Source organism: Magnolia sinica, chromosome 11, assembly GCF_029962835.1.
Source record: "Magnolia sinica isolate HGM2019 chromosome 11, MsV1, whole genome shotgun sequence".
Taxonomy (NCBI): Eukaryota; Viridiplantae; Streptophyta; class Magnoliopsida; order Magnoliales; family Magnoliaceae; genus Magnolia; species Magnolia sinica.
The window spans coordinates 6,538,010-6,670,432 of record NC_080583.1 but is presented as its reverse complement, the minus strand read 5'-3'; the positions used below and the strand labels follow the sequence as shown (position 1 = coordinate 6,670,432).

The window sequence follows — 132,423 nt, the reverse complement described above, 5'->3', positions numbered from 1 at the left end:
TGGGTGAGCCTGACAGACCTAAAGTCTACATCATTTGTTAGGTGGGGTGAGAGATTTCACATTGCTGTAGTAAATAAGTCCCATGTGACACTTACAAAGTAGCCAACTAACATGAACCCAATCAAAGGTGATGGGAGTCGAAGATATAGATGGATCTTGATGGCTTCATGCTAGCTAGCCATCAAAATTCCTAGCCTGCCCTCAGTCTCAAATTGGCCATGTGGGCCCAGGTCAAAATATTCAATTTGATCCTCTATGGTCAAAATATAGTTTTGGGATTAACCTGATATGCTAATATAGAAATTGTTAATATAGAAATTGTTTAATCAATGGTGAACATCTTACTCCCAATTATTTACTTTAGTGTGGCCCACCTGAATTACAAGTCATCATTTTGTTTTTTTGTTTGTTTCTAAGCCTATCGTAGGTCTTCAATTAATATCATGGTGGGCCTATCAAAGTCAAAGTGGCTTTTGTTTATAAAGATCTTTAAATGTGATCCACTTAATAAGTGGATAGGGCTGAGTTTTTCACAAAGTGTTTCCCATCATGGGTTATTAAACTAATTATGTATTAAATATTCATATCTCTAATGCGTGATTACTATTAAATAAAATGAGATGGATTCATTTTTAGCCATCTATTAAGCCGGGTCTTAGGTTTTTTAAAGAATAAGAGGACAATTACTATTTGTGTTTTCCTTTGATACCGTGGCCTAAAATAGTTATGTTTTTCATGTTTCTTAATTTACTTTATAAATGACAGTTTACTTGTTACTTTGTTAGTGTTGAATGCTAACACTTTAAGATGCCTTTGGTTTTTCATTGATATTTTGTTATTAGTTAGCTAGATGGTAAATGTTAATTTCAGCATGTTCCTTTGTTTGCATAGATATGAATTATTTGTATTGTTCTAATTGTAGACTTATAGTATAAGATAATCAGTTACCCATTTGAGGATTTCTATGTTGCCAGACATAGATTCAGTATGTTCTTGGATGTAACACCCTGAAAATTGGGGGTCGTGCATACGCTCGACTCCCGAGTTCCTGGGGTCACTTATAACCGATTTTCATTAATATGCAATTAATCCAGTCTAAATGCGCATTCTGAAATTTCCTGGAACATGAAGCACAACCACACAAGTCTACTGAAATGGAAGAAAAACAACTGTACTTATATATACATGTCCAAAAGAATATAAACGGGCGTACAAGGTGATGCCCAACAAAATCACAAAAAGAAAGGTATGTCCAAAAGAATAAAGCTGAGCCGTTGCTCGACGATCCAACGACCCATCCACTGATTCGATGAGGTCCCGCTCATCAACTGGAAGTAAGGGAACTCGTCATCCTCCTCGAGACTCGCATCACCAGGCTCCACGTAATCTGTATCTCCTGCATCTACGAGCGGGTCTGGTTGGTGTTTTAAAACACCGTCCCAGAGTGGGAGTGAGTGATCAACTCAGTGGGTGCTATTAATCTCAAGTTATCACAGGCATCAATTATAATAAGAATTTAATGAAAAGCAATCAATCATAAACATCTATCTAGTCCTGTTAATGCGCATGAATGCAGGATGATATGATGTATGCCCTCGCCACAACACTCCCTCGAGCGATTCCATCTAACGATCGCGTATGACAACACTCCCTCAGTGCGACCTCGACTGCCGAGTCGCCAACCTACCTAATGTCATGCAATGATGATGTTAACCGGGTTCTTAATTAAGTCCATTCATCCAGCAGATTTGAAAATCTGATACACCCCACGTATCAAATGCCCTGAACTAGTTGCGAGGCCAAGACCCCCCAATGTGTGAGGCCGAGACCCCGCGATCCTTGACCCCGTCGGGTTTCCCCCATCCCCGACTTCAAGCACATGGGGGTGCTGAATGTGGGGTCGCTCGCGGTCACTACAGGGAGGCGCGTCACCCCAGCGTAGGCCGACAGCTCGGACATAGTGTCCCATTCCACCATGCCTGGTTCACGAGACTGTGGATCAATATTTCATCCGGTATCGATGGGCTACAACGGTGGTGGGCTGTTCCAGTTTTCATATATATGTGAGCACACGAGGTTAACAAACTAGGTGGGTCAGCCAGTGGACTAAACCGCACGAGCCCAGGCAAGTATGTGGCGGAACGACATCGGGTACAAGCGACCCATGTAGCCTAACTACTGCCGCCCACACGTACTCGTCCAAACCCATGGGTTTAGCCTCAAGGTGGTCCTACCAACGGAACCACCTTCGCTCTCTTCATGTTCCTGACCAACCCAAGGGTAGGAATAGTGACTCATAACATGTCAACTACCAATGTAACATCAAGTATAATCATCACCATGTTCTCATGTTGCTCAACATACAATTCAAATTTCTCTAGCAAGCAAACTATTAATATCATGAATAAGGTGTATGTGTGTGGTGTGGGTTGGTGAGGAAGTTAAGTACTTCCTACACCTCAAGGGATCAATTACACAAGAACAATGAATCAACACGCTAAGAAGCAACACATATGAGAGAAAAGAAAATAAAACAAACATGAGCATGTAATCATCCATACACTAGATCATGAGAGAGGCAAGATTAACATCAAGGAGAACTAGACATGTCATTCCATACAATCCAATAATATACCATTCCTAGGTTCCTCTAGATTCTTCCATACAACATACCAAGCAAACAAAATCATTAAACTCTAACTATAATTGGTGTTAGGCCACCTAAGGATAATAGTCCGCACCTATGGATCGTTGAGATCTTAAAAAACGACCTAGAAATGCCAAACTCGATGTTGGTCGCCCAGAATCCTAAGACAATACACTTGCATGTTAGGATTTCATACAAATCCTATCTCAACACAAAAGATTACAAAAAGGATGGGAGCTTACCTCCCCAATCGGATGAAAATCACTTGTATTTGTGGATGTGGGATTTCTTGAGTAAAGGGAAGAGGGGTTTCTAGATCTCACCTCCCTTGGGCCCACCTTTCTCTCTCTTCTTCCTTCTCTCCTTCTCTCTTTCTCCTCTTTCTCCTTTTTCTCCTTTCTCTCTTTCTTTTCTCTAGGATAAATTCGTATGGGGAGAGGGGTGCCCCAAATGAGGCCCTTTTATAATGCCAGATTTGGTGCAAATGGCCCCAAGTGCTAGGTTTTTACTATACTAGACCTATGAGACCGAGCACAGATGATTGGGCCAAAGCACAACAAGTTCACACATTTCTCAAAGTTTTTTACAATTGCACAAAGATTTTTTCTGGGAATCAGTATCCAACCGCGAATCTGTTTCTTCCGTCTCTTTAAAAGATTAAGGATACTCTACAGAAAAATGCAAGTGCGGGTGTCACGCCCCAAACTCGGAAACCGGGCTCACAAAATTTCCGATCGCCGAATCCGGCGCTGACAGCCTCCGTAGAACCCCATTCTCGACTCCCAGCGCCCATTCGCCAGGTTCCTGGGATGCTTCAAGGAGGATTTTGTACATCGGTTTGATTCGTAATAAGCATAAAAACCCCACAAACAACAACAAAAACTCCATCACATTTCCACTATAATCAAAAACTTTACAAGTACAATGAGGATAAGGGAAATACAATGATGATGAAAAAAAAGAGCTCCAAAAGGTCCCATGCGCAAGCCCCTACGCTGATCCAACGTCACCCCCGGCGTGCTAAGCTTTAAAGTTGGGGTGGGGTGTATGCTCGGTGATAATGTAGTTATGCGAAAGGGTAATGCGAAACCCGATGAATTAAGAATCCCATTAGCGTTTCAAGGCCATGCGGTGCAAAGAATGATGTCTCCAAGGCCATGCAATGCGAAATGCAAGTCAAGCATACAAATCCTCATCTAAGTCCACATGTCAATACTCTCAAATAATAAGGGGTCAGACACTCCGGGTTGCCGCCCATCGCGAAAGGTGAGTGGAAAAGACCTCACTATCCACCCCAATATCGGGCTCGGCTGTCAAAACCCATTCCCCGGTCGACTCACAGCATTGTCCCCTACTCTGGGGGTAAGGCCGCACCCGTTTCCAGGGCGAACCAAACCAGACAACAGCCGAGAGATGGCACTCTAAGGTAGAGAAGATTTTTGATATGATGGCATGTACGACCCAGCAGCGAGTCTGGTTAATCGTATTTCTTCTCCATGGTGAGGCTGAGCACTAGTGGACCTCCATTACTTGTGTTGCAAGGCCTAATTTCGTCTGGACTTGAAAGGCGTATAGTAACCATATCACATAATGCGAATGCATGAATCACACTATCCAGTCATACAACAATCCTGCGCGTATCATGCGCTCATGTAGGGCAACACCTCTTGTACGGGAGTCCCTAAACAATCTGCCCAAAGACATATGCTATGATCAGTCATTTCTCATATCAAGCATACATATGATGCATATGATCATGAATCATGGAATTAAACATGCTATAAAGGATGGATGACGTGCATAACGAAGGTGGGCCTAGGCGGCCTACACATAACACGCACGAGCCTAACAATGGGCCCAGGGAAAGTCATAATGCGGACATTTAACCACACTATACTGGCAGACGCCAAACCACCATTGCTCCCAAGGCATACCACGTAAACATCATTACATAAATCATGTGATCGTCATTGCAATGGACCTTAACCGCCCCATCGGGCCTTAAATCGCCAAATGGGCCTTGTATTCATGGGGCCACATCATGGGGCCGCTTGCCTTATGTGCATTGCAAATTATAAACCGTGGGCTTTAGAACGTATCAAATGGGCCTAATCTTATGGGCCTTCCATGTGTCAAATGGGCCTCGACAGTTGGGTCCCATATATGCATCAAATGGGCCTACTCACATGGGCCTTATATATATCAAATGGGCCTCATACATGTATCAAATGGGCCTCAACCCATTAGACACATTACATCTTAATGGGCCTCGACCCATGGGCCCCTAATACATTAAATGGGCCTCGACCCATGGGCTCTATATATACATCAAAGTGGGCCTCAACCATGGGCCACAAGTACTGAGGTGGGCCTCCCACCATCAATAAATTATATATAATATAATATATATATATACATATATATATTTATATATGTAACATATAATATTATATATAATATAATATTATATATATACATATAACATATAATATTATATATAATATAATATTATATATAAATATATATACACACACCAAACACTCATATCCACACACACACCCACCCACACACGCACGCACACTCACCACAGTGGGCTCCACCTGGACGGTGGGGAGAAAACACTTACATCACATGGGCTTCATGTGGGGCCCACCATATTGTTTCTATGCCATCCAACCCGATGATAAGTCATGGGCCTAGATGAAGGGTGAAAACAAATTTCACCCCGATCCAAAACTTCGTGGACCCCAAAAAGATTTCAAAGGTAGAGGTCTAATCCCACTGTTTCATGTGGGCCACCCGAGTCTTGGATCCGCGATTTTTGGGGTGGGCCCACTTCAGGGGGTGGCCTCTGAACGGTTTAGATGGTGTACAAACATCAAGGTGGGGCCCACAACCCCGGTGGGTGGTGGTAATACGTCCGTCCGCCCGGCATCGGTAAATTGCCGTCGACCAAGGGTGCCGCGTTTAATATATATATTTTTTGATTTTTGTGTTATTCCATGGTTTTCGTAAGTGGGGTCCATATCCAGTAATCCACTCCGCCCAATGGCCCTCCATGGCTCAAACAAAACAAGCCCAATATTGTGTCGGTGGATGAAAATAATATGGGACATTTCAATGGTAAACTCATTGTTTGCCATGTTGACAATCTGATCGGTCCCATCTTTAGGCTCAACGCCTAAAATGGTTCCTACAGAATGGATGGTGTGGATTTAATACATACATCAAGGTGGGGCCTACACAAGTGGACCACCCCAAAAGCTTTGGAAAAAAGCTAACGTCCAGCGTCCCTGGACGCTGGACTCTGCAAATACACTAGAGGTGGGCCTTGCTTATGTGGGCCACCTCATGGAGGATGGTGTGTATACTACACACAAAGTGGGCCCCACTCGTAGGTGAGTTGGATGGAATACATACCCTATGGTGGGGTCCATTCAAGTGGGCCACACAACCTCTTCATCATACAACAAAATAAAATAAAATAAAATAAAATAAAAATAAAATAAAAAGGGAGAGAGATAGAGAGTGAAACCGCGTGATGGAGGGACCCCCGGCACTATGGGCCCTCCCTTGCACTAAATCATACATCAAGTGGGTCCCATTACATGTGGGGTCCATGGAATTGAAATCCAACGGTGGAAATCCTTTCTCCACTAAAATGGATGGTCTAGATGACCCTAAGCATACAAAGAAATAAACATCATGATGGGGTCCATGGAGAATGGCCCCATCATGGAATGATCATGATGATCCAAATGGGCCATCGGCCACATCTTAGGGTCTAAAGTGAGATCCAACCATTGATCGGTTGGTCTCACTTGGCCCATCTTAAGAATGTGAAAATCTACCCTATCAAGGCACCCACCACTTGATCTTCTTGCTCCCTTGGCTTCCTTAGCTCCTTGTGCTTCTCTTTGATGGAGGAAGATGGGAAATGGATAGTTGAGATGAGAGATGAAGGGGTGGGAAAGGGGGCCTCACAAATGCCATTTTCTCACCATGGGGGACTCATACGTATGGGACTTGCTATGGGAGAGTTTGAAATGAGAGAGAGACTTGTAAGGGAGAGAGAGAGAGAGAGAGAGAGAGAGAGAGAGAGAGAGAGAGAGAAAGAGATGGGTGATGGAGTGATGGGGGATGGTTTGGGTTGAAAAAATTATAAAAGGGGGTATGGTTGATGTTGAAAATGGGAAAAAGAGGAGTGGTGAGGTGGAAAGAGGGTAGACTTTTGAAAAAGGTGGAAATGAGTTGTTGTACTTAAGGTATGAGATGCTTTAATGGTTGATTGATGGGACTAATTGTAGAGATTCCCTCAAAATCAGCAACGCGCGGTGTTTCTTCGGAATAAACGCTGATCGGCATCTTCTTGCCTGGGTATCGGTTCGGTGCGCAAGTCACGGCGTTGGAACCGCGGCTACGACGCGGTCGCTATGATATAACTTTCGGACCAAGCCGACGTCGGTGCGCTGAACTTGGCTTAGGATCGTGCGCAAACACCGAATACGGTGCGAAGGTTGCCAGAATTTGACCGGAAGGACCGCGGAAGCTAACGGAACAGTACGGATTAGGACACGGGTCTTACAGCGGGTCCAGATTTCATACGCTAGATGACAGTTGGTATGAAGACGAAGTTCGATAAATACTAGGACGAATGTCATCTGTTGATGTCCTTGGCAGTTGTTCTTGATCCTCGTTGTAATATGGGGTTGGTTAGCTTTATTTTCATGAAGCTTTATCATATTAAAAGAGTGGCAGCAGAGACGTCTAAGGTTTGTCAAGCCCTTAAAGATTTGTACAAATCGTATGTTAATACTTTACCTGCAGCGGGTGTTCAAGAAAGTAGAGATGCAGATATTTCTGTACCTGGTAATCCGAATGTGCTAAATGAATACATATCATACTTGGCACAAGCATGAATGAGAGTTGATACAAAAGAATAAGAATTAGAAATGTACCTCAAGGAGCCAATCGTAGTGCGATCCGAATTTGATGTGTTGGAATGGTGGAAGATAAGGGTTAGTGAATCAAAATACCCTACATTATCTGTGATGACACGAGACATATTATCAATACCAATTTCAACAGTGGCATTAGAATTCGCATTCAGCACAGGGAGTGGAGTTGTGAGCAAGTATCGAAGCTCACTTTCGCCAAAAACAGTTGAAGCGTTGATTTGTACGCAAGATTGGTTGCGCCCAATATAGGGAGGAGATATGAATGATGATGATGATGAAGAAGAGGAGATTGAAATTCGTGACGAGTCTCTACCTATAGATCAGTTATTATTTTCAATTTTTTAATTTTTTTTGTTGAATGTTGAATGATCTGTAATATTATTTCACTGCAACTGCAAACACGAAAGTGTTGGTCCTTTTGGAATGTGGTTTGGAAAACTTTTAATCTTTAATATTTATTTACATATGCCTGTTCATTTGCTTTTATTTTTGACTTTTGATACATTTATATTGCTTTCTTTTGTTCTTATATCAAGTTCAATTTATTTATCAATATTCTGATTTTTTTTATTAAAAATTGAATGCAGATATGTCGTCATCTGAGCCATCGACAAACATTTGGGATATGCTTCTCTAGTTGAATCACCACCAAGGTCTGGAAAAATAAAGATTAAGTATGGTTTGTGTGGCGTAAAGTTTGTAAACAAGACTAATCGCTTTCGCTTACACTTGTCATGTCGAGGTGGTGATGCAAAACTATGCCCCAATGCCCCTAAGAATGTCCAAATTCTTTTTCAAGCTCTGTTAGATTCGAATAGAAAACCTTCTACTCTATACAAACCTTCTGCTTCTGGATCTAGTACATGAATGACATATATAGAAGATGCAGAGGAGGAAGCCAGATTAAAAGCTTTGGAGGAAGAACAATTCCAACTCGCCTTAAAACGCAGTATGGAATATGTTTCTAGACTTCAGCGATATTCGAGTCAAAGACAACACGATGTTGAAGCAGGGTCGAGTTACTCAAGTACGACAAACAAGAAGAAGAAAAAGGAGTAACAAATTCAAATTTCTGACTCGTCTCGGTGAATTTTATAGGGCATTGAGTACTACATACAATTCTTCACATAAAACAAGTTTGAAAATTTTAGTTCAAAGCGTAGAAGAGCACGAAGGAAAAATCTCTTCGCCTTCTGACTCAGAGGAAGTGAACCAATTTGTATATGAAAAAATACATAGCAGTTCCGATGGATCAGATGACAATACAAGAAGACACTTCTCTTCTGAAGGTTATTAGTTATAAATTGTCATTTTGAAGTGAACAATGTAATGTAAATATGCTAATATAATTATCAAAGTTTTTTAATTAAAAATTATGTGCATTTTATATATTTTATTATTTAGTTTAACTTCGAATTCCAATTGACTCGAACTCGCCTCGAAAACTTGCACTCTACTCGACTCGATTTCTGCTCGTACTCGAACTCACTTCAAAAACTCGGACTCGACTCGACTCGTTTACTACTCGCACTCGGTTCGTACTCGGGCGAGTAGAGTACGAGCAGGGAGTCCATGCTCGTTGGCCGAGTAGAGCCGAGTACGAGCAGCACTCGGGCGTTAAGAGCCGAGTACGAGTAGAGGGATACTTGACTCAACTCGACTCGTGCACAGCTCTAACCGCGGCTATACGGATATGAGTAGGGAAATATCCTTACTCTACGTGTGAAGCTTGGTCATAAACCAACGGCCCGAAATTCTCAACTTTGCATAAGAGTGGATAACCCAATTCATTTAAGTTTCAGCTTATTCCTTTAGGATATTTGTACTTCTCATGCACTCGTCCTTTGGCTCAAGTTGAGCGGTTCTGGACCGTTCCCAGGTCTGATTCTCGCGATGGACGTCGAGCCCAGTAAGACAAATATTTCTCTATAGTTTTGAAACCAGTGACTCGCCAACGAGTGGTCTAGATCTTATTCGAAAAATCGGAATATTTTTGGTATGAATTTGGTAGTGAGATTTCTCGTGAGCAATGATTAAGTTTTGGATTAACTATGTTCATAATGTGACCTATTTATAACTAGTAAAAGTGGAGATTTGGTTAGGATTACTCCAAACCGTCGGTTTTAGGCTAAAAGAATAATGAGGTTAATTTGGTCTATTAGTTAAGATCCGGGCCTTATCTGACTCGGCTTCGGTTAAATTTTCAATTTAGTTATACTTGTCTTGATTAGTTAGTGATGAGTCGGTTAGATTTGAATCATATGTGAGTAAATCATGGAGCTATACCTGATGTTCAAGTGATCGGGCAGATTTGTTGGCTTCCTACGGCTGATTAATTAGACTTGTGCGGTTCTTTACTGGTACCACCCCTGTATAAACTAACATTGAGTGTTAATGGTCATTAAGTGATATTATAAGTTAATTAATAAAAAAATTTAAGGATTTTTTGGAAATCCAAAACAGTGAAAATCAAGGATGTTATTGGGACAAAAGCACACACCACACTTTTTTATTTTAAATTTTCAAAAATTATTTTGCAGTGAAACAAAAATCTAAAAAATTTTGAATTTGATTTTTCAAAAAACAAACCACAAATTTTAAAGAACCATACATGTTAGACTAATTACAGGCTATTTGTTAACATAAATGTTCCATGGTAGCCCCATTAAGTGAGTCTTAACTTAATGTACGGTTCAGATAAACCGATTGAACTTTCCAAATGACCCAATACAACAAGGAGCACTATAACTTATGCCTCTACGAAAACACGTTAGAAGTCGTAATACTCCTTACCTATGTTAGCAAACTTAACTGTCCAATCGATTAATCGAGGACTGTCCCTTAGGTCCCGTACACATTTCGTGTGCTACGCAATACTCATAGCTGCATTAGGGAATTTGAACGGTCCAATCCATCAATCGGGACAGTCCATCAGGTCCAGCACACATTTCCTGTGCTAACATGCAGAAATCATACGCCTCAGATGATCCCACACGTCCATAATCTGGCCTTCTCTTTTATATCCATTCATTTTCCAAGGCACGGATGGGATGCTCTTTAGGAACATAATCGATCCCATGATGGCCTAGGATCAAAATGTTAATCGGACCATTTTCATATAAGCAATCTGGACCGTCCATTTTATTTTCTATTGATCGGATCGTTGAAGTTATCAGATCGGTTCTTCTTTTTTCACGATGGCCTGTGAAATGAGCGGTGGAGATCATGGACAGTCCAGACTGATCATTCGGACCGTCCAAGATGCACACGTGAAAATAATTTGAAGTGATGCCAGAGCATTGGATCATTTTTGAATAAATCTTCTGGAAGGTTTGGTAGACTAAAATTTCTGGGTATTACAGCTCATACAAGACACGTGACACGTGTAAAAATCCAAGCTGTTCATCATGTGGATCCCACTGGCCAGGTGTCATCTATAAAGACTCTTTCTGATCTAACCATCAGAAGGGCCACATGTATACCTAAAGTCTCCCATAATTTTCACACGTGTCCCATTGACAGATGGACCTGGATTTTGAGATGAGGAATCTAGAGACTGTGCCTGCCTGATGAGCGGCTTGGATCACGTGTGCGACGCTGCCACAGCGACTGCGAGTGGCAAGTCCCAAAAGAACGTACTCGCTTGAGTTTAGTAAGTGGAATGATGACGTGGCAGATGATGTGCCAATCGGGTCCGTCCATGTGCTGGCCCTACCTTGGATGTTTCATGTTTCAAAAGTCATTCCTATTAGTCAATCCCATCCATCTAATCTGTCGCTACTAAAGCGACGGTGGAAATAAAAAAACATTGAACGGTCAAATATCCAATGAGATAAACTGGAAAAAAGTAACGGATGAGATTTTCAAATGGGTTTTATTTTAAAAACTCAACCTATCCATCCCTGTGCCGGTACATGGGTGGACCCGATTTGACACATCACCTTGCCACGTGTCCTGTGGAGAGATGGCTGTACGGTGTTCCGGTTCTTCGGGCTCTACCGTATCATCTCATCACTTAGAATTCCACCATGCATGGGGCCCACTTTCGGTGATTGTATGGTTTTCAGGTGGGCCCATCATGGAACGCCCACGGTGAAAAAATCACCAATCGGATGATGGTATCAGTACATTTACCGGTACCGAAATCCTCAACAAAACCTGTTTCGCCTATCTCCGTGGGGCCCACCATGTTTTATAAGTAGAATCCACTCCGTCCATCAGGTTTTATCCACGCTTCTGTATCCTAGATGTAAAGAACAGTTAGATCTATAAGTTAAGTGGGCCACACCACAGGGAACAATGGGATGGGATGCCAACCATAGGTTTATGTGTCGGCCATCATGGTGTATATCTTTCATCGAACCCGTTAATCAGATGTGGCTCATCGGGATGAAGTATAGAAACAAAAATCAGAATTATACATAACTCAGGTGGTCCACGCCTTGTGAAATTATTTCCATTGGTGTAGCCTATGCGATTTTTAAATCGGGCTGATATTTTTTTTTTACCAACGGTTAAAATAAGTTTTCCCACCTGATGGACGGAGAGGATTTACCTATACATCATGGTGGATCCCACAGAGAACGCGTATTTTACGTTATAAACTTCGTAAAGCATGTGTTGCAAAGGGACGCGGTTTGGCTGATGACGCTGCCAGCGGCCAGGTGGCTACTGGTCAGTGCTCTCTGTAGGCCCCACCATGATGTATGAGTCTTATCTACGCCGTCCATACATTTTTCCAGATCATTTTAAGCTTTAATGCAAAAAACGATGCAGATCTAATTCTCATCTGGACCACACCATTGGAAAACAGTAGTGACTGAATATCCACCATTAAAAACCTCCTAAGGTCCAATGTAATGTTTATTTGACATCTAACCCGTTAATTAGGTCATACAGACCTGAATGAACTGAAAAAACAAACATCATCTTGATCCAAAACTTCTGCAACCCCCGAGAAGTTTTTAACGGTGGACATTCAATCAACACTGTTTCTGTAATGTTATCCACTTGAGATTTATATCCACCTCATTTTTATCTCAAACCATAAAATAATATAGAAAAAACGGATGGACGGCGTAGATGAAATGCATACATCATGGTGGGTCCCACATAGCACCGACCATTAGCCAATGGCTAATCGGCGTCCGTTCTAGACGAGTCCAATCGCATTTACTGGGGGCTCGACAGAAAAACGGTTGTGATTGGGCCCCACGTGGTTAGACGAACGAGGATCTTCGGTATGGGAGTATACACCTGCGAATTGCCTGCCCCTTCTCTAATAATTCGAATTTGGTATTAGGTGGGGAACAGCCTCTGATGATGACGTAAGAGAGAAGGTCCCATGTGGTGGGGCCAGATTGGCCGTCCGATCTCTAAGCTGTGGGCCCATGTGAAGAGAGAAACGAGGCTGTCTGCCACGTGGGCAGCAAGGGCCCTGCATTGTCGCCCCGAGCAGCTACCCTCAATAAAAGCTATTTTAAAATAAAAATAAATAAATAATGTTTTTCATATATAAATAAATTTCTAATTGCAGCAATTATACCTGCTCCTCTCTCTAGCGCGGAATACGCTGTTGGGATAACGACCAAGACCAAAACGGCATATCATATGCCCATCGTTCTCTACTAAAATACTAAAATGCCATATTTTTTTTAGGGTTAGGGCTGGGGTTGGCGATGGACCCGACTGACCACGTTCAAATGGCTTGACCCACTTTGACTTGACTTGAGCTGGCATATGTGGCCCAATTGCTAGACCTTCATATAAAAATAAGGTCCATTTATTAATTGAATTGAGTATAGGTAGTACATTGGCTCAAGCTTTTATTATTCGGATCATTGAATTAGTTGGAATAAGGTGGTATGGAATATATATTATTCAGTTTCAATGGTATTAAAATGTGAGTTCTGGTGAATTTTGAAATCGACTATATTAATGTGCCATACGTTAGTGCACATGTATTTTCTTTGCCGAATTGCATATGTATTTAGGTGATTGGCATCGGTTGTTAAAACCTTATTCATTGTTTATAATTCTATGGTCCACTAAACAAAAGTTTTACTCAATATAGTGGAAAAGTTCTATTTTTTATTTATTTTTAAAGGTATGTTTAAAAGTTTTATTTTTAAATATATTTTAAAAAATATATATACTTATTAATTTAAATTTCATCACTTATTATTAACAATTTCTATGCTGGCTTGAACTTAGATTGAGCTTGAATTGAGTCGAGGTGAGACAATCTATTTTGGGTGTTCACCGCTAGAGTTGTATACGAGTCAACTAAGCCAGTAGCTGACCCCAGCTCGAACTCAGCTCGGCTCAGTCCTCGAGCTTGACTGGCCAACTCGACTCCGTTTGGTCGGGCTAATTCGAGTCGAGTTCAAGCCTGTGGGACATTTCCTCAGACATGTGGAGTGTACCTTTAATTTCTCACAGTATGCAAAATAACAGCAATAGTTTATAGGTATTTCATATAAAACTTTATAGGCAATATCAAAATCAAGATATGAAGATAGTTTTATCATGTAAATTTATTTTGGTAGTGATTTGTTTCATATCCATACTTTCCTCACCACTAATTGATCCCGTGGAGAATGTATGCACCCGAAGCAGTTATTTCATCAAACATTTGTGAGCAATGTCAATATCAAAATAACCGAGTCATTGAACTGATTCGATTCGAGTTGAGGTTCGATCCGACTCGATTTGAGCTCAGACAAGCTCGAACCTTTTTCAAGCTCCAACAATTAGCTCGAATCGGCTCGAACTCAATTTCAAACCGAGTCTAATTGAACTTTTTTTAGTCGAGTCAAGTCCAACGAGTTAACCAAGTTAACTCAGTTCATGGACAACTCTAGTCATAGCCCTTGTAGGCCGAGCTTGGACTGACCTTGGTCTGGTCCAAACTTTCCTGATTAAGACTCTTTTCTTTCTAACACTCTCCCACCTATCCACACCACATGAGCACTCGATGCTGATCTCAGTGTTGGAAAAGGAGTCCCGTGCCTCTCATCTACCACTAAGACATGGAGTCGGACCAAGACCTGAGTAGGGATCAGGTGATGGTTTTTACCATCATCTTCAGCTAGGGTGAGAGGGTCAACCCAATAGTGTCGGGCCTACAGTGATGTGTGTTGGACATGCACCCTATCCATCAGATGCTCCCTCTAATGGTGGGCCATGATCTGAAAAATGAGCCCAGTCCATTACTTAGGTGGTCCACACAACAGGAATAGTGAGAATGGACAACCACCTTCTATTTATTATGGGGCCTACCATGATGTAGTTCAAACATCCAACCCGTTATATGTGTGAATCCCACCATAATGAGGGGTTCCACCAAATTTCAGGCCATTAAAAAACTTAGATGAGTGACACCACGCGATTCTAGATGTTTTAGTCAAGATTTCCAACTGTTTCAGATGGTGTGGCCCACCTGAGTTCCACATGCGGCTGATGTCACGCCCCAAAATTCGGGTACCCGAATAGGGTGTCCAAGACCCGAATTCCAAACCTGTGACCTATATAAAAATAAATAAAAATAAAAAGATAAAGTATGACAATTTCACATGCATGTCATTTTCTTCCACCATAGCCCAAAACTTTAAAATCCAAACACATACTAAGATAACTAATTACATAATCTGTTATTACATCGATGCATGATTATTTAGCTTTACTTGAAATAAGAAAATCAAGTCAAACATTTCTACATTCAGAGTTCTAAAATAAAATAAAATTTATCCTATGTAGAATGACATACCACGTGCATCCAACTACATTCCATGCTCCACTACTAATAGTAGTACCCTGCATCTTCAAAGTATTTATAACCTAAAACGATTAAAACATAATGAGTTGACAACTCAATAAGTCACATCAATCTCGAGTTGAAAGTCTCACAAATATTACCAAATTTAACCTCTACATATTAATCAAAATAAGGCGAACATTGGATGTAAAATCATAGTTAATAATTTGACATTCATGAATATGAAATGAATAACTTGTTTAACATAACTTTTCTAAAAATATTAAGATTTAGAGTGGGCAAAACACTTATGTGTGCTGAACCTTTTAGGGGATGACCCACGGTAGAGCACCGGTGTTGATCCTTTTAGGGTATGACCCTAGGCAGAGCACCAGTGTAACCTTTTAAGGACAAAAGCCCAGGGCAGTGCACCCGTGTGTACTGATCCTTTTTGAGAATTACCCAGGGCAGAACACCTGTGCCGATCCTTTTGGGAATGACCCTAGGCAGAGCACCCGTGTCGTGCTGATCATTTCGGGAATGACCCTGGGCAGAGCACCCGTAAAAATCATTGCATAAAAAAATAATTGTTCACATAAGATACATCTATCTTACAAGGAAACATGACAGATATGGTGTTTATGTTCACATAATAAATATTCAACATCACCATTAGATAATATTAAATTAAAAAATAATAATAATATTTGCATTGGTTCAGTTAAATAAAGAATATCCTTCAATAGGGAATTACTTATGAATTTTTCAATGTTTAAATTATATAAGACAATTACTTATGAATTTTTCAATAGAGAATGATCACCTACCTACTATGGAAAAAATAGTGTGATAGGAGGAAAATAATCTGAAGCGATGCCGATTTCTAAATGTACTAACTTGGATTGATCAACTCTGAACTCAATGTTGAACCATCACGGATACTCTCCCTTCTCCTGATCTCTCTTTTCTTCTCACAATCTTTCTTTTGTGATTTTTTTTATCGTTTTTCTCTAGGTAGCATGAGAAATGGGGTATAAAAATAATGCCATGTGAGTTAGTAGGTTGGGAGTTCATTGGACGGTTTAGATTGGATTAGTGGGTCTCACTATGATGATATCATGCATGGTGGATGGGTTCACATCCACAACCATACTGCAGAAAAGTGGGAAAGAGAGAGAGTCGTGGAGGAGATGCATGGTCATGGCTGACGCACGTTCACTCTGTTTTGGTTTTTCTTTTTGAGAATGGGCCCCACAGGAATCACATGATAAATCCACACCGTTCATCAGTTTTTCCCATCAAAGTTAAGGCATGTGCCCAAAAATAAGGGCCATCCACAATTCAGGTGGGCCACTCCAACGGCAACAGTGGAACCCACCGTTAAAAGCAACAGAGTATTACAGCTGATTTTCGAGGATTTTTTTGGGCATCGCGAGATGCACGTTCAAGATGCCACACAAACATCACATGCACCACTTTGCTCCACCCTATAGGAACATTTCCCTCGCAACTTAACCTATGGTAATTCTCAACCGTACACATGGCATAGATGTACATTAATCCAAACCGTCCCAATTGTGGGGCCCGTTGTTGATGGGATACAGGTCAAAAATCACAGTGAATGAATATTCCTACCTATAAAGTGGTTGGTGGTTTCAATTCATCTTACAAAATGAGATGGCTATGGCCATTAAATGAGTGGATTTACGAGCTATGCTCCATCCACAATGGGGTCCACAAATTCAACGGTTCAGATTGTTGCACATATATGGTACATGTACGGTGTATGTGAAACAACAACTTGGAATTAGATTTATTTTAAAAAAATTATTATACCATGGCAGCTTCCAAACTGAGAAATGCTCCCATCCAACTGGTTGTATTGCACGATAAGTTACCAACTTCCAACCTATCGTGTGTATGTGACATCTACACCGTCCATAGGTTGGCCCCACCATAAGAATCATCTTGTGATTTTTACACAAGGTGATCCTCATGGTAGGTCTAACTTATTGTACGGTGCGGATTTCACACACACATGATAGGTTGGAACTTACCTTCTGGCAGGACACAGCTTAACCGTCCAACCAATTGCATGTGAACGTTTGGCCCTTTTTTTTCACTATTTAGTCCTGATAACTTATCACGTGCACTGCACACGCCCTTTACTCAGATTTGTTGATGAGAATGTCTTGCAAGCAACCAGGTGTAGGTAAGGAAATTGTGCAGCTATTTTGTTGTGGGGCCCACTGTGGGATCTGTGTGTGGTATCCGTACCATTCAGCCAGGTCATCCGATTATGAAAATGGTATGCACCAAAATTCAGCCCAATCCAACCGTCAAGTCAAGTGGTCCCCACATGAATTTGAAGGTTTTTGGGTGATTTCATGTTATTTTCTATGGTGCAGCTCACCTAATGATTCTATCGGCTTGAAACATGTGGCTAAAATCAGGCGATTGAATCACCAACATGGTTTTCCCAACACATGCCAAAAATCAGGCCGATTGAATCATTAGGTGAGCCACACCATAGATGTTAAATAGAGTTGTGGGCCCTATAACCCAACATGTTGCATGTTTTTCTCATCCACAGCTAATTGCATTTGAGATACTCTTTGTTAATTTGCAATAGTTTAAGTGTTTAGACATGAAGAATCTAAAAGAGGTGGACTAGACTAACTTATATTAATAAAATAAATAAATAAATAAATAAGAAGGAAAATTGTGGAATCCCATAATAATTCCATTGTTTGGGATGGACTAATGTTTTTCATGAAAGTATTAAAAGGTCAATAGCTAAATATTAAAATTTATTTCTAATAACTAATAAAATTGACATTTAATATATTTTAAAAATAAATTAGTATAAAAATTTTGCTGCAAAATTTCTCTAGAATTAACATTTTACCTAATAATGCCTCCGTAATTAAAAATTACTTTTCGAGAGAGTTACAAAAATGCCCTCATCTAATTTTTTATTTAACAATTATGAAAGTTGAGGCTTGTGGGCCATGTGGTATGTGTGAGACATCCAAAATATCCAACATATCCACCCCACCATGGTGATAGCGGGAACAAAATAAAAGGCCGATTAAATTATCAGGTGGGCTATACTTGAATTTAGATGTTTTGGGTGGTGTATATTATCTTTTATGGATTGACCCATCTTGTGATTGTTCCCTAATATTTTTGGTTCATCTATTAATAATGTAAGTAGGCATCCTTTGGATACACTAAATGTGAGACATACCATGTACACCCAACAATTTTGAATTCTCCCCTCCATAAAAAAAAAAAATAATAATAAATAAATAAAATCAAGGGTAATAATATAATTTCTCCTTTGAAAAAGATCAAGAGGCAATACAAGTTTGTGAGGCACTATTTGGTATAAACCCTAATCACATAAGCATTTTGTAGTAAAAATATCTAAAAATGAAAAGATCATCTTTGAATGGCACCTAAACAAGCCCATATATTTAATTCAATAGTTTATGTGGTTTGAAATTTAAATAACAATTAAATCTAATGCGCCATCATTTTTTTATGCACTATAGTTGAGAAACGAATTAGCGGACACATTAACGTGCTTGAGGTTTCCTAGAAAACATGCTGGCATATTGCAATATGATGCATTGGAACTTTAGCATATGGATCCAGGCTCACTTCCAATGATCTTAAACCGTTTAAATGATGATTCTTGGTGTTTAAGGTGGATATGGATCAAATAAAAGCTATTAAATTATATTTTTTAAACCCTTGATAATTTAGCTCTTTCACATCAATATCAACGGCTGTGATGACCTTTATATAATGAAAGGGTTGCAATGAATGATTTAAGTCACATCGTATTTATGTCTGTATGTATTCTAGAGAGCGTCTATCATCAAAATTATTTTAATAAGGGTTCATTAAATCTAAATTAAACAGTGGATGGGCAACCATGTTGTATGATCCAAGCTTGTAATGTGCAGAGAAAAACCTTTCTACTCTGGTAAAGTATGGTAGTTCATGCACATGAACTTAAAAATTTTTACATGTGTCATACATGTAAATCAAATTGAAGTATCCAAATCCAAACATTTATCCACTGAACTCATATCTCATAAGGCAAATAGGTGGACGTTTAAATTGAAAAATAACCTTCCCTAAATTCAACTAAAAAATATCCATTAATCAAGCTCTAATAATTTCATCAATCTGATTCCGAGATGATAAGTGGGCCCCAAAATTAAGATGGTTTAATTCAATCCACACATAGGATGAGGATTAGCAGAAGGCTGCCATGCTCTCCCAACCTATCACATAACTCCCATCAACTTGCATCACATGCTCAAAATTTAAATTGCTAAGGGCCATCAATCACTCTCCTCAACCTGTTTGAGGTTGAGATTTGTGGGCCCCACTATGATATGTGTCAGACATCTACTGATTGATACACTTAGATTAGAGGTCACACCAAGTTTCAGCCAGATCAGGTGGGACCCTCCAAGTGATTTTAGATAATTTAGCATGTTTTCGTATAGTTTTAGATGGTGTGACCCACCTGCATTCCATCTAAGACTGATTTTTGGGGTATCCCATAACCTGGAGGGCACAGTTTGGGTGTGGATCATTGGATCCATTGAGGTTAGTGAATCCCTAATTATGGGGCCCACTGTGATATATATGCCTTACATTCACACCATCCATCCATTTAGACAACTCATTTTAAGGCATGATCCAAAAAATGAAGTCAATTCAAATCTTAGATTGGACCATAGCTCAGGAAATAATAATTATTAAATCCTCACCATTAAAAGCTTCATGGGCCACCAGGATGTTTATTTGCCATCCAACTTGTTGATAAGGTCACAAATGCCTGGATGAAGAGACAACACAAATATCAGCTTGATCCAAAACTTTTGTGGCCCATAAAAAGTTTTTAATAATTGATTACCATTGTTTCCTATATTATAGTCTACCTTAAATTTAGATACGCTTCATTTTTGGAATCATGACCTACCATGACTTTTCAAAACTGATGGATGACATGGATGTGAGACATACATCATGGTGGCCCCCATGGTTGGAGATCCCACCCACCTCGCCTGTTTAGTACATGGGCATAGATGGGATTAGGTGGGATGGAATTGCATTTTCATCCCACGTGGGATTTCCAATGGATTTTAAAAAACTACTACACATGTGAGCCGCACATCAATTCATATGTTTTATCCATGTTGTTCATCAGCATATGCTCTTTACAGGCGACATTCTAGTTTTATATATATATATATATATATATATATATATATATATATATATATATATATATATGTGGGAAAAGGTACTATGCGCTCGAGCTCACGATAAACTCCCCTGAGGTCGAGCTGTGTGGGCCCCACTATGATGCGTGTCGACCATCAACACCGTGCATTTGATGGGTCCCCTTTAAATTATGGGATATCCAAAAAATCAGCCATATACGGAACTCAAGTGGGTCATACCATCTAAAATCATGTGAAGACATGCCAAGAACATATAAAAGCACTTGGCGGGGCCCACCTGAGTTTTGAATGCTGCTGAAACTTGGTTTGAACCCTCATCCAAGTGGGACACACATAATGGATGGGCTGGGTTTGCAAACCACATCTCGGTGGGCCCAAAAAATGATTATGAATGTTTTAATGGTGCACGGCCCCTCTCAACTTTTGTATGTGGTGTGGCCCACAAAAGTCACGGATTGACTTGATTTTTGAGACCTAGGCCCACGATGAAATGGTGCATCTGACTGATGGGATAGATTTTCGACACGCATCACGGTGGGGCCCACACAGCTCGACCTCATGGGTTCCCATCAGCTCGAGCGCATAGTACCTTTTCCTCTTATTTATATATATATATATATATATATATATATATATATATATATATATATATATATATATAAGTTACTGACATCCATTGTGAATTTGATTTATTGATTACAATTGCATAGTCTACCAAACTGGATTTTTAAATCCGGTCTTTTTCCATAGCAAGAATTTTATCCCAAACATGGGAATTGGATGGGTAAAATAAATTGATATCTCAGTACATAATTATTGTGCAATAATGGTATTAATCTCATTTAATACAATTCCATACTGTTAGATCATTTAATCCAACGGACCAAAAAGGCCCTCAGCGGATCCGTGGATCCATTGAAGCCGCACCCTAACCTGGAGGAGATCTACCAAAAACTGAGTGTTGATGTCCAACACACATCACAGTGAAGCCCACATTGGTTATCCTCGTAGTACCATTTCCCTACATAAACTCATTTAATTGACAAATAATGGAAAATTAAATTGGGACCCTAATGGCAATCAGTAATTGTGCAAAAATGGAGGGGCATTTTGGTCCATAAAGGGTACAAAAACAGGTAGGATGACATGGAGTATGGGAGTTAGAATATAATAAGATCACCAAACAGATACATGAATGAAGAAAAGGAATAGAGGTTTCAAATCACTGAACAAGTTCAATGCATTCATCACCTAATTCTACTTTAATTAGGACACAAAAGCGCATTTATATCAGTTTATCATACTCTCTCTCTCTCTCTCTCTCTCTCTCTCTCTCGGGTCTTTTCATGCAACCAACGGTTCTTGATTCTCTCTCCCTATCATATGATCACATGCACATACATACACACCCATCACCATCCATTTTATTATATTAATCTAACACAACTTCTCATCATGAGCTTCTCAATCATGTCTAACATATACCCTCATGGAGAGAGAGAGAAGGTGGCCCACTGGGATTTTTCTTTAGGAAATGTGACGGCTACTCGCCACGTCCGAATCCTACTCTCCACATGCATGTGCAAGATCCAGGCCGTTCATCTTGTGGGACCCAACACATGAAAATCGAGCAGGTGTACTTTTTGGTTGGGTCACGTGTGTATGAAAAATGGATAGCAATTAATTGATCTGTGGTAGACATTCTAGGCATGCATGTGGCCCACTTTATGATCTAACCAGCCTGAATTTTGGACCATTGGATAAGAAAATAAGGACCCACATGATAAACGGATTAGATCTCCAGAAAGCATGCAAAATTTTCACATGTAGGTAGGTAGCAGCAATTAGTAGATATGTGGTTAACATTCTAGGCATGCAAGTGGCCCACCTTATGACCTAAACAGCATGAATTTTGGATCATTGGAGATTAAAACAAGGACCCACATTAAAACAGTACCACACACACACACACACACACACACACACATATATATATAATGCAAGCAGACGTACCATTCCATTACCAGAGAGATGCCCTTCTAATACATAAAAAAATGAAGGAAAAATAAAAAATAAAAATTCATGTGTTTTGCTGATGTAGCTGGCTGGTTTATGTTGTCTGGTGGCCCACCAGGCCACCACAAGGAGTCTGCATCCGTCGAACCGAGCATAGATCGGTAGGCCAAGATGCCACAACGTGTCGTCAAACCCGAGGAATTAGGAATAAATCCAAGAATTTCATAGAGAGAAAAACTTTGATACTCTGGCAGAGTGTGATAGATGATAGACGGCCACTTAGAAACTACCAACGTGGCATACATGTGAATCCAAAATAAGGGTCCCTCTTTTATGAATCATGAACCAAAAAAACTATTATTTGATCATCTGACTATCAGATTTTGGACATTTATTGGACAGTTAAGATGAAAAAATCCAATGGTCCTGTTTCAACGAACAAATGTCCACGTATCAAAGGTTAGGATCACTCAAACAATCTGATTGCCGTCATGTAACTTAGATACAGTTGGTTCCACAATTTAGCCAGTTTAATTTGAGTTAATGTGTGCCACGTATACAATTTCTGAGTGCATGCGTATCAAGGGACATACGCTACCGGAGTATCGCATATAACTACTCTTTGTTAGAACCTGATTCCCCCACTTGATTACATATACATGTGTAAACCCACATGCGTACATCGCAGCTGATGTACACGCCACCGCCTATGCCAGCGTGGCAGACATGTGAAATATCCAAGCCATCCATCAGGTGGAACTCACCTTTTATATATTACTACTGAAAGATCAAGATGGTCCATTCAGTAGGTAAGCCATGATTTTAGGATTAAGTTGACAGGTTGTAAAACGTCAGCTGATTTGTTCATAACCGTACATTTTTTCAGCTAGTTGTGCCCCACCTGACTAGTGGAGAAAACTGATTCTTGGAATAAGGAATCTTCATAGTGATATCCTTCTGATGGATGGCTAGGATTTGTACCTGTCTACCACGCTGGCATTTGTGGTGGCGTGTGCATTAGCTGAGTTGTACATTCGTGTGGGAGTAGTAAAGCTCAAAGTGCATAAGTCAGTGCCATTTTCGATAATTGGGTGCATGGCACGTGCAATGCACGTGGAGAGAGTAAGGAAGAGAGGAAAACACCTTGCATGTGTACCTACAGGATTACTCTCATTAACGTGGAGAAAAGGCTTAACTTTCATAAGATCCACACCGTCCATCAGCTAAAAGACATATCTATTGGTCTTTATTTAAAAAATAAGGATGATTTAACCATCAGTTGGACCACACCATAAAATTATATCCAAAACCGCTAAACTTACATGATATGGCCCACCTAAGTATTGAAATACTGTGATTTTGTGATAATTATTTCATTCATCATGAAGAGGGACATCAGATGAATGGATTGGATGGCATATAAACAGAAAAGTAGGCCCTACATTAATTGATAGGCATTCCATGTCATCTGTTTCCTATAGTGCGGCTTACTTTAGTTTTAGATGATCATGATTTTAGAGTTCAATGGTCAAAATTAGGCAACCTACCTGATGGACGGGGTGGATCTCATGAAATTTCTACCAATGTGGAGAGAGGAAGTATAGACACAATGAGGGATTTTTTTTTCGGGGTAAAATATAAATCATTGAGTAGAATCGGTGGGTGAAATCTTAACCGTCCATTTTTTAAAGAAATATAGAAGATATGATAAGAAATGAATTGGTGGGCTAACGTGTGTGGAAACCTTCACATGCACATAGTTGCATTTGTACATGTAGACAATCCACACCATCAATCTGGACGGTGGCCCAACCCTCTCTTTAAATGTGGGTGTCTTAAAAAAATCTCCCTGATCAGATGATCTGAACCATTCTATCATTGGCATGCAAAAAAATGGACGGAGGAGATCGTTCATGGAAGATGAGCACATGCCCATTTATGCCACGCTGGCAAACGTGCTTGCAAGTGGCCCTCACATTTCTCCCACCAGATGCAACAACTCCCATCCCCAGAATAACAATTATTTAATTGGGCTACTCAGATTCTCTCAAAGCAGGAAGATTTCTCATCATTCATCATGGCCCACCTCCACCTTGTTCTTTTGTGATAGACAGTACCAATAGCCAAAATGAGGCAGATTCCTTCTACAAGTCTACCTGCTTATTCACCTGCTTATGCACTATTGCCTGTGGGGCCCACCTTGTGTCTGTGCCATCCAACCCTCCATCAAGTGAGCCCCACCATGATTATGGGATGTCCCTAAAATCAGGCTTCTCCAATCATTGTGTGGGCCACACCATGGACAACCACACAATCCTCCAAATTCACATGGTGGCCCACATGGTATTGAATCAGCTTGGTCTTTTGAGGGTGTCCAACTTTCATGGTGGGACTCCTGATGGACGAGTTGGATGTTATATACACACACCATGGTGGGCCCACATGGAACCTTTGCTTACGCTGCAAGGACTTGTAGACCACGGTGATACCAGTAGTACTCACTAAAGGTTTGCTACCACGTGTAGCATTCTAAAAATAGAGCTGGGCGTCGAGTCGAGTCAGACTGAGTTAGGGCTGACCCGGCTCGATCCAATTTTGAAATAGGCTTGACCTGAACTCGTCCCAACTCAGTACCAAGTCGAGCATGCCTGACCCGATCCGAGTCCGGGTCTAGCCCGGACTAATTTGGACTGAGTCCGACCTGGTCAAAAGTATCGACTCGGCTCGAGTTGGCACCGAATTGGATCGAGAGATGAGGGAGGGATTGGAGAGGAGGGAGAGGAGACAGGAGGGCGGTAATGGTGGTGGGTGGCTGCCGGGCTTGAAAGATGAGGGAGAGAGGGATTGGAGGAGAGAAAAAGAGGGTGGTGGTGATGGGTGGCTGCAGGACATGGAAGAGGAGGATGAGGGAGGGAGAGACGATTTAGGATCGAGTTGGATTCAAGTGCGGCGTGCGGCAGGGTGGGTAGAGTTAGGGTTAGAGATACATAAAAATTAGGATTTTTTATTATATATATACTCAAATCCGAGTCAAGTCGGGTTTTGGATTGAGTTTCGGGTCGAGTTATTAGGTAACTTGGGCTCGACTTGGTTTGAGTTCGGATTGGGCGAAGCCTACTCGGTTTGGACCAACTCATCCATTCGGTTTGGATTGAGTCAGGTCTGAACGACTCAGACAAGTTGAGTCGTCCCGTGCCCAACTCTAATTGTTATAGGACATTTCAGCACTATAGCTGTTGGATCTACAGAAACCTTCCATCCAGACCATTGATCTGACAAGAAACACAGCTGATGTGGCTGCCTCAATAAGCTTCAAGACTAGAAGATCCTACACCTTTCAATAAATGGCCCACAAAACAATGGCTAAGGAGAATCCATATTCAAAGGAAAATAAATTAAATCATCAAAGGTATGAAATACACTAATCTGAGTGTTCTTTTTTTCCTTTTCCCTTCTTTTCTGGTATCGCCATCCACGGTGCGGTCCATCATGTAAATGGTTCTGATCATCAAAACAAATACCAGCTATAATTCCCGTGCATCGGGACGGATTGTTGCAAAGCTCCTCAGTACTTAAATAAAAACATCAATAACCCAAATTAATTTCAAAAGACAGCAGTTGTGGATCTATAATCAAACTAATTATCGACTATCGATCATTAATTCTTCTAAACCCAAACACAACCAATAGTCTTGCATTGTCTAACCAATAAAAACCATCACTATCATGATCATCATCTATAACTTAAAACAGTTCTCATCAACTTTAACTGAATACACCCTTGTGGGGCCCACTGTTCTAGCTCCAGCCGCACTCAAAACCGTTGATCAATGTAAGGACAATACGAGAATGGTATAGATGTATTAATCTTACTGTGTAAATGATGCTGACCCATTTAAGCCGAATCGGCATCGCCCATCAAAGCGACCGATATCTACACTGCAACAACGAGAATTTCACTTTCGACGGTTAGCGGGTGTCACCATTCATTGTTGTTGACGGCCGTCGAAATCCCATTCCCATCTTCCCGTGTGAGAGTGACACTCGTTGCATCCACATACTCTTCTGAGGCTGGTTGGGACACGTCGAACTCCATCCATGGGTGCTCATCTTGAGAGATCTGGGCCCTCAATTGCCCTTCTTGTTTGATGTGCCAAGATGCCACTGGGTCGTACCCATCATGTGAGATCTGAGCCACACCTCCCTCTTGTTCTGCTCGTCCTACTTCCAACGGTTTATACCCATCTTGCGAAACCTTGTTTGTCACCATCCCCAAGACCGAGACAGCCAAATCCGGGATTTGGGTCCCACCAATATCTCCCCCATTACCCATTCCTGGTCCATTTTGGCCAAATTTAGCAGTTTCGATCATCCCATTTTCGGTATACTTACTTTTCTCCACTGAAGAAATTTCCAAATCCTTCATTTGGACATCAGATGCACCTTCCCCATTCCAGATTCCTTGTCCATTTTGGTTGAAATCTAACACCTGAGTTTCTGCATTATGAGAATCCTCGTTTGCCACAGACATTAATGAATCGGGGGCCCCGGATCCGTTTTCCTTGTCGACATTTCCTTGCTCATTCTGGTTCATCTTCGACCGCTCACCCCGGTTTCTATGGAATCTCCTCTTCCATCTCTTCTTGAATTCGCCCTTCTTTGGTTTGAGAGGTTTCGTGGCTTCGCTGCGTGTATCCGACTCCCTCCCTTTCTTCTTGCATGGGACCACAGTGTAAGGGGGCCGACCATCTGGATTCACTACAGGTGCGCCTGTCAAAAGAAATTGTAATGCATTGGGAATGGATTGTCACAAATGAGAAAATAATGATAAACATGGAGAGGATTGAGGGTTTTCTTCTCAGCAACATATGCGTATAATCCAGGCCATTCGTTGCATGGGGCACAGAACAAGCCCAAACAGGTACAATCATCAGCTGGGCGCACTAACAGTGAAGTGTGAACTGACAGTGGGGTGTACTAACAAGCTAACAAAAAAAAAAAAAATCAGCTGGGCACACCCATATGAGAAAAATCAATGATTAAAAGAAATCACCAACTGTTCATATTCAATGTACACATGGGCCAGTCAATGAGTGGAGCGGGCTGATTTTTGTGCCCGGGGAGTGTTTGCAGAAGGCCCCGCCTAATGAATATTCCAGATCATGCACACATGTGCAGTGTTGGTCAAAGGAAATCCTGAAATCCTTTTTCGCTTAATCTCCTTAGCATTTCTCATCAAATGGAAATAGCCAAAGGTGCATTCAATACATACATGCATTCGACTGGATTGCTAAGAGAGCTGTCCGTGCCGCTTTGATTTCTGCTTCTTTTTTGGTCTTCGCAGCAGCTCCAATGTACTGAATTCCCCCAATCTCAACAGTGCATGAGTACGGTTGCTTGCCTGGCACGGCCTGCTTGTTGCATATATAAGAAGGAATTGCATAATTCATCTTCTGTGCATACTCCTGGAGTAGGTTTTTGCACAACCCCGTCTCGTGCTGTAAGATAACACTGTCGACTGTAAGCAATAAACAAAAGTGTTTTTTTTTTTTTTTTTGGTTGTTAACAATGCCAAAAAACTACAAGATTGCGGCATTTTGTCTCTTCCATTACTAAAACGAGAAACCCATAAGAACTTCCTAAATGAAGTTGGAATGCAAGGGCAGCCAGTTTGGATATTTACTGAAAAAAGCCATCATGTGTCCGCCACTCAGAATGAGAATGCAACGGTAATGGGTTTGACCTGTTGGAGTTGCATTCAACTTCCTAAATAGCCATCGATGTTTTGTCAGACATGGAAACGGCTTCCTTCTGGTGGATGTGCGTGGGCTACGCCACATATCATTCCATTCTCATGTGCATGCAATCTGACCAGGTCCTATAAGAAGTCCTCGACTTGTAAGTGATGTGACCGAGTTTGCAAGGCAGTGTAACATTTTGCTATTCCATCGGCATTGAACTCAACAAGCCAGTACTAAGATGGAACAAATGCAAACGGCGGAAGGCATTGGAACACTTGGTCATCATGATAATAAGCATTCCCAATTGGAGGGAAGGCGGTTTGGTGGTTGGTCTTGATGGCAGTTCTATGGACCATTTGGGGGGAACGGAATAGCCGGTGCATCGAAAATAGATGTGGCTCCGTGGAAACGGTGGTAAGAAAGGCTACGATTTTTGTAGCCGACTGGGCTTCTGGCCTAAAAGAAGCAGATGCTTGTAATGTTCTACCCATGTTAGGGCTATAATTTTTCCGTCTTAGTCGTGCTAAGTCAAGCTTTCTCAACAGAAGTTGCCAATTGTCCCCAAAAAAAGAAAAAGAAAAAAGGAGGGAAATCTCGTGCTTCTAGGATGGTTTGGGTCGAATTCCATTAGGAACATATGGTTCACATGCATCTAAATTCATAAGCCACTCAAGAACTTCAGACCACTGGGGCATTTGTGCATAATAGCACACCATAATGCAACTAGGGCTGTTAACAGGCTGGGTTCAGATCAGGTCCTAGAGTTCCCGGACTTGGGTTGATCAGATTTAGGTCTTGCCAGGTCCATGTCCTTTCGGATTTAGGTCTAGTTTTTTAGGACCTCGACCTAGATTTGATCGAGTTCAGGTACCCATTAGGTCTTTGGACCTTTTTTTTCAACTCAGGTTCAGTTCAGGTGGGGTATTTATGTGGTTGGGCCCACCTGAGTGGATGGATTAGATAGCATATACTAGACACTTTTTCTTTTTTTTTTTTCTTTCTATCAATGATAATTTTCCCTGAAGATTATGCTGAAAACTTGCCGGACCTTTTGGTCTAACAATCACATCGAATCCTTTTCTGAAGCCACCAGACATTGCACAACATATCTAACAATTTCGCAACTCCTCTAGCTCTTCATCATCATCCAAATTCCTCCTAAGAGGAGCCCAAACAACTTCCTCTCCCTACATAGAGAAACAACTCGCCACCATCACATTCTCCTCTAACACAATCCCTGCTAACCAAGGGAACACCTGACCAAACTTCTGCTCCCCTAGCCATACATCCTCCCAAAACCTAACCTCCTTTCCATTTCCCAAAGAAAAACCCACCCCTTCCCAAACCCAATTTTTCAACAAGGCCACTGATTTCCAAAGAAATGATGCCCTACACATTGATAAGGGTCTAATCCATCTATTTCCTACTTCTAAGCTACTTTGACACAAGTGCGGTGTAAACAGACTCTCTTTCATGCGTGTGGCTTATGAAACATCATCACGTTGTTAGAATTTTATATAGAATCATGTCATGAAGGGATTCAACTCGTACCGTCAACCCAAATTCGCATAGAAAAAGAATCTGTTCAATTACTTGTCGATCCCTTCCCAGATTTACAAGTTCTACCATATTTTTCAAAAAAAAAAAAAACTGCTAATACTATGAACATAGTATGATGGCGCTCAGGCAGGTATGCCCCTATCGTCTAGTGGTTCAGGACATCTCTCTTTAGACGGAGGCAGCGGGGGCTTCCCCTGGGGATAGGGTACTATGAAAGGAAGTTGATCATGGATTCTCAATAAGCCTACATTTGATTCTTCCTGGGTTGATGCCCAGGCAGTTAATGGCGACGGACTGTAAATTGGCAATATGTCTATGCTGGTGCAAATCCAGCTCAACCCAAGAATTCACCGATCCATGAGGATAATATAACCAATCCGTCCTAAATAAAAATGCATGATATGGAGGAATAAATAATCCATATTTTCTGATATATATATATATATATATATATATATATATAAACGGACAATGTATACATACATCCATACATATATAATATGTATAATATAACATTACTATTAAAACTGGACCCCTACCCAACCTGATTTCTAAATGAATCCAAGAAATTGGAACCAGACCCATTAAAATCATGTTGGGTCCATCAGGGTACCTGTCGACGGCCATAAACATAACCTGCAAGAAGATGCCTATGTCAAAAACATTGATATGATCAGTTTAATAAAATCTCATTGGTTCTACTTCAAAGTTAAAGAGATTTTAAAAAAATGACAAAGCGCAATATCTTCATTATTTGCCAGGTAATAAAAGGTGAAAAGAACGTACAACTGGATGAGGTATGCACTCTGTCATGTTGCCTGATTTAAGTAATTCCACAAGAGCGATTTCAGCTGCTGACTGCTCCGCCGCTTTACGATTGAAAAACCCAGGTAGAGAATCATATCTCACATTATTTACAGTCACCGTGGACCTGAAATTAGGTTCGTGGGAAGGGCCCTCCTTCACCGTTTCATAAACGGGAGTAGCAATTCCTGCTTTCTGCGCATATTCTTGTAATCGACTTTTGAATACATAACAATTTGAAACCCCTGAAATTTAAGGTTGAACGTGTCAATGTATACTCAAAAAGGGATTCCTACTTTGTATAGAAAAAAGGGACAAAGGTAGAAAATGCAAAAGAAATGAAGGGCTAGACTCCAATGTTAGTTTTGCACCATTAAAAAAAAATAAAAATGGCGGTGACTCTTCAACCATACAACTGGCACAGTTATACAGCAATCAGACAGACCAAATCACTCACCCAACCATGGATAAAGCATAACCAAAAAAAAAAATCACTGTGATTTTTCCCTTAGAATTTGCACCACTTACTATTTTACTTTTAACCATCCATTTGATAACCATTAGTTAGATGGTTAGGATTGTTTGATCAGTGTGATTTTAGAGATGTATTCCATCATCCACAACGGGATACACAATTTGGATAGTCTGGATAAGCTATAAATCAGGGACAGCTGTGAGGAGGATGAGACTCCACCACCTTTTAAATGGTTCGGAGCTAACATAGGAGTCTAGTCTAGGCCAGGGATCAATCATCCTGCAACCTCTAACCTGCCCTTTTTATGGATAACCAAAGAATTTATTAAAGAACAGATTTACAGATAAAGGAGCAAATCCAAAAAATAAGGAAAAGACCTTTAAGCTATAGGGAGTGGGTATTTTGTGTGTTTTTTGGGTGTGTGCATGTACATAATGTTATCTTGCCCTGAGGAGCATGTATTTTTGTGCTATAACATTATAATAAAAGAGTGTGTAAGGGCTTTTTGGCCCTAACACACAAAATCACTTTTTTCTTCAAAACCCTCCTCCTCTCCCCCTCTCTTCTCATCTCCTCCTCTCCTTTCTTATTCACTCCTAAGATCATCCAAACTCAATTTAAGCAATATGCTTGACCATGAGATGTCGATAATATTAGGGTCCGTTTGGGCATGGGATCCTGCATAATCAGAATTGAACTTTATCCTGATTAGTACGGGCCCCATGCTGTCCACATTGGATTCGCCGCATTAAAACCCTGCTTTCTTCCACATAAGTGCAATTAGAAAAGTTTTGGAACATAAAAAAACCTGAAACACTGTAATTGCAACTATGTGGAGGAAAGCGCCACTTCATGACAGGAAATCTGGGGTGGAGGGAGTGGGGCCTACCAAAATCAGGACCAGGCTTAATCCTGATTTTGTAGGATCCCCCACAGAAGTGGGCTGTCAGCTTCAGCATAGAAACAAATTAAAAAAGGTGCTTTCTTGAAGCTAAGACTCTGATCCCATCGAAGCTACGACCACATCTCATTGCACAGAAAAGCAAGAAGCCATAATGCCTTCATCTTGTTTCTCATCCAAGAAGAGGCCCCTTTTTTTTTCCGGAAAAGAGTCCATTCAACAATGATAAACAAGCTCAATAACTTGGAACCCTGTTTGGTAGATGCCTAGCAATGAGTCGATCTCATTTTCATTAACAGTAATTATGTATTAGAAATCTTGATGTCTAATACAATGAGTCATGCTAACAGTGATTATGTATTGGAGATCAAAATCTCTAATACATAATTACTGTTAACTAAAACGAGATGAACTCATTTTTAGAGTCTACCGAAAAGGGCCTTAGGATTGCAACAACATTCCATATATGTTCCCATCACTCAATATTTGAAAGTTACAACTGACTTTGACCTCATGCAGTTAAAGAGTAAACTGACTTCGAAGATAGAAATTCTAAAGTTGGCGTAGAAGGGCCTTGCTGTGTGTTAGTGTGGCAAGCACCCAATTTGCAAATTTGAAGAACCATATTTTACAAAATAGTACCTCAAGTGTTAGCTTTCACATCACAATATTTCCTTCAAATTCATAGAATACATTCATGGAAATCCAAGATATAATCCAAAATCACAAAAGATATTGCCGTGGTATGCCATGTAAACAAGTCATGCATGAAGAATGTGTTGATCTTTAACCAAGATTCTGGTCTTTCATGCATTGACATGTTGAAAAGATTCTTTATTTGAAATAGTAGGCAACACGTGAAAAGGAATGAATCATGGGAACAAGAGGTGCACTGGATTGTCATAAGCCTCACAATGAAGTGGAGAATGGAGTGGTGTTTTCAGTATTGGTATTGATGCATGTATCGCGGGATACGGAAACATATCGGGTATCGCTTGGGAAATATCGCATGTATCGCATAACATATCGTTGTTTTTGGGAAACATTGGGAAATTGGTCTTATGTTTTAATGAAACATCAGGGGTGTTAAAAAAGGCATTAATACACACTTAGAACTCAAAACATCACAAAAAACAAGTAAACATGATTAGTTTCCTTTGTATAGGGTATGCACTGTCCAGCAAAAGTCATGCAACTAATTCAAAATCATTTCATATAATGTAAATCATAGAAGAAATGTATGAAAACACAACCAATACATTCAAAAGCCAAATATATCCTACAATGTATAATGCATTTACTTAAAAAAATTTGAATTACTTTTTATACTTAAAAAATTGAAATTTGCTTTTGAAAAGAAATGAGTGTGGTTGATGTCAAGATTAGCATACACTCATACATACATAAATATAAGGCACATATAACATCTGGTTAATGCAATTTTTTCAAATGTTATTTTATTTATTTATAGATATTTTTAATTAATTGTTTTTCGAAAATTTCAAAAAGTTCAGTCAATTTGTAGATCAGCCTCCGAGCACTCTCACATGATTTTTCCACACTCAAATAGAAAGATAAATGGGTGAAATAATAAAAAAATTCAATTTTCAACAAATTCTGCCATTTTCTTTACACTTGAAAATTTGAGGTCAAAATCCATAATTAAGCATGCAAAACATGCAAAATCTATAAATTCGAAGCAATTTAAACAAGAGAACAATTTAAATTAGCAAAAACCCACTAGTTGGGTCTATGATACCACATGCTCTTCAATCTCAATTTCCGCAACCAAATCCCAAGAATCAATTTTTTTGGTGAATATCCCAATTTTTTTGGAAGGAGACCAACACAAGTGCGATATCATCGATACGTATCAACGATATCGGGGAGGCTATAATAACAATATTTTCAAAATATCACAATGTATCTATATATCATCGATGCGTAGCAATATATTGTGATATATTGACCAATAAGAAGTTTACAAATTACAACCCAGTTTTGTATCAACACTGTGTGATATCAATAGTATTGGCTATTGATACTACGATCACTAGATTGGAGTAAAAAGGGAAAAGTGGGAGTATACAGAACATATAGAGAATGCTAGTGTATAGTGTAGTGGCTCTTTTTGGTGTAAGTGCATTTGCACACTTTCCTCTTCTCTTGCGGTGTACTATATGCTCTCTTTTATAATAAAATATTATGTGTTAGGGCAAGATAGCCTAACACAACATCTTTCCCAAACTCTCCTCCTCTCTTAATTTCTCCTCTTTTCTTCACATTATAATCATCAAATCATTCTCTACTTAGTATCAGAGCTTAGATCCAGGCATTCCACATCCAACAAATTGAGAGGCGACACGTCACCCTGCCGACGTCAGCGTTGTACGGATGCATGAACTCTATTTGAGCTAAAAGTTTAGGGGTTTGATAGATCTTTGATTTTAGAAGATTTATCATGATTTTTTCAAAATTTTTTCGACCTTCTTTCATGGTATTTTGGGCGAAATACAGAATTCGAAAATCAGGCCCTTTTTCTGTTTTTCTTCGATCTACCTCAAATTGGTAAGCTTTTCTTTGGTTTCTTTGCTCAAGATGGACCGAAATCTTCCTCCCAAGCTATCTATAGAGGAGTTTTTACCTAAGATCCATGTTTGAAAGGGTTTTAACCTCAAATGGACGTGCGGCTGGGCTGTTTTTCACTCGGTTGGGCCGTTTTTTACCGTATTCTGGATGATTGCTACTTGTTGGAGGTTTATATCTTATTATCTTGAAAGATTGAGTGAGATAGAGTTGTTTGAATCAATTCTTCTTGGCATAGGCTTATCTCTCTTGGACTCTCCTATGGCTGACAAAGGGCCCTCATCTCTTGGCATAGGGTCTCTTGAATCCAACCCTTTGCAGATTACCTCCACTAAGTTGAATGGTGACAACTATCTTCAATGGGCACAATCTGTAAAGGTGTTCTTAGGAGCCCGTGAGAAGTTGTCATATATTTTGGATGATCCCCCAAGCTCTACATATGTTACCTACAAGTCTTGGACAAAGGAGAATTATCAAGTTATTGCATGGTTATTAAATAGTATGGACTCCTCGATTAGCTACTCAACGATGTTTTTATCCTCGGCTAAAGGCATTTGGGATACGCTTCATGATATGTTCTCGGAATCTCAAAAATTTTCACGTGTATTCCAGCTTATTCAAGAAATTGGTCGGTTCCAGTAAAATTCAAGATCATTAAAAGATTACTATTCGACGCTTCGGGGTATGTGGGATGAGCTAGATATGTATCAGCCTCTTCCTTCCAAATGTAAAGAGGATCATGAACATGCTCATAAGTAGAGGGATCCTCTTCCCCCATTGATTCCTAGCTAGGTTGAATTCCGATTATCTTCATATTCGAGATCAGGCTGTTATGCAGAATCCTCTTACCTCATTAACAATAGTCTATGCCATGTGTCAGCGTGCTACTGTTTCTACTCTTACTTCTCATTCATTTGTGCTACCAGAGCGTTCGGCACATCTTGCTAGCGATCGGTCCTCTCTTGGCCTTCGGGTACCATCCTTGAGTTCAGGGAGCATCTCTAGTTTTGGTGGTCGTGGTAGAAGCTGCAAGGGAGATCGCAGTCATGGCGGTCGTAGTCTTTGTGGTAGTGGTGGACATGGACAAGGACATGATGGTTCCTGCATTTGTTCACATTGTGGTGAAACTAATCATACTGCTGATTATTGTTGGCAGATACATGGTTGTCTTACGTATGTCGCTGCTTCTGTTGCATCCACAATTGCTCCTGAGATAGTCTTCTACCCCGATAACTGAGCAGTCTACTTTAGAGGAGTCTCTTATCATTTCTTGGGCTGCATATGATGCCCTTATGCGGCTTCACATTCGTGATATTCCTGAGCCATCTCACGCAGCTTCGGCCCAATCAGGTACTACTCTTCTTGCGTCATCATCTCCTACCTCCTGGGTTATAAACTCTGGAGCTTTCTCCCATATGACTGGTTAGTCTCAATTATTTTCCTCTTATTCTCCTTCTCCCCACACTCAGTATGTTACAGTCGCAGATGGAACCCAAACTCCCATCTCTGGGATTGGTTTCATCCCTCTTTCTTCTTCCCTGTCTCTGTCCTCAGTCTTACATGTACCTCATTTTCCATTAAACTTATTGTCTGTTAGCTCTCTTACTAAATCATTAAATTGTTCCATTACCTTCTTCCCTTCTTATTGTTTGTTTCAAAACCTACAGACGAAGAAAGTGATTGGTGGGGGGCATGAGCGAGGAAGCGTTTATCTTCTCGATGATACACCCGTTGCCGCTTCTAGTACCCTTTCTCTAGATCGAGAGCTCATGACTCGGTGGCACTGCCGCTTAGGCCACCCATCAATAGCTAGATTGCGAATTTTGTTTCCCTCCTTATCTGTCACTAAACCGTTATGCTGTGATATTTGTGAATTGTCTAAACATCATCATGCTATGTTTCCTCCTAATTCTTCTGGGAGGAAATCTCAACCTTTTGTTTTAGTTCACTCGGATGTCTGGGGACCAGCTCCAGTTACCTCCACTTTTGGATTTAGATATTTTGTTACCTTTATTGATGATTATTCACGCATAATTTATTTTTTGAAATCTAAAAGTGAAGTGTTTGATGCGTTTAAAGTGTTTTATCATGAAGTTTGCACTCAATTTCAATGTTCCATCAAAACCCGTCATTTTGATAATTGGGGGGGGGGGGAGGGGGGAATACACTTTCTGTTCTTCTTGCACAAACATTGTATTTTGTCTAGGACGTCGTGTGCTCGCACACCTCAACAAAATGGCATTGCAAAACGAAAGAATCATCATCTTCTTGAAGCTGCTCGCACCCTTCTGCTTGGTATGCACCTCCTTAAACATTTTTGGGGCGATGCTCTTCTAACTGTTACTTTTCTTATTAATCGTATACCCTCACGTATCCTGTCTTACAAATCTTCATTTACTATATTGTATCCTCATGATAATCCATTTCCTTTACCACCTAAAGTTTTTAGTTGCACATGCTTTGTTCAAATTTTGGATGGAAGTAATGATAAACTTAGCCCCAGGGCAATTAAATGTGTCTTTCTAGGGTATACTTGAAGTCAGAAAGGGTATAAATGCTTTGACCCATTGATTCGCAAGAAATGTCTCTGCCGATGTAACCTTCTTTAAAGATATTTCTATTTTCTCAACTCCAGGCTGATCTCTCCGTGATCCTCTTGCGAGTCAAGGGGAGTATGACTCTTATCCTCTTCCTCTTTCCACTAGTGATCATGGGGAAACTCCTCTCCCCTTCGCTTAGCATCTTGTTGGTGATTTGGGTGAGCCTAAGCCTCTGCGAGTGTATCATCGTCGAGATAAATCTTTACGCGCTCAGCCATCCACTCTTTCGCTCACTTTGGATGTTGGCTCAGGTGATTCTTCTACCTCGAGTTTGGATCTCCCTACTGCCTTAAGCAAAGGGTCACGATCTTATACTCAACACCCCATTAGTAATTTCGTTTCATATGATCATCTTCCACCGTCTTTTCAGTCATTTGCAGCTTCCCTTTCATCACAGACTATTCCTCGGTCTCTCTCACATACTCTTCAAAGTCTTGATTGGACGAAGGCGATGATAGAAGAAATGTTTGCTCTTAAGAAGAATCATACTTGGGACCTTGTGTCACTTCCTTTACGGCATAAACCTGTTGGATGTAGATGGGTTTATACAATCAAGTTTCTTCTAAATGGCTCCATTGATCGCTATAAAACCCGTCTTGTTGCTAAGGGTTACACACAGACTCATGGTGTGGATTACTTCGAGACATTCTCTCCGATGGCTAAACTTAATTCGATTCACATTGTGATCTCTTTGGTCGTTAATTTATCATGGACCTTGTTTCAACTTGATGTTAAGAATGCATTTCTCTATGGGGACCTTGCAGAGAAAGTTTACATGCATCAACCTCTTGGCTTTGTTGCTTCTCACAACCCTGCGCTTGTATGTCAGTTAAAGAAGGCTCTTTATGGACTCAAACAATCCCCACGTGCATGGTTCGAAAAATTCCATCAGGCTCTCTTGGAGTTCGACTTTGTTCGTAGTCATGCCGATCATTCTCTCTTTATATGTCGTCGATCAACGGGCATCACGGTTCTCATTGTCTGTGTGGATGATATTGTTCTGTCCGGTAGTGATTCGGTTAAAATGAGGGAGGTCAAAGAATTTTTGAAGACAAAGTTTGAGATCAAGGACCTTGGTCCTCTTCACTACTTCCTCGGAATTAAAGTTGGCCACTCATCATCCAGATTGGTCTTATCACATCGAAAATATGCGCTTGATCTTCTCATGGAGACCGGCATGTTAGGGTGCAAGCTTGCTACCACTCCCATGGATACTTCGCAGAAGCTTCGACCAGATGATGGTGCTCTCCTTACTGATCCCGGGATGTATCGACGACTTGTAGGCCAACTTATTTACTTGACTATTACTTGCCCAGATCTTTCATTTATGGTGGGCATTGTTAGCCAATTCATGCAAGCTCCCCGTACTTCTCATCTCACAACTATCTACCGCATACTTCGGTATCTATAATCAGCCCCGGGTCTGGCCTCTGCTTTCAGTTGCATGGTCATCTTCATTTTTCTGGCTATTCCAATACTGATTGTGCAAGTAGTACTTATGATCGTCGCTCTACATCTGGCTTCTGTACCTTCCTAGGTAGCAATCTTATAACATGGAAGAGCAAAAAGAAACCAGTTGTTGCTCGGTCCTCGGCTGAAGCAGAATATCATGCTATGGCTCATGCAACATGTGAGCTCGTGTGGCTTCGCAACCTTCTTGAAGAACTTGGCTTTCCTCATTCGAATCATGTTCCTCTTCATTGTGACAATTAAGCGGCTGTCCATATTGCTCGTAACCCAGTTTTTCACGAGCGAACCAAGCATATTAAGGTCCGCTATCACTTCATTCGGGAAAAAGTAGCTTCTAAGGAAATCATCACTCCTTTTGTTCGATCTGGGGATCAACTTGCTGATGTTCTTACAAAGTCCTTGAGCCGAGATGCTCTTCATCATATTCGTGACAAGTTGGGCATGATCAACATCTATGCTCCAACTTGAGGGGGAGTATAGAGAATGCTAGTGTATAGTGTAGCGGCCAATGTATAGTGTAGTAGCCCTTTTTGGTGTAAGTGCATTTGCATACTTTCCTCTTCTCCTGCGGTGTACTATATGCTCGCTTTTATAATAAAATATTGTGTGTTAGGGCAAGATAGCCTAACACAACATCTTTCCCAAACTCTCCTCCTCCTTCTCTCTCAATTTCTCCTCTTTTCTTCACATTATAATCATCAAATCATTCTCTCCTGAACATGCATAATTCGTAAGTTCGAACTTCAAATTAGAAACAAAATTATAGTGTTGCATCATTTGCTTATTCAACATGCAAACAAATGAAATAGTCCCAAGCATAGTGACAAATCTCATTCTCCACAATTTCTTGGCCCGAAAATTGCTCGGGAGATTTTTTTTAACTTAGAGGTTTTCTTGGGATATTATCGAAAAATCTCACTAAAAATGATAACACGTATTGTAAATTATTTCATAAAATTAAAATTTAAATAAATAGATATAACAAATCCTTTAAGGTATTTACTATTTTTGGAGCCAATATAGTGAGAAAATCTACTGATATTTTGAAAAAAATAATCTTGCAATAATGCCATTTGATGTATTTCTCGTGATATTTTCAAGATCTTGACGATATTTGTCACACTGGTCCTAAGTCACTATCTTAATCATATAGTAATTTCTGCAAAAAAGGATGATTTTTCTAGTGTAGAATACCCACACCAACCAATCTTTTTTCATTTAATATGAATTCTCTCTCTCTCTCTCTCTCTCTCTCTCTCTCTGTGTGTGTGTGTGTGTGTGTGTGTGTGTGATGCATCACAATATATTATTCAAAAAGAAAAACCAAGAGCAAGATAAAAAAGAGAAGAGTCATCGATACAAAGATCCAATTTAGAGATCCCCTTCGTAGCCAAAAGAATAACAAATCACAATGGCATTCACTCCTTTATCCATGTGATTAAATAGAATATTTCTTTAATCCCCAAAGTAGATCATGAACGTTATTAAATACAGGCCAATTTCCATAGACATTCAAATTGTTAGAAGCCCATCCAAATACGAGTTTGGAACCACCTTCAATGACAATGCTAACGGAAAAGGAGGCAAAAGTCCAAAGGCATTCTCGACGATCCAAGCGTCTGCTATTTTGGAGACCCAATCAGATTGGCCTAAGAGAATCTTTGTCGTCTTTAATTACACCTCTAATGTCAGATTGAATTGGATTCCCAATAGACGAATCACTAAGAAATTTAGTTTCTCACCCCTGGTAGAACACCACCCTCTTAAAAAACCACTCATCCCACCATTCACTGCATTTTGGATCCCCGAGTATGTATTGAGAAGACATTAGGGTGAACCACCTTCCCTCCCGTTTTCCATATTTGCATATGAAATGTTTGCATAAGATCTCACGCTAATTAAACCTCCAAATGCACTTGCCAAGCGGAGTGCAATTTGCAATTTTTGCTCCTCCTCCATACCCTTCTAAATAAAGTCTAGTTGGAGTCTTTCAAGACGATGGATGATGCTTATCTAGGATTGAAAGAGGGGCACAAAATAGATCACACGTCAGATAAGGCCCATTTAATTAATGTAAGAAGTCTGCCCAAAGACGGATATCCACTTATCCATGTTGATAGTTATCTTTCCAATCTCCACTACAACATCCCACAAGCGCTTAGCCAGTTTTCCCACACACAATGATAACCAATTAATGAAGAAGGGTAGGGACCAAGCTTGCAATCAAACACCTTGGAGAAGTCCTAAATCCATTCCTCTCACAGTTGGACAGCCAATGTCTCACTTTTTTATATGATGATTTTATGACCAAATACAACTTTAAAGCACCCCAACACCCTTCTCAAATTAGCTGCTTGATCTCTTTTCTCATTGCAGGAAAGAAGAAAATCACCGGCAAATTGAAGATGGGCCACTTGAAAGAGCCATTCTCAATTTAAGGCTAATCAACAAACCTTCCTCAAAAACCTTTTCAATCATCCTACTAAGAGCTTCAACGACCACCACAAAGAAAAATCATGGAGAGTGGGCCACCTTGACAAATGCCCCTTCACCCCACCAAGAAAAGAAGAAAATCCTTTAGTGCCCTATTAATTGGGATTGAATAGTGAGCTGAGGGAACAGATTTTGGCATCCACTTCAACACCTTTTGTAAAAAGAAACCCACTTGATAGAGAATTTCATTCTGCCAATAGGGATAGCCTTATCATTGAAGATTCTTTCGTTTCTTCCATTCTAAATGCCCCAACTACCATGAATGGTGTGAGATGCCAAAGGACCCTCCTCAACCTTGAAAGAGCACAATAATATCCTTGGGGAGCACTCGACAAACACCAAACAAGCAGAGAAAGGAACCTCAAATAGTTCTCACAACAGAATGAATAAAGAGATGAGCTCATGTTTCAACCTTCATACACATTAAACAGATATTAGCATGCGATGTTTTTGTTTCTTCAAATTAATTACCATCAGTACCTTGTTGGCTGCCTTCATCCAACATATACCTCCACTTGGAGGTGCAAATAACTATAGCGGATGCATCAATATCAAAGTCAATAAGCACATCAAAAAATGATTTGGGGGAGAAGGAACCACTAGAATTCAAACTCCAAATTATTTCTTGAAGGACTAAAGCAAATCAGTGAAGGCTTCAACACTTCTTTCATATTCCATAAAACTAAATATCTCTACTGGATGTCCACCCATAAACTTGAAGCACTTTTCTACCAACACATTTTTCAGGCCACCCAATACATAGGGACTTCTAAGCTGAGGACATGTTTGGATATTACCAATTCATTGGAAATCAATGGAAATGAAGAAGGTTTTCCATTGAAGTGACAGTTGGAGATGCTTGGATAGCAAAGAAAAGGGAGGATTCCACAAAGCAACCATTGTACTTTTCCATAGTTTGAATTCTTTGGCATAAGAAACTGGTGGCCTGTCTCACAAAAATGGGATTTCCACTAGCTATCAAAACAAGACACCTAAAAATGGAAACCATGTTCAGTTAGCTCTCATGGAAATAATCATTACCTTTTTTTCCTTGGAATACATATATATCCAAACATGGCCTAAAGGATTCAAGGCCCATCCAAACACCTCAAAATAAAAATTTATCTCCAAAAGAGTAAACCAAATCCTTGTTTGAATTGTTTTCTAACCCATTTGGATTTATCGTCCACCAGGGCCACCACACAAGTAGCCCTCCACATCCCAGACCACTTGACCTTGGAAGCTCTAGTGGGTTTCCTACCACCACATGCCTTTTCTATCACCCTTTATCCACAGGGCATCAGGTTCCTCCCCAAACACCCACCAACACTTGCTTTAGAGAGCCTAATTCATAGCCTCAAGATTTTTGATACCATCACAGTGATTTTGATAATAATGAGAAAGGATGGTGTTGCCGTCGACGATGCGGCTGCTGCTGCTGATGATGATGATTATGACGATGACACGATGATGATTGAATGCAAGTGATCTGTTGGCTATGGCCGTACGGGTACTATTCATTAATCCATAGTTAAAAAACGATACCCCAAAGATTCTTTAAAGCAATTTGTTGTAACCTTAGCTCTATTGTTCAACCAAATAGAGAAACCAGTGAGGATGTTACCTGTATAACTAGCAGCAGAGATGTGCCTTTAGAGTGGTGTGATGGTCAGATGCCTATGAAACTTGTAAGGTTAAGTTTGGGGTTGTTAGCTTAGTTGCAGGATCCTTCTAACTAGGTACCGCTCCCACTTTGAATCCCTGCTTCGGACTCTTGCTTTCACTCCCACTTCCTACCTATTTATACTTGTTCACATTTTGAAAGAGACGCTTCCCTACTCCCACACCTGAATTTGTTGCAACTTGCTTCACGCTTCGTGCAACTGTAGTTGTTAGAAGGCAACATGAGTAGAGGCTGAGTGGTGCAAAGATGAGGATGTGGACATCAATGTCTGGGAAGACTAAGGATATAATTACAAAGAAGGGACATAATGGTTATTCACTTACCAGGGATAGAGCCTTGAGAGAATGATTGGTGAAATAGGATTCACAAAGCTGACCCCTAATAGCCAGAACAAGACTTTGCTGTTGATGATAATAAAGATTGAGTGCCATATACCGTCAAAGAGTACGATTGATAGAAATTCCATTTGGACTACAAAATCAATTTTTTCAGTGTAAAGGATGAACACCTAACCTAAATATTATATATTTGAACCCATCAGCACTAGAAAAATAAAATAAAATTAAATGACCTATGGACTGAAGAAATCTACAAGTACAGGGAATTGACTCTAAGGCTTCATAACATGTTCCTTGGACAGACTAAAAGTGGACAGAAATGAAATGACAATTTGCAATAAAAGATGTATGCAAACCAAGAAGTATAATAGCTTCTACTAATCAAATTACAGCAACCATATGGGAGAAATGGAAATACCAGATGAGCTGTTAGGGGCTTAGGACCCACCACCTCTACCCCACAGAGAAACTGGTAGAAAGACCTAAGGGCCCGTTTGGTTTTCTGGCTCAAGTGTAATTGCCTTGTAAATGAGTAATCATTATTTACCATTGGTAAATACCTGCATCTTTCCCAATGCTGACTTGACCAGTTACTTTTTAAGCACTTAAATCGAGGAATTTGTAAAATAAATATGGAGCCCACCATAATGTGTGTGGCTTATCCACACCGCCCATTCATTATGCCAAATGAATTTAAGGAATGAGCCCAAAAATTAGGCAAATCCAAAGGTCAAATGGACCACACCACACGAAATTATGAGAATTGAATGCCTACCATTAGAAACTTGTTGAGGCCCTTAGAAATTTTAGATCAGGCTTATATTTATATTTTTCACTTATCCATGTCCATGTGACCCTATGAACGGGTTAAATGGTGAATAAAGCTCAATATGGGCCCAGTAAAAGAATCAACTTTCAACGGTGGACAAATTAAGTCCATTGTTTCCTTTCATGTGGGCCAATTGAACATTAGATCTTCCTAATTTTTTCGGATCAAGCCTCAAAATATTCTAATAAAACATATGGACGACACGGATATATTATATACATTATGGTGGGGCCCACAGATTTAAGTCAACATTTTTGGACCGGTTTTCTAGGTGAAATTACTCACTCATTTCCAAGCAAGTGAAAAAATGTAATAATTACTTCTTTACAGCGATTTACCTGGATTATGGAAAACCAAACAGGCCCTAAAGGCCTTTTTATTCATTGAAGAAACATCGTTTCCATGAAAATGGCATTTCTGTGGTTTGTTTTGTAAATTTCTTCAAAATGTTGTTTCCATTTCCCCCTCAATTCTTGAAAATTGCTCCTATTTTGTTTCCTTGCCCGGACTTAAGAAACGTCAATTCAAGAAATTGAGGGACATGAGAGGAAAAATGACACCTCTTTTTATTAAGTGCCACACATGGTAGTCACATGTGATACCCCATCTTCTAAGTGCTCCACATGTGCCAACGTACAAAATGTGCAGCAAGTGCCACCATCCATCTTAAAGCGCCACACATTTGCACTGTGTCACATGTGTCATCGCCCATCTATTAGCAGCCCACGTTTCAATATGCCACTCACCCCAATGTGCCATGTGCAACATGTGCCGCCCTCATCCTCAAATGCCCTATAGCTACATTGCTACATGTGCTATTAAGCCACATGTGCTACATAGTTGTCGTCCATCTTTAAGTGCTTCACATGTGTGGCATCTTCCAATGTGTGAGGTATGCAACATGTGTCACTGACCACCTTCAAATGCCCCACGTGTGCAAACATCCATTCAAATGATCCACATGTGCCACAATCCATCTTAAAGAACCATATGCATGCCAATTTGCCACTTGCGGCATGTACAACCACCCATCTTCAAGTCTGTCAACACTCAACATGCCACATGCCCCAATGTGCCACATGTGCAACATGTGCCACCCTTATCTTTAAGCACTCCACTTATGTTATTGTGCCACATGTGCCACCATCCATCTTTAAGCGCTCCACATGTGCCACATGTGCTACCATCCATCTTCAAGCCTCCTACACGGGCCAATGTGTCACGTGTGACAATTTGACATGTTGAGATATAAGATTGTAAGTGCGTCTTTGTAATAAGAGGTATTTGAGAAGCTTATATGTAATTTCATTATAAGTTTTTTTATAGAAGTATGAGAAGAGGGCTGCCAGACCTAACTCTTCTTTCTCTTTTACGTTCTTCTTCTCTCTTCTCTTCCTCTCTCTTCTTCCTTTTCCATTTCCAATCTTCTAGTCCTAGCGCCTACCTACATATCGACTCCAAATGAAAATAGGCCAGAGCTTAAAGGTGACAAAAAAAATCACATAGAAACATTTTTTTTTTTTCAAATGGTAGCATGGATTGCAATGGAAATCCATGTCTATGCATGATTCTCATGCATTGAGATGGATTCGTAGCGAAAAAATTAACATTTAAGTGAAAACTTAGTAAAATCTTAAATTTTCCATTTTTATATTGAAAAATGTGTTTCCATTGTTAATTAGTGTGGAAGTTTTATATATCAATGAGTGTTGGCTGATCTATTGATTGGCTACAAATTTTATATATTTATTTATACTAATTTTTTCAACAACACATAGTTAGGCCCCTATAAAATAGAAACTTATTGTGTATAATTTGTTTTTTGTATTATTTTGATTCCTACATATGTAAACGTGTCTTTTAACATCTTTTGAAGTTTCACTGAAAATTTCTACCTTTTTCCCTTATGTTTCCCCAATGTTTCCCTCAGACAAAGATATTTTTCCAAGTATCGATAATACTATCAGCGATACTGGTACATGTTTTCGTATCCCTAGTCATCGATACATCATACATGTAATGATACTGATAGTTTGAACACTAGAGGTGTTTAGGTTCCTTGGTGGAGAAAAGTATGGCAAGAGAATGTTTTTAGAAGATTTTTTGTTATTTTTCAGCATTTATTAATGGGTTTTTTCTTCAAAATGGATAATGCCCAAAACCGTGGGCCGTTTCTAATCTCTGGCCCGTGCATTTTTGTGAGAGTTTTTTTAAAGGATTACTTCCACATGGGTTTGGTGCATTTGACTATTTGCTACCTCTAGAAACAAGAAAGTTTCTCTTCGATCAGATTTGAAAGAATTATGATGATATGAATGAGAATAGGGTGTTGTACAACCCTATTTTGATCAGATTCGGTGTTTTTTTTTAAAGTTAAAGTCTCTTGATTGTTTGGTGAACATTTTTTTGTACTAATCGTGAATATGTAAGGATTATTTTGTGGGAGGATGTCGACTTCCAGGCTCCAGCTTTGGCACCATAAGTCCATCTGTTTCTGGGCACTCATGTTCTATTCCTACAATAACTATCTATGAAGACAACCCTAGTAGGCCAATCACAACTGTGAAATTGGATGGCACAAATTTCCTTGAATATCTCAATCCTTAAAGATGTATATTAGCGATAGAAACTAGAGTATGTGAAAGGTCAAGTTAGAGAACCAGTTATAGACAATTCCTTGTACGGTAAGTAAGAACAAGAAAATTTGATGGTGATGTCTTGGCTTTCTTAATTCTATGCAACCTCAGATTAATAGAGGTTTCTTTCCTTGCATACGGCCAAAGAAATCTGGAATAGAGTTAACAAAAATTACACCCAAGTCCCAACAACAAAATATTGATCGTGTCTATCAGTTATGTCATGAGATTACTAGTATCCGTCAAAGGGAGAAAAGTTTGACGACATATTGCTCCACTCTATAGGGCCTGTGAGAAGAGTTAGATCACCATCGGTTATTACAATGGGATATTGATGCTAATAGGGAGAGATCAAAAACAGGTCGAACAAAACCAAATATTTGATTTATTTCTTTTTCACTAAATTGAGTTCTGAATATAAGTTGACATGTGCAGATTTTGGGGAGAGAAAAACTTCCATCACTGAACCAAGTTTATTCTTTAGTACAGAGTGAGGAAAACAGGAAGAAAGTCATGCAACCAATTCCTTCTAACAATGACCACTCAACTCTTGCAATCTCTTCTAGTCCCCCTGGGGGGGTGGAAAAGGACCCAATTGGAAGAATAGAACGCCTGATGATAAGGACCAGTTGAAATGTGACTATTGTGAAAAAACCGGTATACGTGGGAGACTTGTTGGGATCTCCATGGTTGACTAACAAAGTTCAACTGCACAGTCGCCTTCATCCAGTGGTCTTGTAGTTAGCTCTGCTTCTCATTTCTCAGGCACTACTTCCTTTACCATATCTGCACCTCCCTTTAGACAATCTTCATCAACTTTAGACAGCTTACCTTTTGTGGACTTGGAATGACTCCACAATCTTCTTTCAAAGTGGGAAGGTCCGTATACTTCTACTTCATTTACACAATCAAGTATACATGTGTCTACTGACCTTGTCGGTCATCCTTCATCCAATCCATCCTGGATCACTAGTTCAGGTGCATTTGATCACTTGACAGGTCCGTCATCCATTTTTTCTTCATATAATCTATCATCTAGAAGGAATAAAGTGAGAGTTGCTAATGGATCTCTATCTCCCATCTCAGTAAAGGGTGATATCAATCTCAATGATTGCTTATCTCTGTCCTCTATGCTTCATGTTCCAAATTTATCCACAATTTTATTGTCTGTTGGTAGTTTTACCAAAAGTTTGAATTGTTGTATAGCTTTCTTTTCCCCTCGCCGTATCTTCCAGGACTTGGTGATAAGGAAAATGATTGGGAGTGATCATAAAGCAGATGGTCTCTACCTTCTGGATGTCTTTGGTTCTCATTCAACATTTCACTTAAATAGTAGTCTTAGTAAAGATAATAATATTGCCCTGATTGAATTGTGCACAGTCATTTAGGATATGTCTTTTCGATCATTGAAGTTGTTATTTTCAAACTTATTAAGTTGGTTGCGAGTCACAATCTACAATGTGAAGTTTGTGAATCGTCTAAACATTGTAGATCAACCTTTCCAAGTTTAAATAGAAGTCTATTTCCATTTCATATTGTTCACTCAGATGTGCAGGGACCAGCTCCTGTTGTATCTATAGATGGCTATTGATATTTTATTTCTTTTCTGGATGACTTCTCTTGTTGTACTTTGTTATTTCTCATGAAGACTCGTGAAGAAGTACCACGTAATATTTATAAAAAAATAAAAAATCCATAAGATGATACTCACACAGTTTGAAAAGAATATCAAAACATGCCAGTCAGACAATGCATGCAAATACTTTGAAGGCATATTACGGGAGTACTTGGAAGAGGATGGGATGATACATTAAAGCTCTTGTTCGTACACCCTTAACAGAATAGTGTGCCCGAATGGAAAAATTGCCATCTTCTTGAAGTTGTCCAGAGTCTCTTGGCAGGAATGCACGTTCTAAAGCGTTTTTGGGGCAGATGCAGTCCTTACAACTGCCTATCTTATTAATCATATGCCATCTAGGGATCGAAGTTACAATCCCCATATCAGGTCCTCTGTCATGATCAGTTGACTTGATATTGTTCTACCTCATGTTTTTGGATGTGTCTGTTTCATTCATGTCTTGGGTCCAAACTAGACCAAATTACATCTAAAATCCATTTGAGGAGTATTTCTAGGTTATCCCACTACATAGAAGGGATAAAGTGTTTTGATCTTGTGTTTAGGAAACAGTTTGTCACAATGGATGTCACCTTTTTTTAATTAGTGCATTTCTTTACTCGTAATCCTGCCTCTCTTCAAGGAAGGCTTGGTGAGAGGGAAGAGAGGCATCTTCCTATAGTTTGTCCCCTTCCTTTCCCTATTCCTTGCAGTCAATTGACGGATGTCCTAGTTAATCTAGGACATCCTACTAATACTGATACTAATACAGTGAAGGAAGTGAGAGTATATTCAAGACCCCAGAAAAGGGTGACCACTAAGACACGTCCACTAATTCTGATTCCTTGGAACCAAGTTCTGTTTCTCCTTTGTCTATTCCTATTACTTCTGAGGATAGTCCTCCCATTGCTTTACGAAAAGGGAAGCACTGATGTACTCTATAATTTGTATTTAAGTTTGTCTCATATGCGGTCTTGTGCCCTTTCTATTATTCTTTTTTGCCTTTGGTTTCTTCAATGTCTTTGCCTTCCAGATTCCAAGAGGCGATTTCCAATCCAAAGTGGCTTGAGGCTATGATGGATGACATGAGGGCATTAACGAAAATTGGCACTTAGGAACTACTATACTTACCTGGAGGAAAGGAGCAAGTAGGTTGCAAATGGGTATTCACAGTGAAACACAAGGCAGATGGGTCTATTGAAAGGTATAAAGCTATACTTGTTGCTAAAGGGTACACTAAGACATATGGAATTGACTACAAGAAACATTTGCGCCTATAGCCAAGATGAATTCCATGATGGTCTTGTTGTCCCTTGCAAGGCCGTTATATCAGCTAGATGTGAAGAATGCGTTTCTCCATGGAGACTTGAAGGAGGAAGTGTATATGGCTCCTCCACCTAGTTTCAAGTTCCCCAACAGTGAAGAAAAGGTTTTCGATTAAAGAAGTCTATTTATAGACTCAAACAACCTCCCCAGGGTTGGTTCGAGAGGTTCAATCAGCTAGTTAAGAGGATTGGTTATTCTTAAAGTCATGCCAATCATACTCTCTTTGTAAAGTGACGAGGACAATTGACGATGACTTTAATTCTTTACATGGATGATGTTGTGGTGACAGGAAATGATTCCCGGAAGATTAAAGGCTTGAAGGATTTTTTTACAAAAAAAAAAATAATAAATTGAGATAAGGATCTAGAAAATTTGAAGTATTTTTTAGGTATAAAGGTGGCTCAATCAAACAAGGGTATATTTATCTTAGAGAGAAAGTACACCTTAGACTTATTAAAGGACACAAGCAAGCTAGGTTCTCGACCTACAGACTCTCCTATTGATCCTAATCATAAGCAAAGCCGAAGTGATGGGGAGTTGTTACCTAATAAAGAGATGTATAAGAAATTGATTGACTGATTACTATATCTATTTCTCACACGTCCTGATATATCATGCAATAAGTATGTGAGTCGGTTTATGCAGGCACCACAAGTTCCTCACTTGGAGGTTGTTGAAAGAACCTCAAGGAATTTGAAGACGTTCTCCTATTTGCAAATCATGGTCATCTCCACATAAAACCCTATACAAATGTAGATTGGATCGGTGATGTAGTTAGTTGAAGGTTGATTATTGGATATTGTACTCTTGTGGGAGGAAACTTGGTTACGTGGTGGTTACGTGGAGAAGCAAGAAACAAATTGTAGTGGCTAAGTCTAGCATAAAAGTGAAGTATAGGTTATGGCTCATGGTGTAGCAAAGTTAGCATGGGTGAAAATTTTGTTACGTGAATTGTGAATCATGGCAAATTCTCCTATGAAGTTGTCTTAAGATAATAAGACAACCATCAACATTGCATAAAATCTAGTTCAACATGACCATAACAAGCACATTAAAGTTGAATGAACCCTACAAAGCATGCAGAGTTGAAGAAGCAGGTAGATGGGCTCCTTAGGAAGCGTTTCATTCAAGAGAGTTTAAGTCCATGTGTCGTGACAGCGCTTCTTACGCCTAAGAAAGACGGCACGCAGCGCATGTGTGTGGACAATAGAGTCATCCATAAAATCACGGTCAAGTACCGGTTTCCCATACCGCGTCTTGATGATATGGTAGACATGATGGCGGTGTCACCATCAAATCCATGCCCTACCCATTGGCCTAGCACAAAAAAGATTAAATCCTTGTTCCCATAGTGGATGTTCCCTACTTCATCCTTTCAAGGACAACGTCCCACAATCTCTTCGCAAGCTTACACACACATAGAAGGGAGAGATAACCTTCTTTACAACAAAAACTGTATCCATGTTGATGAGGACATAACATCACATACACCTTTGCGTACGTATCAGAGGAGGAGGCGGGCAGCAGCGATTTCTCTGTGGCTAGGCAAGTACCCATCTTCATGTTGAAGACCCCATGTGCATGTGTGAGCATCTGAAAGACCCCACACTGGGAATATGCACATTGGTTGCTTTAGGGAGTGATTTGGACCGTTGGATTTGAGGGACGTGATGATCGGGCCATTGGATCGCATGGATTACATGATCGGGCCGTTGATCGTGAACCATTCTCGTCATCATAGGACATAATTATGTTTTAGGATTTAGTTTATGATTGATTTAGAGTTATTTTGGTCAAAAGTCATTAAACAGGGCTTAATTCATAATTTTAGAAAAGTCTTGAGGCTATATAAATAGGAGGGGCGTGTGACCTCCTCACTGCTTGCTTTTGTAATTTTTTTAAAAAAAATTATAAAAATAAATAAATAAATAAACAAGAAAAAGAGCTCTCTTGTTTTCTCCTTGATCTCCATGTGATGTGAGGATGTCTTCCATGTGACTTAGAAGGTCTTCATCAACGGAAGTGCAAGGCTTCCTTCTATCCCCGCATTCACATCTCTTCATCAACGATCGAGGTATTTCTTCAATTTTCTTCTTTTCTTCTTCCCCTTTTATCCAAATCCATCGACAACCTTCCGATTCACATCCTTTATACATTTCTCGACAAATAGAACTATAAAAATCCAAAACCCAACCCTACCTAGCCCACACGTGTGAACCCATAGGGCTGGCCGTATGGTTCCACCCTTGACCCTTTGACCTTCCATTACACATACAATAAAACCCTATCTTCTCGTGTCCAAATCCTAAACATAAAAATCCAAAATCTTCCAATTTTCCCAAATTACCAAACCCTAGATCTTCAAAACCTTCAATTAAACCTAAATCCCTACATTCCCTACATCCAAAACCCTAATTCACTTATCCTAATACCTCAACCCTTTAACCCATTTACCCAATTTACCCCATTAACCATAATTTCAAGTTTTCCCCAAATTTCCTAAACCCTAATCTCACCCTAGGTAGTATTAAACCTTCCTCTTTAAAATAGGCTTAACCCTATGCTATTTGGATGTTTCTACATCCATTAGATCCTAGTTTCCCATATTTAATGGTCTTGCAGGATAATGTTAGGCAACCTAGTCTTAAACTACACATGATCTCCTTTTAGAATTATGGTATTTGTGATGATGGTAACAAGCTTTGTGAATTTTCATTAATTAATTTGATTTTGCTGATTGATCTCTTACATTATTTGAATTCATGTAGTGGTCCTACATCACATCTCCTTCACCCCTTCCGCACTCATACAAATCCTCAAAACATTCTTTTCTGGATAATGTATTTATGCTCCAAACCAGCCTCAAAGCATCTAATTATCTTCCTCAAATTAGACACCAATAAGGTAGGGAATCAGGCAATGGGTCAGGCATCCCGACAAGCCTAACCCTACTTTGGTCCAAGTTTGGGCCTCACATGCATGGCCTAATCAGTTTTTGGGCCGAGCTTGGGCTCTAGCCATTTTACCCTAACTAAGCTCGGCCCAACCTGCCTTCATATGTACATATGTTATATCCTACAAATATGCCATTCCTGTCCTCGGTTAGGCACATGCATCTTGAATAGAGACTGTTGGTTTCATTCCTCTAAAATGTCTTTCTTCATGCATGCGTGGCCCATTTGATCAATGAACAGATTAGGAAAAAATCAAGTGGGAAATAGAGATTTTATCAATTTTCAGGCTGAGCCCAGTCCCAACAATTTTTTTTTCTGGGGCTCAGGGTTGGGCCTGCTGTGCTAGGCCCATGCCAGCTCATGCCTTCAGTCTTTAAATGTCAAACCAGCCTCAATTGCCTCATCTATCATCCAGTTGAATGCTTCAGCAACTACAATGAACAAGAATGGAGAGAGTAGATCCCCTTAATGAAAACCTTTTGAGCCCTAGAAAGAACCTATAGGAGTCCCATTTAATAAATTGAGTAACAAACAGAAAATACACATTCTTCCATCCATTTTCTCCATCTAACCCCAAACCCCATACACAAAACTAATAGAAAACCCAACTCATGATTAAATGCTTTCTCCATATCTAATTTATAAATTAGACCTAGTTTCCCTTCCCTATGATTGGATTACGACACTCGTGAGATACCAAAGCTCCACCCATGATCTACCTAACCAAAAGAAAAGCCCCTGAGAACAGGAAATAATCCCACCACAGACCTCCCCATCTATGTCTTCCTGCTAATATCTTTGCCAATATTTTATATGGGCTCCCGATTAGGCTGACAGCTCTCAACTCCTATCAAATTTTCATATATCTTTCTACAATATGAGGGTGATTAAAGAGGCTCCGAAATCCTTTTATTGAATTAGAAACAAAATCTGTCACATCCTTCTTAACAACCTCCCAAAAAACATGAACACACAAAAAAAAGGCTCATGCAAAACTGTCCGGACTATCAGATCTCTCTCCAAGCTCGTTCCTCTTCTTCAAGGGGTCTTTTCACCAACTTCCTTCTTCCTCTAATATGTGATCAAATTGCATATTATCAAGCCTTGGCATTACCCACCCATCATCATATGCAAGATTAGAGTCATAATCAAGCATTGCCTCACCAATACTTAAGTTTCTCCTCCACCCTTCTCCCATCAACCACAAGGTTGTGGGTTATGTTCTCCCTCCTCAAATTGGATGCATTGTGAAATTATCCCCTTCCTTAAACCATAGTTCCCTTGATCTCTGTCTCCACATAATCTCCTTCTATTTAACTTTCCTTACATACTCCACCTTAAGAGTAACCCGTTTTCTCCTCTTCCAATAGCAAGACAAACTATTCTATAGAATCAAGCATTTGAATTTCCTAAAGGATAGCCGCCTTAGCATTTCCTGCTGCATTAAAGTGCTCCTTCTACTCCTTAATGAACCCTTTTTAACCTTCTCAATTTCATTTCCAACTTGAAGCAAGCCCAACCTTTAGGATTAATAAAATCCCACCATTCTTTCACTTTGTCGGTGAGCGGGAGCCTCTCTTCTAACAACATTAGCTCAAATTGGGAGGGCGTTGGCTCCACATCACTCCTCCTTAGTGCCCAACACGACCGAGCAATGATCCAAGACTAGGCCTCGCAACAAGCATGGGGTTGTTGAAGCCCGATTTTGAACTTTTCAGGCTAAGAATATTCAAAATATTGATTTTGCCTGGTCTAGGCATAGCCTATTACCGGCCCTATCCAAGACAATCTAAGGGATCCTGATGCAAGACAACTAGCCACTTGCTCTCAAAGCTCAAACTGATAGAGCATGGCGAATCAATCCATTTATCTCATAGCCCAAGCCCCACATCCCATGGGTTAGGACCTCGGCCGAACCCCCCTCATGAGCCCCACTTCACATGGGTTCTGCTTCACACAAGTCACCCACCTCACATGGACCGCCCACCCCGAGTGTGCCCCTGCATCCCACAGGCCACCCCACTTGAGCCCGGTGTGAAAATGCCCCTGCATTAAAACCATACATGAATATTTTGAAATGCAAAATCGGCTGGAGGTTATGTTCTTGTCAGAGCCACAACTTTGAGACTTGAGTATGTTCTCGTCCGATAGAGAATGGTGAATCAATCACTTTATCTCCTAGCCCAGGCCCTACATCCCATTGGTTAGGACCTCGGTCGAACCCCCATTGTGTGCCTCACTTCATATGGGTTCTGCTTCACACGAGCCACCCGCTTCTCACGGGTGGGGCCCGCCCCACACGAGCTGCCCACCCCAAGTACCCCTACATCCCATAGGCCACCCCACTCAAGCCCGATGTGAAAATGCCCCTGCATTAGATCCCATACTAGTTAATGCAAAAAAAAAAGAGTGTTTCCTAGTAAACTGGTACTAGGAATCTATTCAAACGTCAATGGATCTTCTTGACTTTTTGTTTAGGTGACAACTTCCCATCAAAAGATCGATCATCTAAAGAGTTAACCCAATATGAGAAAGCAACCATGATAACCCTCCCCCCACTTCTTCTTTCATGAGTGAAGCCAATGACATTAAAGTCCCCCCATATGAACCAAGGCAAATTCTATTTAACTCTGACTTTATTTAATTCTTCCTAAAAGTATGCATGAATATTCTGATTGCAAGGGCCATAGACCGCACCCAAAAGAAGTTTTCCCCTTTATAAGTGAAGGGAACGACATTGAAGTCCCCACTTATGAACCAATGCAAATTCCATTTAGCTCTGAATTTATTTAATTCTTCCTAGAAGTATGAATAAATATTTTGACCCTAAGGGCCATAGACCACCCAAAAGAAGCTTCCCACAATTTCCTAGAATAAAATCAAAACAGAAAATTTCCCAATCTCATTATCCACTTTCTAAATAATGTTTGACTTCCATCCCAAACCCTTTGAAGAGCCAATTGAGTCCAAAGCAATACAACTTGTATTCTCATTACCCTAAATTGATTGCAAAAGATATCTATTATTTGATGGCGATTTAGTCTTCTGAAATGCTACCACTTGAGCGCCTTTACTCAACACTCTTCTTTGGTGACCACAGGCTTGTCCAAACAACCTAGACCTAACACATTCCACAAGAGGATCTTCATCACTTACTTCTTTTGATCCCCCTATCGCCCATATCCTCTCCCAAACTCTTTGAGCCTTCTATTGTATATTTTCAAACCAGACAAGGGAGGAGTTGCTTGTCTCTTTCTTCCTCATGTCTAAACAGAGGACAAATTGCCTACACCATCATCGAACGAAATGCAAATCTCGTTGCCGACCAGGACCCTAGAATCAAGCATTTGCGTCTCATTGTCGCTCATCCCCACCAATTACTTCATTGCACATTCGAATCAAGATGAAAGCACTTCCTCTTCCGTTGTATCAGCCCACGTCAAAGTAGAAGGTCTAGCAGCATTCCTCCCCAACACACTATCCATACCAACAAGGCTATTTGAGGGCCCGGAATACTGGAAATCATGAGACATTGCTTCTTGGATTACACTTAAATTGATCGCCCACCCTACTTGCTTCAGCCTCCATGTCAGATGTCAAGCCAACCAATCGAGACAACATATTTCAACAGTTCACGCTCCCTAGAACATGGGATCAAAAGAGCCTCCAACCAAAGACTTGCTGACAAGAAGCTGAAGGGTGACTGGCCTAACTTCGATTCTTAGACTTAATCACACACATGTTTACCATCACTTCCAAAACTGGAAATAAGGAACCAACAAAAAGTAAGATATTGTCATTATTTTTCTCATAACAATTCTCAACTCTAGCTAAACCTTGATAGTAGGGACAAGGGAATGATGATCACAATGGTTATGATGATAATTACTTGAATTACTAATCTGTGCATTCGATAAGCTTAAGCAAAAACTGAGACATTTTGGGTTTTGCATAGACTATGACCTTTTTCATAAGAATGGCTTACAAAAGAAGGGGAACAAAGATACACAATAAATAAATAAAGAAAACCAAGAAAGCAGACCGGCATTTCCAATCGAATGCCATACTGCAAATTTTGGTCACCACTAGCCAATTACAGGGTCACCACTTCCAAAAGAAGATGACTCTAATGATGACCTCGAATTAGAGATTCTTGGGAAGGATAGTGGTTGTGGGAAAGGAAGATGTTAGGCACCCTTCCTAGAATGGAATTTTTTGTAAGGTGCAATTTTGATTTGCTCAAAAACAAAAAATAAAAAAGGACGATCTGGAGGTTTAGATATGGAATTGGGGGGGGGGGGGGGGGGGAGAGAGAGAGAGAGAGAGAGAGAGGAGTAATATGTAATGAGTTTGGCTATCGGAATCTCATCGTCATACATGAATTAGGTTGTCGGAACCTTCGCATCTTAAATTTGATTAACAAGGGCCTCACAAAACAAGAGAATTCCAATCCCTTAACACATTAAGACCAGAAACCCCTTAAAATCACCCCACCCAAGAGAGTCTAACCTTGCTTGATAGATCTTCATGAATTAGGTTAGGATTGGACAAAGCAAGAGATCCAGGAAACCCCTTCCTTCCCGAAGTTCACTAAAGCCAATTTATGCAACCAAAGACCGCCAAGCAACAGTCGGACAAGTAGGTAATGTTGGGGTGAACCCAAAAAGTTGGTTAGAACCAAATCTAAGTGTTGGCTAGGTAAGCATCCTGTAGTAAGAGGAGTAGTTATGAAGCCCGTAGACCATCCCCATGAGGATGGTGAAGGGAGAGCACAGATTGGTGGGAAGGAAAAAAAAAAAACACACACAACCCCTTGGGGTTATCCTATGCTTGGAAGTAGGAAAATGAATAAATGTAGTAATAGTTTGATTCTTTGTCGTCGTAAATAGGAATATTGAAAATCCAATAGGTTTCTTTGTTTGTACAAAGAAGAGAGAGAGAGAGAGAGAGAGAGAGAGAGAGAGAGAGTAATCGGTTATGATGCGTTCACCAAATTAAAAAAAAAAAAAAAAATTTGTAGCTAATCATTTATTGGGAAATTTTGGGGTCGAGTGCTACTACATAACTTTTTAGTAGGGAGAAAGTCACAAGTTCTCAAACCTTAGGGCCATTCCTATGTAGTTCCCTCCTCACAGTACACATGGCAAACATCTCCAGCATTCATGAGTGTTATTCTAGTGGGCCATCATATGCATAAGACATAAGCCATCTGATCAGCGGCCTGCAAAAGTAACAACGAGAGCAGTAGTCCACATTCAATAGCAAAACTAACAAAATCTAGAAAGTTTAGAGTTGCCTCTTTTTGACATTTTCGGCCTATAGCCCATCCACAAGTTGGCTCGCCTGATCAGCAGCCATGTTTGCCAAATGTGCTGTGAGGAGGGAACTGCACAAAACTTTTATGCAACTACCTGCATATTAGCATTCCTCTTTATAACTTTATCCAACATAATTATCAAAAGAAACACTCTATTAAGGGTAGAATTTTCTAAACACCTGTAGAAAATGCCAAACTGCCATCTCCTTCCACCAAAGCTTGACTGAATAATTAACAAAATTTCCCCACCTCCATGCCATCCTATCTACACGAGGATAGCTGACAACAAGCAACTCTCTCATCCACATGCACATTTTTCCCAATGAGGGGCCTCATCCAATCTCTGCCAACCCTCCCTCTCAAAAAAATCTCTCAAGACAAACCCATCATATCCCTACCTTACCATTTAATCCCTTCACTAAATATTTAGGGCCCATTTGGTAGATGCCTGAAAATGAGTTCATTGCTTTTTAGTTTATCATAATTATGTATCAGAGACCATGATCTCTAATACATAAAGAGTTCATGTTAGCACTAATTATGTATTAGAGATAAAGATCTCTAATACATAATTATTGTTAACCAAAATGAGATCAACTCATTTTTAGGTGTCTACCAAAAAGGGCCATAACTTTTTATATCAAATTCTTCAAGTATTCAATTACAGACAGCAGAATTCCTCTATGCCTAGCAACACTCCAATCTCTCATCCTGTTCCCAAAGCTACTATACTTAGCTTTTGCACTCTCCTCAAATGCCCCTTCCCAATCGCTCAGCCCCATTTCTATAACCACTTACCAAAGGGTGTATCAAGGAAAACTAAAGGAATGCAGCATTTTCTTGTTCATGGTTTCTAAAAAAATCAGTAGCTCCAACAATGCAATCTAATCTGCCCTCCCACTGGCTTTCCAATAAAGGATTCTTCATTGAAGAAATTTGATATGACAACCATCTTTCTCATAATGTATCGTGGACAAGGTGGAAATTGGAATCATTTGCCCCACCCCCTTTCTCCTTCCTTTGCAACATTCCTTCACATGCTTCTTGCCTTCTCCCTTCTCCCCAATCTCCTCAACAGCTCTCTAATTTAATCGGGCATGATTGCCCAACAACTTGTGCGTTCCTTCCACTTTTTTTTTTAATGCGTTCCTTCCACTTGGAATCCAGCCAAATCTTCTGTTTGAAACCCTTCACATTCACCCCAACAGAAAAATGGGGACATTTTAATGCACCCTTATCCTTGCATACCACATAAGCTCCAAAGACACCCATCACAATTCACAAGGAGCCATGGGTCTCATAAACTTCCCTTGAACAAACATTTTGGATTAGAATCCCAACACCATAATGACTTATGAGAAATAGTGAAATCCCAATAGCAAAAAAGACGTTATGAATCAAAGTGTTATATACTTTGGATGGCAGCTTCCTTGATATCTTAAAAAAATAAAAAAATAAAAAATCCATATTGACCAACAAACCCATTATCCCGAGAGAGCACCAACCCAGTCGAGCCATTCCCTTGAACAAGAAATCAAAGCCTTCCCTTTAACATAAGCTACCGTGACAAAGATCCACCAAATGGAATTTTGCCTTCTTCACCACCATGGCCCTGCACAAAGGAAAGAAAGACATCCTATTATCCCAAGAGGTTGCCCTCCTAAACTTCTTCTCAGAAACCATATTCACTTAGGACAACCACATCAAACACCAAAGGCTTGATGATCTTCCTTTAACGACTACTTATTAATAATGGAATTGGGATGGGGAAATAGGCACCTGACATATGCTAACACTTTCCATAAACCACCTTCCAAAAAACAAAAACTCTGCAGCCAGACTGATACCACATGCAAAAAATGTCCTTGACCAAAGAATCATTCTTTTTCCATCCTCTTCAATTAAATCGCCCAACCAGAACCACCCCCAAACACCCCACCTGCCACTCACTACCACCCCCATGGACAACATGTCCTCATGGAATTTAACCCACACTTTGCTGTCCACACAGGTTTTCAAACTTAGACAAGACTCACTTCACATCGTTTGATCTCGTCAGTTGTTCCATGACATACGAAAACCTTGCATATAATGTCATGACAGAGCAGTTATCATTTTTGTAACTTGTATATGATTTTGCTAACACTATCATGACTGCAAAAAAATAAAGCTAAGCAATAAGGCTGTGTATACATCTTGAAAGTTAGCATGGATGGCACACATATGTGGGTAACCTTCATTTCCCAGGAAGCTAAATGGAAGGGATAATTTTCCCTTGGAAAATTAAAATGCAGAAGGAACATGAAGTTTGACAATTTTCTTACGATAGAGGAAAGTTGGGTAAATGATAACGAGAGAAGAATAATTGTCTGTGTGTGTGTGTGTGAGAGAGAGAGAGAGAGAAAGAAATAGAGAGAGAGAGAGAGAGAGCAATTGCATAAACAAAACAAAGTGCAAAAAGATGTGAACACCATGAAACAACCATGAAACAAAATTCCAAAGACTGATTTAGACAACCCAAACCACATTGTTTTTTGTAAAGATTTGCTTAAGTCATTTCTTTCATGTATTAAGCTTCCTTGTCTCTTCCAACCAACAATAGGAGGATAGATGAAACTAAGGGTGTTAAGGGGTTGAGCCAACCTATCAGGCCTTTGGGCACAGGCAGGGTTCATATCTAAACTCCTAGGCCTGTTGGGTTGGATCTAAACATTCAAGCCAGATTACTAATCAGACCAGGCTCAAGGTTATGCTTGTTGGTATGTCAAATCAGATCAACCTAAGATGGACCAAGTCACCATAATAATAATGCATATCAGCTGTCCGTGTGTGTGTGCGTGTGTGCACATAAATGTACGTGTACAAATGCTTAATGGGCTGGGCTCGGGCTTGAAAAAAATTAACATGTCAGGCTCACATTTTAGATTCAGGTCAGGCTTGGGCTTCCTTGATCCAGCCCAAGCCCGACCTGTTTGCATCCTTCAGATGAAATGGGAAGCATGGGAAAGTTTTCCAACCCTCCTATCATTTGGCCAAGAAGATGGAGGAAGGGCCCTAGGATGCTACATGGAAACTTGATCAAAATAGATGTAGTATTGGAGTGTCTTGGAGAAGAAGTTAACTTGTGATCCAACCCTCCGTAAGATAAATCCAAAAAACAAAGCTGTCGAAATGGTGGAATCCCTCAGGTTACATGGTGTTTTTTAATTGAAGTGAGGAGAAGAAGACATCCTAAAAGCATGAGCCTCAAGAGTATGTGGCTCTGACCAAATAAGATGGAAACTAAAGGAAGTAATCTGAGTGTGCTGCTAGAGTCATAGATAACATGTGCCCCGAAACAATCCATCGGTGTTGAGTATAGTTGCAGGAAGCACTGAAGCGCCGTCTTCGTCATCTAAGCCTTATCCCAATTAATTGGGGTCCGCTACATGAATCCTGTTATCGGAGTAAGAGAGTAGAAAACTCCTAGAGGTGCAATGTACTAGACTATTACATAGGTTGATTACAATCAAGCGCTATCTAATAGTGTTGATTACAGTCAACAAGTTGATTATACTCAACGAGTTGGAAGCATCTATTTCAAAAAGTAAATTAGTATGAATAGCTTGGAAGCAGAAGTGGGAGCGAGAGTCCGAAGCACAATTCAAAGTGGGAGTGGCACCTACTTGGAAGGATCCTGCAACTAAGAATTGTTGAAAAGAAATGAAAATGAAAATAATATTTGCATGTCTATATGTCAATTGTGCAAGAACTACAAGATCTCAATGCGACAAGCACGAGTGAGCCAACGCACTGAATTACAGGTAACTCTAGAAAGAGTAACTACTAAGTAGTAAAATACTCTGGAAGTAAAACTTACCTCTAGTATCCCTTTGAGTTTGCTTAGTGCCTAATGCATTCTTATGCAATCCAATGCCAATGTTTATCCCCTACTTCCAGGAAATAACAAGGACTGAAAGGAACAAAGAAGGAAGAAAACCAAATCTGAATTTGAAGGTATCATGAGGAAGAATATGATGGGAGCTTTGCTAATAGAGATGCAAAATTCAATAATGACTGAACTTTTTTCTTTCAAGTATCATGATTCTTGCATATGAATTGCCGGTAAATTGTAATATCCCAAGGATCTATGTATTCACAGTTCAAATGATAAGACATCATCTATCACAATACGAGGACTACCCCATCCTCCAAATCTCTTTGACTTGCGCTCTAGTACCCCCGGAAAATAACCCATGGCCAAGTTGACTACTCTATCCATGGCCCTTTGGAAAGTAAGCATCCTATCCTTTCTAAAATATCACAAAATGTCCTGTTGTTGTGTTCTTACATATCAACCACAATACACCATGCATGACAAGACACCACAAGGTATTTCTCCATTTCCACATACACATTCCATACCGCACCTGGAACAAGGCTCCAATCGCCTTTGGCATCACCCATACAATCCCAAACAAATCAAAAAACCTCCATTAAATAGCCTCTTGATAAGTCATTGTGCACGAATAAATGTTCAACCGACTCCTCATTCCAAAAGCATTGAATGCAGACATTAGTACTAATGACGATCCTTTTGCTTCTCTAAGATTTTTATCTACATTACAAAAATAAGTAAGTAAAAGCACAGACTTTTTTATTCTTAATTTTGAACGGGACCATTGAAGATCAACAAAAGCTAACATATTTCATAAGGAAATAGATAGAAGTAGTATAAATCAAACAGGTATTTAACAATATCGGATGTCTTCATTAAATAAATAAATAATAATAATAAATAAATAAATAAATCAGCATGAAACAATGTAAACCAAAAGGAAATGAACATTAGTGGGAAATCAAAGAAACCCAAGTCCTAAAATTAAAAATAAAAAGAACAACAAATAAAAATATAAGGAAAACCCATTTTCCAGCTTTCTGCTAAAATAACCAAACAAAAGGCGCATTGGGCATCCAAAGAAATGATTTTTTTTTTGACAAAAAAGAAATAGAAAAAAAAAACAAAAAAAAGCCAATACCATCATAGATAAACAGAATTAAACACATAAAAACTGAAAGACTGACAGTATACTCCAGCAAGAGAGTGAGAGAATGAGAGAGAGAGCAAAATCAACTAGCTCACAAAATAAAAACCAATATTTCTTGATAAAACAATATCGAAACGAGAACGCGGGGAATCCGAAGATGAACAAAGAAATTGAGAAGTGAAAAAATAATAATAATAATAAGAACCCAAATAGAAAATCCAACAAAACAAAAAGAAAAAAAAAAACATTTCTACAGTACAGGAACGGCTAAAAATACATAAATAAAATAAAATATTGTGCCCAAAAAATCCAGAGAAAAAAAAAAAAAAAAAAACCAACTTCATAAAATTCCATTTTTTCAAATCAAAGATAAAAAACTTAAAAAAAAAAAAGATATAACATGATTTATTAATGAAAGATAAAAGCAATAAAATAAACAAATAAAGGAGATTAGATAAAGCTCATACCAGAAAAGCCATTGCCATTCGACATTATATTGATAAATAACAAGAGAAAATCCAAGATGGTCTTTTCGTAATTTAGAATAAAACTAAGCCCAATTACTCTTTTTATCTTCCGGAGATGAAATTCGGAGTTTCGGGACTTAGAAATTTCAGGCGGTTTTTTTCTTCTGATATAATAACTGAAGAGAAAACTAGCTACAGAGAGAATCGTATTTTCTCTCAGGAAAGTTTGCTAATATGCGCCTCAGAGTGCAGAGCGCACTACCAAAATGATAGTTTCCGCTTCTACCCTTTGGATGATTTGACGATGCTGTGCTTGATAATTTTCAGTATAGACGCGTGTGGCTGGGACGTGGATTACAAACTGACACTGTGATCTTTGGGGCCAACATGATTTATTTGTTTTATCCACTCCGTTCATCCATTTTGGATTATTATTTCATGTTATTTTAAAAATATATAGATATGTTAAAATCTCAGGTGGACCACACCATAGAAAAATGTTGGTGATTGAACGTCCATCGTTAAAAAATTCCTAGGGCCCACTGTAATATTTATTTTACATCCAACCTTTTTATTAGGTCATAATGACCTGGATGGAGGGAAAACACAAATACCAGCTTGATCCAAAACTCTTGTTGTCCCCGGTAAGTTTTTAACGGTGGATGTTCAATCACCACTGTTTCTATTGTGTGGTTCAAGTGAGATTTTGATCTGCCTTTTTTTTTGGGATAATACAATGAAATGATCTTTAAAAGTATATTAACGGAGTGGATATAACAAATACATTGTAGTGGGACCCACATAACACCTTCCAGTGGCAAATTGCTACTGTCGGTATGCAATACGCGTCCGGTGGACTGGCGGTTGGAGTTATGGAATTTGGATATCATACACTGGCTTAGCATGGTGCATGATACTCCTGCATTAAACTCACATGTATTACTGTAGTCCAAACCATCGAGATTGTGGGTCCTGTTGTTGATGGGGCATACATTTATCGGATGATCCAGGCCTTTAGATCAGTAGCCATCCAATGGAAGACTTAAGGAGGACATGTTAGGGTTTCACTTATAATGAGTTTCCGTGTGTTGAAAGCATATTAAGGTCGGAATCTGATCTTAAAATGTGGTCCAATCATTCAAATGATGGGTCCGACTCTAAATAAGCATGATTTTTTTATAAGAATTCTGAATTTATATGTATTACGGGTCGTTTGGATACAAGGCAATTTTATTGTGGACAGGTAACAAGTGAGCGTATGGATTATACATTACTTGAGATAAGTTACTTAAGCTTCAAATAACTCATCATAGTTTCTACCAGAGCTGGGCACGGGATGACTCGACTCAGCAAATGGCTCGTTTAGACCTGACTCGACCCAAACCGAGTGGGTGAGTCGATCTGAATCGAGTAGACTTTGTCCAATCCGAACTCAGACCAATTCGAGTTCGGGTCATCTAATAACTTGACTTGACTCAAAATCTGACTTGGTATTGGCTCAACTCGATCGAAAACTGATTCGTATATACAATAAAAACAAAAAAAAAAGAAAAAGATTTGATGTTTCAAATCTAAGATGTCATGTTATAGCTGATGGAGAGGTTGCAATTTCAATAATTGCAACTAACTTTGGAACTGTGATTTAAACCTGCGGATACCCATTGCACCCAACTTGATTCGGTACCTATGACCAGGTCGGACTCAGTCCGAGTTAGTCTAGGCCGAACCTTGACTCAGTATCGAGTCGAGTCAAGTCCAAGTCAGGTTTATTTCATAATTAGGTCAAGTCAGATAAGCCCTAACTCAGTCCGACTCAACTCGATGCCCAATTATAGTTTTTACTTATTAAGGCAAGTGATTAAGTAATTTTAAAGTAAAATAAGTTACTTATAAATGATCTTAAACCAAACTTATTTATCTCAAATAAGTTAATATTTACTACTGTAAGTAGAAAAAGCAACTTATTAGTGGTATTTAAATGAGCTTATGGTGAGTGAGAAGGTTTTTTAGTGCTTACCATATTGAGCAAAGAGTCAAATGATAATTTTGTGAAAGTACATTCAAATGTATATACAAAATTGACAATTAGTTTGAAATAGTGTTTTGAGGTCAAATACCACTAAATTTAGCGGAGTACTTGATGCACCACATGCATATGTAAGGTGTTAGACATATAGTAAAAGGAATAAAATCATTATCTAATATAAAAGCTATTACTTTTTGTTTTTTTAATAGTGGCCTACTTAATGAGGTGATCAGCTTGATTTTTAGATAATGGCAATCACCATGGAAAGAGTCATTGTCTGCATTGCTCAGGTATCCTACACAAGTGATACCTAAAAAGCATTAGGTATCACTTGTGTAGGACACCTACCTGATACATGTGAGCATCGGCCAGCTTAGGGCCGTCCACTTGTCTGGTAAGGCCCACCCATGCCTGATTGTAGCACTTAACTGGCCAGCCTCGTGGGTTATAGGAGTTAGGTTCATGCGTGTGTATGGCCCACCATACTCCAGACTAGCACAGCATGATCACGAAAAGGGCACGGGACCCTCTGCCTCGTCACGTGATGGTACGAACTGTTCCGTCTGATTGGAGACGGACCGGAACCCTACATCACATCTGTTTCACACGGCGCTCAAAACATCCATGCTGTTTGGGCCCATCAGGCTGTCTACGTGAAATCCAACCCGTCCATCAGGTGAAATTCTAGATTATGGCCACTGGGGAGAAAAACCAGCAAGATATACGACACGTGGGGCACACCATAGGGAATGGCAGGGATGGGATGCCAACCGTAGGTTTGCCTGTGGAGGCACCATATAGCGTGTATCTCCAATCACATATCTCGCCACCTGATCGAAAACTCAGGTGGGCCACCAAGAGTGAATTTAGAGGTTTTAGGTGCAATTTGATATTGTTTCCATTTTTTGGACCAATGTAAGATTTTTTATGGGCTGATCTTTTGTACGTACGGTGGATTCGATGGCCATCACCTGATGGACGGAGTGGATTTCACACACACATCATGTTTGGCCCAGAGAGCTGTGCTGTAGGCTATTCATAAACTTTGCTGGCTGCAGTATAGAGATTAACCAACGGACGCAAAGTACCAGTATCCATCCGTTTTGGAAGCTACGCGGGGCCCACAGTGATGGTTGTGAACCCGTCCATCAGTTTATCAAGCTCAACAATTAGATAGGAATCGAAAAATCAGGCAATTCCAAGCCACACAAAACCGAGTGAAATGGACGATTGCCCTTCAAACCTTTATGGAGTTACCATGATATTTATATGCCATCCAGACCGTTCGCAAGGTTAAATATCGTCCCTTTTCAAGACTTTTGTTGCCCCTGAACAGTTTCCAACGGTTGGGATTAATGCCCGGTGTTTGGTGTGGCGTGGTCCACTTGAGTGTCGGATCTGCCTTGATTTTTGTACTCATGTTGTGTTGGATCTTTCTTGATTTATGCACTCCTGTTTTTTCCAAACTCCGGAAACCGTGGGTTTCAGAATGAAATACCATGGGCCTAAAAAATAGATAGATACAAGCCTCATGTGTACTACCAAACATATTAGTTTTGGATAAGCTGATATTCACGTCTTTGTTTCGACCAAGTCTATATACATGTGTGTGTGAGAATAACTTTGTGAAGATGTTGGACGGTGTGGTTCACATGAGTCTTGGATTTGCCTCATATTTTGGATAATATCCTACAATGATATGGAAAAATGGATGAACAGTGTGGATAAAACACATACATTTAGGTGGGCCATGAAGCCCCTCCTTATTCCTATTTTTGGTTGCAATTATTTTTACTTACAAGGTGCATTAATTGGGGAGATAAAAGTAATTATATTAAAGTAAGCCTTTCACATAAAGTTCATGGTTGGTAGGGTTGTACATGAGCAGAGCTAGCTCGATAGCTTGTTTGACTCGACTTGAAAAAGCTCGACTGGATTCAGATCGAAGCTGAGTTCGAACCGAGTCAAGTTGATTTTTGGAGCTCGAAACGAGTTTGATCTTACCCTAGCTTGACTCAACTCGACTCGAACATTGCTCAAACTCGACTTAATTCAGTTAAACTCGACTCGACTCAGTATAGATACCCTTAAAAAAAAAAAAAAAAAAAAAAAACCCCAAAGTCTCTCCCTCCTTACAAAGCTTTTGAATTTAGGACAATCAAGTGGCAACGTATTTATGGAGCATGTGCCCATGCATGCTCTGGCAAATGACATCGAGCTGGGGTGGAGGGTGATCAGCCAACACAGGAAGAGGCGGCTCTGCAAGGCTCTTGGACAACGGATTTCACTCCACTTAAAAGGTTTCTTCAGCATCAAGCTCCCTCCATCTCTTGTCGATGGAGTCCATGATGGAATCGAGATGGAGGCGGAGCTCATCGAATCGGAGGGTGAAGGTGAAGAGAGCGGAAGAGAGGCCGCAGAGATTGTTGACGGATTTGAGGCCGTCGTTGCAGGGCTCGCTTCTATCGCAAGGATGATGGCAGAAGAAGCTTGAATTGTAGGAGCAACGAAGGTAGCAAAAGAAGAGGCGTATAATGTAGGAAGGGCACCAGCAGAAGGAGAAGAACTCGGCTCGAACTCTTTTCGAACTCGGCCGAGCTGATCACAAGCTGTCATTCCGAGCTCGAAGGCCGAGCCAAGCTGAGCATGAGCTGAGACTCGAGCATTTCGAGTCAAGCACGAGCTAGGCAAAGCTCGGCTCAGCTCGTGTACACCTCTATTGGTTAGGAATGCAGTGGAGCAAATCATAATTTTTGTGAGAAATCCACTTATATATCTGTTTTGTAAGATTATTTTAGGACGTGACACTAAAAGAAGTATACTGTTGAAACTTCCTTTGGCCAACATTAATGTTTACATGCTATTCAAAACTTTGATGGCCCAGAGAATATTTCAACCGTGGACATTTAATTCTCGTGTTTTCAGCTTATTTGAGTATTATATTCAGCTCATATCTAGACACATATCCTAAAATGACCTTACGAAACGAATGAATATAAAAGATTTCTCACAAAAATACATTCGTGGATTCCACCTAAGTTCCTCTTACAGGAAATTGGCGCCCATCTTGTGTGGCTAGGAATGCAATGTACCACAGATATTGGTTCAGACGCACTAGCTAAAAGGCCTGTCCAGAATTCAACACCTTTCTTGTGGACGCGGTTTGCCAGCGACGCTGCCATTAGTCAGGTGGTCAGTGGCTGGTGCTATGTAAGGTCCACCATAATCTATTTTTTATCTACACTACTCATCCAATTTTATATGTTATTTTAATCATTTATATCATAAATGAGGCAGATGAAAATCTCAGGTGGACCACACCACGGGAAAACAATATTGATTGAACGTCTACTATTAAAAACCTCCTGGGCCCACTGTAATGTTTATCTGACCTGTAGATTAGGTCATACAAACCCGACGAAGGTAAAAAAACAAATATCAGCTTGATCCAAAACTTTTGTAGCCCCGAGAAGTTTTTAATGGTGAGAGTTCAATCAACAATGTGTGGCTCATTTGAGATTTTAAAATACCTCATTTTTAGGTTCATAACATAAAATTATATGAAAAAATGGATGGATGGCATGGATGAGACACACACATCATGTTGGGGTCCACAGAGCACCTACAACTAGCCATTTGCTAATGGCAGGGGAGTAGCCAATCCGTTTCCCTTTCTTGTGAGGACTATTGCATTATAGCCCATCTACACGGTGATTTCCTAGATGAACGGCCTGGATGATCACCCGGTGGCAGAGAATGGGCGGTCAGCACATATGGGGCCACATAAGTTGGAGGGACAAAACTGACCGTTCGTTGGGTGTGTTCGAAAATCGCTGGAGTCCTTTGGAAAAAAACTTTGATACTCTGGCAGAGTGGCATTGATGATACGCAGGACTTGGAAACTGCTGCTTAGGAATTCAAGTAAGTCAGATTGAACCGTCCAAACTATGTGTCTCACTTCAGATATACCGTGATCAAAAGATCATGCTTATTTGAATCTGTGACCGTTTGATTGGTGGTCATTTATTGGACGGTTAAAATGGAAAAGTATCCAATGATCCGATATCAATGTCCATAAATTAGAGGGGAGGATTGTTCAAGTAATCTGATCCCTTTTTGTACTGTGACTTTCAGTGACTAACTCGAGTTAATGAGTGCCACGTGTACACTTCTCAGTGCCTGCGCGTCGTACGATGCCAGCGTATTAAATAACTTACCTCTCTCCAGACGGACGGGAATCGTCCAACGCAGCCCTTAAAACACCCAAGCTCATATTTCTTAAATACAATCAACACCGTCCATCAAGTGATGAACTTTAGTTTTACTATTTATGTTAAATATAAGAATATAGACAGCTCTTTTGGGCCACACAAGTGGAAAAATATAAATTTTCTACTAAAACTTCTAATTTCATAATGTGTGGGCCTTATGAGTTCTTTTACGGTATGATTTTTGAATCTTAAATTACCCTGGATATTTTACACCTGATTAACGGGTTAGATGAAAGATCATAACCATGTTGGCCCCTGACACAAGCCTTTGGTTAGCGTCCCTTCCCCATTTTAATATATGGTTTGGCCCACGTGAGTTATGAATCTAGCTGATACTTTTCCAAATGTTTTAAAACAGAGGATGTAACCTGATGGACGGAGTGGATTTTACAAATACAACACGTTGAGCCCCACATAGCTTGGGTGTTGGACGCGTTGCGTAAAACAGGCTCCGGTGTAGCAGAGGACTCGGACACGGATTGCCGATTGCCTGGGACAGTCTTTCGCATGAACTTCCAGCTACCGGAAGTAGGTGGGGCCCACCGTGATGTTGGTGAGAAATCCACCGTGTCCATCTGTTTTACCATATCATATCAGGGATGGGCTAAAAAATCAGGTAGATCTAAGACTTAAGTGGGCCGCATGACAAGAAACAGTGAGTATTAAACGTCCACCGTCGAAACATCGTGGGCCCACAAAAGTTTCAGATCAGGCTACTATTTTTGTTTTTTCAGTTCATTCGAGTAAGACTGACCTTATAAACGGTATGGATGACATAACAGCTGACTCTATGGAAATTTCAATGGTCGGTATTTCCCACTACTTTTTCCGGTCCTGCGGCCCACTTTGAGTTTTCAATCTAACTCATTTTTAATAACATGTGGTCGCCCCACCCGGAAGTTCCTGCTTTGCAATCCGACTCGGTCATTCACTTTGTGAGCTTGTTTCAGGACATTATACAAAAAATGAGGTAGATCCAAAACTCAAGTAGGCCACACCTGAGGAAACAGTATAAATTCAATTACTACCGTTGAAATATTCATATGGTTCCAAAAGTTTTATGTGTGGCTCATTTATTTTTTGTGTTTTCACCTCATCTCGGTAGGAATGACCTTATAAACGGTTTAGATGGCTCTTTTTTTTTTTTTTTTAAAAGGTGTTTTCACTTCATTATGATGGAAATGGCCTTATAAATGGTTTCGATGGCATATAAACGTCAGCTTAAAAAGGTTTCAACGGTGAGAATTTCTTTTCCCAAATTTTCCTCTCATGTGGTCTACTTAAGATTTGTATCTATCTTATTTTTTCTTGTAATACACTAAAATGAGCTTGCAAAATGGATGGACCGAGTGGATTTCTCACAAACATCAAAGTGGGCCCCCCTAGACTGCCGGAAACGGAGGCAGATTGACGATAATCCATCCGGGCAAGGCTCTTTGGGGTTCACCTTGACGTAAATGTTTTATCCACACCGTTCATCATTTTTCTAAGATCATTTTATAAGTTTGATCCTAAAGATGAGGCAGGTACAAGGCTTATGTGAACCACAAAGTGAGGATTGAACGTCCGCCGTTAAAAACTTCTTAGGAGATGGAGAAGTTCTGATCAAGCTGATATTTGTGTTTTCACTTCATGCACGTACACATGATCTTATGAATAGGTTGGATTAAGCTGATATTTGTGTTTTCACTTCAACCACGTCTAGACGACCTTATGAATGGGTTGGATGGTAAAAAGACATCACAGTGGCCCTTAGAAAGGTTTCAACGGTGGGTGTCATTATCACTGCAGCTTCATTTGGTGTGGTCCATTAGATCTGTGGACCTGCCTCATTTTTAGGATCAGATCTTAAAATGATCTTAGAAAAGCGATGAACGGCGTGGATAAAACACTTATATCATGGTGGGGCCCACAGAGCCCTGCCCGGACGGATTACCGTCCGGGCGGTGGTTGGACGCAATCTGCGGCCCCCGGGAACTTCCTGCGAAAGGATTTCAGAGGAAATCCACGTTACTCCGTTCCACTTCCTATTCAGCCCTAAAAAGCAAAATCCCCCCTTCCTCTCCCCCATCTCTTACTCTACACCATACCTACTGATCATCCATCGCTCGACTGACCGAAGAAAAGCTACATAAGAGGAAGAACAGGAACAAGAGGAAGAAGAAGAGGTATTTTATTTTTTATTTATTTTTAAATAATTACATGATTTTCCCTCCCAAACCCTCGAGTAGCATTGTTTCCGGTCTGCCCTGAGGTTTCTACGGTCACGATTCGGTAAAAAATCGCCGTTCTTCTGCACCGCGTAAACACTCCCGAGTTCGTTTCACCTCCGTCGCAACTCACAATCCAGCATCTGTCGCCGCCCACTGGGGGCCGCATGTTGAGTGTTCTGATGATCGAAGCCGTTCATGTCGTGGATCCTATAATATACGGGCCATTGTAAGGAAATTACACTGAACGGGTGATTAAAACCATCATTATCGGTAGATGAATTTAGGAAAAAAAAAACGTAAATTATCAATGGCCTTCGTTTAACCCTAAAAATCGAAGGTTAGGATTGTTGCTGAAGCTTGATTATGGGGCCATGGCAAGAATATGGATGGTTCAAATCATCTGATCATATCAGAACGTGGGCCCCAGTGGGTTACAACACGCCAGATGCCGAGTCGGAAAGTGACAAAACGAGCTCAAAAGCTCCCATTGGAATGATAGAGAAAAAGGACTTCGGTTCTCTCCGGCATGCATTGAGAAATTGCATAAGTGGCATATAAATAACTTAAAATCCAACCGTCCAAATCATGGACCCCAATTTAGATAGCTTATAAACCAAATGTTACAGTGATTTGAATTTTCTAATTGGTTGATTGGTGGGCATCTAATGGACGGCTGAACTGAAAACATTATTTAAAGGTCTGAATTCAACAAACAATTGTGCATAATTAGAGGTTAGGATCGTTTGATCGGTGTGAATTTTGGATGATGACCTATCTACAATGGGTCCCACAATGTAGGCTTATTTGTAGTTGGTGCATGCCATTTGTACAATTTATGAGCGCCCGTGCATCAACCGTCACACTCTTGCCAGAGTATTGAATAACTCACCTTTAGCTTAATGAAGTGCAATGTAGCAAGTTATATGCTTCATTTACATGCTCAAGTAAATTACTAATGGATTAGAATTGTAGTCTGCCAGTTAGGCCATTTTGATCAATTTGAGACCCACATCAGAAGGTTGGCGGCCCCACTATGTTTTGGCCTTAGACAGTCCTCAATATTACGTAAAGATGATCCTCACTAGTTGGGAATGGAGTTGAATAATGGTTTGTAAATCTTTGGCTTCTATGATGTATGATTTGAAAATGCGTAGATCAAATGGTTATTATCATTACCTTAAAAAAAAAAAATGGTTATTATCATCTGTGGTGGCTTATAGTCTGCTGATGGCCTCTTTATGATGGGACCAACCTCTTTGTAGAAAATCACGCTAGCAACGCATGGAGGAGGAGGGTATTGGCATATATATGGAGGGGAGGAAATTAACTAGAAACCAAAATATTTTCAACTACTTATATTTGATTTTCTGTGCTCTTGAATGGTTTTGATCGTCCATAAGAATGGCCCAACTAGCAGGTTACAAATTCATGTTAGTACTTAGTAGTCCATGGGCTACAAGTTGGGCCTCTTTTTCAATTTGATAAGTGGAAATGGCCAAAATTGTGTTTTTCCTATTCCGTTCAGATTTCATAATGAGCAACTTCGCCCAAATTGAAATTACCAATCGGTTCAAGTCCAGCTTGAAACACTTGGAAATTGCAACTAGAGTTTGGTTGTCCTTGTGAACTAAAATGATGCCACCCTCGATATGGTGTTATCTTCCTATATTGAACTGGATTGTTGCAATTCGTTTTAATTGAGCATCCAAACACAACAATGTATCAAGTGCATTATAACAAAAAGAAAGAGTGCAAATAGATCTAGTTTTTTTTTTTTCAAAAAAATATGCATCATGAAGCTTTTAAAGACGTTAAATTTATGACAATGATATATCTTTGATGTAGCATTATTGAAATATTTGGTATGATTTGCTTATATATATAATACATATTTTTTGAAAGTTATCTTTGGTGTGATTTATGTGTACCTTGAAGCACAGAATGGTTTGGTGCTTAGTTGCAACTTGCAGGAACCTTCCACCTGGTTGCCACTTTTGTTTTGGGTCGTGCTTTGAACTCACACTACTACTCCCTAGTTGTTTATACTTGCTTATATTAAACACACGATTCCCCACTCCCACAGCCGAATTTGTTGTTGTTTCCCTGTATGCTTTGTATGACAATAGCTGGTGCATTGATTTTCAACCCAAATCGTGAGTTAGATAGAAACTTGCCTCACACCACCAGACACGCGCGCACACACACACACACACAGTCTAAAAAAGCTTAATCTCTCTCTTCATTACACATCTAGACTAGTATTTGGTTACATTTCTAGGATTTGGGCTTCTTGTTGTGTGTGGGAAAACTGGCAAAGCGTCTATGGGAGAAGGTGGTGGAAAGATTTGAGTGGATGCTTGCTCGTTGGAAAGGTCGCTATCTATCGTTACATGGCTGTATTACTCTAATCAAAGCGGCTCTTTTAAGCCTTCTATTATACTTTATGTCTGTAATGCTTCAAAAACCGGCACCCGAGTTTTGATGACTCAAATCCCAAATTCGAGGGTCTTAGCTAAGTAATGAACGAATGCTTCTTTAAAATACATAATTTTTTTTTTCCTTTTCATTTTCAAACCATATATCGAAATGACCTGAAATTTGGAAATTAGGTCCCTGACTATCTGGTGGATCTCCAGAAAAATTTTCAGATAAAAATTCCCACATTTTCTTGGGGTTTTACCTCTGTAAAGGCGGGAAAACCCTGCTTTCTAGCAGTGGTTTTTATGGTTTCCAGTCCACTCTTAGAATTTTTAAAATTTTTCTACAACTTGGATTGCTTTGAAATCTTGTTGGGTTGTCCAGGGTCGTGTTGGTGACCCCTAGAAAAATTTCAAAATATTTTTGGACATGGATTTGGTCGGGTTTAGTTAGGAACACTAATATGGTTCGGATATTCGGTCCTACTGGTGAAAATTCCCGGAAAAATCGGAAAGTCCCAATTCCAGTCATCCCACTTGCTGGTGTTTAGGGAAAATGTCTTTCCATACCAAGGGAGGGTTCTAGAGATTTAAGTTTTTAATTTCTCTTAATTTTTATTGGGGGAAGTTCCACAGAAGTTTCGGTTTAGCATACCATTCAACATGGTGGGAAATCACTTCCCATGGTACCTTAAGTGCATGTATCTATATTCAACGGCTATCCTAGCAATTTCTTTGGGGAAGCCTAGTGGGTCCTCATGTTCATCAAACTACCCTAATTTCATAGGGAATTTACTTAGGTGACAAAATCTCTAATTGCAGGGTCCTCCTACATGAAGTCAAGTGAAGCTTATGTAATGTCCCAGCCTAAGGTCCAACTTATCTCATTCTCATGCTCTAATACCAACTTATAACGTTCTGAATGTCGTAGCCCGAGTACGATACTCGTGCCTAAAATTCTAGGTGTTATCGTAAAGTACATATATGCATACTTTCATATATACATCATTCATTCATTCACAGTCTCATGGTATCCATTCACATGGAAATAAAATAAATTAAACTTTTTGAATGGAATTCCAACTAGAGCTGGGCACGGGATGACTTGACTTGGCAAACTTGACTCTTCTGACTTGTTTAAACCCGACTCGATCCAAACCGAGTGGGTGAGTCGATCCGAACCGAGTAGACCTTTTCCAATCCGAACTCAAATCGAGTTGAGTTCGGATCACCCATTAACTCGACTCGACCTGAAATCCAACTTACTTACTCGACTCGCACACACACACACATATAACGTTTTAGATCTGAGATGCCATGTAGTTGATGGAGAGGTTGCAATTCTAGCAGGTTCATCTAGGTTTTGAGTTGTGATTTTAGCTCGTGGATCCCCGCCAATGTTGTTAAATCGCATATGTGATCGTGTGTGATTGCATATGCCTGTGCGCATATGCGATCGCACATTTTTTCTTTATATATAAAATTTTTAAAAAACTTTTAAAAAAAATCGGAAAAATAGGGATGAATTAAGAAAAAATTGAATAAATTATTATATGCCATTGGCCCTTGCAATACATTTAATTTAATTAAAATAAAACTAATTACATAATGAATTAAATATTAAGTCATCATTCATCAACAATTCTGCATTTTACAATTTAGTTAACTTAACATTTAACAAATATGAAATATCAATATTCAACATTCAACACTACGTCAATAATCAACATCAACACACTTAGTAAACAAAATGAAGAAGTTTTTTATTTATTATTCATCTAATCATATACTATATACAATAATCTATTTGCTATTGTGGTATGTCACCACCACCATCATCATTCGAGTCATCTCCTTCTTCCACGTACACTTCTTCTTCTTCCATTTCTTTATCATCTGTATGTATTAATACTTCATTAACATCCAATGGTGGATCTTCAGCTTGATCATTATTACTATCTCCTCAATCTCTTCAATGGGTTGATGGCTACTACTCGCCCCCGGCTCTCCCCATCCTTCGCGTTCGAGTGGTACCTTCACCAGGTGTTGATCCGCATGCGACATCTTTAACTTGCGCCCATGTCAGGTCCTCTCCGGCAAATATCGGGTCCTCCGTCTCTACGAGCCACTCGTTATTTGCATCTAACTCATCTAAGCAAATAGGGTCGAAGAAACCAGGCTTTTCTTTCCTAGTTTGGAATCGTTCTCGCAATTTTTTATTATATTGAACGAAAACCAAGTCGTTGAGTTTTTTTGGCTCAAGGTGATTCCTTTTATTGGTATGAATCTGTATGAAAGAAAGCGCATTTGGCATTAGCTATTTAGGTAATTAATTTAGCTTAGGCCTTACACTAAAAAATTGAAGTTTACAATAACTAAACTTACCGCTTCGAACGTGTTCCAATTGCGCTCGCAACCACTGGCAGAACACATGAGTCCAAGAATCCTCATATCTAGCTTGTTTAGAGTTGATCCTTCCGTTCTGGTCCACTTCATAGGCAACCCACCAGTCAGCGGAGAAAATTAGTTTAAGTAGATTAGAGATGCTTTGTAGAAAAACTATTTGGCAGAGACTAAGATTGACATTCATAGTAGTACTTATTGGGTAATTTCGTTGTCCGATGCCTGATTACGATATCCCTTGAGAATATCCCCTCACTCCTTATGAAGAAGTCCAACAAAGTTGAGATCTTGTCATGTTCTCCCCTATCTGGAATCATTCTTTACAAGATATCAATAAATCCAACCATATGCATAGTGCTTCTACTGGATCAGCAGAAGCGAATAAACGGGCTGGGTTAAGGATGTAAGCAACTAAATACAATGGAGATAACATTTGGTTGCCCCATCTTCTATCTATAATATCTAAAATTGGCTTGTAATCACGGTCTCTATAGTTAAAATGGTTCATGATCTTATTTTTCGCCCTCTCCATCGCATCATATATGTAGCCCATTGCAGGCTTCTCATCCCCGTCCACCAATCGCAACACAGTGACTAAGGGCTCGAATGCTTTTAGCACCTTTACCACTTGTGTCCAAAAACTTTACGAAAAGATTGTTTGTTGAATTTGTTTCTCTTCAACCTTCTTTGACTAAGGCCCACTTGTAAAATTGACCAACACTATAAAGCTTCTAAGTTTTGATTTTTTTGCATGTAATCTTTGTAGTGTTAAAAAAGTTATAGCGAAATGGGTGATTGTTGGACGTAACAAGTTACCCCCAATATGTTTTCTTATTCGACTGAGAAGAAGGGCGTGTTTGTATATAAAGACCGTGATTCTTCTATCCCTTCCAATCACACTTATAAATAACCTACGTATATCTTCTAACATAAGATCAGTACAACGGGCCGCACAAGAGGTCCAAAATAAACGACGCCTCTTCTCTATAAGAAGACGTCCGACCATTACATGCGATGCTGCGTTGTCTATAATTACTTGTATAACATATTCCTCACCTATTTCCTCAATTACATTATCTAGTAAATTAAACAAGTATTCTCTTGTGTGTGAATGACCTGATGCATCCACAAACTTCAAGAACATTGTCCCAGCTGGACAATTTACCAAAAAGTTAATGAGAGAACGATCGGATCTATTGGTCCATCCATCGCCCATTAGTGAACACTCATATGTTTTCTACGATTTCTTATATTTAGTTATGAAGGATCGTGTATATTTAACTTTAGTTTTCAGGCATGTCTTCCTCATTTTATGATATGAAGGAGGTTTAAACCCGGGTCCAAATTGACCTATAGCCTCAACCATTACTTTGATCCTTTTCGATTTAACGGCGTTGAAAACAATGCCGGTTTGATAAAACCACTTAGCAATATATTGAATAGTGGTTTTCCTATCTTTTTGTTTATACTGGTTCTCTAAAGTTGTTTGAGTCGGCCCTTTGCCTCGATCCCTTTGGTCGATCACATCCTTGGGGTATGGTCTACACCATCTATCCATGGGCCTATGCCCTCGGGCTTTTTTCGAGACCGTTGGTTGTACTTGTGGTCTAGACCGGCCTGTCGAATTAGGGGGAGTAGAACTAGTTTCATTTACATTAACTACGTGTATATCTTCATATGCATCTTGTTCTGAATATTTCTTCTGACTTAGGGCACTATCGCATCTCTTTCTTGATTGTTTTTCCATATGCTCCATGATCTCCGTTCGGATTTCTATAGTAATTTTATCGCATGCTTTTGCATTTGACCCCGGTAAATGTGCAAGGCGTTGCTTGTGCCTTGCAATGCCACCGGAACCCACATAACTCACATACTATGTGAGTCTTATTTGAAACACTATGGTAGTGCCCATACTTCCAACCCAGGTCATTCGTCTTGGGTTTCAAAGAGGAAAATTAGGAAGAAGACATTATGTTGGTGGTGTGTGTATTGATTGCTAGTAGCGTAGTACTAAAAAGTAACTAGAAAGTAAACTAAAAAGTAAAAGCTAAAGTAAAGTAAGAGACTAAGAGTAAAGAGACTAAAGAGATGAGACTTAGTAGACTAGTAGTAGAAACGAGAGAGAGAGAGAGAGAGAGAGAGAGAGAGAGAGAGAGAGAGAGAGAGTTGAGTTACACTTGTAGAAAGGGAGAAGAAGAGGGAAAAGAAAAGGAGAGAGAGAGTTGAGTGACACTTGTAGACTTGTAGTAAAAGAGAGGGGAGAGAGAGAAATTTACACACAAACAAAATTACAATTACAAATTTAAAAAGAGCTTCCAAATTCTTCAATCTTCACTTCTTGTCTAAGTCGTTTTCACTTTTGCCTTGAGTCCTTGACCCTTAAGTCTTGATATTGATTCTAGAATTATGTAGAATATAGACTTTTAAAGTTGTGTTGTTGTAAGTTGTGAGTTGTAACACTAAGTCACTAACATAACACTAACTTGTAACTTGTAACAAAGTAACAAACTAAAAAAAAAGTTAGAAGTTGTTCGAAAACTTAGATCTTGGATATATGATTATGAAACTTTAAGAGAGAATGAGATAGAGAGAGAATGGTGGGAGTGTTGTGTGAATATTTATAACTTCGAAAAATTAGAAACTAGAAAGGGAGTTCAATTCAATGGATGATGGAGAGCTTGGTTGTCTTGTAATGTCTTTTGAATCTTGTTTCTTGATTCTTGAATCCTTGCAGATGTATGTACTTGTCCCTTGATTGAAACTTCAATCATCTTGAAAGAAATATGGATGGAGGAGTGGAGTTTGGGGCTTGGAATTGTGTAAGAGAGCAAAATAGAGATAAAGAGAGAGTTTGAGCTTTGAGTGCACGTAGGAGTGCTTAAAATCCATTTTTTATAGAGAAAACACCAGCATTAAAAAATAAAATCCAACGGTCAGAAAACGGTTAGATTTTTGACCGTTGGTAACTCTGCGATCGCATATCATCGCACATTTGGCATATGCGATCGCATGTGCAGTGATCGCATATCCCACTGTCGCATACCATTGGCAACTATGCGATCGCATACATCGCATGTGCAATCGCATATCATTGCACATGTGGCATATGCGATCGCATATGTGCAGTGATCACATATGCGATCTGTGCACATGTGTGCGCATATGTGATCGCATATGCGAATGTGCGATCGCACATGACAACGTTGATCCCCGCTGCACCTGACCCGACTCAGTGCCAACTCGGTACTTGTGACCAGGTCGGACTCGGTCTGGAATAGTCCGGGCTAGACCCGGACTCGGATCAGGTCAGGCATGCTGGACTCGGTATTGAGTCGGGTCGAGTTCGGGCCAAGTCTATTTCAAAACCGGATTGAGTCAAGTCAACCCTAACTCAGTCCGAATCGACTTGATCCCAACTCTAATTCCGACCATCATGAAGGTTAACTAAATTGTCCACTCAACTAGGGACTTATTATAACAACTAGGGACTTATTATAAATCTTAATAATTTGTCCAAGTTCCAGAATTTCTTTCCCAATACCCACTAGATAAACTCTCTAGGCACCCCTATTATCTTTCTCTAAGTCAATAAAGACCATGTGGAGAACATTCCTCCTCTCCCTATATTTCTCCATGAACTATCTAAAGTAGGAAATAGCTTTGGTGGTAAACCTCCCAAGCATGAAACCAAACTAACAGTATAACTCACATATTCCAACTTTGTTTTTTTTGAGGTTTGTTGGTATAGCTCTAGGTGTCTAGCAGTCTAATTTAACTTCCTCTAGTTATTCGGACTAAGAGAAATTCTAATACCTTCAAACCTTATGGACAATAGAGGAAAGTACTGTTCTTCTTTGGATTCTTTTCATAGTAGAGGTTTAGTGCCTAATAGTTCTAGAAGAGAATTAATGACCAGAAAGATTATATCGATCTTGGAGATTCAGTGTCGGACTATATATGATCTGGAAGTGTTGGTTTCAGACTTTGAAAGCTGCACTATCAATTCCTTTCAGAGGAAGCTTGGTTTTCTAGGTGATGGACAAATTCACTTGGAGAGGGAGATAAAGATTATAGTTTTGTCAAAGTCGTTGCCCTCTAATCAGCTTGGTCGAAATCTACTGCAGTAATTTCATGGAAAAGAAAATCACATGGGAACATCTGATCTGGCGAGTGAGATAGATAGCAACACTTGCACATGGCAACCATTATCAATGGCTTCTTCACCGAGCAATGCATGAGACATGTTGCAAAGCATCTGCAATCAACCAAGCAATGGGTAGCCACCTCCTTGAGTGTTATTTTATGGGCCATTAATTGAAAGCTTAGGTCCTTTCATCTTGAAGATTTTTTTAGGCAATCATCATCAACTATATATCTCATCAGGTGGGATCATTGAATTATGATGAAAGATCCAGTGGCTTTTGTCCCCACTTACCCTACTTACCCTACAATAATGCATCTAGAGGTAGCAATGTACTGTAGCAAACCTTTTTTTGTGTGTGTGTGTGTGTGTGTGTGTGGAGGTTAATAAACCCCAATTTCCTATATGTCCCTTCTTTTGGTTTAAAACTCTTTCCATGGTCCTTTAATAAAGCATAGTTTTAGCCATTGAAAAGACTAATTGTGAATTTTTGCCCCTGTGACTTCAGTAGAGAATTGCCCATATAAATGCCATTTGAGAACTTGTAAATGAGATGGGGATGAGATTCGTTTCCCTTCTTACTATCAAAAGGTTCTTCATAGAGAACACCGTCAGAAATCAAAGTTTCTCTTTGGTCGCAGCGTTCTTGTCTTATTTTGCATCTGGAGAATGATCTAGCGTGGAACACACACAGCAATATCTCATTGTAATTGAATTTCATTTTCAGTGTGGCCTCCACTTAATCAGATCACATCTTTAAAAATAAAGGCAAGCAAGGGCCAAGTGGGGAGGTCAGCAATGTCTCTAAAGCTTTTAAATGACATATGGGACATCCATTTATCAATTTGGACCATCCATTTATTCATGCAACTGGGGCGAAGCCTTAGTGCCAAAATCATGTGAATCAAATGATTCTAAACATCCAACAATACCATAAAATATGGACGCTTAAGATCAAGCAGAGAAACAAAACAGGTCCAATCATCATCCTGAAATATCCATTTGATAGATTCCACTTTGTATTGCTTATGATTCCAAAGGAGCACTTTGATTTTATGATTCTAACCATGCGATCTAAGGCTTATAAAAAATGGACAGTTGTAACAAATGGCCACGTTCAAAGCGTTAGGATCACCCAATTGACATGATCAGTGTTGTCATGTGCGACTGCATATGCACAAATGTGATCGCATATGCGTGCACTCGTATGTAAATCACATATGTGATGGTCGCATATGCAATTGTAGGACATATGCGACGCATATGCCACATGTGCGACAATATGCGATTGCATACTGGCCATTATTATTATTATTATTTTGCAAAAAAAAAAAAACTCTTTGCCTATAAAAAGGCTTACAAAGCTCCTCCATTTGCAATATTCTCACCCCAAACTCTCTTACTCTTTTCTCTTACATTTCTTAATTCCAACTGGTCTTAATCTCTCCCTATCTTACACTTCCTACTTCTAAGTTGTCTTTAATCTCTCTCACATTCTCTCTCTCTCTCTCTCTCTCTCTCTCATTCTCTCTCTCTTGGAAGTTGGAAGATCAAGATTCAATATACTTCTTACATACATTCTTCTAATTCTAATATTTCTTTTCAAGGAAGATTCTAGTTCAAGTGTTCAACAAATACATTCAAGCACTCTCTTTCATACATAATACATTTCTATTTCATTCTCTGTCTCTCTTTCTCTCTACAATCTACATTACACATAATACGTTCTACATTTTTTTTTCCGTCTTTCTCTTACATTTTTTCCCTCTTATATTTCCATTTCCTACTATCAATAATAAATAAATAGCTTCTCAGGGAAGCTCCCCCTAATTTCTTATATATATATATATATATAAAACATTTTTTTTCTTATTCTCACCCCCCACCCCCCCCTTTTTTTCAAATTGTTTCAAGAAAAAAAAAAAAAAACAAATATGCGGTTGCATATGCGATTGTGCGATCGCTTATGCGCACATGATCGCATATGCAATTTGACAACATTGGACATGATTGTTGCAAAATCTCTTGCTCTCAGTGGTACCACTGAATGAACTGCTCGGATTGATGATTGGTTGTGCCATGTGTCACCATAAAGCTTTGGGGATGTTGCTAATGTCCCTAGGAAGGTGTGGACGTTAGCATTTCCCTATCCATATACATACATATGTACTTATGTATTCATGTATGCGTGTGTATCGTCATCATCATCCATAGGTGTGGCGTGTGCGCATGTGTGTCTACTGGTGTTTCAGATGAGTTTGTTTCTGTTTTCTTGTTTTCAGTCCCTACCAGACCAACAGACCTCTCTTTTATTTTGATCTTGAAGAAGATGGATGAATCGGAGAAGAGGAGAGAAAGATTGAAAGCGATGCGAACAGAAGCTGCACAGGCCCAAGTTTCTGATAGTCAAGGTCCCTCAACACCGTCTGCTTCTCTCTCCAATCCTTTGCTCGACCCGTCTGTTTCTCCATCAACTGTGGGGAATTCACCTGCGGTTCCCAGGTTTGATTTTTACACAGATCCCATGTCAGCTTACCCTGGTAACAAGAGACGGAGCATGGATAACACTCAGAGTTCGCATAATAATTTCTCACCTTCTATCAGCAGTTGCTCTTCCGTGGGTCAGTTTCCAACTACTTATTCAGGTAGTGTAAGACTCACTATGACTATGTCTTTGCATTCTGTTACAGGCTTTGATATATTAATTTGTATGTGGGTGGGAAGTCTTTGAAGTTTCACTGTGAATTTAAGTAATGTTCTCTCCGGTGAGTTTTATTCAGGGGTGTTCTTCAGTGGTACCAGTAACTCCATAAGCTATGTGGTAGCAGGCAGAGCTGGGGCCCACATGATTTATTCATGACATCCAACCTGTTCAACAGATGTGTTGCCTCGCATTACCCCACAGTCCAAAAATCATCCTTAACTGAAACTCTGGTTGGCTGGAGCATGGTACAAGTTCAGAGGGGGATGTCCACACTTAATTTGGGTGGGGGTTCCATTGTGTTGTGTATAAGGAATCCAGATCGTCCAGACCCTTCATCTGCCATGGATGAAGGGCCAGGACAAAAAGTCATGCTGTTCTGCGACTTGGGTGGGCCCAGTGAAATCAAGGGTAGGCGTTCCTCTCCAACTTGTTCCCTGTGATGTGGCCCACCAGACTTTTGGATCATTCTGAGTTTCAGGCCTTGGAGGTAACCTGAGGAGACAAATCTGATAGATGGGTTGGAATCATCATTTCTATACGTCTATAGAATTTTAAGTGTCAACGACCACAGGTAAAAATGTCAGGCTGTGTCGATTTTTCACGATTCCCCAAAAAATTACAACCATTGGTTCAAAGTTTTGGTGGTTTTGAGGCCTATACACTGAGGCCCACCAAAAGAATGTATGGGCCGGATTTTTACTTAGGGTAATGTGATGGTATGACCCACCTTACGGATGGTCTGGATCACTATCAGGTGCTAGGCATTGGCATGTGAGCCTAGCTAGCTTGTTTCCTTGCAAAAGAAGAATTAACTATTTTCCCATGGATTCTTCTCCAGAAAAAAATAAAAAAGGCAGGACTTTTTCAGTGTCATCCAAACGGGGCCTTAGGTTTTGAAAATTCAGTTGGTCTTTTAGAAAGACTCAAATTGGGTCTAAATTTTCTCAGAGATGAAAACATTTGAATTTCTTTGTTCCTGGTGTGAATGCTATTTCTATATTGCAAGCATTTCTTTTTCATTTTTCAAAAAATTTGCTAGGAATCAAAGAGCTTGTTATATGGTCAATGTATAGAATACTTCTGCCTTTGATGTGTCTATGTTGTGAATTGCGTCTCTTCAAGGCAGCGGCTATATTGTTATTTACAGAACTACATTCAGATTTTATTGGAAAACAGAAACCCACTTGCCCTTTGAGCCAAACAGTGATTAGCTTATAAAAATTTCATATATGTGTGTGCGCGTGCGCATGTGGATTTTTGCCTTGTAAATGCGTAATTTCTATTCTTGCTCCTAGACAAAAATGGAGTGTATCATAGAGTTCTGAGTTCCTAGTTAGGATCAAGTCCCCCCCTCCCTAGCATGTCATATATGAAGACACTTAAGAAAATGCCAATTATCCACATGCAACCTACTCTTGCTTTGCACATGGTGAATGGACCGGCCTGATTTTCATGCCAGGTCCTCTATACAGGTGGCTCCACCATGCATTGCATGGATGTCTCATGCACCCCGCATAAGAGGTTCATGGGAGCTTAACAGACCTCTAGTTATCAAATGTGCCTATTTGGTTTTGTTGATTTAGTTTGTATGAAATATATAGAAGCATTTAAACTGTTTAAAGCTGTTCATTCTTTCATGGGGAATTATAGATTCCTCAAACTGAGGCTTTTGTTGAGTATATTTGGGTTTTCAGTTCGGACAAGTACGACACATTGTTCAATGGTCCAGACTGGTAGTCTGTTGCTTGCTTCCCACTGTAGATGGACATTGCGTCAAATGTCTCCCAACTTGGAAGATTCAGCTACCAGTCTTGACTCTTTTTTAGTTGAATGTAGACTGTAACTCGTTCCTTTTTCAGTCATTGGCTTGTGGCAACAAATGGGAGGTAGGGTTAGGGCTGTCAATGAATTGGGTCCTACGCTACCTGTACCCAGGCTAACCAGGGTCAGGTCTTACTGGGTCTAGTTTACTCCTTGAAGACCTGAACCCAGATCTAATCAGGTACCCATTACGTGTTTGGATCTAGGTTTCAAGTTGGGTTCCGGGCAGATAAGAACATTCATACAGTTGGGCCTATCAATAGATGGATTAGATTGCACAAGTTTCAATTGGACATATGCATGGTGTTTAAACAGGCTTCTTGCATGTTCATGGTTTAGGAAACTGCATCTTGTTACTAGAATAATCAATCTATATTAAATATATAATCATATTGTTAATACTAAATGGACCCTTCCCAGACCTGACTTTAACTGGGTCCATCACATGGACCCTACCTGAGCCGTACTAGACCCTTAACCGGGTCCAATAGGCGAGACCTGAACCCTACCCTATTTTCTTAATGGGTCCAAGAGATGGGATCTGGGAGAATCCAATGGGTTCGGACGCTCATGAACACTATCTAGTGGTGCAGCTTGGGTCGGGTCAACCCAAACCTGATTGGTCCAACATGAACTTTTGGTTGGGCTGGGTTGAGATTGCGTTGGGCTTTGGCTTAAGTTTGAGGCCTCGGGCAACCAAAACCCAACCTTATATGCATTACATGTGCATATGAGTTTTGACTATATGCATCACATAAAAATAAAAGTATGGCTTGATTGGGAATAGGGTTCGTGACTGGATCCATCTATGCTGTTTACTCTATGCTCTATAGGGTTCATGATTGGAATTGTCCATACATGGAAAGTAAGGTTCATGATCGAAATTGACCCGAGGCCCACATGCGGAGTGGTCCGATGTCTTTTGAATAGCTTCTCTAAACATCATTGAGTTGTTTTATCGATTTCTTTAACTTAATTTGTTTATGAATGGCGATTGTAGACTTTATTTGTTACAATTATTTCATAACTTACAATAATTACTTAAATGATATTATCAGATGATTAGATTTTGATTTTTATGTATTAGTTTACTAGTTGCAATTGTTCACCCGACCTAACCCAACCCTGCCCAACCCAATGTAACTCGCATTGTGTTAGGGTTGAGTGTTCAACACATTGCGTCTGGCTTCGGTTGGTTCTATGGTTGGGTTGGGTATGTACTAACTCCTCTTGAGGTTGGGTTGGGCTTCGATTGAACTTCAACCTGATCTGACCTGACTGAGTTGCACCCCTAATTTCATCCATGGTCTAGCAGATCAATGGTCTGGATCATTAAACCATTTGCCCTACTTGTTGGAACTGAAACCCCAAGCATCCAGTGCATGGCCTCGATTAAGGATTTGGATAATGCTTTGACTTGTGCAAAAACCACTCTTTGAAATGGATATATATATATATATATCCATTTCAAAGAGCAGTTTTTGCACAAGTCAAGCATCCTATTTCAGCAGAAGAACAAAGTATATTGAAGGTTTGAATGGATAGATTATATATATATATATATATATATCCATTTCAAAGAGCGGTTTTTGCACAAGTCAAGCATCCTATTTCAGCAGAAGAACAAAGTATATTGAAGGTTTGAATGGATAGATTTTAACTAATTGTAGAGAAATAAAAAATTCCAAATTCCAAATTCTAATCTGGCAACTTCTTATACTTGATTGCACAGGCCCTAGGAACCCCAATGCAAGCCCCGTTCCGACTCATCAATTTCAGATGAATTATGCTAATCCCAATGCAAGCCCCGTTCCCACTCATCAATTTCAGATGAATTATGCTAACCCCAATGCAAGCCCAGTTCCTACTCATCAATTTCAGATGAATTATGCTCCAGACCCGAGAATAAATGAAACACCGCCCCCGCACATGTCCGCTCCTTGGAGAAGCCCAATCAGGATGACGAGTCAGTTCTCAGGGCATGGAGGAACTCCCGGCAACTTTAACCGATCTGGTGGGCCACCCAGCTATGGCCTCCCCCCCAATTCATCAAGGGGTGGTTTGCCTAGCCCGGGTTATGGACGTGGATGCAGCCCCAGTTCAAATTCAGGAAGAGGCAGCTACCACAGATTCAATAACAGTCCTAGTCCTGGGTCAGGACGTAGCGGTGGAAGAGGACGAGGTTTCCATGGATCGATTTCAGCACGGGACCAACCAATGCGGTTTTACCACAAGTCCATGGTTGAAGACCCATGGCGGTTTTTGAAACCCGTTGTTGGGACTTTGGTAAGATCTTGGCTTCCAAAATCGGTTAGTATGAAGAAGGCCAGAGTTTTAGAAGCTCCTGTCGACTTCAATTCCCAATCAAGCCTCGCCGATTGCCTAACGCTGTCGCTTGAGGAGGCTGTGAATGATGTTACGAACATCTGAGAGGTGCGTCACATCTTCGATGAGGGGCAAGTACCTAGAAGATGCGAAGAGTTTGAAGTGGGGCCCATCAGGCATTGATTGGATCAAAATGATTTGGGAGGTCTGATGACGCATTCGCAGGCGCTGTTGGATCAGCAGATTTCATGATTCTGGAATCAGGAGCTTTGTTGGGGGCACTTTGATCATTAGCATATGGACAGTAGATCGTTAAAGATGTACTTGACTTATTTGGTGGGCAAATAGAGGTGGCCCACGATATCTATCCATCTTTGAATGTTTGTGTTGTACATGTTATGTGCTGATTTCAGTAGTAAATTTATCCAGTTTCATCATGCTGACTTTATTGTTATTGTTAATCTTATAATTTATCTAGTTTCATCATGTTGACTTTATTGTTGTTGTTAATCTTATAATTTATCTAGTTTCATCATGCTGACTTAATTGCTATTGTTAATCTTATACTCTTATGCTTATGGTTGGCTCTGATCAATCTTTTGGTGATATTCCCCGGATTATCGATGCAATAGATGGGTTGATGTGTGTGATCATATACACTCTGGTGGGCCATGTACCCTTGTGTTATATCTTTACAACATCCATGCCATGCAAAAGGCAGGCACCGCCTTGGAGATCACCTGGTGAGATGATCAGTCTGGTCTATTCATCAAGTAGGTACATACAAAAACAATGGTTTCTTCAAAACTTCCCAGCTAGCCATCGGATTCAACAAACAAGCGTGGCCTTCCTGATGAGTATACCGGTCTGATTTTTGGGACAGGTAATTGTGGCCTTCCTAATGAGTGTACGTACTGGTCTAATTTTTGGGACAGGTGATTGTGGCCTTCCTAATGAGTGTACCGGTCTAATTTTTGGGACAGGTGATTGTTCATGGTTTCACCTTTTGCATGACTGGTGTTAGGATCTATGGAGCTTGATCATCATAGGTGTGTTTGTTGTTCATTCAACCAACACCTTGACAAGTTCAGAGGACAATTTTATAATTTCACATGGAGTTTTTATGTAAATCCTAATTTGTTTGGGATAATATATATTCTCTTGAGAGAGAGAGAGAGAGAGAGAGAGAGCCGGCACTGTATTGAAAGGAACTGTCATTGTATGGAAGCTGTCTTTTTGTTTTTGCTTCCGAGCACATTGGTTTGGCCTGAATGACAAAATAAAAGGAAACCACGCAAATCTATGTTGTGGTTTTATTCTGCTTTCTTTTAATTTTGAAAGTGCTATGCTTGTGGCTGAGAAGGATCTTTCTCCCAACAGCTGAGATGTCATCTCAGATTATACTTTCATACTACATATACAATGCTGTGTGGTTGAGAAGGGATCTCGCCCCAATAGCAGGGATGCCATCTCAGAGTATACCTTCACACTTAATATAATGCCAATAGTTTTAGATGCTTTTGCCTTTTGCAATTAATTTTACAAACTTTGGTTGTCGAAGGGAAAAACCATTATTAAACATTTAGTTACTTGGAAGGAACAGTTCAGATTTTACCGAATAAGGTGCAATCAATGGATGGTAAAGATTTCATCATACAAGGTGCTATGATTGGCCTAAATGGAACCTGCTTTTTTCACTTTAATGTGTGGCCTGCATTGACCTCATTTCTATGCAAGCTATGTAAAGCTTGCATGAAGACTCTTATTTAAGAGATAGTCTGCTTAGATGACTGTGAGACATTTACTCTATTCATTTGTTGCGCCGGCTCATGCTAAGATGTCAGCCCAAAGATTAGTGCAATCAGGCACTTACAAGGGAAACAATGTTCCCTTATCTCTTTCCATATAACATTTCTTTCTCATTCTCTCAATCCCTTGCTCCCTTGGGCTGCTCAGCCATGTTTCTATTGTATATGATTGGAAGCATTCAAGGAAAAAGAATCATTTCCTCTTTTGATGGGATAAAAGAAAAGGGAATCTGTTCTTTTGGGACCTGACCTTTCCGACGCATGAAAAGACATGGCTGTGGAGTATCTGATCAAGCTTTTAAGTTCTCGATCCTAGCATTTGTGATATCCAAACAGGCAAATACAGCAGACCATGTTGGTAATTTAATTGAAGTTTATGTTAATACAGCTTGAATTCAGCATTGCTGTGCTTGAGAAATGTTTGAAGGATTGATTTGATTGCAGGAAGTCCCATTATACCACACAACCATTTGCTCATATGAACTATTTCCAAGCTCCAAGAACATAAAAGCATTTCAATGCAATTGACTAGCATGAAGTTTTTGCTTCAAGGTGTGTTTGGATGCATTTGTATTTGATTGCAATTTGGGGTAGAGTAAGCAGTAAAACCCAAACGTCCTAATGAGCTTTACTGATTTGTAATTCACCCCAAACACTGAGCTGATAATGTGTGAAAACCAATACCATTTTGAAGGACAACCTGACAAGCCCTTTGGTATTCTTTGGAAACCAGGTGGCATTCTATGTTTGTATGGACAGTGACATGGGTGTGTTTGGTTGCAACATGCCATAAAATTTTATGATATTTTGCACCAAATTAGACTGGTTCATCAGGAAATATCATGATATATAGTGCAACCAAACACACCCTAAATGAAAAGATAACCAGAAAAAAGAAGAGTCTTTTCTAATATACATGATATTTAGTGCAACCAAACACCCTCATAAAAAAGATAGATAACAAGGGGGGAAAATGACATTTTCCAATCAGGCAAAACTCATTAACAAAAAATAAAAATAAATCATTTTTTGGAAGGAATAATATAATACTTGAATCATGCCAAATGTACAGCTGCTTTGTGATTATTGAGGTGCATATGCCATATCTACATGGGTGTGTATGATCCTTCATATTTTGCAAGTGTATTGTTTATTATTATTATTTTCTCATTTTTGAGATTGATATAGGCAACACTTTAGAGGCAAATTCAGTAGCTGATGCTTTAGTTAAGTCCCCTTTGGTGCTTCTTCTTCTTTTTTGAAAGGATGTGTTTGGTTGCACCAAATATCATGAAATTTCATTAACTAGGCTAATTTGGCAACACCCTAAAATAAAATGTTGGAGTTACTTAAAAAATAAAAACGGAAGGAGTATCTTAATTTTAAGGTATATATTATAAAAATAAATAGACCAAAAAACTAATAATTTGATGAACGTTTAAAATTTTATAATTAAAATTGAGAACTCATCTTTCGAGGAAAAAAAAAGAAAAAAAAAATTGAGCACTTTAGGATGCCTCAGAAAATTTGTATGAGATTCTTCAGATACTCAATACATCTATTTAAAAGCACAATATAACATTAGTAATGCAAGAAGCTAGAAATCAACCAGCTGTCCTTCCCCAAAAGTATCAAAGCTGTTTGGAGGCTTTATCTTCTTGCCAGGTCACGGTCCGCATGGGGAGAAAGGAATGGAAGATGCTTCCACAATGAAAGTAGATGCACTAAGTGGATGTTCAGAAAGTTATGCTTCTTGTCGCGGAGTGAGGTATGGGAAAGGGCTGGGCAGTCAAGTTGTAATTTTTCTACTTTCAGTCCTCTCAAAAAAATAAAAATAAAAATAAAAATAAAAATAAAATAAAATATTCTACATCAACAAAATTTAAATTTTCCTAAAGGGGCTGTTTAATTATTCATTTCCATGGTAAATGCGTCATTATTACTTGTTGCGCTCCTTTGAAAATAGGTGAGTATTTCTGTCTCGAAAACCAGTTCGAAAAGGTCTGAGTTAAATTTGTGGGCTCTCAAAAACCAGTTTAAAAAGGGTTGAGTTAAATTTGTGGGGCCCACCGTAATGTATATGACGTCCACACTATCCTTTTATCCTAACATTTTAAGGCATAAGCCCAAAAATTTGGCAGATCCAAAGCTCAAGTGGACCACGTCACAAGAAACAGTGAGCATAAAACTTCCACCATTAAATGATTTTTTCTTACTAGGGCTCACAAGATTGTTTATTTGCCATCTAACCTAATCATAAGGTCACATAGACATGGATAAGGGGAAACACACAGATACCAGCTTGATCCAAAACTCTGGGGCCCCCAAGAAGTTTTTAACAGTAGGCATTCAATTCCAACTGCTTCCTGTGGTGTGGTCCACTTGAGCTTTGGATCTGCCCATTTTTGGACTAATGCCCTAAAATCATCTAGCAGAATGGATGGACAACGTGGATAAGCCATATACATCATAGTGGGCCCCACATGAAATTCACACCCCTCCTAAATTTTAGGATTGAAAAAGCAAAACATCACATCTGCATTGAAAATAGTGTTGGAATTACATTGGTAAATAATTATTACATATTTACAAGTATTACCATGGAGAATTAAAAAACAAACACCAGCATTTTAGACTAAGAAAACAAGTACTACTATTCTTTCGCTTTGACACCAATCTAGTAGTGCCTGGAATTATTGTTGCATTGTTACTAAAGTAACCTACAAACATCGAACACCCGTCGTTTTTCAACGAACAAAATCCTTCAATTAATAAAAATAAAAATGAAAATAAAAGTAAAATCCGGCTGCAAAACCAATCTTCATATAAAAGAAGAAAATTTTGATGCAAGAACTTACCTGGAAACTTAACCAATGGTTCAGATTGGCACCAACTTTTGAGACCCACCTGAGAATTGAGTGGGCCTAACATGATAATAGTAGGTGCACCGTATGGACGGTTTGGATCACTCCTACGTGGGACGCATTTCCACACCATGTGGGCTGGCAGTACCATATTTAAGTGGATAATAGGTGGCCATTTGACTAAGATGGAGGAGCAGAGCAATGGTATCCATCCGAATCTTAGTGGTATCTAGGCTGTTTCATCAGGTGGGGCCCACTTCTTATGCGCCATGGCCTGAAAATTGAGCCAGTCTTGTCATAAGGTGGGTCATATGTTGCAATCCATGTTTTTAACCGTCCACGTTTTATCATGTGTGACCCCACCTGATGACCAGAATGGTGTGATTTTGGGCCACAGCACATACATGGTTGTGGCCACCAGATAAATAGCCCAGATCTCATACACGTGCAGTTAGCACATGTGGTCAAAAGTATGATTCAGATAGCTGTGTTTCTACCACAGGGAAATGGAAATGGAAATGATAAAGATCTGGAAATGGATTACCGACGAGTAATATGGCAATGAGGTATAAAACATAGAGCTGAATTCCGGTTTTAAACTGAGAAAAAGCATTCCATCAGCAGTATCTGTCCTGAATCCAGACAAAATCCACGAACCACGATCTGAATCACCATCCTCAGTGCCACAGCCTAGTGCAGAACCCATTCCGTAAGACTTGTTTCTTCTCTTTCCCACAGATCCCATCCATGAACGCATCAGCCAGCTGGCCCACCAAGCTCGGCGGGTCATCTATCAGAGTGTCGATGAAGGCACTAACCACCCTCCGTTCTTGCATCGTCGCTCTCAAGCTGAACCAAGTGAGGAACTTTACACGGAATTCCTTCTCCATATGCCCTTCGCATTCCAACCATCTGATCACCTTTACACAGTACTCATACTCCCTCTCCATTGATTGCTTCTTATTGCTGGAATCTGGCACTTCGGTGGGTCCCTCGGATTTGCATGGCATGGATGGAGGATTGGAACTAGATTGTACGAAAGGTGGACCGTCCATTGGAGGTGGCAAGTGGCACTCGTTGCTGATCTCCTCCAGCGATCGAACCTTCGAGTGGTCCCCACGGAAAGAAGTAGGGATCTTTGACACCTGATTATCATCACTTGAGTTGGTCGAATCCCTCTGCGAGTCAGTTTCAAGTACCAAAGCCCGATAGACCATCCCATGTCCTTCATCCAAAGCCGAGACAGGATCACTGGCTTGGTGACTTTGTGGTCCGCATGGCATTCGTGTGACCCACCTAGCTTCCCACTCCCCAACTTGTCTTTTGCTGCTAAATGGAGAAACCTTGAAGAAATACTCCGTTGATGGATCCAGACCTGAGATCACAAACCTCGTCTCCAGCCTTGTTACGATGCAAGTGGGTTCTTTCGAATAGTCTGCAAAGGCCGACTTCCGATGCCACAATCTGCAGCCTATGATTTCTTCTACCAGCTTATCTTCGTATTCTAAGACAATGGCAATTGAGGTTGGCGAGATGTCTTCGAATACAACATGGCAAGCCAAGGGAGGTGTGCTAGATGTAACTGGTGGTGGATCAACATACGCAAAGAACATTAAGATCTGTGGACATACTAGGGAATGATCACAAAAGCATCCGATCATATGGTAATTACCAATTTACCATACATTCGTACTGTGTGGGTTCCACCTATGATGTGTATGCACAATCCAATCCGTTCATCTGGTGTGACTCATGTTCAGCTCATATTTCATGAATCATCCTGATTCAAAACTCAGGTAGGACACACCACAGGCACCAATGTACAATCATGCCTAAATAATTTAATATTCACATGGTGTGGCCCACCTGGTGAATAGGTTGGATGGCATACAAACAACATGGTATGATCTATCTGGTGTCTTTGGAGAGAGAGAGAGAGAGGAGGGGAGGGGGGGGGAGAGAGAGAGAGATTAGCTCACTTAGATCCTTGGAGTCGACATTGAACAATGGTTGCAACGGTCCTGATAAACCAGAAAGCATGTTGTCAACTGCTTCGACTGCAAAGGCACACAGCTTCTGAACCTCGGTGCTGCAATGGAGCCTATTGACAATGCCTCGTGCCATCTTTGCTGACACATGTTCAAGAGGTCCGACCTCTTTCCTTAGTTTTTTCACGGCTATGTTTACAATCCTCTGCAGTTCTTTGTATCTCTCAGTTCCTCTGAGAATCTTATGGCTGAGAGATATCCGACAACACAATACATCAACCCTCCTGGCATCCTTGGCAATCAACATCTGTTTTCGCCAGCTTCTGCACTCCGTTTTGGCAAGAGAACTTAGTCAGCGGGCCTATGGGACCCATTGTATTAGACCAATGCACTAGTATCTCCCAGACTGGAAGATCCCAACCATCCAATATTCAGCATTTTTTATTTTTATTTTTCAGTTGAATGTGGATAGTTTCTGTATAGATTTTCTTAACCATCCATTTGGAGGGATGGTTAGATTAGCCCATCAAGGAGATTTCTGGGCAATAATAGTCCATCGACTGTGAGGACCATCAGATCATTGTTCTCGATGCCAGACAATGGGCCCCACTTGTACAACTGAAGGCTGGATTCGTGGATAACTAAACTTGTGCACACAGCGTTTTCAACTAGAAGCTCTAGGCAGTAGAAAGAACTATCATGGACAAGACTAGTTATTTGATACGCTAGCAAGGTACGAATGCCAGAAGCATGCACTTGGCCATGGTACGTGCGGCACACTTGTAGCAATATCCAAACAGTTCAAATAGTGGGACCCACTATAGATGGGGCATATTGCCAAAATCATGTTGATTAGATGATCCTACCTTGTTTGTTGAATTTGGCAACTGTTCACGATTTTTCGTTTTAACCATCCATTAGATGCTTGCCAATTGACCCATTAGGATTGAATGGATTTTGGGTTATAGACCATCTAGTGGGATCCACTATTTGAGCAGTTCTATTTGAGTGTATGAATGCAGAGATGGTCACACTTCAACAGACTATCAAAGTTTCTCTTCAGCCAATGTCCCATAGACACAACACACATGCCATGCTAGTACGCAATGGAACATGTGATCATCCACAAGGGGGCCTCCACGGTGAAGATCATGTGCAAATCAGGCCTGTCCACTTATCAGGTGGCAGCACATTGAATCTGCAATGTTGGCAATTTTATTTAAAGCATCTATTGTTTTTGTATAGCAGTTGGCCCATCTGAATACTGGATCAGCACGAATTTTGCTCATGGCCATCTCCAAGATGGGGACCACCTTATAAATAGCTCAGATGTCCCATAAAATTGCCATATTGGCAAAAGGTGGGGACCACCTTATCAAGGTGCATGGGGGGCTAGCAAACATCAGCTATATAACAGCTAACAGTTTATTGAAGTGAAAAACCATGTTCAAGACAAAATACCAATATAAAACTGCAAACATCTCGGTGTTTTACCATATCGTACATTGGGACTTTAGCCTTTGAATCTGCGGTCATATTTAAACAATATAAAGCCTTTAAATAAAGGGCCTTACCTTGGATGGGGTATAGCCACAAAATAAAATCTCTTAGATTGGAATATTCTAACCCTTTGATCGACTCTTTTCATTTGGATATGAATGGCCTTCTTAACTTCTAAATAATCAAAGGGTTTAAACATTTCATCTGGGAGTTCCTTTTGTTACCTCATATGTACAGTGAAGCCCACCATATAAATGGTCTTGAGTCATTGAGAAAAGATCCTGATCCAATGGCTAAAGTTCTGAAGTATCCTACTGAATACACCAAAATGTATTTTATAAGGCTGCAACTTGGGTATGTTTAGGGTAGAGTGTAAAGGAATTCAGGTTGGATGCCTTAAGTTGGAATTTGGGTCAGATCGGGATGCAGGTTGTATCCTCTTAAGGTTGGATGGAGCTCAGGTTGACCCTCAAACCGATCCAACTCACCCAAGTTGCACCCTAGTATTCTAGCAAACCTCAAGAACATTTCATCGAAATGAAAAGAATAGTAAATTACCCCATCAGCCCGTTCACTTTACCACATGAAACACAATAGAAACCTCCATCCAACTTCGTGTAGCGCCCGTTCTTTGTAATCCCGGCCTTTTCATGCTTTAGAGCGCATTTAAGGTGGCACGACATACCACACAAGCCTTCGTCCTTGGGAAGATCGGAACCACAAACCAACCACAGACTCGGATCCTTGTTGTCATCGTAACGGTAACATATACAGCACGAACACCTCTTACAAAATGCATCTTCTTCACTTAGACTAGCTCTACAGGCAAGGTTCCGACAGAGAAGAATATCATTGTGCTCCTCTCCTTCGCTCTTCGATGGAAAATGATCTACTTCATTGAATGACCGAAGTGGGTCTTCTTTCTTCTTCTGCTTTTTATAACTGCCTTGGGTCTTCGAAGGTGAGAGTGGTGAATGGGGACTGTGATTGGTCTTTTTACCTGATTTTTTCTCCAACACTAGCCTAAGAAGATGCTCTATCATTTTGATTTTTGTGACGCCGGTGTATTTCCTCTCCTTGCCCATTTCTGCGCAGATGACTTCAAGAAGCTCTCGACGGCTCCACGACTGAAGAATTTCAGGGGCGTTTTTTGACCACTGTGAAATTTCATACACAAGTTCTCTCTTCTCTTCCAAGCTCAGCTCACTGCATTTTGCAGGATCAAGTACAAAGCCTACAATATCAAAATGCATAAGTTCAAATGTAGCATTGTAGTCCATTAGAGCGAGAGAACAAAGCACCTACAGCCAGCTGTATGCTAACATAACATGCAGCCCTGTTTTTCTTCAGTGCAAAAGTTGGGCCCCAGCATGAAGATCATCTGTCTTGAAAATCTGGCCAATCAACTCATTAGATGGGGCAAAATCTGTACGCTGAGCCAGACCATCAGCTATCCATTTATTTAGATGGTGGGTGCGGTTCACCTGATGAGTGGGCAGGCCTGATTCTCATGCTGGGTGATTTTGATGGTGGGGGCCACTGTTTGTATGGCTCTGCGGTCCTACAAAAGACACATTGTTGGGAAAGATGAGGCTGCGTGCTAAGTTATCATGCAGCCAGCTGTAGCTGATTAGCCCTCTTCGAGAGGATAGCTTCTCCACAAACCAAAGCTTCTTGTTTACAAAACTCTACTAAGCCATTTGGAATTGGAGGAAATTCTTCATGCAAGCATCGAAAAAGAAAGGAATTGTGATTTTGCTGAAAACCTGTCACTTCCACCATCATCTTCCAAACTCTTACAAGAGAATTACGGATATTCCATGAAGTACATGATTCATGTAGACTTGTAACAAATGTCATCCAATGGAACCATAGAAGTTTTAAATTCCATTGATAGCTTCGTAAACAGGTATTTCCAAACAGTTCCCAGCATAATTTCACCCCGAAGAACACAAATTTAAATTCTTCATAAGAAGCACGTCTTTCATGCAAGCTAGAATTTGTGTTTTTCAATCGAAACACCATTTGGGCTGCATTTGGATGCACAAGTATATTCAATTGTGAACATCCTGTTTAACAAGAAGATATGGCTGCATTTAATTAATGACATTTTCCAAACACTCACAAATGAGGCACTTCACTCAATTCACAGCTATGTTCCTTCCAAGTCCAATACCACGATATCAGTTCTAAGGTGATTGCAATTTGGGCATTTCCGCTTTTATGACACTAAACAAATTCAATTTTAAAATTGCATTCTAAGTTCAATAGCTACTGCTTTAGGAGCTAGAAAGTAAGACTAAATCCTAGAGGGGAGGGAGAATGGGACCTTTTTAAAATTTCAATTTAAATCGCAATCAACCACCTCCAATTACTCAAGCACAACCATTAACAAGGATATGGATGTATCAGCTCAAGACTAAAACAGAACTATAGTACAACATCATGGGTTTATTTTGTTAAACATGTTAGCTGCAATAGAGATAGGAATCCACATTCATTCAGCAAAATGAAATAACTACAAATAAGAATCATTCAGTGGATTGCACAATGATGTATAGTGGTTTGACACCACTCCCGGCTGTCACACTCAACCCATGAGTGTATCTGATTTCACTAACATGATGGTTTTAAATCAGGTTAACCATATACCTTACAACCTACACGGGGTCTAAAACACATTTGTCCTCCCCAAGAACAAGCGGCGTATTCTCCCGCCGGAGGCCTACACAAGGTCTTACACAAGACTTATCCTACCCAAGAACAAGCCATGTACTCTCCCGCCAGAGGCCTACACAAGGTCTTAGAATGTGGGTTTGGATCACAAACTCTAAACCCAGACCTATACAAGAAAGGGGTTATCTAATGGACTCTTACACTAGACATACCTAGTTGGATGAGTCATGTTGATTGTGCCTTGTTGAAGAGCTTCCTTCTATCATGGACAAACTTCTTCTTCAACTCCCTTAAACAACAACCTTGCTTGAATCTTCAGGTAAATGACCAAGGTTGGGGAGATGGGTTAGATGAGTCTTCTTGCAGGATGGGTCTTTGATTAGAAGGGGTTTCACCTAGGATTGCATTCAATGCCCTTTATGAGAGAAGATTTGTTGATAAATATCAGGGTTAGGGCCATTAATGAACGCTAAAGTTCATGTTTCAATCTGAGCTTTGAATGCTCAACAAATGTGCTTAACCACAAATATTGAACAACGAAGTCCATGAGAGAAAAGCTAAAGGAGAAGGAAATTGACAAATAAAATCACAACCAAAGCTCTCACGGACTTCTCTCTACCTTACAATGAAACCCTAGCACGGGTTAAATAGAACAACTTGCAATGGTAATAAAACGGGCAAAAATCGAGACACTTTGATAGGGTCGAGCATAGGCTCGATAGGATCGAGCAACTCAAGATTTAAGTGAAAATGTTGTTGACCAATTCAATGTTCCAAATCGATAGGATCGAATAGCTCTTCAATCCCATCGAAGATGATTTTGATATCATCGAGCAATTGAGGTTTTACTGTAAAAGCTTGCTGGACAATTTGAATGTCCAAATCGATAAGATCGAACATGCCCCCAATCCCATCGACCAGTTTAGGATTTCCCGTAAAGGCTTGTTGGACCGATTGGATGTCCAAATCGATCCTATCGACCAAGCTTTCGATCACATCGAAGCCTATTGATAGGCTAATGATAGGATTGAGATCCTATCAACACGGCTAAATGAGATGATTCTTTTGATCTTCAATACCCAGATTTCTTCCAAGACTGGAAGCCTTAACAATGGAATAGATATACCTATGAGGTCTAGGCTAGCTGAAGAGGCAAGGTTTTGGGTTTTTGAATATATCAAGGTTAGTGTCCAACCAAGGTGAGGGCAACTGGTGGACCAAGGATTCTACGTTCTATAGAGCCTCCTTTGTTTGGAAAGGGATCTTAAGAGCTAAGAAGGAAGTCATTGCCAATACTGGGTTTCATCTTGGCGATGGTGCTCTCACAAGTTTCTGGGACGATACTTGGGTGGGCAACGCACCTCTCAAATTCGTTTTTCCGAACATCTATCGCCTCAGCCCTAATAAATCCATCCCTATCGCTCGATGCTATGAATTCGATTCTACCGGCATTGTCTGGTCTGTCGAATGCACAAGAAATCTCCACGATTGGGAAGTTGACGAATTTGTGGAGCTTCTCGATCATGTCTCTCAAATGATTCTGATCCCTGCGGTTAAGGATAGGTCGATTTGGCTCGGAGAGAACTCTGGCTCCTTCTCGGTCAGATCTCTCTATTCCCTGCTCAACCCGTCTCTTGCCCTGTCGGATCTCACGGCTCATTTCATTTGAAAGTACCCGGTCCCTCCTAAATTCATCTACTTCGCATGGCTGGCTAGAAGGAAACGGATCCTCACTGTCGATAATTTAAGGAAGAGAGGCATGCAAATTGTTAATGTTTGTCTATGTTGCATGAAGGCGGAAGAATCAGTTGAACATCTCCTCATTCATTGCCGGTTTATCTCCAATCTGTGGACGAACGCATTTAGAAAATTCAAGATCAGCACCTGTCTTCCGCAATCTCCTTCCGCTTTCCTGCCATTTTGGCACGGGATTAAGTTCGGTAAAAACCAAACTCGGGTTTGGCGTATGACACTTCTTGCAATCTGGTGGTCAATTTGGGAAGAAAGAAACAATAGGTATTGCAACGACAAAAGCTCCTCCTTTCATGTCGTCTGGGAGAGGATTACTAATCTGGTTGTTGAGTGGTCTATTTTAGTTGGTCTCTCTAGTCATGACCTTTTGTTTTTAATTTCCTAGTTGTTTTGCTATCTCAGTAGTCCTTTTTGTATCTTTTCTCCCTTTCTACAATAAATTCTCCTCATTATCTTTAAAAAAAAAAAAACCAAGGCGAAGTTATGTGTACAGTTGGGCATCGAGTCAAGTTGGACCGAGTTAGGGCTGACCCGATTCAACCCAGTTTTGAAACATGCCTGACTCGAACTCAACTCGACTCGGTACCGAGTCCAGCATGCCTGACCCAATCCGAGTCCAAGTCTGACCCGATCACAGGTACCGAGTCGGGTCAGGTGTAGTGAGTATCCGCGAGCTGAAATCACAACTCAGAACCCCAGGTGCACCTGGCAGAATTGCTGCCTCTCCATCAGCTACACGGCATCTTAGATCTAAAACGTCAAATTTGGTTTTTTTTTTTTAATTTACATGTACGAGTCGAGTTTCAGATCGAGTCAAGCCAGTACCGAGTTGAATTTCGGGTCGAGTCAAGTTATTGGGTGACCCGAACTCGACTTGGTTTGAGTTTGGATCGGACAAAGTCTACTCGGTTCGGATCGACTCACCCACTCGGTTCGGGTCTGAACGAGTCAGACGAGTCGAGTCCGCCAAGTTGAGTTGTCTCGTGCCCAGCTCTAGTTACGTGATCTTGAATCTTTAAGCCGTTGAGAGTCATGAGTCTTCAAGTCATGAGTCTTCGAGACTTCAAATCTTCAACATTTGGGGCTCATCGGACTCTACACACAACACTAACACGCCAATTGACAAATTGGTGAACTAGCAAATTTCATTGTGCATCCAAACACTCCCTAGATGTTCATAGGGTAGGAAACACTACAGCTTACTTCAACTTCAACATCATCATCGTCTAAGCCTCATCCCCACTAATGGGGTCAGTTACAAGGATCATGTTATGCAATTCCACTATCAAGGACCATATCCTCCGTTAAACCATACATCAAAATATTGTTTCTTGGCTAGAAAATTCTACCAACATAGTACAAGGCATGGTTGAGCATCATGCATGACACTGGCATCAGTAATTGACTAAATCGATCTCGCACATGCTAAGAATGGAAATGATATGGATATTAGAAATAGAGCACTGCCAGGCCCACACATGCGTTCAACAAAGCTCGTGTACATGCCACACATGTGCCAACATGGTACAATATGTGCAAGAACCAATCCATCCATCAAAACCACACCACTATGTTGATCCACTGGTCGAGTAGGCTACAGTTTGCAAAACAAATGTCAGCCCTGGAAAACTATATTGTAGCTTTCCAAACCATCCACCCATTTCCAATACTGGGGCCCAAATGCTGATTGGAACATACTTTATTTTTTTTGGTGAAAGCATGTAGAAGTTCAGACCAACCTGATGGATAGATTAGATCTCACACCAACCTGATCATGTACACCAGCTTTATTGAACATGCACGTACACTTACGAAAGCTCTTAGAAATATGCCATTTCACACAATATCATTGCAATACCTATGGTAGTAGGAAAGCATCCAAGAAAAGAAATATTCAAAGATTAGGCTTCCTCTTAGGAAATAAGTAGATGCCTTACAAATACAATATAGAACTTTTATGGACCTGACAAACCACTGGCTTTCGAAAATCATAACATGCAACTTAAAATCCATCATTATTCATCATCATCTTAGCCTATCTCCCAACAATTTGGGGTTGGCATTTAAATGGTAGATCAGCAGAAGTTTCACTATCGACCGCTCACTAGACATCAATCTTCCTCTTTAACCCGGGTTCTTGGAACTTAGCATGGCAGAGGCTCACATGCAATCCACAATCCACGTTGACGTCAAAAGATTAAGCCCATAGCCTTACACACTCTCTAAATCACCTTTTGGTGATCGGATTTACAAATAGTGGGGCCACTATATTCAATGGTGATGCAAAAACTACCCATTAGACAATCCCAGCCGTCCAACTTTTAACCTGAAAATTGATGGTTAAAAATAAAAATAGCCAACAGTTTCATTATCCATAAACAATGAGAAAATGTCCATCAATTGGGTGTCTTGGATTGTTCGATGGAGATGGTTATTAGTCCATCACCCATCCATGGCTGGTTCATGAGATGAAATGATCTGGATCACAGGATGGTGGGACCCTCTTTACCATGCTAGCCTGAATGATTTTCATTTACTCAACCAAATCATCACAGACATGGGTTTGATTTCCACCAAATCAATGCAAGACAGAGTGCACAATATCTTTTGAGATATCTTCCGTTTGGGCCACCAGCACTCAGCATGAATGGGGCCCATCTCCGAATTATCCATACCTTTCATATGGTGGGGTCCGCCAAGGACGATTGCAATCTCTCCCCCATCCAACCGTCGAAACTATCCAAATGGTGGACATCTCTCCCCCTGTGAATGAACCATTATCAATGAGTTTGTTTTAATTGCTCATTAGTGGGCCAACAAAAATGGATGGCTAGGATTACCCAATGCGAGCATCTCTTTTCTCTCCTTATTTTCATGGAATTGCCCATTTCAGGTAGGACCCACCAGTTAGACAGACAGGATCACTAATATCAGTAATTCTCCAATGATTAAACCAATCAAAATCTCATGTTCTTCCACTAAATCTCGATTGAGCACTACCCAACATAAAATTCTCAAACATACATAACAAAAAAAAAAAAAAAGGAAAAACAGATGGGACCCACATGAATGAGTATCCACATGATCCAAATGGTCCATATGCTGGGCACATCTTCGGCGGGCCCAATCGATGATCCTGACCATCAGATTGGTCGAATTCCAAAGGGCATTTGCGAACAGAACAAACCAAAGGTCCACATTGTACTAGAGAAATCCATAGACTAAGCCGTCCAATCATCACGATATTAGGACCCTGGCCCATCCATATCTGTACCCACCTTACGAACCGTTCAGATCATCCAATCAGGCAATCATGTGGGCCCATACAGAAATACATGCTGGGTAGCAATGAACACACCCATCAAACAATAGTAATAAAAGAATGCATGTAATTTCCAGCCGCTACATTAAGATGTCCACTATCAGAATCATCTCCACCGTCCATTTTCTCAATCACCACATTACTAAAAATCACATGTTCTTCAACCAAGTGTAAAAACCAGCACTACCCAACATCACAAAATCTCAAAATATAAACTGAAAAATGGAAAGAAATTCAACAGCATTGTCTACAAAAACAAAAACCCAGATAGAAATTTACCTGAAAAGATAGATTCCATGCCTGAAAATCTCAGCCCTTGATTTTTCATTACAATCCAATACAAATATCCAAAAAAAAAAAAAACCAAAAAAAAAAAAGGAAAAAGAAAACCTTTTTATAAACTTCAAGACCCTGAAAAATGAGAAACAACCCACATTGAGAAATGCTTTCTGTTTCTTTATTTCCAGAGAGAGAGAGAGAGAGAGAGAGAGAGAGAGGAGAGTCTGAGAGGAGTTGCAATGGCATATGAGCAGATAGACTCTTCTGATAGTTTACTACCATTTCCAAAAATGGTGGTGACTTGTCCTCGTTACATTTGGTACTCATGTAAGATCATCCAGACCATCCAAATTATGGGATAGATTATATATGGGTCATTTATCTCAAATTACAATTATTAAGAAATTTCAACCATTCAATTTATGGTTATCTAATCAATACCAAATATTAAACAATGAATTGTCCAAATTGGAAGTTAATTTTCAGATTTCTCCTTTTATGCTCCATTCACCAATTTTCCGTTGATTTGGACGGTCTGGATTGCGGTACAACTACGCCATGAGTATGACTGAAGAGTTACCACTATTTTTAAAATGGTGGTAAACTATCATACAAGCGTAACGTATTAATGAGGGAAAGAGGATCATGTGATATATACTCCGGCACTGTACGGTGGATAATAGTCATTAATACATCCACCTGACACGTGTCGAACATATATGTTGATCTAGACGCTCGATGTAGTGGGTCCCACGTAAGTAGGAGATACCTCAAGTAACTCACTGATCAGATAATTACCTTATGATCAACGGTTCAAATTCAATTGGAGATATATCATTGTCGGATTCTTATAATGGGTGTACCTGCAAGCTCAATCCAAAGTGGGGTCCACATGTGAAAAGATTGGATTGTACGTACGTGTGTGACACGTGTCGAGCTTATGTGAGTCCGAGTATGGTTGGCCATACTCTGCCAGCGTATGATGTGACTCCACAAATTTTAATAACAGAGTAATAAAAAGGAAGTTAAGGGTGTCAGATTGGGTAGCTTGAAACAATCAACGGCCAAACGGGCTTTTGCAGTTCCCAAGAAAGGGTAGCTTTTTCCACTTCAGGTATAGAGAAAGGAAAATGTTCAGAGGCTCGCCTCTGATGCCCCACCGGTTAATGATCCAAACCGTTCATATCGTAGATCGTATCCTAGATAAGCTACATGGAAGAAATATCGATGATCAAAGATCTCCTGTCGAAATAACTGTAGTTGGAAGAAAGGACCACCAGAACGAACGACTCTCAGGGGCGAGCCTCCTTAAACTTCGTCATTTTAAAATAGTATGCGCGAGAATATGTACGGGTGGCTCTGGTTTTTATTTTATATAAGTGAGGTACATTATTCAGTGATCCGAACCGTTGAAACGGTGATATATGGAAAAAATGGTAACTAGAAAGATCCTAGCCGTCGATTCTTATAATTCAGTTTTTTTAACATAATCATCTATTTTCTGGCCACCAATCCAATCTCGATCGGTTCTCAAACCGTCCATTGATTTTGCAAGGCGTGTCCCACCAGATCAGCGACTACCTGATTGCTTGCCAGCGGAATCTACATTGCGGGCCCCACCTGACAGGCTGGGATTTTGCATGTCCTCGCGTGTGGGCGTGAGCGCTTGCAAAATGCAGTGGCTCGACGGCAGTAAGCGGACTCGCGGATAAAAGCTGGAATCGTGGCAGCAGAGATCCGACGTGGCAAGTCTCTTTATTACCTTTTTTTTGTTGACTTTCTCCTAATCTCTTTATTTAGGATAAGATGAGAAATAGGACGCGGATTAGCCAGGGCCCCTGCCACTGGTTACTGGTTGGTGGGAGCGGATTGGATTATGAACGCTTCAGTAGCCAAAACGCTACTGAAGTTGTGGGGCAAAACGCCATTGGTGGATGCTAAGCGGCTGTTTCCTTTCGATAAATACTCTTCCAACCGAGATCCGTTAGCGGATGCTTTTCTGTCACTCGGCCACGCACATGTAATTTCTTATCTTAAGAAAAAACGGACGTGGATTTCCTGCCAAAAGACATTCCAGGAGGTTCTTGCGCTGGGAACCAGGTGAGGCCCACTGTGATGTTTGTGAGAAATCTTATCCGTCCATCGGTTTTTTGAGTTCAATTTAGACTTGATATAAAAAATGAACCATTTCTAGAGCTCAAGTGGGCCAAAAACATGATAATTGAACGTCCATAGTTGAAATATTCGTGGGCCACGGAAGTTTTGAGTCATGTTAATATTTTTTTTTTCAGTTCATCCCAGTAGGAATGAAGTTATTAACAGTATGGATGGCTTGTGAACATCACTGTTGAACCCAGGTAGATTTTAACATTAGGAATTTCCCTAACCACATTTTACTTTAGTACCCACTTAAGCTTTGGATACAGTTCATTTTTGGCATCATGTCCTAAAATGAACTTAAAAAACGAATGAAAGGGAAAGATTTCTCACAAACATCACAGTGGGCCTGGTTCCCAGCGCAGGAAGATATCCTGCTTCCAGAAAAAAAAATGCATGTTGAGTTTAAGGGTATGCGGCCGAGGGAAGCGGATTTCGTAAGTAAACTTTGTGGGGTCCACTGTGATTTATGTATTTTATCCGGTCTGTCCATCCATTTTATAAGATAATTTTAGGGTCTTAGCTCAAAACCTAAGCATATAAAAGGCTAAAATGGACCACACCAAAGGAAACCGTGTGAACTAAATTTATACCGTTGAAAAATTCTTGGGGCCACAGAAGTTTTGGATCAAGATTATATTATTTTTTTCTACCTTCATCCATGTTTTTTTGATCCTTTGAACAGTTTGGATGAAAAATAAACATCATTGTGGGGCCTGGAAAGGTTTCAACGGTGGAAATCATTATTTCCACTGTTTCGTGTGATATGGTACACTTGAGATTTTTACAACCTTCAATTTTGAGCTCAACGCCTAAAATTAGATAGACAAATAGAAGAAAGGTGTGGATAAATCACATAAATTCACAGTGGGCCCATCTGAATTTTCTCGGCTGACAATCGGATTTCAGTGGTGCACGACCGAAAGGGAGAAAGATCCGTTAACGAATCTTGGTAACATGCCGTTGGTATCTAACCAATGGCGTTTTGCCACTTCACTTCAGTAGCGTTTTGGCTACTGAACCGTTCAGTATCCAATCCGCTCCCCTGGTTGGTGCTATGTGGGCCCACCATGATGTATGTGTTTCATCCATGCCATCCATCTATTTTTTGAGATCATTTCATGCTATACCAAAAATTAGGTAGATCCAAATCTCAAGTGGACAACATCATAGGAAACAATGTCGATTGAACCCCCACCATTAAAAACTTCTTCAAGCCTATAAAAGTTTTAGATCTAGATTGATATTTGTTTTGTCCCTTCATGGTATGACCTAATCAACAGGTTAGATGTCAAAGAAACATCACAGTGGGCCCTGAGAGTTTTTGATGGTGGACATTCAATCAGTGTTGTTTTTCTATGGTGTGGTCCACCTGAGATTTAGATCTACGTAAATTTTAGGTGGACCCTGGGAAGTTTTTAATGGTGTAGCGTTGAGCCACCCTTGTTTCTCATAGCATGGCCCACATGAGACATGAATCTTCTTCATTTTTTGGATCATGCTCTGAAATGATATGTTAAAACAGATCTACGGCATGGATATACAATACATATATCAAGGTGGATCCATGGTAAGGACTGCACTTAATCCAATCCCATGATGAAAACCGCAAGGACTGAGAATACGTGTGAGCTGGGCATCGGACTGAGTCGGATCGGATTCGGTCCAACTTGAGTCGACCCGAAACGTAGATGTACTGATCCGAACTCGATCCGATTCAGTACCGTGTCCGGGGCACAGAATCTGATCCAATCCACCACATGGTTTTCCTAACCCGAACCGAGTCCAACTCGGTTAGGGAAACCGAGTCGGATTGGGTTGGGTACGATTTGACTTTTTTAATGGTGAAATCATTATCCTCGCTGCTATCTTTGGTGTGGTCCACTTGAGCTTTAGATATGATTTGTTTTTTTTTTTTTTTCAAATGCCATGAAATGATCACAAAAATTGATAAACAGTATGGATATAATAAATACTTCATTGTGGGGTCCGTATGATGTTTATCTCGTTTGAGTGAAACGGATTGGCTACTCCCCCTGCCACCCGCCTGGTGGCTAATAGTCAATGCCCTGTGGGACTCATCATGATGTATGTTCTTAATCCATTCCATTTATCCATTTTTAAAGATCATTTTGGCACTTGACCTATAATATGAGAGGGATATAAATTTCAGGTGGACCACATCATAGGAAAACAATAGTGATTGGATATTCACAATTAAAATCCTACTAAGGCCCAATGTACTCTTTATTTGAAATCTAATCTGTTAATTAGGTCATAAAGGTCCAGATAAATGGAAAAAATAAAGAAGAGATGGATCCAAAACTCTTATGGCACTTAAAAGTTTTTTAATGGTCAACTCTCATTCAATACTGTTTCCTGTAATGTGTTCCACTTGAGATTTGGATAAATCTCATTTTTTGTCTCACACCATAAAATGACCTGGAAAAATAGATGGACGGCATGGATGAAACACGTACATCATTTTGGGGCCCATAGAGCACTGACCACTTCATTCCCTTTTTAGCCGTTCGTACAACTCGGAGCTCGAGGCGTTGCTCTGGGTTGATGTGTTGTACACGGCATGCAGCGTGCCGTGCAAGTGCCTGCATTGCTGCGTGTTGTTCGTACACACATCATGGGACATGTTTTATATCCAAACCATTCATCCATTTGGAAACCTCGTTTTAAGGCTTGAGATGAAAAATAAGGTAGATCTAGCTATCAGGTGGACCACATTGAAAAAAGCAGTGGGGATTGAACGCCTACTATTAAAAACCTTTTTAGGGTCACAGCCTCATAAAAGTTTTGGATCAATTTGAAATTTGTTTTGTCTCTTATTTCAGGTATTTGTGACCTTATGAACATATTAGATGGAAAATAAACGTTATCGTGGGCCCTACAAATTGTTTAGTGGTGAAAATCATTATCTCAGCTGCTATTTGTGGTGTGGTCCACATGATCTTTGGATATGATTCATTTTTTGGATAATGTTCTAAAATGATCTCTAAAAATAGATGAATGGTGTAGATGTAATAAATACATCACTGTGGGGCCCATATAACTTTGATCTCCTTTGAACCGTTCGTACAACTCGGAGCTCAAGGGAGCGTCAGTGCTCGTCTTCGCACGACACGCACCTCCAGCTATATCATATAGCCTGCATCAGCTATCCCATCCGCTGTATAGCTATATGGTACTCCAGCAAACCTCCTAGTATTATACTAAGTAAACTCTGTTGGGGGCCCACCATGAATGCCTGTGTTTTATCCAGGCTGTCCATTCGTTTTTCCATATCATATATGTGGTTGAACCTAAAATTGATGCATATCCAAAGTTCTAAGTGGACCATGCTACTGGAAAAAGTAAAATTACTAATAAGAACCACCCCGGATCGGGTCGGGTCAGTCCGGAATGACTAGAACCCGATCCTAATTCGAAAAAATGTCGGATCTTAATGGTCCTACCCGATTTGCACCGATCTAGGCCGTCGGTTCGGGTCAGATCAGGTCTGATCGTGTCGGATCCACCGGATTGGGTCAGATTTGCCCAGCTCTACGTGTGATCATCTCATCAGCTGGGTGAAAAATGTACTTGGGGTCAGATCAATGGTTCTCCAATCATTTTGATGGTGTGCGTATGTTAGCTTCCGGACGTAATTTCCTGCTAAAGGCTTAGGCTGGAAGTTCCTGCAATGGGATGCTAGGTGGGCTCACATTTATGTTTGCGATAAATTCACTCATTTAATATGTTTTCTGAGTTCATTTATGGACTTGTGATTAGAGGTGGGCATCGAGTTGAGTCGAACCGGATTGGGTTTAATTGGACTCGATCCAATTTTTCAAGAACCTGACCTGAACTCGATCTGATCCAGGACTGAGTCCAACAGGGCCGACTTGATCCGATTCGAATCCTTATTGGCATGACCCGAACTGAGTTCGACTCGGTTTGGGAAACCAAATCAAGTTGGATCGAATTGAGTATAGGGAGAGAGAGGGAGAGAAAGGAGGAGAGAAAGAAGGAGATGTGGGAAACCGGGAGAAAATGAAGGAGAGAAAGGAAGAGAGAAGGAAGGAGATGAGGGAAATCGGGAGAGAAGGAGGGAGAGAAAGGAGGAGAGATGGGTGGGTGTGGTGCCTCCTTTGGGTAGAGAATGAGGGGTTAGGATTTGCTCGGATTTTGGATCGGATTGGTCCGGATTGACCATGATCTGAACTTGATCCGATGTACGATCGGATCTGAGTGGTCCTATTTAATCCGCACCGATCCAGACATTCGGTTCGGTTCGAATCTACCGGATCGGGTCGGATTCACCGGATCGGGTTTGATTATGCTCAATTTTACTTATAACTAAAAATGAGTTAATTCAAAAATCAAATTGACTGCCCTTGAAATGTTTTCAAGGCTACAAAAGCTTCATATTAAGATAGGCTTTTTGTCTTTTTAATTTGTTCCAATGAAAATGACCTTATAAACAATTTGGATGACAAATAAACATCAAGTTGGTGCTTACAAAAGTTTCAGCAGTTGGTAACTCTTTCCCTGCTTTTCCTCTCTTGTGGCCCTAAAATGAGGTCGGAAAATAGATAGACAAAGTTGATTTATTACAAACATCATAGTTAGCCCTACCCAGCATCCCATTTTAAGAACTACTACTAAATGCTTAGGCAAGAAATTGAACTTGGTTGGTGTGTTCATTTATTTGGCCAGCTTTATCATGAAACCCTTCTAGGTGTCCAATAAGTTTTGGATCAACATAATATTTATTTTTACTCCTCATTCAAGTCTTTATGGCCTCGTGAACATATTAGATGAAAAATAAATGTTTCCGTGGGACCTACAAATGTCTATGATAAAAATAATCATCCCGCTATTATTTTTGGTACGGTCCCTTTACACTTTGAATATAATTTATTTGTGAGCTCATGCTCTAAAATGATTTAGAAAAATGCATAAACGATGTTGATATAATAAATACATCATTTTCGAGCCCAGGTAACTATATCACATCTAAACCGTTCGTACAGTTCGGAGCTTGAGGAACTTTACACACGCCAGCTATATCGATGATGTATCGTACACTAAATAGTCCGATTCCGATGGACAGGTAGTCATATCGATGAAATGGGCATTTTGCACGGCTTGAATTCCGTACCTGTGTGACAGCGTGGCACGGAAGAAAGTACGGTACCGTAAAACCTCCGTATTGAGGGCCGAACGAGGGAGAAGCGGGTCTCCTGCGTACCATTTCGCAAAGTAACCTATGGTAGATCCAGACCATTTATGGAAGGGGAAAACTTAGATACTCTGAAAGCATGAGATGGATGATACGCGGGCACTTAGAAGTTACTTAGGGCTTGTTTGCTTTTCAAAGAAACGGGAAATACCTGGGAAATAGTAATTATTACAATTTAACCGCGTTTGAAAATTCATGTGAGCTTGTGCCTGTGAAGTTGGTTCAAAAGATGTAATTTTAATTTTTGAGCTGCAAGGTAATACGAATGATATATCCATTCCGCCAGTCTATTTTATTACAATATTTTGGAGCATGAGACAAAAAAATGAAGCGGATCCAATACTCAAGTGGCCCACGCCAAAAGAAACAGTAGCCCTACAAAGATTTTAACGATAAGTATTCGATTCCCTTTTTTGTACGACGTGATCCAATTGAGTATTGGATATGCCTCAATTTTTTACTCATGCTATGAATTCAACTGGAATAATGGATGAACGGCGTAGATAAGCGAAATGCATCACAGTGGGATCCACAAATATTTTGTAATATTCTTGATTTTCATGTCAAAAAGTGCGTAGTCAAGTCAGGTAAGCTGTAAATGTAGGGGGAAGTAATTATTACTCTTTTACACTTTGCCATTTCACCGGAAAATAAAACACACCATTAGGGTCTGTTTGGGCAGTGGAATTAGAAAGGATTAGGCGGGATGGGATTCATCTGGTCCCGTGCCAATTCCACTCCATGTTTGGGAAGAGTGGAAAAGCTTGGAATTACATTTAATGGAATTGCATTGGGCTCGTGCCAATTTCACTCAATGTTTGGAAAGTTGTGTGGGTTCCACCATGATGTGTGGGCTATATCCACACCGTCCACCAATTTATTAAGATTATTTTAGAGCATGGGCCAAAAAATCAGATAAATCTAAATCTCAACTGGACCCCACCATAGAAAGCAATGGGAATTGAATATTTACTGTTGAAAACTTCTTTGGGGCCACGTAAGTTTTGGTTCTACCTCATTTTTAGGTTTATGCCATAAAATGAGATTACAAAACAAATATACGGTCTAGATATAACATATATATGTTATTCTAAGTAATTTCAAATGATGGTGAATATATCCATTCAATGCACCATCATATTACCAACAAAGCATGACATTAATTTTATCCCATGGCATAGGGACAATCCCTGCCATGGGTAATAATTATGTCTTCTCAATCCCATCCCACCCAATCGCTTCTAATCCCACTGGTCTGCTTGGGCAGTGGGATTAGAAGGGATTGGGTGGGATGGGATTCATCTGGTCCCGTGCCAATTCCACTCCATGTTTGGGAAGGATGGAAAAGCTTGGAATTACATTAAATGGAATTGCATTGGGTCTCATGCCAATTTCATTCAATGTTTGGGAAGTTGTGTAGGTCCCACCATGATGTGTGGGCTATATCCACACCGTCCACTCATTTATCGAGATTATTTTAGAGCATGGGCCAAAAAATCAGGTAAATCTAAAGCTCAAGTGGACCCTACCATAGAAAGCAATGGGAATTGAATATTTACCGTTGAAAACTTCTTTAGGGCTACATAAGTTTTGGTTCTACCTCATTTTTAGGCCCATGTCGTAAAATGAGGTTACAAAACAAATGAACAGTTTAAATATAACACATGTATGTTATTCTAAGTAATTTCAAATGATGGTGGGTATATCCATTCAATGCACCACCGTATCATCAACAAAGCATGACCTTAATTTTATCCCATGGCAACAGGGGACAATCCCTACCATGAGTAATAATTATGTTTTCTGAATCCCATCCACCTTATCCCTTCTAATCCCACTGCCCACGGGGTCTGTTTGGGCGGTATTAGATAGAAGGGATTAGGTGGGATGGGGTTCATCTGGTCCTATGCCGATTCCATTCCATGTTTGGGAAGAGCGGAAACGCTGGGAATTATATTAAATAGAATTGCATTGGTGCCAATTTCATTCAATGTTAGCAAGTTGTTGTAGGTTCTACCACGATGTGTAGGCAATATCCATACCGTCCATCCATTTATCGAGATTATTTTAGAGCATGGGGCAAAACATCAAATAAATCTAATGCTCAACTGGATCCCACCATAGAAAGCAATGGGGATGGAATACTTATCATTGAAAACTTCTTTGAGGCCATATAAGATTTGGATTTACCTCATTTTTAGGCCCATGCCATAAAATGAGGTTACAAAACAAATGAACAGTTTAGATATAACACTGTGTGTTATTCTCAATAATTTCAAATGATGGTGCGTATATCCATTCAATGTACCAGGGACAATCTCTGCCATGGGTAATAATTATGTTTTTTGAGTCCCATCCCACCTAATCCCATCGTCCAAACAGAACCTAGAGGATTGGAAGGGATTGATTGGTACTATGGTGGATGGTGTGGATTTCAAGGTAATGATAGTGTTGTCAATGGATTGTCATGGAGATTGTTATATTTCGGGATTGCTATATCGAGTTTGTTTGGCACGCCCAGCCAATCAAGATTAAACCTTCCCATCCCTTCCAATCTCCCGAACCAAACACATCCTAGGAAAATTTAAACGGATTAGGGTGGATTAGATGGGATTTAAAGATAATGATGGTGTTGTCAGTGGATTGTCTTAAGATCCATGGGATTGCTGTATCCCGGGATCAGGTCACCCAGTCTGTTTGGCACACTCAGCCAATCCCGGGATTTAACTTTCAGTCCCTTCCAATACCATCCAATTCCTTCCAATCTGCCCAGCCAAACTGGCCGTTAGGAATTGCATGCGTTGATTAAAGTCAATAAAACTGTCCACATCATGGATCTCAATGTACCATGAACCAAAATTTTATATTTTCAGACTATAGGTTTGGGTGGACAAACAATGCGTGTACATGAATCAAAGTTAAAACTGTTCAATCAATTTGAATTAGAAGCTCTGATTAAGCAATGGCGAGTTTCATGATCTAGTAAGTTTAATTCGAGTTGATATGCACAACATGTATAATTCCTGCTGATGTATGTGTTTTATATCCAGGCCGTCCATCATTTTCAGCTCATGTCAGCGTTGGCTCAAAAATGAAGCACAAGCTTAAGTGGACCGCACCAAGTCCATCATTTGCAGGTTATTTCATCATAGGCTTAAAAATGAAGGAGAAGCTACGTGGACCACACCATAGAAAATAGGAGATAAGACACTTAATGTTAAAAGTTTTTTAGGGGCCATCTTCATATTTATTTGCCATCCAACACTTTTTTAAAGTCAAGTAAGCCTAAATAAAGGGAAAACACAAATATTGGTTCTCTTTTTCTATTCTTGTTTTCATCTCTCTTTTCCTTGGTTCTTCATGCTCTTATCGTACTAAGTAAACTCTGTTAGGCCCACCGCGTATACATGTGGTTTATCCACGCTGTCCATCCCTTTTTCTAATTCATTTTATGGGTTGAACACAAAATTAAAGTATATCCAAAGCTCAAGTTAACCATATCACATAAAACATGAAAATATTGATTTCTACTATTGAAACCTTCCTAAGGTTGACAATAATGTTTATTTGTCATCTAACCTGTTCATAAGATCACACAATATGAATGAAAGGAAAACACAAATATCAGCTTGATCTAAAACTTCCATAACCCTTAAGAATTTTTCAATATTAGATATTCAATTAACATTGATTCTGGTGGTGTAGTCCACTTGAGCTTTGTATATAATTCATTTTTGGGCTAAAGCCCTAAAAATATCTAGTAAAAGGGATGAACGGAAGGATAATATGCATGAATGGTGGTGAACACTACAGAGTTTACTCAGTAGTTACTCAGTAGGCAATTTGCTTCCTTTGTTTTTAAGCTCACGCCCTAAAATGAGCTAGCCAAGCAGATAGCATATAAATCACAGCGGGCCCCACAGCGGCCAATCTGCTTTAATTTATGAGTGATGGTCCCCGACCGTTGAAAAATGAAGGCGAAGATAGGAAGGCATACCGGGAAGCTCGTGATCACACGAGTAGATTGGGTAGTGTATGTTACTTTGTATATGACAAAGACTCTTACATAAACCTCATGTATAGAGAGGCCATACAGTGTTCGGATTTGCCACGTCCTCCATTTGATGAAAACAACCCTCGTTATATCGTGTGACACGTGTCAGCATTGAGTACCTGCGTATGAAACATGCTATAATGCCCGAGTAACAAATAACTCCCTCTTGAAAAAGAAGGGGGGTGACCAAAAATCTTCCGGGCTGGTAAATCCTACCTGTCTATTCTTGAGGTTTTTTAATCTGAAACTTTACTGTACTTTTGTTATTGAGCATCAAAATTTCGGCCACTGATGAAGGGCCGATATATCCCCATTTGGTATATCATTGGCATCCTCCATCATATGTGTGGTCCATTGGATGAACGGTCTCACATTTATGTGGGACCAAACCATGCAAACTAGCATATCGGGAATACTCATTGCCGCTCTTCCATCTACATTTGAGTAATTCTCAATCTTCTTCAAACCTTTTAGTATGTAATGCGGTTCCCGGTCATGTCTCCCACATAAACTCAACCGATAAAGACGGTCCTGTCATAGCATTGTGGGACCCATCTTGATGTATATGTTTTAAGGGTGCACACGGGTCGGTTCGGTCTGGTTCTGGGGTAAAATCGGAACTGAACCGTTCCATATGGTTCTAAGATTGTTGGAACCGGAACTAGACTGTTAGCATCCTAAAACCGAACCGGAACCGGACCGTGAAAACCGGTTCGGTTCTTGATCGGTTCTACGGTTCTAGGCTTTTTAAAATCCAGCCCAATTGCATGTTTTATTTTATAATTTAGCCCATGTCCATTTATGTTGTGATCCATTTGATGAATGGTTTAAATATTGTGTATGGTGTGAAAAAAATACATTTATGAAAGCAATCAAATGGTGCATTGTAAACCATAAATAATGAGTCAAATATACAACTAAAATATATTGTAAACTCATAAAATAGTTTCAGGTTCGGTTCTAAGTTCGGTTCTAGGTTCGGTTCCACGGTTCAGCTCCAGGTTCGGTTCGGTTGTACATACCCCTAAACTAGAACCAAACCGAACTAAGCTGTTCTTTGATTTTTGGAACCAGAATCAAAACCGGTGCACTCTAGAACCGGTTTAAACTGGACCATTTGATTGGTTACTGTCCGGTTCCAATTAGTTCAATGTGCACCCCTAATATGTTTTATCCATGCCAATCCTCTATTTTGAAAGATACTTTTAGTTCATGAGGCAAAAATGAGGTAGATCAAAGACTCAAGTGGTAAGGGAAGAGGATTTCCTACTGAGTAACTCGGTATGCTTGAACTCTATGAGATTCACCATGATTTATGTATTTTATCCACTTTGACTTTCCATTTTATTAGATAATTTTGGGGCTTGAGCCTAAAAATGAAACATATATAAAGCTCAAGTGGACCACACCATTGGGAAAAATTCTTAAGGGCCACAAAAGTTTTGGATCAAGCTTATATTTGTGTTTTCCCTTCATCTATGTCCGCATGATCTTATGAATAGGTTGGATGACAAATAAAAATTATTGTGGAGCTTAGAAGGTTTCAACGGTGTAAATTATTATTTCTACTGTTTCTTACAGTATGATCTACTTGATCTTTGGCTATGCTTTTATTTTGGGATCAACCCTTTAATTTAGCTGGAAAAATGGATGGATGGCGTGGTAGACCAAATACACTCACAGTGGACCCAACTGAGCTTACTCGATACGATAAGAGCATATTGACTAACTCAGCTTGCAATTCAATTTTAGTGGTATGACACCACAATAAAAAAATGGGGATAGAAAGCTTACCATTGAAGGAATTTAATTTCCATTGCTTGCTTTGGTGTGGTCCACTCGAGCCTTCAATCTGCCTACTTTTTAAGCTAATGCTTTAAAATTGCTCTAAAATGAACTTTCGAAATAGATGGACAATGTAGATAAAACATATACATCATGGTGGGCCCCACATATTCCAATTACATGGAGCAGTTATTTGAATGTAGACATGAGATGATCGGTTGATCTTTGACCACCCATCATTAAAAACTTCTCGGGGGGCTACTGGAATGTTGATTTGTCATCTTACATGTTGATAAGATCACAAAGATATGGATGAAGGGACCACAAAAACATCAGCTTGATCCGGAACTTATGTAGCCCACGAGAAGTTCTTAACTATCATTCACTACTGTTTCCTTTTGTGTGGTCCACCTAAGATTTATATTTGCTTTATTTTTTCGATCATGCTTTAAAATGAGTTTTGAAAATAGATGGACGGTATTCAGCACAAATATTAAGATGGTCCCCTAATTAGGCAAGTTAGTCCATTGAAATTAGATTTGTGTGACCCACCTAATTATAAGATCGGTTGCCAATTGATCTTTATAGGGCAGCCAGGGCCCATAAGGCCTGGGCCATGGCCGGACCATAGCCGATCCCATTGCCACACGTAATTCAGGCTTTTTTCGATCTTAAATTAGAAATGCTTTGATGATTTGTTATATGCTTAGAAGTGGCACATGTGTGCATGATCAGGGTCATTCATCAAAATGTGCTCACCCTACACATGACTTGGGCCAGAAATTAGTCTGGTCCTAAACCTGGAACATGGCAGGTTAATAGGTAGATCCGGACCTTCCATCTAATTGGATTCTGACATATGGTTGAAAATCCAATAAGACTCACAACTCAACCATCAGTTCTTGCTGTCCAATGACATCCCTTTACCATTTTCAATTTAATTGTTTGGTGGACGGCAACCGCTCATATGGCTACAATGATCAGTTGGCGGAATGTACGCACTGATTTTCACGCCCCAAACTCGGAGACCGGGCTCACAAAATTTCTGATCGTCAAATCCGACGCCGATAGTCTCCTTAGTACCCCATTCTCGGCTCCCGGTGCCCATTCATCAGGTTCCGATCCTACGATGCTACGAGGAGGATTTTCAACATCAGTTTGATTCGTAATAAGCATAACCAAAGGCATAACCCACAAACAATAACCAAAAACTCCATCACATTTCCACTATGATCAAAATTTACAAGTACAAAGCACATAAAGGGAAATACAATGATGATAAATAAAAGCTCCAAAATGATTTGCCACAGCGCTGCTGTGATCCAACGTCACCTGCACCAATAGTCGTGCATGAGCTTATGGAAAGCTTGGAGGGTGGTGAAAGTGTGTTCGCAAGGTAGTAATACAATTATGCAATATCAGAGTAATGCGGAATATGCTGACGAATCCATGAATACCATTAGTCGTACCAAGGCTATGCGATGCAAGACATGAATGATGTCAGCCATACCAAGGCCATGCGATGCAAGATGCAAGTCAAACATACAAATCTTCATCTGAGTCCACATATCAATACAGTTCAACTCTAAAATATAACCGGGGTCTAGTACACGCCAACCAAATTGCCGCCCCATCGCGTGCAATAAGATGAGTGGAAGAGACCTCACTATCCGCCTGCCAATATCGGGCTCGGCTCGTCGATAGCGGACCCATTCCTCGAGCTGGTCAGACTCAGCCTAGCTTTGTCCCCTCCTCTCGGGTGGGTAAGGCCACACCCCCTTCCAACCGACCATGACACAGTGGAAAGTGCGACCATCTGGTAATCGGCACTCAGCGCTTATGCACCCACTCGGTCTAGACATTAGAGCAACTTCCTGGTACTATAAGGGTTCAGAGACTTTTACCCAGGGATATCTATAGCATCCCATGTAGAACAAGATTTTCGGTATCTAATCCTGCCAACCACGATATGCCTATGGAGGCTATGGCCCTGATGTTGCTAGGTTGTACAGTACACATGTCACACAATACAAGATGCATGAATCATGCAATCCATTCATACAACAAACATGCGCGTACCGCGTGCTCATGTGGGCAACTCCCCTTATCAGGGAGTCCATAACAATCTGCCTAGTGGCATGTGATATGATCAATCACTCATCTCATCACAAGCATGCAGATGATGCGTATGAACATGTATCAAGATGCTATGTTGTTACATACCTATAATCAAAGTTGAAATTCGGAATCAATCAATCACATACGGCGAATAGGACCCATTTATTTGGGTTAACCCACGAAGAGAATAGGCCTAACAAGGCCTAAGGGAAGGTCGCAAATGAGGACATCTAACCATCATTGCCCATCAATGTGGACATCTAACCAACATTACTCTCAAGGAGTGCATATATAAGGAATTCATACATAATGTAATGGCCACAGATACATCACATTGGGCCTCGCTCATAGGCCTAACATACCTCGCATTGGGCCGATCGAATGAGTTGATCGGATGGGCCGATCAAATGGGCCGATTCGAATGGGCCGATTTCAAATGGGCCGACAAAATGGGCCGAATCAAATGGGCCAATTCAATGCATCACATGGGGCTCAGATGTGGGCCTCATATACAACAAATGGACCACGTATCTGGGCCTTGATTACATTAAATGGGGCACGCGATATGGGCCTAATCATGCAAATACATGGGCCCCGCCCATGGGCCAAAATACATCATGATGGCCTCATGTATGGGCTGCACCAATGGTCCTCAAGTGGGCTTGGACCACACCAAACTCATTTCAATAGTTGTAGGTGTAACACGTATATCACTGTACACTATTAACCCATGGGGCACATGGCCCATTAATGATGACCAACACTGCCCAAACATTGTCCATATACATCAACACCATCCAAACTTTTGTCCAGGTGCATCAGCACCATCCAAACATTGCCCAGGTACGGGTCCCACTATCAGGACGGTTGGGATGATCATACACATCACATGGGACCCATGGAACTTGCTGACGTCAGTCCAGTAGTGGGTCCCACCATCAGAATAGTTTGGAGGCATATATACATCACATGGGACCCATGGAGTGTGCTGACGTGAATGGACAGTGGGTCCCACCAGCTGGACGTACATAATAGCTACATAGCTGTTGTACGTTGCAGCTACAACTGCTTTAAAGATAACAGAGGTGGGTCCCACGTAGGACCCACCTGCATATGTGTGTGTGTGTGTGTGGGAAAAGGTACTATGCGCTCGACCTCACGATAAGCTCCCGTGAGGTTGAGCTGTGTGGGCCCCACCATGATGCGTGTCAACCATCAACACCGTGCATTTGATGGTGCCCTCTAAATTATGGGATATCTCAAAAATCAGTTGTATATGGAACTCATGCGGTCCATACCATCTAAAATTATGTGAAGACACCGTTAAAACATATAAAAGCACTTGGTGGGGCCCACCCGAGTTTTGAATGCTGCTGAAACTTGGTCTAAACCCTCATCCAAGTGGGACACACATAATGGATGGGCTGGATTTGCAAACCACATCTCGGTGGGCCGAAAAAATGATTATGAATGTTTTAATGGTGCAAGGCCCCTCCCCACTTCTGTATGTGGTGTGGCCCACAAAAATCACGAATTGACTTGATTTTTGAGACCTAGGCCCACGATGGAATGGTACATCTGACCGATGGGGTAGATGTTCGAAACGCATCACGGTGGGGCCCACACAGCTCGACCTCATGGTACGGACTCATGAGGTTGAGCGCATAGTACCTTTTCCCTATATATATATATATATATATATATATATATATATAGCAGCTGTCAGTGTAGCTTTTGCATTGGGTGGGTCCCACATAGGGCCACCCTCATGCATGTATATATCTATCACATATATAAAATATTATATTATATTATAATGTATAACATATCATATTATATATTTAAAAAATATAATATAATATATTAACATTATATTAATAAAGTGCAATGTCCAGGCCCTGGATGGCTTGGACATACACATATATCAAGGTAGCCCACACGTGGGGTGGGTCCCACTATCCAAGGACGGTGGATGCTCCACACGCAACACAGTGAGGCCCATTGAAATGGGTGGGCGACGTGGGTGGATCCCACGGACCCCACTGTCCGCTTGCACTACATTATTAGCCACTTCCACCACCAGCTACACTTCACTGTTAGTACACACTTCACTAGCAGCGTTGAAGCGAGGTATCTTTCACTCAGTCTACCACTAGAGCTATGGATCTGGGTGTGGATCACCATAGTAAGGAGGGCCCCACACGGACGTGGGTCCCACCATTCAGGGGCAGTGGACGGTTCAAATACAACACATACACTATGGTGTGGCCCATTGAAGGGATGGAGGGCGTGGATGGGTCTCATGGACCCCACTGTCAGCCCACACTACACTGTTAGCCCACCCCATGTCAATCCAACCTTCACTATTAGCCACGTCCAGCGTCCCTGGACACTGGACAGTGGATACAACATAGGCATCATGGTGGGTCCCACATGGACATGGCCCACCCTATTGAATCAATCTAATCTTTGTGTTTTTCCTCCCGTCCAGGCCCGGTAACGGGCTGGATGGTGTAGATCCAACTCATCCATCGGGTGGGTCTCATGAAGGTGAATGACATGGATAAAATATATACTTCATGGGTGGGCCATGATCATAGAAAGAGAAAGAGAAAGAGAAAGAGAGAATATAGAAGAGAGATCAGAGATAATGGAGGGGCCCCGCCACTATGGGCCCCTCTTGGATACAAGCATACATCAAAGTGGGTCCCACATATATGGACCCTTAACTCAAAAGAAATGAATGAAAGACAAAATCCAAGATCACCCACAACCTTCTTCTTACTCCTTTGACTTCCTTTACTCCTTAGCTTCGATCCTAACGGAAGAAATGGAGTTTTGATGGTTGAGATGGGAGATGAGAGGGTTAGGAAGTGGGCCACACTTGTTGCTTGGGAGAGCTTGGAGAGGCTTGGACGTATGAAATTTTGGTTGCTTGGAAGTGAGTTTGAAAAATGAGAGAGAGGGTTGTAGAGAGAGAGAGAGAGAGAGAGAGAGAGAGAGAGAGAGAGAGAGAGAGATGGGTGATTGAGTGATAGATGTGGTGAGTGATGGGTGTAAGAACTTTTTGACTTTTATGGGTAAATGGTGTAAGAAAGGTATGGGGTGTATAAGAACTTTTTGACTTTTGGGGTTGCTTGGGGATGAGTGTGAGGTGATGGTGTACTTGACATGATGGAATTGATTGATTGATTGAGGTGATAAGTCGTAGAGATTCTCTTGGATTTTTGCAACGCGCGGTATTTTCCTTGAACTGAACGTGGGCCCATATATCCTGGCATGGGTATTGCCTCTGCGTGCGAGACGTGGCATCGGAACTGCGGCAACAACGCGGTCGCTAGGGTACAAGTCTTAGGTTGAGTCGACTCGGGTTGACGGTGTGTGACTTAGAGTCGCGCGTAACTGCCGGTTAAGGGTTGAAGGTTGCCGGAATTCGACCGGGAAGACCGCGAAAGCCTACAAAGCGGTACGGTCTAGGATACGGGTCTTACACTGATAAATTGTTTGTGTTGGTATAGAATTCAGCCACATAATGTGTTGGGGATTTATGTTGTAGAATCACACAGATCTGGATCTAGGATAACAATCTAATGACACTAAACAAATACAATAGAAAACACAGATTTAACGTGGAAAGCCCTTTCGAAAAAAAACCACAACACAAAGCGACAAAATTTTACTATGAAAGCATAAATTACAAAGAGAATGGACTTACTCGATTCGAACAACCTCAAATCTCACCCTTGTTACACCCTTTATAAATCCTTAAACCCTTTTAGGAACCATTGGAAAACTTTTAGAAAACCTTAGAATACTTTAAAATAGCCCTAGGGACCCCTATTTATAATTTAAGAAACTCCACTTACACGCCTAGTTTGGAAAATTTCAGAAACCGCATCAAATTTACACAGTCTACACAGTCCACGCGTGGGCTGCATAACCCTCGACTAGTCGAGCTAGGGCCTCGACTAGTCGAAGAACCCCTTCGATTGGTCGAGCCTAACCCTCGACTGGTCGAGCGTCCCAGATACTCAAAAAATTATGTTCGCTAGACTTCGAGTCGAGTAGGCATTGACTAGTCGAGCAACCCCCTCGACCGGTCGAGTAATGCGATGAATATAAGATTTAAGACATCCTTTTGCAACAATCTTCACCATGTCTTTAGTCTTTAACTGTATAACTTCTTAAACTCTTCTCTTATCTCTGCATCACATCATAGCTTCTCATGTACACTTCATCTTTCTTTTCCGCCATCGCCAAGCCCAAAGAAGTTGCACAGAACTTGAACTTATCTGCAGGAATGATCTAGGTGAGTATGTCTGCCGGATCAGAATCCACATGCCTAACCATCTTTGCTCCTGTCTTCTCAAAATGAAAGACGTAGTCTTCTTACCATCTCACCGCTACCCAATATTGTTTGCAGGGGTATTTGCTTACAATACTGATAGCCTATGAAATAATCGGTCTAATCCAAACCATGACATGTACTGCCAACCGTATTCGAATAAGGCTCATGAGATATATCCTACTTTTTCTCATCTATTTTGGGACATGTCTTAAGGAAAACTTTAAGGAGATACATGTAGGAAACGCTCTCCAGCTTTGCCTGGTCCATCACATACTTGATTAATACTTACCCAAGGTATTCTGCCTGAGATAACCAAAGCCCACTCCTCCTCCAGTCTTAATGCTGAGAACCATCTTTACAGCCCCTGATCCTTTATTCTAAATGTCCCGTTTAACCAAGTCTTCAGTATATTGATATCAGACATGTCATAATTGACGATCTACATGTTATCAACATATTACACCTAACCCACCATGAAGGAATCAACTAGGTGACAGGTCGTACCATGACTTCCTGTAAACTCTTTTTCTCAGCCTCTTTAACTTCGAACTGCTCTGGTTGCTTCATTTAGATATGCTCTTCTAATTTTCCTTGCAGAAGTGCAAACTCCATATCTATCCTCCCGGTTCAAGATCGCATTGGCCAACCAGTGTCAATCACGAATCTAATAGACACCTACTATACCGTCGGCGTGAATATCTCTGAGAAGTCAATCCATTCTCTCTTAACATAACTCATCGCTACCAACATCGCTCTGCATTTATGTTATATCCTCTTGAAGATCCACCTGCATCCAACCATTTTCCGGCCCATTGGAAGCTCTATCAGCTCCCATGTGTCGATCTGGTACAACGAGTCCATCACATCGCCCATAATCACCTTCCACTTCAGCATCAGGCTCACCTAAAGCCATCTGAATAGAAGATGAATTCCCTGCGATATTGGAGTCGTCCATGTACCTCGTCGATGTCCTTCGATTATGTCATGTGATTCTTCTCGCAAGTGTTTGATCCACCTACTCTGTATCTCTATCTGCGCGTCTCAGCCTTCATGCCCCACCCATACATGTGGGCATGCCCAACATGCCACACACGTGCAAAGGTGAAATCCGCTACAGCCATTGCAGCTCCATCTTTTGAAGTGTTCCTGATCAACCTGTACATATTACCGAGTCGTTGCGCTTTTATGATTACCCATGCTCCCTTAGATACATTAAGAGCACCATCAATACCTGTGAACTTGCAGCCCATTGCCTCAAGTACACTAAGAGAAATTAGATTCTTTTTCATGTTAGGAACGTGCCTCGCATCAGTCAAGGTACGCTCTGCCCTATTAAGCATATTGATGCGCACCGTACCAACAGCCACAACATTACAGGCAATGTCATTGCCCATAAACGCCTGTCCACCATTGCACTCCATATAACTGGTGAACCAACTCCGATGATGAGTCATGTGAAAAGATGCCCCTATGTCTAGCATCCACTCGTCCTTACGATCATTGTAAAAGTGTCTGATCGTAAACACGGACAAAATATCACCATCACATCCACTCGATCCATCTACGTGGCAGCATTGGCCTCCCTGTATGAAGCCTCAGAATCTTCTCTCTTAGATTTATAATTTGTACAATCCTTCTTCATATGTCACTTCCATCCCACAATTCCAGTCCTTTATCTTTCCTTTGCCATTGTCCTTAGATTTGGATCTAGAATCTGAAGAATTTGTACCTTGTTCAGAATTCCTACCCCTTGTAAGCAGTGCATCAAAAGATATTCTCATGTCGACGTTAACCTTTCTCGTAGCCTTCTCTTGAAGGGCTGAGATAACAGTGTCGACACTTAGGGTTTTATTCGTGGAGCACATTATGTCCTTAAATGACTCATAAGACGCCGGAAGATAATTCAGCAACATACATACTGTCATGCCCCGAAATCTGGGTATAGAGTGTGTACCCTCAGACCCGAGTTTCAGATCATAACTCATACACAAAGTGTACTAATTTAATTCCTTAATCAGTTTAATCAGAGATGATAATTATATTCAGTCTAAGTTCCACTATAATCTCAATCACACATACATAACACTTAGCACCAATCAACCAGGCATATATAAATTTTGACAACCCTTAAAAATAAAATAAACTTTAAAAATCACTTATTTATTATATCATCGTACTACAATTATGTTTATTTCATACTAACATTGTTTTAATAAAATAAATCTAAATAATTTCTTAAAATCTCAAAATCGATATCGATATGCATTTTATGTTAATCAAACTATGCTAGCAGTAATAGAAAATGGTCTAATGCAGCTACTTCATCTTCAGATAAGTATGACCATGTTTCACATGGATCGTGTTTAGGTACGGTGTATCCTTCTGGTTCTCGCACCACATCATCTGCTAATGGCTCATCTGTACGATTTTTCCATCAATAAAAAAGGTAAACTGGTCAGGCTTAGTGAAATAACCCACTATGGTTCATAATCATATCAATTAAAATAACATAAATTGGATGTACAATGATATGAATGCAAATGATGTATGAATGCATCAGATGAGGTGATCGTCCATCTACTTGAGTTGGAAGTCGTCAACCCACATCCACCCGTTGGGTAGCCTTCTACTTTTCGGTAGGCTTAGGCATAGCCCGCATCTACTAACGCTCCACCAGGATCGACATTTCTTTTACGGAAGGCCCCTAGGATCGACCTGCATTATGTAAATGTAATGAATAATAGATGATATGTAAATGCATTTTTTTTTCCATATTTGGCATAGTTGTTTTGATCAGAATATTCACATATGAATTTAGTGTACAATTATCATAACAGAATACTCAAATTAATATATTAATCAATCAAACAATCACAAATGATTTATTTTAATTTTAATGAATTATGAGATAAGTTGGATTACTTACCTGAATCTGATAGTGTAGAATCCACAAGGTAAATGGGTTTGTTTGAATTTAGAGATCCTATCAGTTATATCAACAACATTATCATTCATCTAGTTATTTTATATGGTGGGGCCCAGCTTTGATATATATATATCGTAGGTGGCCAAATCTTAAATAATCAAATAATTAAAATTATATGTTTATTAAATTTAATTATCAAAATTTAGATTTTCTTTTTAAGATCCTCAAATTGAATGTCAAATAAGTAATCGGGGTGGCCCACCGGATGATTGGATCATCCAGATTCTTGAGGTCTTAGCATATTTTGCCTCTACACACTGGATGAATGGTATGAATCTAACCACATATATACCAATGACCCATCTCGATCTTCTACACCAAGTAATACCAACACTTGCGCAAAAATCTAAGATTCCTTTATTAAAGACTTTTAGATCTGACTAATGTGGCCCATCTGATGATCAGATTGATATGAAAATTAGGGCCCATATATACTTTGGCCTTAGGGATCATATGATCCGTACAGATCTATCTTAACACAATCAGATTCCATCCATTCAATTTATTCATAAAATTTTACTAACCAGATCTGAAATCATAAAAGCATCGCTTTATTAAAATTGTCTCTACACATCTATACAATGATCATATGGATGATCCACACCATCCATTATATAGATTAAGAAGAAATTCATAACATAATAAAAAATTAAAAAGATCTAACGATTAGAACTTACCTGATCGAACCTTCTTAGAATATCCTCTCCCTTTTTCTCTAGGGCTTTCTTTTTTTCTATCAAGAAGAAACTCCTCCGTATCCATTTTTTAAAGAAACTTCTCTTGATAAGATAAGCACATCCTCCCTTATCTTAAATTTGAATTTTTTTTTACGATATTTGATAAAAAAATTTATTATTACCACTTCAAGAATTGATCCCTAAACCTGTCTCTCAACTAAGAATGTCTTTACTAACTCAACTATTGACTTGTTTTTATTTTTTATTTAAAAATAAAATCTTTAAATATTTATTTTAATTTTTTTAATGCACTAAAATTTAGGGTTGTTACACATGCTTGCTCTTCATCTTTTATCACTTCTTTTATACCCAGCAATTTGCAAACCAATTTATTAAAGTTGCTGATGTGAGCCTTTAAATCCCCACCCTCTGCCATCTTGAAGTTATACCACTGCCGCTTCAAGTGTAGGCGATTTTCAGATGATTTTTTCGTATAGACATCCTCTAACTTCGCCCACAACTTAGCTGCAGTTTTCTCCCTCATGACATTATAGAGAACCTCATCCGTGAGACAAATGGATCGATGATAAGACTTTCTTATTAAGAGTATTCCATTCATCATCAGTCATAGTAGACTTTTGCTCCTCAAGAGTACCATTTTTGCCTTGCTTGATTAAGGAACTGATCATCTTGATCTTCCATAACTTAAAACTATTTTTCCTTAAGTACTTCTCAATATCATACCTAGTGCTTGCTATTATTACTAATCTCTCATATTCAGATCTGTGCCCCATCGATTGCTCTGATACCATTTGTTGGGGATTTGTGCTGCGAAATCACACGGATCTAGATCTAGTATAGCAATCCAATGACACCAAGCAAACACAAGAGAACACACAAATTTAAAATGAAAAACTCTTTCGGAAAAAAACCACGGCACAAAGCGACAAAATTCCACTATGAAAGTATAAATTACAAAGAGAAAGGACTTACCTGATTCGAACAACCTCGAATCTCACCATTGCTACACCCTTTAGAAATCTCAAAACCCTTTTAGGAACCCTTGGAAAACTTGTAGAATGCCTTAAAATACTTTATAATAGCCCTAGGGACCCCTATTTATAGTTTAAAAAACTCCATTTACGCACCTAGTTTGGAAAATTTCAAAAATCGCATCAAATTTATACAGTGCGTGCGTGGGCTGCATAACCCTCGACTAGTCAAGCTAGGGCCTTGACTGGTCGAAGGACCCATTCGATCGGTCAAGCGTCCCGGATACTCAAAAACTATGCTCGCCGGACTTCGAGTCGAGTGGGCCTCTCGACTGGTCGAGCAACCCCCTCGACTGGTCGAGTAGCGTGGTGAATACAAGATTTAAGACATCCTTTTGCAACATAATGCACTTATGAAAGTGTGAGTGTACCATAACTGTCTGAATTCGATTCAAATTAAGACCACTGAATTTGACATTGAGATAAAGTGGTACTTAGTTGGGAAAAATGATCTACTATTTATTGAGCTAACTGTTGAGTGTGATATCAAGCGATTTGCAGAGGTTGGAGGTAATATTCAAACGAGTTATTTTTCTCTTGAGAAACTAAGGGCTTTCAAAGGTGCAACAAACTGTGTAGTCAAGTGTAAATAAGTAAAAATAAATGGATGCAAAAATAAGAGAATTTACTACTAAAATCGAAATTACTGACCTCGCTAAAACTAGCGAAGTGCTTCATAAAATAGTGTGCTGATGAGCACGTATCGATTAACATCGAATATTACAAGCTATTGTCGACCCAACGTACAAGCCTAGATGGATGATTTTTAAAATTAAAGTCTTCTTTTAGGTCCAGCACATGGGCTTTGATGGGAGGAAATGACAACCACGACTAAATTACCAAACTACTCCTTAAATCTAAGGATAAGAGCAACTAAGTGCTTGTGATTTGATCAAGTTGTTGCTATTGTGGATCCATATCTATTGCACCTTTTTATAAACAATTTTTAGAAGAGTTGATTAGGAAAAGACACGTTTAATTGTACAAGTAATATAGAACACACATAAAATATGTGAAGATATTTGAGGCACTTCTTGTAGGAATAACAATATGCGCTGGTCGGGTGGTACACGTCATTTAAGGGTAGAACGTGGTCGAATGAGAAAAGCGGTTTTTAGGTAGGTGTTAAAGAAGAGTATGAAAAGCTAGAGTATTGTTAAAGCGACTGTTGTAACCAATTGAACGTAGGAAGAAGCATTCAGATGGTTGTTTTAGATAAGTATATAAATAACAAAAGAGTTTAATGAAGTAAAGTGTCTCATACGTACCAACTCAAGTAAATAAATCAAACCTATCAATTATCCTTTATATATCTTAGCATATTTTTTCTTTCACGTTCCTTAGTGTAACCAGTAAAATAATCTTATATTTGGAGTAACAGTAATATAGTAGTAATTTTTGAAAGTGTTTCCTTTTTGTTTGCCTTTATATATAAAAGTTATTTCTTACCTAAGGCAATATGCAACCCATTTTCGAAGGACGAACTTTACCCTCCAATAATCACCCAATCTTTTTAAACAGTTCAAATCTCAATTATTTATAATCAAGTTTGATGTATCTGTTTGTGTTAGCACTTAGGGTCAAAATCGTTTAGTTGAAATCAATTCATACAATAAATTTTGGCACAGTCATGCATCATATTTAGCTAAATTTGAAATCCAGAGGCAACAATATCTTCGCGACTTCTTCTATTATTTATATAATTCATGATGTAGAGTGAGAATAACCATTGGCTACGTGTCAATCTCTCACGTCACCGTCTCTAAAATAAAGATTACCCCTCAATCATGTTTACCTTTTACTAAAGCGTCCTTTATCTCCAAATCATGGGCCATCACAATCCTCCACGGATTCGCTGAACAATGAGCAGTCCTCGATACACCTCACCCCGGGGATGTCATCCGTGCCACGTGGTCTCATCTACACCGCTCATCTGGGGCCGCCCAAATCCTACCCATACAATCTAAACTCTAGATCCACCATCTTCCGCGTGGAGAGTCTGCATGGATGGTCTGGATGGACGAGCTTTCTCTACCACATGTCATGTAACATTACTAACCAGATTGATGGTCAGGATCCACCGCACTTCTTTTTTCCTTTCATTTCCAAAGACTAGCCAAGAGATATGTCTGCTTTTAAAGGCAGTTATTTAACGCTCTGCCGAGCCCTGGTACCTGATACACATCATTCATAGAGATTATACACGTGGCATACATTATATAAGTTCAACCAACTAAATTACGTAACCCACCGTTGCTAAGCCACAATCCTAAAATCAGATTAGTTGAGCCATCCTAACCTCTGATTAGTGGACACATGCTTGTTTAAATTGGACCATTAGATATTTTAACTTTTAGCCGTCCAATAAATGTTTATCAATCTAATATTCAGATTATCAAATAAGTTTAGACCCATAGTTTGGGCAGTCTAATCTGATTTAATGGTCTGCCACGTATGCAGTTTCTAACTCATTTCTAAGTGCATGTGTATCATACATCATGCACTGCCAGAGTAATAATTTTTTTTCTTGCTTGCATAATCAAATTGAATCATGATTATTGAAAAGAAAGCCCACCAAATTGTTTGAAAATCATTATCAGATATCATGCTTTATATTCAGCAGGATTGGAGCCAGTGCTTCTAGAGACATGGAAGTATTGTACCTCCATGCCATTTCTATACACTTGGCATGCATGGAGCAAGATCTAAACCGTTCATTTGATAGGTCAAACACTTAATGGGTTGTAGTTCAAAAATTATTCTATTTAGATGACTCTAAATCCTTTAATAGGTGGCCTGCAAATGGATGACAAAAGACAAAAAAAGCTCTTATTCAGTGATAAAAAGTCCACATTGACACGTGGCTCTTTCTCTCCGGAAATTGAGTAAGGAATGTGGTCCAGTGCTTGCTAATGGGGCATTTCAAGAAGTTGGTGATACCTTAACCATATACCCCACTTTCCACCTGCATAATCCCATTGATTAGTGATCTGAACCGTTGATATTGTGGGCCCAAGTAGATGATCCATATGCACGGTGAAAATACCCAAGATTGGAAGAACGGTAATCCTTCAATGGATGGTCAACATTAGATGGTCAGGATTCCAATCTCGAGGAATTGCGGTGCATAGGCTGCCACGGAAAGCCGCGTCATGCCAACGATTTTGGATCATTGAAAAATGGGCCCCACTTGGACTAACGGAAAACCTGAACAATATTATATGACAAAATCATAAAAAATCATAGTATGATCTTTGAGCACTCATGTAATCCAAATGAGGTTTGATGTAATCTAAGTGTACCGGAACTTCCCGTGCACGTAGTTGGATTTCAACGCGTTGGTATCTGCATTGTCAATCTAGACCGTCCATTAGGTTCAATCTACTCTTTATAGACTTCCTTGTAAATATCATGCTGATGGGATGATCCAAACCTCTCATTCAATGGCACGCAACAATGAATGGTCAAAATCCTCCAATAAAATAGGTTTGATCACGGGCAAAATTGAGAATACGAACTGGACGTAATGGACCGTCCAGATAGGTGATGTGAACGCCTAAGAATACTCCCTATGCATTGGTAGATGACAGTAAGGGCCCATTTGGCCGGGCCGATTGGAAGGGATTGTATGGTATGGGAAGGGATTTGAAGTTAGATCCCGAGATTGGCTGGGCGTGCCAAACAGACTAGGTGATCTCATCCCGAGATATAGTAATCCCATGGATTTTAAGACAATCCATTGACAACATCATCATTACCTTTAAATCCCATCGAATCCACCCTAATCCATTCAAATTTACCTGGGACATATTTGGCTTGAGGGATTGGAAGGGATGGGAAGGTTTAATCTCGGGATTGGCCAAGCATGCCAAACAGACTCAATATAGCAATCCCGGGATATAGCAATCCCATGAATCTTAAGACAATCCACTTACAACACCATCATTGCCTTGAAATCTATGCCATCCACCTTATTACCATTCAATCCCTTCCAATGCACCCGTTACAAATGGGCCCGAAGGGACTTTAG

General features: G+C 40.1%; 3 protein-coding genes across 8 annotated transcripts; 1 reads left to right on the top strand and 2 right to left on the bottom strand.

Moving 5' to 3' along the window:
• Nucleotides 1-26,274: 26,274 nt before the first annotated feature.
• LOC131218687 (double-stranded RNA-binding protein 8-like) lies at nucleotides 26,275-63,733 on the bottom strand. Its single transcript, XM_058213382.1, has 4 exons — nucleotides 63,471-63,733; nucleotides 30,735-30,997; nucleotides 27,920-28,145; nucleotides 26,275-27,417 (listed from the first exon to the last, which is right to left on the bottom strand). Exons 1-4 carry the CDS (start codon nucleotides 63,493-63,495, stop codon nucleotides 26,627-26,629), a joined length of 1,305 nt encoding a protein of 434 aa, XP_058069365.1. The 5' UTR covers nucleotides 63,496-63,733; the 3' UTR covers nucleotides 26,275-26,626.
• Nucleotides 63,734-71,701: 7,968 nt separating this feature from the next.
• Nucleotides 71,702-88,335, top strand: LOC131218686 (protein SICKLE). 6 transcript variants are annotated; one of them, XM_058213381.1, is made up of 4 exons: nucleotides 71,702-71,935; nucleotides 83,224-83,562; nucleotides 87,199-87,274; nucleotides 87,326-88,335. In XM_058213381.1, the coding sequence occupies exons 2-4, from the start codon at nucleotides 83,271-83,273 to the stop codon at nucleotides 87,894-87,896; spliced, it is 939 nt and encodes a 312-aa protein (XP_058069364.1). In that variant the 5' UTR covers nucleotides 71,702-71,935; nucleotides 83,224-83,270; the 3' UTR covers nucleotides 87,897-88,335. The 6 variants fall into 6 exon arrangements, with proteins under 6 accessions (XP_058069364.1, XP_058069362.1, XP_058069363.1 ...); XM_058213380.1 differs by having other exon boundaries at nucleotides 71,709-71,935; nucleotides 83,224-83,586; XM_058213379.1 differs by having other exon boundaries at nucleotides 71,705-71,935; nucleotides 87,199-88,335.
• A 4,647-nt stretch (nucleotides 88,336-92,982) lies between these two features.
• LOC131218685 (VIN3-like protein 2) lies at nucleotides 92,983-104,164 on the bottom strand. The gene is made up of 4 exons (XM_058213374.1): nucleotides 103,981-104,164; nucleotides 96,510-97,185; nucleotides 94,443-94,774; nucleotides 92,983-94,045 (listed from the first exon to the last, which is right to left on the bottom strand). Exons 1-4 carry the CDS (start codon nucleotides 104,027-104,029, stop codon nucleotides 93,141-93,143), a joined length of 1,962 nt encoding a protein of 653 aa, XP_058069357.1. The 5' UTR covers nucleotides 104,030-104,164; the 3' UTR covers nucleotides 92,983-93,140.
• Nucleotides 104,165-132,423: the final 28,259 nt, after the last annotated feature.

Bases quoted from the DNA above. Each gene is read 5' to 3' on its own strand.
- LOC131218687 (XM_058213382.1), bottom strand. From the start codon at position 63,495: ATGTCGAATGGCAATGGCTTTTCTG. The intron at 30,998-63,470 runs GTATGAGCTTTA...CTTAAATTTCAG, and splicing joins GAATGGCAATGGCTTTTCTG to GGGTTTCAAATTGTTATGTA. The intron at 27,418-27,919 runs GTATGTATTGAA...TTCTTTTGACAG, and splicing joins AGCAATCCAGTCGAATGCAT to GCGCACCTGTAGTGAATCCA.
- LOC131218685 (XM_058213374.1), bottom strand. From the start codon at position 104,029: ATGAAAAATCAAGGGCTGAGATTTTCAGGCATGGAATCTATCTTTTCA. The intron at 97,186-103,980 runs GTAAATTTCTAT...TTGATATTGTAG, and splicing joins CATGGAATCTATCTTTTCAG to GCTTTGTACTTGATCCTGCA. The intron at 94,775-96,509 runs GTAATTTACTAT...AACGGAGTGCAG, and splicing joins AAAGTGAACGGGCTGATGGG to AAGCTGGCGAAAACAGATGT.
- LOC131218686 (XM_058213378.1), top strand. From the start codon at position 83,271: ATGGATGAATCGGAGAAGAGGAGAGAAAGATTGAAAGCGATGCGAACA. The intron at 83,587-87,198 runs GTAGTGTAAGAC...TTGATTGCACAG, and splicing joins GTTTCCAACTACTTATTCAG to GCCCTAGGAACCCCAATGCA.